This window comes from Dendrobates tinctorius, unplaced genomic scaffold, assembly GCF_039654945.1.
Source record: "Dendrobates tinctorius isolate UK_male_01 unplaced genomic scaffold, ASM3965494v1 ptg000098l, whole genome shotgun sequence".
Classification (NCBI taxonomy): Eukaryota; Metazoa; Chordata; class Amphibia; order Anura; family Dendrobatidae; genus Dendrobates; species Dendrobates tinctorius.
In genome coordinates this window covers 17,098,184-17,242,362 of record NW_027361766.1, presented here as the reverse complement: position 1 = coordinate 17,242,362, position 144,179 = coordinate 17,098,184, and the positions used below count along the sequence as shown (strand labels likewise).

At 44.8% G+C, this 144,179-nt stretch overlaps 2 protein-coding genes across 2 annotated transcripts; both read right to left on the bottom strand.

Moving 5' to 3' along the window:
* Positions 1 to 42,437: 42,437 nt before the first annotated feature.
* Positions 42,438 to 66,368, bottom strand: SNRPE (small nuclear ribonucleoprotein polypeptide E). The gene is made up of 5 exons (XM_073587138.1): positions 66,198 to 66,368; positions 65,967 to 65,993; positions 61,851 to 61,913; positions 47,134 to 47,212; positions 42,438 to 42,745 (listed from the first exon to the last, which is right to left on the bottom strand). The coding sequence occupies exons 1-5, from the start codon at positions 66,249 to 66,251 to the stop codon at positions 42,690 to 42,692; spliced, it is 279 nt and encodes a 92-aa protein (XP_073443239.1). The 5' UTR covers positions 66,252 to 66,368; the 3' UTR covers positions 42,438 to 42,689.
* Positions 66,369 to 82,356: 15,988 nt separating this feature from the next.
* On the bottom strand, positions 82,357 to 133,768 carry HSD11B1 (hydroxysteroid 11-beta dehydrogenase 1). Its single transcript, XM_073587137.1, has 6 exons — positions 133,529 to 133,768; positions 116,702 to 116,832; positions 89,989 to 90,100; positions 88,766 to 88,951; positions 83,864 to 84,007; positions 82,357 to 82,723 (listed from the first exon to the last, which is right to left on the bottom strand). Exons 1-6 carry the CDS (start codon positions 133,611 to 133,613, stop codon positions 82,497 to 82,499), a joined length of 885 nt encoding a protein of 294 aa, XP_073443238.1. The 5' UTR covers positions 133,614 to 133,768; the 3' UTR covers positions 82,357 to 82,496.
* Positions 133,769 to 144,179: the final 10,411 nt, after the last annotated feature.

The window sequence follows — 144,179 nt, the reverse complement described above, 5'->3', positions numbered from 1 at the left end:
CAGCTGTAGCTAGAATAGATATCCTGTAGATAAATAATTTACATATAATAAACTTGCACCATTTAGTGCATTACATGTGGAGCTGATTATACAGCTTTTTAGGCTTGTTTAACCTAATAATTAAAAAAATGGGTTCCCCCTCATTCTTGCTAACCAGCAAAGGTAAAGGAGACAGCATAGTCTCATAGAGGGCAGCGTGACCTTGATGAGCGGTATAGTTACTGACATCATTGATGTTCAGAGCTTCCGGGTCTCGAGGAGCACAGCTGGACCCGGAGTAGCTGCTGCTACAGCCTATGGTGCTTGGCTCTCTGAGCGAGGCTCCATAGTTTTTGGACGTGGGACTCAGGGATTGTGGTGGGAATGCCAAGGACTATGTTGGCTCTGCGTGGGAACTTTATATTTTTTAATAAAATGGTGAACAAGGCACAATATGTTTTCTTTATTTCTGGTCTTTTTATACAGTATCTTTCAGGTTTCCATTTATGGACTATGTTGGATTTGGTGGTCTACAACAGACCTGCATGGCTTCTTTTAATTTTTATTCGTGATAAATTGGTGAACCAGGGAAAGTGTGGGGGAGTGTTTCTTCAAATAAACTTTTTTTAGTGTTTTTTTTATCTTTGATCTTCCCAGCCTGATGATATCAGCTCACAGCTGTCTGCTTTACCTTTGCTGGTATGAAAAATAAGGGGGACCACACGTCATTTTTAGTTTAAAAAAATATTAGGTTAAACAAAGCTAAACACCCTTAAGTGCCACAATAAAAGCACTAAGGGGTGCAAGTTTGTTATATGTAGGGGGACTTGTGAAATTATATATCTACAGGATAAATGTCATCTTTCTATCTATAACTGTGTATAAGGTTGCTATTAGTTTTGTGAACTAGCTTTAATTTACATAGAGTATTTACAGTATGTAAAAGATGTTAAAAATTAATTGCACATGCCATGCATATGAGGGGAAATAAATGCATACTCTGATTGCACTCACATTATACTGTCATGATCCCAGTGCAGATTTTGACCTGCACGCCAGGGGTTAATGTCTTGATCCCAGTGCAGGCTCTAACCTGCACACCTGGGGTTAATTATTGTGGCCTCTTTTTGTGTCAGGGAGAGCTTCTTATAGCCCTGGGAAGCTCCAATCCCTGTCAGTTATACTTTTGCCCTTGGCTGAGTGTGTCGACCCCTGTGTGCCTGTGTTCTAGCTTGCTTGTATAGTTCTGACCCGGTTCTGTCCCCCTTTGCTAGGTTGCCTTTTGATTCTGTACTGTGTATCTGCTTCCCTGGTTTTCTGACTCCTGCTACGTCCCTGATTATTCCTGATTAGCCTGCTCCTTGTGTACCACATTGCCTCTCTCGTTTACTGACCTTGTCTTGGACTTTATCTCCCTCTGGTGCCCCGTCCTTTCCCTGGTGTCCGGTGGCCCCCTTTCCCCTCTCCTCTGCTCCAGGGTCCCTGTAGAATCCTGCACTCATCTCCAGTAGCAGGACGCTAAGCCCTGCCCAGGGCTGGCCCGAGAGATTACGGCACCCTAGGCGAAACTATTTTGTTGCGCCCCTACTATTCTTGGCAGTAGATGAAAACTTGGGATATAAATTTAAGAGCAAAATAAACCACAGCAACAATGATTAATTAACTCTCTCCTAACTCTTTAATCTTCTGAGAAGTTGTATAGGACAAATATATACAAAGTAATCAATAACACAAAACAAAAACGACCATAGGTAATTAAAATTTTTGTTTCCTTGCCTTTTTTTTTTGAAAAGGATGACACTAAGTCACCGAGATTAATTTGTTTAGCAACTTCAGATTCTATCGAAATTGTTGCCAACCCAAGCAACCTCTCTTGCGTCATATTTGCCCTTAAATATGTACACTTTTCTTTCCATCCCTAAAACTTTTTGCCTTTTGAAAAGATTTTTAAAAATTTTTTCTATTTTTTCTCTGGCGCCCCCTTTGGGTCGGCGCCCTAGGCGGCCGCCTAGTTCGCCTATATGTTCGGGCCGGCCCTGGCCCTGCCCCCTGTGGTCACATGCTGCAGGTCCTGTCAGTACACTCACCACCCAGCGTTCTGCTCACTCCAGCCCTGCTGTATTGTTGTCATCTTGCCCAGCTCCTGGCCACTGTAAGTACAGCTGTCACAGGCCGTCAGAGGCTCCGGGCTCTCACTGTCAGGGCTGCTGAAACCGCTGGTAAGTGCCCACCTGGTGGTTTCTCCTGACATATACAAGCAATAGCATACAGATTTCACTTGGACACCTTGGCAGGCTGAGAATAGGAGCGTTTTTTATACGATCGTGTGACTACAGCCTAACCCAGACATATAGATAATTGTTACAACCATTTCATTAACGAGAAGCTAAATGAGTATATTGTGTCCAGTGTAGCTAGTTCTGTCTACACTACAGGAGCAGTGATGAATTGGAATCTAAAATTATATAAATTACAAAAGGTAGCTCCAGCATTATAAATCAACTAAGCTAAGTGGGTCACATCTAAATGTCCTCAGGGATTGATGTATTAGCTAGCAGTAGTACAGTAGTGTGATTTATTTTTTATTTTTTTGGTCTTTACAGCAGAAATTGAAAAAGAAATCCTAAATGCTAAGTGCTGGGAAAATGTACTTGGCAGAAACAAGCAGTCACCTGCACTTTATTCACAAGACATCTGAGATATCTTTAAGATGCAGTACTGCCACCTAGTGAAATAAATAAGTATAGCCGTTCAGTTACAATACGTATGAATCAAAAATACAAAATTGATGGTAACTAGTGATAAGCGAGTATACTCGTTGCTCAGGTTTTTCCGAGCATGCTCAGGTGTCCTCCGAGTATTTTGGTGTGCTCAGAGATTTAGTTTGTGTCGACGCAGCTGCATGATTTGCAGCTACTTGACAAGCTGAATACATGTGGGGGAGGTTGCCTGTTTGTTAGGGAATCCCCACATGTATTCAGCCTGTCTAGCAGCCGCAAATCAAGCAGCTTCTTCGACACAAACAATCTCTGAGCAGGCCAAAATACTCGGAGGACACCCGAGCATGCTCGGGAAAACCTGAGCAACGAGTATACTCGCTCGTCACTAATGGTAACATGTAAAGCATAGAGCAAACTGCAGAATTTATTCTGAGAGAAAATATCTTAAAGGGATTTTCCAGGCAACAGCAAAAAAAAAACATTACAAACTATTTGGCTATCCCTGTGATGAGTCCCCAAACCTCTTTGTTTTTATTAGCTCAACTTAAAGGGGTTGTCCTACAAACAAAAGATTATTTTAAATCAATAGACTTTGGAATAAGTTCCATAATTGGATGAGTTTAAATAAAAACTTCCTGTGCTGAGATAATCTTAGAAAGGTGTCCCTGCTGTGTACTGTGTAATGGCCGTGTCTGACCGTACAGGAACATGGTCTGATCATACCACAGCTCCAGGGCAGGGGGGGAGCAAAAGAAAGGATACAGATAGAACAAGCATGGGATTACAGCTAATTCTTTTTGTGAGATAAAGCATTTCCCTGCCTGTTTTTAAACAATGTTTTACTTCAAAGAAAGAATAATTTGTTCCTGTGCTATTATGCCTGTATACTTTTTTTCTCCCCCCTTGGCACAGTAGCTGTGGTATGATCAGACCATACAGTGGGGGAAATAAGTATTTGATCCCTTTCTGATTTTGTAAATTTGCCCACTGACAAAGACATGAACAGTCTATAATTTTAAGGGTAGGTTAATTTTAACATAGAGAGATAGAATATCAAAAATAAAATCATTGTATAAATTATATAAATTTATTTGCATTTTGCAATGAGAAATAAGTATTTTATCCCCTACCAACCATTAACCCCTTCACGACCTTTGACGCCACGTAGGCGTCATGAAAAGTCGTGCCAGAACGACCCATGACGCCTATGTGGCGTCATGACTTTAAAGTCCCCCTGCAGGTCGGGTGACCTAGGTCACTGAAAGGTCACCCGACCCGCAGATACAGGGGGCTTTGTTCTTCGCCACAGGGGGCGTGGCTTCGCCCCCACGTGGCTACGATCGCTCTGATTGGCTGTTAAAAGTGAAACAGCCAATCAGAGCGATAGTAATATTTCATCAATGAAAATTGATGAAATATTACAATCCAGCCATGGCCGATGCTGCTGTAGCATCGTACATGGCTGGAGACACCGATTCCCCCCCCCACCGGCGATCGCCCCCCCCCGCAACTGAATGACAGCGGCGATCTGCCGCCGCTGTCATCATCTGCCCCCCTCCCATTCCCTCTGCTCCCCGCCAGCTTCCGATAACCCCCTCACCCCCTCTCACCTCCCCCGGCACCTTCTAAGCCCCCCTGTCGCTCCCGGTGTCCAGCGGGTCCGGTTCATGGGCGCCGCCATCTTAGAAAATGGCGGGCGCATGCGCAATGCGCCCACCCGAATCTGCCGGCTACAGATTCCATTCTTTCATTTTGATCACTCTCACAGTGATCAAAATGAAAGAAAAAGTAAATAACCCCCCCGATTATCACCCCCATAGGTAGGCACAACTAATAAAGTAAAGAAAATATTTTTATTTTTCCATTAGGGTTAGGGTTAGGGTTGAAAAGAGGGTTAGGGTTAGGGTTGAAAAGAGGGTTAGGGTTGGAAAGAGGGTTAGGGTTAGGGTTGGAAAGAGGGTTAGGGTTAGAAAGAGGGTTAGGGTTGGAAAGAGGGTTAGGGTTGGAAAGAGGGTTAGGGTTGGAAAGAGGGTTAGGGTTGGAAAGAGGGTTAGGGTTGGAAAGAGGGTTAGGGTTGGAAAGAGGGTTAGAGTTGGAAAGAGGGTTAGGGTTGGAAAGAGGGTTAGGGTTGGAAAGAGGGTTAGGGTTGGAATTAGGGTTAGGGTTGGAATTAGGGTTAGAATTAGGGTTAGGGTTGGAATTAGGGTTAGGCTTGTGGTTAGGGATGTGTTAGGGTTAGGGGTGTGTTGGGGTTAGGGGTGTGTTGGGGTTAGGGTTGGAGTTAGAAAAGAGGGGTTTCCACTGTTTAGGCACATCAGGGGGTCTCCAAACGCGACATGGTGCAACCATTGATTCCAGCCAATTTTGCGTTCAAAAAGTAACGCAAAAGATAACCCCCTCACCCCCTCTCACCTCCCCCGGCACCTTCTAAGCCCCCCTGTCGCTCCCGGTGTCCAGCGGGTCCGGTTCATGGGCGCCGCCATCTTAGAAAATGGCGGGCGCATGCGCAATGCGCCCACCCGAATCTGCCGGCTACAGATTCCATTCTTTCATTTTGATCACTCTCACAGTGATCAAAATGAAAGAAAAAGTAAATAACCCCCCGATTATCACCCCCATAGGTAGGCACAACTAATAAAGTAAAGAAAATATTTTTATTTTTCCATTAGGGTTAGGGTTAGGGTTGAAAAGAGGGTTAGGGTTAGGGTTGAAAAGAGGGTTAGGGTTGGAAAGAGGGTTAGGGTTAGGGTTGGAAAGAGGGTTAGGGTTAGGGTTGGAAAGAGGGTTAGGGTTAGGGTTAGAAAGAGGGTTAGGGTTGGAAAGAGGGTTAGGGTTGGAAAGAGGGTTAGGGTTGGAAAGAGGGTTAGGGTTGGAAAGAGGGTTAGGGTTGGAAAGAGGGTTAGGGTTGGAAAGAGGGTTAGGGTTGAATTAGGGTTAGGGTTGAATTAGGGTTAGGGTTGGAATTAGGGTTAGGGTTGGAATTAGGGTTAGGGTTGGAATTAGGGTTAGGGTTGGAATTAGGGTTAGGGTTGGAATTAGGGTTAGAATTAGGGTTAGGGTTGGAATTAGGGTTAGCGTTGGAATTAGGGTTAGGCTTGTGGTTAGGGATGTGTTAGGGTTAGGGTTGTGGTTAGGGGTGTGTTGGGGTTAGGGTTGGAGTTAGAAAAGAGGGGTTTCCACTGTTTAGGCACATCAGGGGGTCTCCAAACGCGACATGGTGCAACCATTGATTCCAGCCAATTTTGCGTTCAAAAAGTCAAACAGTGCACCCTCCCTTCCAAGCCCTGACATGTGCCCAAACAGTGGTTTACCCCAACATATGGGGTATCAGCGCACTCAGGAAAAATTGCACAACAACTTTTGGGGACTAATTTCTCGTGTTACCCTTGAGAAAATAAAAAATTGGGGGCTAAAAAATTATTTTTGTGGAAAAAAATGATTTTTTCATTTTCACGTCTCTGCATTATAAACTTCTGTGAAGCACTTGGGGGTTCAAAGTGCTCACAACACATCTTACATACGTTCCTTGGAAGGTCTAGTTTCCAAAATGGGGTCACTTGTGGGGGGTTTCCACAGTTTAGGCACATCAGGGGCTCTGCAAACGTAATGACGACCGCAGACTATTCCATCAAAGTCTGCATTTCAAAACATCACTACTTCCATTCCGAGCCCTGACGTGTGCCCAAACAATGGTTCCCCCCCACATATGGGGTACCAGCGTACTCAGGACAAACTGGACAACAACTTTTTGGGTCCAATTTCTCCTGTTACCCTTGTGAAAATAAAAAATTGCGAGCTAAAAAATCATTTTTTGAGGAAAAAAAAATTATTTTTTATTTTCATGGCTCTGCGTTATAATCTTCTGTGAAGCACTTGGGGGTTCAGTGTGCTCACTACACATCTAGGCAACTTCCTTATGGGGTCTAGTTTCCAAAATGGGGTCACTTGTGGGGGGTTTCCACAGTTTAGGTACATCAAGGGCTCTGCAAATGTAACATGATGCCCGCAGACCATGCCATCAAAGTCAGCATTTCAAAATGTCACTACTTCCCTTCCGAGCCCTGACGTGTGCCCAAACAGTGGTTCCCCCCACATATGGGGTACCAGCGTACTCAGGACAAACTGTACAACAACTTTTGGGGTCCAATTCATCCTGTTACTTTTGTGAAAAAAAATTGCGGGCTAAAAATCTTTTTTTTTTTTTTGAGGAAAAAAAATGATTTTTTATTTTCACGGCTCTGCGTTATAAACTTCTGTGAAGCACTTGGGGGTTCAAGGTGCTCACCACACATCTAGATAAGTTCCTTGGGGGGGTCTAGTTTCCAAAATGAGGTCACATGCGGGGGGTTTCTACTGTTTAGGCACACAGGGGCTCTGCAAATGTAACATGACACCCTCAGACCATGCTATCAAAGTCAGCATTTCAAAATGTCACTACCTTCCTGCTGAGCCCCGATGTGTGCCCAAACAGTAGTCCCCCCACATATGGGGTACCAGTGTACTCAGGACTAAATGTACAACAACTTTTGGGGTCCAATTTATCCTGGTACCCCTGTGAAAATAAAAAATTGCGGACTAAAAATATTTTTTTTAAGAAAAAAAAATATTTTTTATTTTCACGGCTCTACGTTATAAACTTCTGTGAAGCACCTGGTGGTTCAAAGTGCTCAATATGCATCTAGATAAGTTCCTTAGGGGGGTCTAGTTTCCATAATTTCCATAATGGGGTCATTTGTGGGGGAGCTCCAAAGTTTAGGCACACAGGGGCTCTCCAAACACGACATGGTGTCCGCTAACGATTGGAGCTAATTTTCATTTCAAAAAGTCAAATGGCACTCCTTCCCTTCTGAGCCCTGCCGTGCGCCCAAACAGTGGTTCCCCCCCACATATGGGGTACCAGCGTACTCAGGACAAACTGAACAACAACTTTTGTGGTCCAATTTCTCCTGTTACCCTTGTGAAAATAAAAAATAGCGTGCTAAAAAATCATTTTTGAGGAAAAAAAAATGATTTTTTATTTTCACTGCTCTACGTTATAAACTTTTGTTAAGCACTTGGGGGTTCAAAGTGCTCCCTACACATCTAGATAAATTCCTTAAGGGGTCTAGTTTCCAAAATGGTGTCACTTGTGGGGGAGCTCCAATGTTTAGGTACACAGGGGCTCTCCAAACGCGACATGGTGTCCTATAACGATTGGAGCAAATTTTCCATTCAAAAAGTCAAATGGTGCTCCTTCCCTTCCGGGCCCTGCCGTGCGCCCAAACAGAGGTTTATGACCACATATGAGGTATTGGAGTACTCAGGAGAAATTGTCCAACAAATTTTAGGATCCATTTTATCCTGTTGCCCACGTGAAAATGAAAAAACTGAGGCTAAAAGATAATTTGAGTGAAAAAAAAGTACTTTTTTTTTTTTTTACACGGATCAATTTGTGAAGCACCTGGGGGTTCAAAGTGATCACTATGCATCTAGATAAGTTTCTTGGGGGGGTCTAGTTTCCAAAATGGGGTCACTTGTGGGGAAGCTCCAGTGATTAGGCGCACAGCGACTCTCCAAACGCGACATGGCAAGCGCTAAATATTCCAGCATATTTTCCATTCAAAAAGTCAACTGTGCTCCTTCCCTTCCGAGCCCTGCCGTGCGCCCAAACAGTGGTTTATGACCACATATGAGGTATCGGTGAACTCAGGAGAAATTGCCCAACAAATTTTACGATCCATTTTATCCTGTAGCCCATGTGAAAATGAAAAAATTAATGATAGAAGAAAATTTGTGGTGCAAAAAATAAAATGTCCATTTTTTCCTTCCACGTTGCTTTAGTTCCTGTGAAGCACCTGAAGGGTTAATAATCTCCTAGAATGTAGTTTTGAGTAGCTTGAGGGGTGCAGTTTTTAGAATGGTGTCACTTTTGGGTATTTTCTGCCATACAGACCCCTCAAAGTGACTTCAAATGTGAGGTGGTCCCTAAAAAAAATGGTTTTGTAAATATTGTTGTAAAAATGAGAAATCGCTGGTCAACTTTTAACCCTTATAACTTCCTAACAAAAAAAAAAATTGTTTCCAAAATTGTGCTGATGTAAAGTAGACATGTGGGAAATGTTATTTAGTAACTATTTTGTGTCACATCACTCTCTGTTTTAACTGAATAAAAATTAAAAATTTGAAATTTTCAAAATTTTCGCCAAATTTCTGTTTTTTTCACAAATAAACGCAAAAATTATCGACCTAAGTTTACCACTAACATGAAGCCCTATATGTCACGAAAAAACAATCAGAATCGCTAATTTGCGTTGAAGCGTTCCAGAGTTATTACCTCATAAAGGGACACTGGTCAGAATTGCAAAAAATGGCCAGGTCATTAAGGTCAAAATAGGCTGGGTCATGAAGGGGTTAAGAGTTCTGGCTCCTTCAGACCAGTTAGACGCTCCTAAGCAACTTGTTACCTGCATTAAAGACAGCTGTCTTACATACTCACCTTTATAAAAGACTCCTGTAAAAGGACAATTAATCAGTCAGACTCTAACCTCTACAACATGGGCAAGACCAAAGAGCTTTATAAGGATGTCAGGGACAAGATCCTAGACCTGCATAAAGCTGAAATGGGCTACAAAACCATAAGTAAGACGCTGGGTGAGAGGGAGACAACTGTTGGTGCTATAGTAAGAAAATGGAAGAAATACAAAATGACTCAATCAACATCGATCTGGGGCACCATGCAAAATCTCACCTCGTGGTGTATCCTTGATCATGAGGAAGGTGAGAGATCAGCCTAAAACTACACGGGGGAACTTGTTAATTACCTCAAGACAGCTGGGCCACAGTCACCAAAAAAACATTGGTAACACATTATGCCTTAAAGGTTTACAATCCTGCAGTGCCCGCAAGGTCCCCCTGCTCAAGAAGGCACATGTGCAGGCACGTCTATACTTTGACAATGAACATTTGGATGATCCTGTGAGTGATTGGGAGAAGGTGCTGTGGCCAGATGAGACAAAAATTGAGGTCTTTGGCGTTAACTCAACTCATCGTGTTTGGAAGAAGAGAAATGATGCCTATGACCCGAAAAAACACCATCCCCACTGTCAAGCATGGATGTGAAAACATTATGTTCTGGGGGTGTTTCTCTGCTAAGGGCACAGGACTACTTCACTGCATCAATGGGAGAATGGATGGAGCCATGTACCGTAAAATCCTGAGTGACAACCTCCTTCCCTCCACCAGGACATTAAAAATGAGTCGTGGCTGGGTCTTCCAGCAAGACAATGACCCAAAACATACAGCCAAGGCAACAAAGGAGTGCTTTCTGTGTACACTGTGCATATGCATAAATCTGCTAGAGTTGGGGACAGGGTTATACACAGCTCATTAATCTGGATGGCTACCAGGGCCGTAATTAGAGTTTATGCTGCCCTAGGCACTTTTAGTGCTGCCTGCCCCTTTGGTGAGTATGACTAATGCAGACACTCAGCAGTGACTTAGGCTACTTTCACATTAGCGATTTTTGCCATTTACAGCAGATCCAGCAGTTTTTCCACATCTGCCGCATAACGGATCACTTATAGCAACACTGCGTTCGGCCTCATTCATTCCCTATGAGGGAATGAATGAATTTTTGGGCCCCTTGAGACTCCACCCAAGCTCCACCCCAGCTCCGCCTCCACCGCCAACTCTTGGAAAAACTCAACTTTTCCACCATGTCCTCACCTATCAGATATTAATAGTTCCCATCAAACACCAGATCACACATATAGCCAGCAGCTTTTGTTCTGGCCAAAATAATTTTTAAGCTGCCACCATGACATGGTAGACTCTTTTGGCCAGGCCCTACTCTACTCTGAACTATTAAAAATATATGTTTATGTATTTTTCTTCAAGGGAATAAGTCACATACATTTTTTTTTTTTAAATGACCATTAATACCACATACAAGGGACAAATATTGTCATACCATGACCAGATCACATATTACCACCACATAGTGACCAAATAATACCACAAGCAAGGAGCAAAAAATGCCACACCATGACCAGACCACATATTGCCACCATATAGTGACTGAATACTGCAATACTAATCATTAATAAAAAAACACAATACTAAGTGCCATTGTACACAGGAACTCTGTATTTACTGTCAGTGTACAGATAATACAGAGATCACTGGTGACATTATCCACATTAGCTCTGTATATAGTGTCCATGTACAGGTAATACAGCAATAATAATGTATTCCTGGCGCACTGCTAATGACTGGATGGAATAAATCTGGGGGGGTGCAAATCAGTGGTCACATGATATAGCTACCAAAAAAGGGAGAGACCACTACATAGAATGCACACCACCAGGTAATACAGTGCTCACCAGTGACATTATATACAGTACCTCTGCTTACAGTGTAGTGTACAGATAATACAGTGATCACTGGTGACATTATACACAGGAGATCTGTATATAGTATACAGTGTATAGTGTCAGTGCACAGATATTACGATGATCGCTAGTGACATTATACACAGGAGCTCTGTATATAATATACAGTGTATAGTGTCAGTGTACAGGTAATACAGTGATCACCGTTGACATTATACACAGGAGCTCTGTATAAAGTGACAGTGTACAAGTAATACAGTGATTACCGGTGATAATGTACATAGGAGCTCTGTATATATATATATATATATATATATATATATATATATATATATATACACACACATACATACAGTATAAATATATATATATACACACACACACACACACACAGTGTATAGTGTCAGTGTACAGGTAACACACTGACTCACCAGTGACGTCTCTAGCTGAAGTCCTTCAACTTTGCTCTTCTTTTTCATCCAGTACAGACTGCGGTCACGTCTTCCAGCCAGGACTCGTCTCTGCATAAAATAAGTTACGTTGAGCACCGCTTCCAGAGCACAGTCCCCACTTTTTTCCCTTTCTTCTACACTACATATCTGAATACAGATATGCACCATTAATATATACAGTGCCTTGCAAAAGTATTCGGCCCCCTGGAACTTTTCAACCTTTTCCCACATATCATGCTTCAAACATAAAGATACCAAATGTAAATTTTTGGTGAAGAATCAACAGCAAGTGGGACACAGTTGTGAAGTTGAACGAAATTTATTGGTTATTTTAAATTTTTGTGGAAATTCAAAAACTGAAAAGTGGGGCGTGCAATATTATACGGCCCCTTTCACATATTACTTTGTTGCGCCACCTTTTGCTGAGATTACAGCTGCAAGTCGCTTTGGGTATGTCTTTATCAGTTTTGTACATCGAGAGACTGAAATTCTTGCCCATTCTTCCTTGGCAAACATCTCGAGCTCAGTGAGGTTTGATGGAGATTGTTTGTGAACAGCAGTTTTCAGCTCTTTCCACAAATTCTCGATTGGATTCAGGTCTGGACTTTAACTTGGCCATTCTAACACCTGGATACGTTTATTTGTGAACCATTTCATTGTAGATTTTGCTTTATGTTTGGGATCATTGTCTTGTTGGAAGACAAATCTCCATCCCAGTCTCAGGTCTTTTGCAGACTCCAACAGGTTTTCTTCAAGAATGGTCCTGTATTTGGCTCCATCCATCTTCCCATCAATTTTAACCATCTTCCCTGTCCCTGCTGAAAAAAAGCAGGCCCAAACCATGAATGCTGCCACCACCATGTTTGACAGTGGGGATGGTGTGTTCAGGGTGATGAGCTGTGTTGCCTTTATGCCAAACATATCGTTTGGCATTGTTGCCAAAAAGTTTGATTTTGGTTTCATCTGACCAGAGCACCTTCTTCCACATGTTTGGTGTGTCTCCCAGGTGGCTTGTTGCAAACTTTAAACAACACTTTTTATGGATATTTATGGATATCTTTGAGAAATGGCTTTCTTCTTGCCACTCTTCCATAAAGGCCAGATTTGTGCAGTGTATGACTGATTGTTGTCCTATGGACAGACTGTCCCACCTCAGCTGTAGATCTCTGCAGTTCATCCAGAGTGTTCATGGGCCTCTTGGCTGCATCTCTGATCAGTCTTCTCCTTGAGATGAAAGTTTAGAGGGACGGCCGGGTCTTGGTAGATTTGCAGTCGTATGATACTCCTTCCATTTCAATATGATCACTTGCACAGTGCTCCTTCAGATGTTTAAAGTTTTGGAAATCATTTTGTATCCAAATCCGGCTTTAAACTTCTCCACAATAGTATCACGGACCTGCCTGTTGTGTTACTTCATCTTCATGATGCTCTCTGTGCTTCAAACAGAACCCTGAGGCTATCACAGAGCAGGTGCATTTATACGGAGACTTGATTACACACAGGTGAATTATATTTATCATCATTAGTCATTTAGGACAACATTGGATCATTCAGAGATCCACAATGAACTTCTGGAGTGAGTTTGCTGCACTGAAAGTAAAGGGGCCAAATAATATTGCATGCCCCAATTTTCATTTTTTTCATTTCCACAAAAATTTAAAATAACCAATAAATTTCATTAAACTTCACAATTGTGTTCCACTTGTTGTTGATTCTTCACCAAAAATTTACATTTGGTATCTTTATGTTTGAAGCATGATATATGGGAAAAAGTTGAAAAGGTCCAGGGGGCTGAATACTTTTGCAAGGCACTGTAATTGCTTATTATGCAACCCACCATACCAATTATAATCTGCCACTGTTCCAACACTAACTATAAATAGCCACTTTCCCCATTTAATATATAACTTAATTAGCACCAGTACTCTTTCCCCCCAATTCATTGCCAGTCACTTCATCCTCAACACCCCCAACTATGTACCTCCTTCTCTAACCCTAACCCCGATTCATTATATTTAAATGCCCCTCCCATCCCAATTCATTGTCATGTCTTCTCTCTCCCACCCTCTATTCATTATCAACTGCTCTTCCCCACATTCAATACATCATTTACTCCCCCATCCTCAAAATTCATTATTTGTTCTCCCCGCCCCCACCTTCAATTCATCATTTTTCCTACCTACCCCCCACCTTCAATTAAATTGCTGTCCCCCGTCCCTCACACTGAATTCATAATTTGCGGTCCCCGTTCTCTCCCCCAATTCATCATTTGCAGTCCCCCCCACTTTAGTTTGAAGTCACCTTACTTCAATCCATTGTAGTCCCCCATCACCCCCTCACTTCATCTGCAGTGCCCCGTCATCATTTGCAGCCCCCTATCACCCTTTCATTTCATCATGTGCAGTCCCCTTTCCCCACTTCATTATGTGCAGTCCCATACAATGCTGCATGTCCAAAACACTGAGGAGTTGCAGTCACATGGAGCCACAGGAACGGCTCTGATCTCACCTCACACTCTCCACGAGGCCGAAGTTGGTTTTTTATTCTTCCAGTTTCTTATTCGGTGCTGAAATTGGTTTCTTATTCGGTAATTTTTTTCTTTTCTGTTTTTTATAGGTTTAACAACAAAGAATAAGCATCACAATAATAACATACAATGCAGCAAGGTGCCCTGATGTGAATACATTTAAAAACAGCTACAACAACTATAAATCTGGTACAAAAATGGGCACCAAAGGGCGTTAATGAAAGGGTTATATGACTTTGGGCCACTGATCTCACTCTTAAAATACACAGATATTGATCCCCTGCATCAAACCCAGCTCCCCTCCAGCCTGGCCCAAATAAGTTCTGGGCATCAGAATTGGTATCAAAGTGGGCAAACAGCCAATTTTTACAGATTTGAATAAGTAACTGATGTTTTTAAGAGGTTAAATGTCTTTGGGCCACTGATCTCACACTAAGGCCGGCGTCACACACAACATATAAAAATACGGTCCGTATTTTACGGCCGCAATACGGAGAAATGGTCCCTAAATAGTGCTCCGTATGTCATCCGTAAGCAAGGTGTGGCCGCATTTTTTACGCATGTAAGCATCTGTATGTAATCCGTATGGCATCCTTATGCCGAGAATTTCTCGCCGGCTTGCAAAATGGACATATAATGGAGCCCAATGACAGGTTTTCAAGCACAAACGAAAGAATAGCTATAGACACATAGAATGCATACATAGAATACATATATACATATATATATACTGTATGTGTATATATCTATTCTTTAGTTTCTTTATTAAACCTGTCAGTGTGATTTTACTGTATCGCGCACGGAATTGCCGGCTTTTCGAAAGGACACCGGTGCACATTTCTCGCAAGTCACACATCTGGTCCGTGTGTAATCCGTATTTTTCTCGCCCCCATAGATTTGCATTGGCGTACTACGGGGCGTAGTATGCTGACAATCGCAGCATGCTGCGATTGGCGTGGACTTTAACCCCTTCCTGACATGAGACGTACTATCCCGTCCACGGTACCCGGGCCCGTATGACCGGGGACGGGATAGTACGTCTACCGCGATCAGCGGCGCCCACGTGGTGAGCGCCGCTGATCGCGGCCGGGTGTCAGCTGATTATCACAGCTGACACCCGGCACTATGTGTCAGGGGCGGTCACGGACCGCCCCCGACACATTAACCCCTTGCACACCGCGATCAAACGCGATCGCGGTGTACCGGGAGTTAAAGGGAAGCATCGGCAGGGAGGGGGCTCCCTCCGTGCTTCCCTGAGCCCCCCACGGCAGCGCAATGTGCAGCGCTGCTGCGGGGGACTCCTATCCTCCAGGCCCCCGAATCCAAGATGGCGACGGGGGCCTTCGGGGGCCTGGGGAAGCTGGCTTCCTCAGTGCCTGCAAAGCGCAGGCATGAGGAAGCCTTGTGCACTGCCTGTGACAGATTGCTGATCTGTCACAGTGATCTGTGATGTGACAGATCAGCGATCTGTCACAGGACAGTGATGTCCCACCTGGGACTATGTAATAAAGTAAAAAAAAATTTAAAAAAAAGTGTAAAAATAAATTAAAAAAAATCGCCAAATAAATTAGTAAAAAAAAAAAAAAATATTCCCCAATAAATTCATTTTTTTAAAATAATAAAAAAAAAAAACAATAAATGTACACATATTAGGTATCGCCGCGTCCGTAACGACCTGCCCTATAAAACTGTCCCATTAGTTAACCCCTTTAGCGAACCCCTTAAAAAATAAAAATAAAAAACGAAGCAAAAAATAATGATTTATTATCATACCGCCAAACAAAAAGTGCAATAACGCGAGATCAAAAAGACGCATATAAATATCCATGGTACCGCTGAAAACGTCATCTTGTCCCGCAAAAAACAAGCCGCCACACAGCATCATCAGCAAAAAAATAAAAAAGTTATAACTCGCAGAATAAAGCGATGCAAAAATAATTATTTTTTATATAAAATAGTTTTCATTGCATAAAACCGACAAAAACATAAAAAAATGACCTAAATGAGGTATCGCTGTAACCGTACTGACCCGAAGAATAAAAGCGCTTTATCAATTTTACCGCACGCGGAACGGTGTAAACGCACCCCCCCCAAAAGAAATTCATGAAACGCTGGTTTTTGTTCATTCTGCGTCCCAAAAATCGGAATAAAAAGCGATCAAAAAATTTCACGTGCCCGAAAATGGTACCAATAAAAACGTCAACTCGTCCCGCAAAAAATAAGACCTCACATGACTCGGTGGGTCAAAATACGGAAAAATTATAGCTCTCAATATGTGGTGATGCAAAAACTATTTTTACAATAAAAAGCGTCTTTTAGCGTGCGACAGCCGCCAAACATAAAAACCGCCATAAATAGTAAATCAAACCCCCCGTTATCACCCCTTTAGTTAGGGAAAAATAATAAAATAAAAAAAATGTATTTATTTCCATTTTTCCATTAGGGTTAGGGCTAGGGTTAGGGCTAGGGGTGTGTTGGGGTAGGGTTAGGGCTAGGGTTAGGGTTAGGGCTAGGGTTAGGGCTAGGGCTAGGGCTAGGGTTAGGGCTAGGGCTAGGGCTAGGGCTAGGGTTAGGGCTAGGGCTAGGGTTAGGGCTAGGGTTAGGGCTAGGGTTAGGGGCGTGTTGGGGTTCGGGTTGGAGTTAGAATTGGGGGTTTCCACTGTTTGGGCACATCAGGGGCTCTCCAAATGCAACATGGCGTCTGATCTCAATTCCAGCCAATTCTGAGTTGAAAAAGTCAAATGGTGCTCCTTCCCTTCCAAGCTCTGCTATGCGCCCAAACAGTGTTTTACCCCCTCATGTAGGGTATCAGCCTACTCAGGACAAATTGCAAAACAATTTTTGGGGTCCAATTTCTCCTGTTACCCTTAGGAAAATAAAAAATTGGGGGCAAAAATATCATTTTTGTGGAAAAAAAATGATTTTTTTATTTTCACGTCCGAGTGTTATAAACTTCTGTGAAGCACTTGGGGGTTCAAAGTGCTCACCACACATCTAGATAAGTTCCGTGGGGGGTCTAGTGTCCAAAATGGGGTCACTTGTGGGGAGTTTCAATAGTTTAGGTACATCAGGGGCTCTCCAAACGCACATGACAACCGCAGACCATTCCATCAAAGTCTGCGTTCCAAAACGTCACTGCTTCCCTTCCGAGCCCCGACGTGTGTCCATACAGTAGTTTTCTCCCACATATGGGGTGTCAGCGTACTCAGGACAAATTGGACAACAACTTTTGGGGTCCAATTTCTCCTGGTACCCTTGGGAAAATAAAAAAAATGGTGACTAAAAGATCATGTTTGTGGAAAAAATACAAATTTTTTATTTTCACGCCCGGGCGTTGTAAACTTCTGTGAAGCACTGGGGGGGTCAAAGTGCTCACCACACATCTAGATAAGTTCCTTGGGGGGTCTAGTTTACAAAATGGTGTCATTTGTGGGGGGTTTCCACTGTTTAGGTACATTAGGGGCTCTCCAAAGGCAACATGACACCCGCAGACCATTCCATCAAAGTCTGCATTCCAAAACGTCACTACTTCCCTTCCGAGCCCTGACGTGTGCCCATACAGTAGTTTTCTCCCACATATGGGGTAGCAGCGTACTCAGGACAAATTGGAAAACAACTTTTGGGGTCCAATTTCTCCTGGTACCCTTGGGAAAATAAAAAAAATGGTGACTAAAAGATCATGTTTGTGGAAAAAATACGAATTTTTTATTTTCACGCCCGGGCGTTGTAAACTTCTGTGAAGCACTGGGGGGGTCAAAGTGCTCACCACACATCTAGATAAGTTCCTTGGGGGGTCTAGTTTACAAAATGGTGTCATTTGTGGGGGGTTTCCACTGTTTAGGTACATTAGGGGCTCTCCAAAGGCAACATGACACCCGCAGACCTTTCCATCAAAGTCTGCATTCCAAAACGTCACTACTTCCCTTCCGAGCCCTGACGTGTGCCCATACAGTAGTTTTCTCCCACATATGGGGTAGCAGCGTACTCAGGACAAATTGGAAAACAACTTTTGGGGTCCAATTTCTCCTGGTACCCTTGGGAAAATAAAAAAATGGTGACTAAAAGATCATGTTTGTGGAAAAAATACGAATTTTTTATTTTCACGCCCGGGCGTTGTAAACTTCTGTGAAGCACTGGGGGGGTCAAAGTGCTCACCACACATCTAGATAAGTTCCTTGGGGGGTCTAGTTTACAAAATGGTGTCATTTGTGGGGGGTTTCCACTGTTTAGGTACATTAGGGGCTCTCCAAAGGCAATATCACACCCGCAGACCATTCCATCAAAGTCTGCATTCCAAAACGTCACTACTTCCCTTCCGAGCCCCGACGTGTGCCCATACAGTAGTTTTCTCCCACATATGGGGTATCAGCATACTCAGGACAAATTGGACAACAACTTTTGGGGTCCAATTTCTCCTGGTACCCTTGGGAAAATAAAAAAATGGTGACTAAAAGATCATGTTTGTGGAAAAAATACGAATTTTTTATTTTCACGCCCGGGCGTTGTAAACTTCTGTGAAGCACTGGGGGGGTCAAAGTGCTCACCACACATCTAGATAAGTTCCATGGGGGGTCTAGTTTCCAAAATGGTGTCATTTGTGGGGGGTTCCACTGTTTTGGTACATCAGGAGTTTTCCAAACGCGACATGGTGTCCGATCTCAATTCCAGCCAAAAACGTCAAATGGCGCTGCTTCCCTTCCGAGCTCTGCCATGCCCCCAAATAGTGGTTTACCCCCACATGTGGGGTATCAGCGTACTCAGGACAAATTGCACAATAACTTTTAGGGTCCTGTTACCCTTGGAAAAATAAGAATTGAGGGTGAAAAGATCATTTTTGTGGAAAAAATATGATTTTTTAATTGTATGGCTTTATGTTATAAACTTCTGTGAAGCCCATGGGGGTTCAAAGTTCTCACCACACATCTAGATAAGTTCCTTAGGGTGTCTAGTTTCCAAAATGGTGTCATTTGTGGGGGTTTCCACTGTTTTGGTACATCAGGGGTTTTCCAAACGCGACATGGTGTCCGATCTCAATTCCAGCCAAAAACGTCAAATGGCGCTGCTTCCCTTCCGAGCTCTGCCATGCGCCCAAATAGTGGTTTACCCCCACATGTGGGGTATCAGCGTACTCAGGACAAATTGCACAATAACTTTTAGGGTCCTGTTACCCTTGGAAAAATAAGAATTGAGGGTGAAAAGATCATTTTTGTTTAAAAAATATGATTTTTTAATTGTATGGCTTTATGTTATAAACTTCTGTGAAGCCCATGGGGGTTCAAAGTTCTCACCACACATCTAGATAAGTTCCTTAGGGGGTCTAGTTTCCAAAATGGTGTCATTTGTGGGGGGTTTCCACTGTTTTGGTACATCAGGGGTTTTCCAAACGCGACATGGTGTCCGATCTCAATTCCAGCCAAAAACGTCAAATGGCGCTGCTTCCCTTCCGAGCTCTGCCATGCGCCCAAATAGTGGTTTACCCCCACATGTGGGGTATCAGCGTACTCAGGACAAATTGCACAATAACTTTTAGGGTCCTGTTACCCTTGGGAAAATAAAAATTGGGGTGAAAAGATCATTTTTGTGGAAAAAATATGATTTTTTAATTGTACCGCTGTACGTTATAAACTTCTGTAAAGCCCTTGTGGGTTCAAAGTTCTCACCACATATCTAGATAAGTTCCTTGGGGGGTCTAGTTTCCAAAATGGGGTCACTTGTAGGGGGTTTCCACTGTTTAGGTACATCAGGGACTCTCCAAACGTGACATGGCGTCCAATCTGAATTCCAGCCAATTTTGCATTGAAAAAGTCAAACGGCGCTCCTTCCATTCTGAGCTCTGCCATGCGCCGAAACAGTCGTTCCCCCCCACATATCAGGTATCTGCGTACTCAGGACAAATTGCACAATAACTTTTGCAGTTCAATTTCTCCTGTTACCCTTGGTAAAATAAAAAAAATTGAACCTGAAGTATTTTTTTTATGAAAAAAAGTTAGATGTTCATTTTTTTTTAAATATTCAAAAAAATTCCTGTGACGCACCTAAAGGGTTAATAAACTTCTTGAATGTGGTTTTGAGCACCTTAAGGGGTGCAGTTTTTAGAATGGTGTCACTTTTGTGTATTTTCTATCATATAGACCCCTCAAAGTGGCTTCAAATGTGATGTGGTCCTAAAAATAAAATGGTGTTGTAAAAATGAGAAATCGCTGGTCAACTTTTAACCCTTATAACTTCCTAACAAAAAAAAATTTTGGTTCCAAAATTGTGCTGATGTAAAGTAAACATGTGGGAAATGTTAGTTATCAAGTTTTTTGTGTGCCTTATCTCTGTGATTTAAGGGCATAAAAATTCAAAGTTGGAAAATTGCGAAATTTTCAAAATTTTCGCCAAATTTCCGTTTTTCTCACAAATAAACGCAAGTTATTTGAATGAAATTTTACCACTAACATGAAGTACAATATGTCACGAGAAAACAATGTCAGAATCACCGGGATCCATGGAAGCGTTCGAGAGTTATGACCTCATAAAGGTACAGTGGTCAGAATTGTAAAAATTGGCCCGGTCATGAACGTGCAAACCACCCTTGGGGGTGAAGGGGTTAAAATATACGCAAGAAAAATACGGCTGATGGGAGCTACCCCATAGAGAATCATTGGTCCGTGTGCAATTCGTGTTTTTAACGCCTCTCACTCATCCGTATTTCTCTCTAGTGTGACGCCGGCCTAAGAATACATATCTGTGAAAATCAGCTGTTTTCCCACTTTGATGCCAGTTCTGTTGCCCAGGACTCATTTAGGCCAGGCTAGCGGGTGTGATGTGAAGCATCAATATGCATTAATAGATGTTTGAGATCAGTGGCCCAAAGTCATGTAACCCCTTACAAACATCTGTTACTTTATTCAAATATGTGAAAATCGACTGTGTGCCCACTTTGATGCCAGTTCTGATGCCCAGAACCCATTTGTGCCAGGCTGGAGAGACCTGCTTTTGATGTGGGGCTCCCTGTTCTATATATCTTCAGTGTGATATCAGTGGCCCAAAGTCAATTAACCCTTTCATTAAGGCCCTTGGGTGCCCACTTTGTTGCCCATTTTTGTGCCAGTTTTATAATATTTGTAGCTGTTTAAAAGTGTATTCACATCAGGGCTCCTCGCTGCATTGTATGTTATTATTATGATGATTATTTTTTGTTGTTAAACCTATAAAGAACAGAAAAGAAAAAATTGCCGAATAAGAAACTGAGGAATAAGAAACCAACTTTAACCTCGTACACTCTCCTCTCACAGATTTACCACAAGCACTAAAACTCCACCAAACCCTCCTGCAATCTCACCGGAATGGCGGGAACCGGAAATCTGCTGCTGGCTGATACCAGAGAACACAACCAGGAAGGAGAAGTTGCAGGGAGAGCTGAAGGACCTGTGGTGACGTCATCACCATGTGATCAGGGGTGGAGTTGATTCATGATGAAGATGCCCAGAGCAAGAGCTGAAAGACCTGTGGTGACATCATGTGATCAGAGGGTGGAGCGAAGGTGCCCGCAGCAGTAGGAAGACTGAGGTGAGTGGGCGGGCCGACCCCTCGGGCTAAAAAAAAAAGAAAAGAAAAAAAAACCTTGCTCAGGTGCCGCCCCCCCGCCCTAGGCACATGCCCTCAAGTGCCTAGTGGCAAATACGGCCCTGACGGCTACTTTGCAGCAGATTTAATAGTTCTCTGATAATCTTCTGCTGATGAAAGTGATCATAGCAAAACTGTAACAAGCAGATTGGACTCGCATGACATTAACATTACATTCGTGCAACTCTTGGCAGGGAGACTTGGACCGATTTTTCATAAGTTTAGTGTGACTCCTGCCTTACTGACACAATCAAACCTTATGTGAAGGAAAGACCGGTTCCTCCCACGTCACCAATGTGACGTAACTACACAGGCACAGCTCTCCGGCGCCCCTTTGTCTCTCAGGTCAGTAAGGGAACTGCACCTAGAGCAAATGGCCGCCGGAGAGGATGTCCTGTTACCCGCTGGGTATTCTAAGATCCGTAATCAGAGTAAAAGCATCAGCCCAAGATTAATTTTATGGTTTAATTGCCTTAAGGGCGCACTAGATAATTACAAAAATATACAGTAAGCTATACAACGGAATTACAGTGGATTTGCAGTCAGAGTAAAGTATAACAATAATGGTACAAGACTTAGAGATATTAAGCTGGAGGTCAATTTACCAGTTTGTAGGTTGCATGTGGATGCCGGGAGCTCTGCAGTCAACAGGTGCAAGAATCTTAGTTGCCGGACAGACACCAAAGTGCATGCCACTGCTCCCTTGGCAGATGTCCCCAGTTCCTTTTTAGATCATCATCTGGTTCTTCTGTGAGAGAGAGGCTCTCTGCCATGTGCTCCCAGTTCTTAAGCATGCTGGGTTCCTCCCCCCTGTGTCAGAGGGTGGGCTAATAATCTCCACCCTTTAGCTCCCTACAGAATTTATTCCCAATATCTAAGAAAGGGGGTAACTTCCTCCAGGATGATCGGATCAGGACACAAGAGGTACCAGTGAATGCGGTTTGTTTTGCCTGTCATGTGGAGAGCAAACATGGCCCCATTGGGTCGCTGTGGAGGGGCATTCCCTATATCTCAGGTCCCAGATCCCTCAACGACTCAGGAGTCGCACTGCCAGATGCGTGATTTCCTGTAACTCGAAAGGTGTGCTCATAATCCATGATCCTAGGATGGAGTTGGAGTGGCTAGGAGAGACAATGGATGTGTATTTCTGTGTCCAGCTGACAGGTATATTCTAATTGCAGCCCTCAGGCACCTTCATGCCCTATGCTGGCGTGGCTCCTACTCAAGCTTTGAAGTTCTGTTTTGGCCTTATCTCATTTGCATACTAAAAGACCTTGCTATTCAACATTGGAGCACTAAATCCTGCTTTCTTCAATATGCTTACAAGACATGGGGGGGTAGGAGCAGTTAGCTGCCTGTAATTCTTGTGAACTCAGACCAAAATGGCATCACTGGGACAGGCCAAGCTCAGACATGAGGAGAGCATTATGCCCCATATCTAAGATGGCAGCTGCTCCTTCATCACACCTCCCTGCTTTAGAGGGCACTAGGGGGTATCACATTCCTGTGTTCCCCCATGCGCCCTTCTGCACCCTCTCCTTGCCGGGACAACCCATCAGCGTTACCATGGTCCCTGCCTCTTTTGTGGCAAATGGTGAAGTGATACTGATGGAGAGCGAGGCTCTAGCGTAGCAACCTCCCATTCGTCCCAGAGACCGTGTAACCAGCTGAGAGGGTTGTGGTCTGTTTCCACGGTGAATTGGCGCCCGTACAAGTATGGCTGCAGACGCTGCAGGGCCCACACAATTGCCAGACATTCCTTCTCCATCGTGGAATAGGCCACTTCCCTCGGCAGGAGCTTCCGGCTCAGGTACAGAACGGGGTGTTCATGGCCCGTAGTGTCGACCTGGCTGAGCACAGCACTGAGGCCGAAGTCGCTGGCGTCGGTCTGCACTACGAACAGCCACGTGAAGTCGGCTGCCTGTAGTACAGGAGAGCTAGAAAGGGCGGCCTTGAGCACCTGGAAAGCTGTCTCACAGGCGACTGTCCAGTCGACTGCGACGGGCAGCTTCTTCTTGGTGAGGTCCATCAGGGGCTTGGCCAGAGCACTATAGTGTGGAACAAACCTCCTATAGTACCCGGCAATCCCCAAGAAGGACATCACCTGCTTCTTGGTCCTGGGGGTGGGCCAGGATGCGATGGCATCCACCTTCCCGGGCTCTGGCTTCAGAGCTCCCCCACCTACCCGGTGTCCCAGGTAGTGGACCTCACTCATACCCAGCTGGCATTTTTACGGCTTAATGGTCAAGCCTGCTCGCTGGATCCGCCCAAGAACCAGCGCCAGGTGCTCTAGATGATCCTCCCAGGTGGGACTGAAGATAGCAATGTCATCCAGGTACGCGGTCGCATACCCTTCCAGTCCCTCGAGCAGCGTGTTGACTATCCTCTGAAAAGTGGCAGGGTCATTCTTCATGCCGAATGGCATCACCGTGGACTCATACAGTCCGAATGGGGTGATAAAGGCAGAGTATACCCGTGCACCAGGGGTCAGGGGAATCTGACAATACCCCCTGCTCAGATCCATGATGGTCAGGTACTTGGCCCCGGCCAGCTGATCAAGCAGGTCATCGATGCACGGCATTGGGTACACATCGGTGACCGTCACAGCGTTGAGCCCCCGGTAGTCCACGCAGAACCGCGTAGTTCGGTCCTTTTTAGTGACGAGGACTACAGGCGAAGCCCACGTGCTGTTGGACACTTGGATCACCCCCAGCTTCAGCATCTCATCTATCTCTTGGCGCATGTGCTGCTGCACCTCAAGAGAGACCCGATATGCTGAACGCCGGGTCAGGCAAGATTGCTGGTGTCCACGTCATGGACGGCTGTCTCAGTCCTTCCGGGCAGGCTGCTGAACAGCTCCCGAAAGGGGTGTAGGGTGACCCCCAGCTGGGAACGTTGGTCCTCTGAGAGCTGGTGGCCAACCCCCACATCCTCGATGGATCCACCCGCCTTGGCTTGGGTGAGCAGATCCAGGAGGGTTTCTACCTCTCCTTCCTCGGGAAGGTTGCACACTGGGTGGGCACAAGCCTCCCGCTCATGATGGGCCTTTATCATGTTCACGTGGAAGGCCTTCCTCCTTCCATTGACGTGGTCCATGGTGACCAGATAGGTGACAGCGTTGAGCCGCTGGTGCACGAGGTATGGACCCTCCCAGGCCGCCTGAAGCTTGTTTTGAGGTATGGGGACCAGTAGCCACACCTTTTGACCCACCTGGTAGGTCCATTCACAAGCATTCTGGTCATACCACCACTTCTGGGTCAGCCTGGGCTTGGGCCATATTGTCATGCACAAGCCGTGTCAAGGCCATCATTCTGTCCCGGAAGCGCACGACATACTCAATGACCGACACTCCAGGGGTGGCCAAATCCCCTTCCCATGCTTCCTTCACCAGAGCAAGGGGCCCCCGTACATGAGCTCAAAGGGGGAGAACCCCGTTGAGGCCTGTGGGACCTCCCGGTAGGCAAACAGCAGGTGTGGTAGATACCGCTCCCAGTCTCTCCCGTGGGAGTCGACCAACATCTTCAGCATCTGCTTTAAGGTGCCATTGAACCGCTCACACAGGCCATTGGTCTGTGGGTGGTACGGGCTGGCTACCAGATGTTGCACCTGTATCTGCTTACAGAGAGACTCCATCAGCTGCGACATGAACTGGGTCCCTCAGTCGGTGAGCATTTCCTGGGGGAACCCCACTCTGGAGAAAATCTCCAGTAAGGCAGTGGCCACGTTGTCAGCCCGAATGGACGACAAAGCTACCACCTCCGGGTACCGAGTGGCATAGTCCACTACCGTTAGTATGAAGCATTTCCTGGAGCAGCTGGGAGTGGACAGAGGTCCAATGAGATCCACAGCCACCCTCGAGAAAGGCTCTTCGATGATGGGCAGAGTTACCAGTGGGGCTTTGGGGCGCCGCCCCGCCTTCCCCACCCTCTGAGAGGTGTCACATGAATGGCAGTAGGCAATCACCTCGGTCCTCATTCCCGGCCAGTAGAAATGCTGAGCTAGCCTGGCCCTGGTTTTGGTGATCCCTAGGTGTCCGGCCATGGGAATCTCGTGTGCGATCTGCAACAATTCTGCCATGAACGGATAGGGTACCACTGTCGGTCCTTGGGCCACCCCTCCAGTGAACCTGGCTGGACTGTTACCCGGTACAGCCGTCCCTGGTCCCAGACCACTCGCTCGCGGTCGGACTCCAGGGGAGGCTGTGCCACTTGCTCCTTGAGAGCTTTCAGGCTAGCGTCAGCTTCCAATGCTGCCTGAAATCCCTGACTTGATGTGGCAAGAATTGACGAAACGGGCACATCCTCTGTCAGCTCCCCGGGATCTGTCTCCTGGCCGCTGTCTGACTCGGCAGCCACTTGGTCGAAGAGGGGGAAACTGTCAGACCTCCGCGAGGCTCCTGGGGCTCCAGCACTCCTACTCCTGGTAACAGCAGCCACGCCCGCTGAGACCACAGGTAGCGCCTGCTTCACCTCGGCCCCCGACCAAGTCGCCGTGTCAGGCAGACTTCCCTGGCCTCCTGACATCCCGGATGCGGGGAACTCCTGCCCTGGGGTCTTACCTGGTGGCTCCTCTCCCGGGACTCCCCCTCCCCCCATGGCCTGTTCCTCTTTCTGCAGAGGCCCTAGACTCAGCAGGCTGGATTCACTTAGGGGCCCTACACTGCCCTTAGCAGCCTCTCCCTCCACGTCTGAGCTCTCCCCTGCAGTCTTCTCACCTGTCCTCACTGTGAGCCCTGTGTGTGTAGTGTCAGTGCATGGCTTACCATCAGGTTTCACTCCCTCCTCCACTGTTGGAGGCACATTCAACACATTATCATTAGCATTCACAGTAGAGTCATGACATTCTTGGGGAGCCGGACTTGGGGGTTCAGTGGCCACATACTGAGACACTAGCTGCCCCAAATTGGTCCCAAGCAACACATTGGCAGGAATATTTGGCGTTACTCCCACCTCCCGCATTCTCCTCCCGGCGCCCCAGTCCAAAAACACCTTGGCGACGGGCAGCGCCGGTTCAAAACCTCCAATTCCGGAGACGGAAAGGATTTTCCCAGGCACAAAGTCTTGAGGGGACACCACCTCAGGACGTATCAGGGTTCGTTCAGCGCCTGTGTCCCGCAGTCCCATGACCGCTGAGCGGCCGATGGTGACAGGTTGGTAATTGTCCAGGGACCTCCCACCACCCCTCCCACACACAAAACAGTGGACGGTTTCTGGGACAGGGATGGGGCCTTATGGTGCTGGGGACATGCAGCCTTAAAGTTTCCTGGCTCGTTGCAATGATGACTATGCCTGGGTTCTGCTCCTGGCCTGGAGAGGGCAGCAGGGGGGTACACCCCTTGCACTCTGGGGGCTGAGGGGACAGGGGCAGGACTGGGTTTACCCCCTCTCCAGGTGCTGCTGGCAGGCTTCTTTCGTTCAGACGCCGGTTGTTGGCATACTCGTCTGCCAGGGCGGCTGTAGTAGAAGCCCCCTTTGGTTTCCGGTCACGGAGGAACTGCTGGAGGTCCTCTGGGCAGTTCCACAAGAACTGCTCCGTGATGAACAGTTCCTGGACCTCCTGGCAGGTGGTGAGCTCTAGACCCAAGGTCCAGTGCTCCACAGCTCTCAGCAGTGCCCGCATGTGGTCGGTCCAGGTGTCCTTTGAGACCTGCTGCAGGCTCTGGAACTTCCTGCGGTACAACTCCGGGGTAAGGTTGTAGTGCTGGATCAGGTCCCGCTTGATGCTGTTGTAGTCCTGCTCCTCCCTGGCAGGTAAGTCCCCCAAAACTTCCAGGGACTTACCCCTCAAACGGGGGGGTCAGGTACCTTGCCCACTGATCCAGGGTCAGATGGTGTTGGAGGCAGGTTCTCAAAGGCCAGCAGAAAGGAATCCAGGTCTCCATCCTTTTCAAGCAGGGGGAAGTCCTCCGCCCGGACCTTGGAAGCCTTGGTCCCCGGTGGGGCGGGAGCCCGTGCTGAGCCATCTCCAGTCGGTACCGGCGCTCCGCAGCTTCACGGCGTTCTGCAGCCCACGTTCTGCATGCTCACGCTCCGCTGCTTTCTCTGCCGCCACCAGGAGTCTGTCATGGGCAGCGTCGTTACCAGCCTCGAGCGGTGCCATAGCCGCTTGGAATAGGGCCTCCGATCTGGACAGGCTGGGGTGGGCAGGTGGTGGACAGTCCACTGCGGGATTGAGCACAGGGGTCTGGCTCCTTGGGGATCCCTGGCTGAGCTCCCCCTCGCCTTCATTGGTATTGTCCTCCACCACCTCGTCACAGACCATAGCATTGGCCTCCCCCTTTGTCTTACTCCTGGTGCCATCCGCCATCTTGGGAACCTCTGGTTACTGACACAGCTGCAACCCTGACCTCACACACAACTTATTATATTTACACTCTGACCGTCTAGTGCTGGGCTGACCTTAAGACCCCAGCAGTGAAAGTTACCGCTGGTAGTCTTTAGTGTCTGGGAGTAGGGGTCCCCTGCACACTATTACTCTGATCCTACCACTGCCACCAATGTGAAGGAAAGACCGGTTCCTCCCACGTCACCAATGTGACATAACTACACAGGCACAGCTCTCCGGCGCCCCCTTTGTCTCTCAGGTCAGTAAGGGAACTGCACCTAGGGAAAATGGCCGCCGGGGAGGATGTCCTGTTACCCGCTGGGTATTCTAAGATCCATAATCAGAGTAAAAGTATCAGCCCAAGATTAATTTTATGGTTTAAATGCTTTAAGGGTGCACTAGATAATTACAGAAATATACAGTAAGCTATACAACGGAATTACAGTGGATTTGCAGTCAGAGTAAAATATTATAATAATGGTACAAGACTTAGAGATATTAAGCTGGAGGTCAATTTACCAGGTTGTAGGTTGCATGTGGATGCCGGGAGCTCTGCAGTCCACAGGTACAAGAATCTTCGTTGCCGGACAGACCCCAAAGCGCATGCCGCTGCTCCCTTGGTAGATCTGTCCCCAGTTCCTTCTTAGATCATCTGGTTCTGTGAGAGAGGCTCTCTGCCATGTGCTCCCAGTTCTTAAGCATGCTGGGTTCCTCCCCCCTGTGTCAGAGGGTGGGCTAATAATCTCCACCCTTTAGCTCCCGGCAGAACTTATTCCCAATATCTAAGAAAGGGGGTAACTTCCTCCAGGATGATCGGATCAGGACACGAGAGGTACCAGGGAATGCGGTTTGTTTTGCATGTTGTGTGGAGAGCAAACATGGCCCCATTGGGTCGCTGTGGAGGGACAATCTCTATATCTCAGGTCCCAGAGCCCTCACCGACTCAGGAGTTGCACTGCCAGATGCACGATTTCCTCAGGGTCACGCTATTTTTTATGAGTCTGTAACTCGAAAGGTGTACTCATAATCCATGATCCTAGGATGGAGTCGGAGTGGCTAGGAGAGACAATGGATGTGTATTTCTGTGTCCAGCTGACAGGTATATAACATTGGAGCACTAAATCCTGCTTTCTTCAATATGCTTACAGCCCATGGGGGGGTAGGAGCAGTTAGTTGCCTGTAATTCTTGTGAACTCAGACCAAAATGGCATCAATGGGACAGGCCAAACTCAGTAATGAGGCGAGCGTTATGCCCCATTTCCAAGATGGCGGCTGCTCCTTCATCACACCTTACTAGAGCTCATTCATTTTATATCTGCAATGCAACGGCACAGAGCAGTCTTGTACAACATGTGGCCCACCAAAATGCTTGTTGCGGCCCGCAAAGCTGTTCGGGAGACACCAGCTCCCTTCTTCTGATGGTCAAGTGTATTTACATCATTTATGTGAACAATTGATTGCAGGGACTGGGGCAAAGGAGTGCTCATCAGCCACTGCCCCGTCATGCCACGGAATGATTAGGTCAGCATAGTACTGCTGGTGTCGCAGGCAGCCACAGCGTCAGCACTGTTAAGAGCTCTATGGAGGAGCTGAAGATGAAATGTCCTATTTTAGATGAGGGGTCCAGGGTGGGTGGTGTTACTTCTGTGGCACAATGTGGCAATGGGGGGACACTGTAGGGCAAATGGGTGGGGGGTCGTGATTGTAAATGGGGGCATAGTATAACGAGGAGCAGTGGGACTCTATGGAGATAAGCAGTGGGGGGATATTTTTAAGGGGCGGTATGGGTGATACTCTAGAGAGGATATTTTTATTCATGGGGCATTGTAATGATACTTTTATTTTAAGGGCATAGTGTCAGGCAGTGCTGCTGAAGATGGAGAAAAGGGAAGTCTGGAGAGAGAGAAGCTCTGGGCTTGAAATCTCATCATGGGGTCTCTTCCACATGGAGACAAAAGGGATGGGGAAAACTCCACTCAGATGTCATCTATAAAAAGGTACGCAATGTTAATGTTTATTGCTGATACTGACAGTCTCATCAATGCTGTGGTTCCTGCATGGTCTGCAGTCTGATGGTGTCTGGTAACAACTCCTCCCAGTATCTTCTTATCATTGTTATGGACTTACCAGGAATTGTTGGTTCATGCAATACAATTATATATGAGGCTGACCTGATATAACAATTGAATGCTGTACTAAGTTTGGCATTATATAGTCATGGCCGAAAGTGTTTGCAATAATTGTCAATAAACGTGTTTCATTTCCTTTGAGTGTATTGGAACGCTACAAGGGGGGGGGGGAAAAAAAAAAAAAAAAAAAAAAGGAAAAGGCAAATTGGACAATTTCACACAAAACCCCAAAAATGGACCACACAACCTCACCTGTGGGAAGTAACAGGTGTAGGCATTATGAAAATCACACTTGAAACCAGATAAAAAGGGGAAGTTGAATAATCTTTGCATAGTGTCTGTGTGTACCACATTAAGCAATGAGAAGAGGACTGTTAGAAGAATTGAGAAAAATTGTTTAAAAATATAAAAAATCTCAATATTACAAGTCCATCTCTAGAGATCTTGCCATTTCATTGTCCACAGCATGCAACATAATTAAGAGGTTTACAACCCATGGAACTGTAGCTAATCTCCCTGGATGTGGACGGCAGAGAAAAATTCAGGGCTGTGGAGTCAGATTTGTGAAGTCTGTGTCTATTTTGGTGGAGTCAGTATAAAATAGACTGACTCAGAAAATATATAACAAATTGGGTACAGTAGTACAGTGCAATATGTGGTGTATATGTTTTCTTAAGAATTTGGGAAAGTTATGAAATATCCTAGTAATGTCTGTTTGCCTCCTGATCTAAGAACCTAAGCTTTTAGCCAAGATGAATCTGTGCTGCACTTTAATTTCATGCTCAGTAGTGAGGCAGTGCTGCAGAGTCATTGAGTCAGGAGTTGGGAAAATTGAGTAGTTGGAGGTTTGGCTTATCGACACCACAGCTCTGGAAAAATTGATAAAAGGTTGCAATGCAGGATAGTCCAGATGGTGGATAAGCAGCCTCAATCATGTTTCAAAGAAATTAAAGCTGTCCTACAAGCTCATGGTGCATCAGTGTCAACGTGAACTATCTGGCGACATTTGAATGAAACAAAACGCTTTGGCAGAAGACCCAAAAAGACCCCACTGCAAACAGACATAAAAAAGCTAGGCTGCAGTTTACCAAAATGTACGCGAGTAAGGAAAAGTCCTTCTGGGAAAGCATTTTGTGGACAGATGAGACAATGATAGAGCTTTCTGGTAAAGTACCGTATTTTTCGGACTATAAGACGCACCGGACCATAAGACGCACCCCAATTTTCAGAAGGAAAATAGGGAAAAAAATAATAATGTGTCAAATGGGGGTCCGTCTTACAGTCCGAATTCAGCTTACCTGGGAAGGGATCCGGCACAGGTGGAGAAGTAGTCACAGGGGTCATTCAGTGGTCCAGGCTCGTGCGGTGGTGGCGGCTCTGTGCTGGGGCAGCTGCGCTGGGGCGGGTGGGCTGTGCAGGGGCAGGGGCAGCTGTGCTGGGGCAGATGTGGCAGGAACAGGTGGGCTCTGAGGTGCGGTGGTGGCAGCGGGCTGTGCTCCGGTGCAGGGGCGGCGGCTCCGCCGGCGTTTCTTCGCAGCCCGGAGGCCCCCGCACACCCCTTGCTGGGCGCCGCCATGTTGCGGTGGCCTCCGGGAGCATGGACCCCGGCAAGATGGCCGCCGGTTCGGGGACGGCGCATGCGCAGCTTCAGATCTCGTGCCGAGATCTTGGGGGACGAGATTCAAATCTCAGCAACGAGATCTCGGGACGAGATCTGAAGCTGCGCATGCGCCGTCCCCGGACCGGCGGCCATCTTGCCGGCGTCCATGCTCCCGGAAGCCACCGCAACATGGCGGCGCCCAGCAAGGAGTGTGCGGGGGCCTCCGGGCTGCGAAGAAACGCCGGCGGAGCCGCCGCCCCTGCACCGGAGCACAGCCCGCTGCCACCACCGCACCGCAGAGCCTCGCCCGCTGCCACCAGCGCACCAGGTACCGTGCATTGCGACCATAAGACGCACCCCCCTTTCCCCAAAAATTTTTGGGGAAAAAAAGTGCGTCTTATGGTCCGAAAAAGATGGATTTTTGGTTCTTACCGTAAAATCTCTTTCTTGGAGCCTTCATTGGGGGACACAGAATACCATGGGTGTATGCTGCTGCTAGGAGGCTGACACTATGCAAAAACAAGAAAATTAGCTCCTCCCCGGCAGTATACACCCACCGACAGGCACCAAGCACCTCAGTTGGTAAAAAAGCAGTAGGAGAAGCAACGAGAAAAACTCGAACCATATGTACCAACCCAACAAGGGACTCTAAGACCCAACACGGTACAACTTAAACAGGGAGGGTGCTGTGTCCCCCAATGAAGGCTCCAAGAAAGAGATTTTACGGTAAGAACCAAAAATCCATCTTTCTTTATCGCCTTATTGGGGGACACAGAATACCATGGGACGTCCCAAAGCAGTCCCAAGGGTGGGAACAGCAATAAGGAACGAAGGTAACCGAAAGGCTTAGGCCGGCCGGTGAGCCACCGCCGCCTGCAGAACCTTCCTACCAACCACAGCATCAGACGAGGCCTGGGTATGAACCCTGTAGAACCTCGTGAAGGTGTGCAAAGATGACCAGGTTGCGGCCTTGCAAATTTGCATGGCCGAGGCCTGGTGACGAGCAGCCCACGAAGCCGCCACAGCCCAGGTAGAATGAGCTCTTACTCCCGGAGGGGGCCGCTTTTCCTGAAGACGATACGCTTCCAGAATGGTAGAACGAATCCAGCGAGCGATCGTGGATTTGGAAGCCGGAAGGCCCTTCTGGCGACCTTCAGAGATGATCAGCAAAGAATCGGACAGACGAAAGGAAGTCCTGGCGAGATAGACACGCAGGGCTCTAACTACGTCCAGTTTGTGGAGAGACTTCTCAAGAGGATGAGATGGAGCCGGACAAAAAGAAGGAAGGAAGATATCCTCATTGATATGGAAAGCGGAAACCACCTTTGGAGGAAAAGAAGGAACAGGCCTGAGGACGGCTTTGTCCTGACGGAGAATGAGGTAAGGGGAACGACATGACAAGGCCGCCAATTCAGAAACTCTTCTGATGGATGAAATGGCAATCAAAAAGGTGACCTTCCAAGAGAGAAGGGACAAAGGAATGTCCTGGAGAGGCTCGAACGGCGCCTTCTGGAGAGCGCTAAGGACGAGGTTGAGATCCCACGGGTCTATTGGCGAATGATGAGGAGGAGCCACGTGGGAAACCCCTTGTAGAAAGGTCTTGACCTGTGGTAGAGAAGCTAGCTCTCTTTGGAAGAGGATAGAGAGAGCGGAAACCTGGCCCTTGAGCGTACTGAGGGACAGACCCGCGTCTAGCCCAGCCTGAAGAAACCCCAGGATAGACGGGATAGAAAAAGACATTGGGAAGACTCTGTTATCATCGCACCAACGGAAAAAAGCTTTCCAGTACCTATAGTAAATGCGGGAAGAGGCTGGTTTCCTGGCTCTGATCATAGTTTGAATAACCTGACTGGACAGACCTGATTCCTTCAGAATTGCGGTCTCAACGGCCATGCCGTCAAACTCAGAGACTGAGAATTCTCGTGGTAAAGGGGGCCTTGCGAGAGAAGATCTGGACGGTCCGGAAGCCTCCAGGGAACGTCCGCGAGCATGTTGACCAGTTCTGCGTACCAAGGCCGTCTCGGCCAATCTGGAGCGACTAGAATCACTGGTACGCCTTCCGATTTTATCTTTTTGACCACCCGAGGGATCAATGCCAGAGGCGGGAACAGATACGGAAGTTGAAACTGGGACCACGGAGTCACCAGTGCGTCGCATGCGACGGCTAGAGGGTCCCTGGACCTGGCTACGAACTGCGGCACCTTGTGGTTCATCCGAGGTGCCATGAGATCGACATCCGGGGTGCCCCAACGGTCGCATATCTGAGAGAAAACCGCGGGGTACAGGGACCATTCGCCGGACGCTAGGCCCTGGCGACTTAGAAAGTCGGCTGCCCAATTTTCCACCCCTGGAATATGGACGGCGGAGATTGACGGAACGTAACGTTCTGCCCAGCGTAATATCTTGGCCACTTCTGACATTACTTGTTTGCTGCGCGTGCCCCCCTGATGGTTGATGTACGCCACGGCCGTGGCGTTGTCCGACTGAATACGGACCGGCTTGCCGGAGAGGAGGGGCTGCCAATGAAGAAGGGCCAGGAAAATAGCCCTGATCTCCAAAAGATTGATTGGGAGGAGAGACTCCTGTGGCTTCCAGTGGCCTTGGGCCGCTTTCTGATGGAACACAGCTCCCCATCCTAGAAGGCTCGCATCTGTGGTGATGATTTGCCACTGAGGTGGAAGGAAGGACCTCCCTTGGAGAACTGACGCTGGCCGTAGCCACCAAGTGAGAGACTGCCTCACTCTGAGAGGAAGCCGAAAAGGACGGTCCAAGGACATCGTGGTCTTGTCCCAGGCTGAAAGCAGAGACAGCTGGAGGGGGCGAAGATGAAACTGCGCAAAGGGCACCGCTTCCATGGCGGCCACCATCTTCCCCAGGACCTTCATGCAGAACCGAATGGGAATGGGAGCAGGCCTCTTGAGCGTTCTGATGCCTTTGGACAGAGTTGTAAATTTCTCCTTTGGAAGACAAACACGGGCTAGCTCCGTGTCGAATTCCATACCCAGAAAGGTCAGACGCTGGGTGGGGATCAGAATGGACTTCTCCTTGTTGACCAGCCAACCTAGGCGGCTGAGTGTCCAGGGTTATCTGAAGGCTCCGGAGACAGTCCTGGCGAGACGAACCCTTGATCAAAAGATCTTCCAGATAAGGGATGATGAGGATCCCTCTGGAGCGAAGGATGGCCATGACGGTCGCCATCACCTTCGTGAAAACCCGGGGCGCTGAAGCCAGGCCGAAAGGAAGAGCTGTGAACTGAAAGTGGTCTCCCTGAAACGCAAATCGAAGATACTTCTGATGTTGCACACAGATTGGAATGTGCAGATAGGCATCCCGAATGTCCACCGAGCAGAGGAATTCCCCGGGCTCCATGGAAGCAATCACCGACCGAAGAGACTCCATCCTGAAATGAAGAATCTTCAAGTGGCGATTGAGCAATTTGAGGTCCAGAATAGGACGAAGAGAGCCGTCTTTCTTCGGGACCACAAAGAGATTGGAGTAGAACCCGGAAAACCATTCGTCTGAGGGAACGGGAACAATGACTCCGGCGGAAAGAAGGGAGGAAATGGCCTGCAGAAAACCCGGAATCTGGGCCCGCTGTTGCGGAGGACGAGACCGGAAAAACCGTCTGTTCGGGAGTGAAGCAAATTCGATTTTGTAACCGGATGCGACGAGTTCTCTGACCCAACCGTCGTCGACAACGGACAGCCAAGCATCCGCGAAAAAGGAAAGTCTGCCTCCCACCCTGGAAGAAATTCCAGGTGGGGGTGACCCGTCACTTAGACGAAAATCTGCCGGAACTGGCTCCTGCAGATCTGGAATATTGACCTCTAGATCTCCAGCGAGGAGCGGGTTTGTAGGAAGGTTTCCTCTGATCCCGCTCCCTGGAGGCAGGCGGCCGATCCTGTTGAGTGGCTCTCTCCGTGGCAGAGAAGGGACGAAAGGGCCTGAACGGTCGAAACCCCCTTTTGTTGAAAGGACGTTTTGGTCGAGACTGGGGAAGCGAAGTACTTTTACCTCCAGTGGCATCGGAAATTATCTGATCCAGCTTTGCTCCAAAGAGCCTAGAGCCATGGAATGGCAGATTGGTAAGCGACTTTTTTGAAGTAGTGTCCGCATTCCATGACTTTAGCCAAAGGACTCAGCGTACAGCTACTATGTTGCTGTTAGCCCTTGCTACGCAGCCGGCCGCTTCAAAGGAGGCGGCCAAAAGGTATTTTCCCGCCTGGTTAATCTGATCTGCAAGATCTGCCAACTCGTCTTGAGGAGCTGACGCTAAGATGCCTCTGCGAAGAATTTTTGCCCAAGCGGAAATGACCTTCGCCACCCAGGCGGATGCGAAAATAGGGCAGAGAGAGGCGCCAGATGCCTCAAAGATAGACTTAGCCAGAGATTCAATCTGCCTGTCAGTAGGATCTTTGAGCGATGCCCCGTCTGGCAGAGAGAGCACCGTTTTTGAGGCTATCCGGGAAACTGGAGGATCTACCTCGGGAGCCTTGGACCACTTTGAGAGCAGTTCTGCGTCAAAGGGGTACAGAACGTCCAAGTACTTGCGGCCTGAGAAACGTTGCTCAGGGCGCTCCCAGTGTTTGGATAAGGTAGTGTCGAAATCGTTGTGATTTGGAAAGGTTCGAGACAGAGGTCTGGCTCGTCTAAGGAGAACAGAGTTTTCCTGAGTTGGAGACTCATTTTGTTTAAGTTTTAGTGTTTGGAAGATAGCTGCAATAAGACTATCGACCATGTCCCGCGTCTTAGAAACGCTGTTCCCCTCTGAGCTAGCTTCCGAATGAGAATCCTCGCCTGACTGAAGGTCGTCATCCGAGGAAGGAGAAGGAGGCCTGGGAGCGGAAGGGCCCTGCGAGCTCGAAGACGAAGTGGACAGAGCCCGCTTCCTAGAAGTCCTTCCCTGTCTGTCTCTCTGAAGGTCGCGGTCAGGTGCGGACGACTCACCCCGAGAGGTGGTCGGGGCAGAGGTGGCTGAGGATAGCTGAGGTAAACGTTCTAAGACCTGGACCAGCGACTGTGATACTTTTGTCAAGTCAGAAACGGACTGTGACATTGTAACGGCCCACTCCGGGGGGAGAGAGGAGGGAAGAGCGCCCTCCGCCCGGGACTCTGTGCGTTCCTGAGATGCTGACATATTTGAAGGACTGCAGGGGGCAGAATGGGGACGACTGACCCGATGCCCACTTCTTTTTACAGCGCGCACAGGCGTAATAGGTAGCTGTGGGCCTAAAGCAGAGATCACCTGAAGGGTTGGGCATAAGTAAACTGCACTGATTGGCTGCAGATATTAGGGAATAACTGCCGAGGAGAGCTAATCCTTGCCTCAGAGCCGAGCCTACCGAGATTCTGTGCGAGCAGTAGAAGAAACGCCGAAGTGTCCCCCAAACCGCGCAGGAAGGAGTGATTCAGGCATCAGGAAACGCTGTGCTGGGAGATGGGCGGAGCTTAGCGGCCGCGCCGTGATTGGTTAATAGCGACTGGGGAGGGCATGGCAGAAGAGGGGGCTGGCATCCAAAAGAGAAAGAAGCCCTGTGATGGGCTAGAAAAGGCGTGCTGAAAAGAGCGCGCTCAGGAAGGGAGGAGGGAGAGCAGAGGAATTCCCCGCGCTGAGGGGAAAGTGAAAGTGAAAGTGCCACCCACCCTGACGGCGCCGCAGCCCCATGCCCGACATACCACGCTAAGGATGAGCTGACCAGGTCCTGACGCTGCGGTGAGTGAGGGGATCCCCGTAGACTCCCTGGCTAGAGCAGGGAAAGTGAAGGAAGGCAAGCGGCTGAGCGCGCGACAGGCAGAAAAAGGGCGGGAGATTCAAACTTGTGGAACTGCAAAACCAGGTCCCTTCTTCTCCCATGTCACTGGAGCTTATGCGGGGCCGGAGGGAACGTACAGGCACTTACCTGACGTCCCAGAAGAGGATGACCACAGGGGCCCACGGGGAAACGGCAGGCCGCTGGGAGGGGAAGGAGTCCTCTGTACCCGCATCCTGCAGAAGACGGCTTGAAACACCTGCGATCGCCGTCTTCCTCTCAGCCCTGTCCCGAGAAAGGGGTGAGGAGGGGGATTCGGCAAGGACCAGCCACCTGTCCGTAACCCTTGTCACCAGAAGGAGATAGGGAAAAGTCCTGCCTGCGGTACTGAGAGTTGCGATGTGGGTGACACTACACTGCTCGCTCAGCCGCATGATATGGGAAATCAGAGTAACAACTATACCCTGTTTCCCGATGGAAAAGAACCTAAAAGAGAAAAGAGGGAAAAATTAAAAAGTTCAAACTAAACCTGAAAGGAAAATTGGATTAAAACTGCGGATCTGGGGAGATCCCGGTCCGCCTCCTACAGACACTAAGCACAAACTGAGGTGCTTGGTGCCTGTCGGTGGGTGTATACTGCCGGGGAGGAGCTAATTTTCTTGTTTTTGCATAGTGTCAGCCTCCTAGCAGCAGCAGCATACACCCATGGTATTCTGTGTCCCCCAATAAGGCGATAAAGAAATACGGTACATCATTTTTTTTTTACAGAAAACAGAATGAAGCCTACAAGGAAAAGAATACATTACCTACAGTCAAATATGGTGGAGGCTTAAAGATGTTTTGATGCCTATGGCACTGGGTGCCTTGTCTGTGTGCAAGGCATCATGAAATCTGAAGAACACCAAAGGATTTTGGGTCACAATGTAGTGCCCGGTGTCAGAAAGCTGGGTTTGCGTCCTAGGTTTTCCAGCAGGACAATGACCACAAACATACTTCGTGAAGCGCCCATAAATGGATGGGAACAGAGCACTGGAGAGTTGTGAAGTGGCCAGCAATGAGTCCAGATCTAAATCGCATTGAACTCCTACGGAGAGATTTTAAAATTTCTGTTGGGAGAAGGCATCCTTCAAAGCATGAGACCTGGAGCAGTTTGCAAAAGAGTGATCAAAAATTCCAGTTGAGAGGCGTAAGAAGCTTGTTGGTGGTTATGGGAAGCAATTAATTGCAGTTATTTATTCCAAAATGGTGTGTAACCAAATATTGTGTTGAAGGTGCTAACAATTTTATCCAGCCCATTTTGGGGGTTTTGTATGAAATTACGTGTAATTTGCCATATTTTGGTATTTTTTTTTGTGTTGTTCCAATACACACAAAAGGAAATCAACATGTGTTTAACAAAACATGTGTAATTGCAATAATTTTCTGGAATTTCAAGGGTCCCAACACTTTTGGCCATGGCGTAACATGTGCAGACAGTGGTCCTTGTGATGTATTAATGTACTGATGTTGGTTCTGTGGACATTCATGTATCTACCCCTTTAAAAAGAAAAATGTGAGGCCCTTGGGATTGGTTCAGTATTGCCATGTGGCAGTAGGAGCAAAAAAAAACAAAAAACAAAACACATTGTAGAACCTTGGAGTCGAGGCTCCCCTAAAAAATTTTTAAAAAAATTATACCATGTTGCCAATTCCTGCCCACATAGTAACATAGTTTTAAAGGCTGAAGACCTTATGTCCATCTAGTTCAGCCTATTTTTAGTGCAGCTGTTCTGCATTGTTGATCCTGGGGAAGGCAAAAACCCCACAGAGTAGAAGCCAATTTTCTCCATACAGAAAAAAATTCCTCCCCCTAAGCTGGGTCAACCATCTACCTATAATATTCTGTTATTCGTAACCTTCTATACTGTTACTCACAAGAAAAGCATCCATTCCTTTCTTAAATTCATTCAGTGAGTTGGCCATCACCACTTCCTCAGGAAGAGAATTCCAGAGCCTCACTGCTCTTACCGTGAAGAACCCTCTTCTATGCTGGTGCAGAAATTGTCTTTTCTCCAAACGAAGAGGTTCTTGTTCTTGTCACAGTCCTTGGTACAAACAGTTCATTGGAGAGATCTCTTTTTTGCCCTCTGATATACTTATACATATATATTAGGTCTCCCCTAAGTCTTCTCTTTTCTAGAGTTAATAGACCTAATTTTGATAACCTTACTGGGTATTGTATCATTTTAGTAGCCCGCCTTTGAACCCTTTCAAGTTCAGTAATGTCTTTCTTGAGCACCGGCGTCCAAAATTGCACACAATACTCCAAGCGTGGTCTGACGAGTGATTTGGACAGAGGGAGAATTACGTTTTCATCTCGTGTCCCCAGACCTCTTCTAATGCATCCCATGACCCTATTTGCTTTGGTGGCAGCTGCCTGACACTGGACACTCCAATTTAGCTTCTTATTGACTAAGATGCCCAAGTCTTTTTCCATGTCTGATTTCCCCAGCAGTTTCCCATTTAGTAAGTAATTGTAGCATCTGTTTCTCCTTCCCATGTGCATAACCTTACACTTATCTGTGTTAAACCTCATTTGCCATTTTTCAGCCCAATTCTCCAATTTCCTCAAATCTGTCTGTAGTTGCAAACTGTCCTCCTTTGTGTTAACTACCTTACATAGTTTTGTATCATCTGCAAATACTGATATTTTACTGTGTAAGCCATCCACTAGATTAATAAATATATTAAATAGTAAGTAGGGGGCCCAATACAGAACCCTGTGGTACCCCACTAGTAACCCAGGCCCAATCTGAGTATGCGCCATTAATAACCACTCTATGTTTTCTATCACTAAGCCAGCTACCTACCCATCTACACACATTTTCCCCTAGCCCAAGTGTCAAATGCTTTAGAGAAGTCGAGATAAATGACATCCAATGATTCTCCTTGGTCCATTTGAGAGCTTACATCCTCATAGAAGCTGATCAGGCTAGTTTGACAGGAGCGATCCTTCATAAATCCATGTTGATATGGAGTTAAACATTTATTAACATTGAGATATTCCATAATGGTATCCCTTAGAAACCCTTCAAAAATTTTACCCACAACAGATGTTAAGCTTACCGGCCTATAGTTTCCAGGTTCCCTTTTACACCCCTTTTTGAATATTGGTACCACATTTGCTTGCCGCCACTCAAAAGGAACAGAACCTGCTTCTATAGAGACTTTAAATATAAGGAATAGAGGCCTGTCTATCACATTACTTAACTCCCTTAATACCCGAGGGTGAATGGCATCAGGGCCTGGTGATTTGTCAATTTAATCTTACTAAGGCGGTTCTGTACTTCTTCCTGGGTTAGGCAGATAATACTTAATGTACTCCCCATTATCACTCTGCATTTCCCCTGGCAAATCCTTTTCCTGTGTGAACACTGTTGAGAAAAAAAAGTATTTAAAACATTTGCTTTTCGCTCTCTATGATTTCACCCTCATTGTGCTTTAAAGGGCCAACACCATCAATTTTAATCATTTTACTGTTTATATAATTAAAGAATAGTTTGGGGTTTGTTTTACTTTCCTTAGCAATGAGTCTCAGTTTCCACTTTTGCTAAGTGTTTTTTTTTTTTTTTTATACACATTTTATTTTTTTCTTTACAACTTAATGCTTCTTCATTGCCGTCTTGTTTCAGCTACTTAAATGCCTTGTTCTTGTTATTTATTGCCCTTTTTACATCCTTATTTAGCCACATTGGTGTTCTCCTGTTCCTAGCCCTTTTGTTTCTGTACAGTATGGCTAGCTCGCAGTGGGTGTGTAAAACTGATTTTAATGTTTCCCATTTATTTTCTGTGCTCCTATTTTTGAGGACATTGTCCCAATCAATTCGGCGAAGGTCCTCTCTAAGCTGATCAAACTTTGCTTTCCTGAAATTCAGCGTTTTTGTAACCCCCTTCCAGGGCACCTTACTGAAGGACAAGTGGAATTGTATTATATTGTGGTCACTGTTCCCTAGGTGCCCATCGACTCGTACTTCTGTTATTCTATCTGGCATGTTGCTTAAAATTAAGTCCAGAAGGGCTGTCCCTCTAGTTGGGCCTTGCACAAGTTGTGACAGATAATTATCCTTGGTCACTGACATAAATTGGTTTCCTTTCTGAGATACGCAGGTTTCAGTTTCCCAGTTTATGTCGGGGTAGTTGAAGTCCCCCATAATAATCACCTCATTGTGATTTGCTGCTTTGTCTGTTTCAATAATACATTTTCAGTGGTTTCTGTTATATTTGGTGGCTTATAACAAACCCCTATGAGGATTATTACTTTTCCCTCCTTGTATCTTCACCCACAGAGACTCCACCTCTTTCCCTCTTGTATATCTTCTCTTAGTATGGGCTTTAAATTGGACTTTATATATAGACAGACTCCACCCCCTTTCCTTTATTTACGATCCCTCATAAACAATTCATATCCTTGCAAGTTAGGCGCCCAGTCATAGCTGTCGTCTAACCATGTCTCAGTTATTCCTACTAGGTCGTATTTTTCCTTTTACATTACCAACTCCAGATCTTCAATCTTATTGGTCAGGCTTCTTGCGTTGGTCAGCATGCAGGAAAGAAGTTTTGCTTCCTTCCTTTTTCTTAGCTTCCTTCTGAGTACCCTGTCTTGGGTCCTCTTTACCACATCTGGTATCCTTGATTAGTTTGTCCTTCTGCTGCATGTTCTTGTCTGCTGTCTTTCCTCCCATCCGCTCTTCTTCTAGTTTAAAGCCCTCCTGATGAGTGTGACAAGTCTTCTGGCGAATGTTTCTCCCAGGTTTTGTGAGGTGTATCCCTTCTCTTGCGAGAAGTCGTCCATCGTAGAGGTAATTCACGTCATGGTCCAAGAATCCAAATCCTTGCTGCCTGCACCACCGTCGTAGCCAGTTGTTCACCTCTAGTATCCTATTCCATCTTCTGATGCCATGACCATCGTCTGGGAGGATTGATCAGAAAACAACCTGTACGTTCCGTTCCTTTATTTTCTTCCCCAGAATTTCAAGCTCATTACACATATAAAGAACCCGATTATAATTAGAAATTATTTATCAAAATGACAAAACTACGTTTACACGAACATTATTAGTTTCAATGGAAAAAACAAAGTAGAACGGTTTACAGGAAAAATTTGCATCTGGCTCATTGGGAACTTTAAACTTGACAAAGTAACAAAAAAATATCTATGTAAAAAAAAAAAATCTTGAAACTTGATGTGGTTAGTTTACGACACTTTGTAGCAAAGTAATGTTGTCTCCTTTAAGCATTATACGACCTAGGAGGTAAAGAAATAAAGAATTAACAACATAGCCACATGGATAGAGAAATAAATACGTTAGCACAATTACAAACTGATTAAATCATCATCTTTGTAATCACACAATTTTATTTTATTTACACTGCTTCATCAGGAATTACGGCAACCCGAGAGAGCCAGCCGTCGTTACTGCATAATCCACACTAATTACTGGACATCTTGAATATAGAATACGCCGCTACCAGATCGAGTTTAATTGCTGTTAAGTGGATATCTAAGTAAAAAAGGAAATAGCTGAAGGAAAGATTTTAACCCCTTAGTGACAGAGCCAATTCTGTACTTAAAGTGACAGTGGTCAGAATTGTTAAATTTGGCCTGGTCATTATGTGGTTATAGCTCTGGAAAGCTTCAACAGATCCTATCGATTCAGAGAATGTTTTTTCGTAACATTGTACTTCATGTTAGTGGTAAAAATTTTGTGATATGACGTGCATTTATGAAAAAAGCAAACTTGACAAATTTTGAAAATGTTGCAATTTTCAAACTTAATTTTTGTACCCTTAAGTCAGAGTGGTGTCACACAAAATAGTTAAGTAACATTTACCACATGTTTACTTTACATCAGCACAATTTGGGAAAACAATTTTTTTGTTAGGACGTTATAAGGCTTAAAAGTTGAACAGCGATATCTCATTTTTCCAACAAAATCTACAAAACCATTGTTTTTAGGGACCACCTCACATTTGAAGTGAGTTTGGGGGGGGTCAATATAACAGGAAATACCCAAAAGTGGCACCATTCTAAAAACTGCACCCCTCAAGGTACTCAAAACCACATTCAAGAAGTATGTTAAACCTTCAGGTACTTCACAAGAACTAAAGAAATGTGGAAGGAAAGAATGAACATTTTACTTTTTTCACAAAAAATTTACTTTGAAATCAAACTTTTTTATTTTCACAAGGGTATCAGGAGAAAACGGACCACAAAATTTGTTGTGCAATTTTTTCCCCCGAGTACGCCGATACCCCGCATGTGAGAGAAAGCCACTGTTTGGGCACATGGCAGGGCTCAGAAAGAAAGGAGCACCGTTTGACTTTATGAACCCAAAATTGGCTGGAATTGATGGAGGGCGCCATGTCACGATTAGAGACCCCCTGATGTACCGAAACAGTGGAAACCCCCCCAAATTCTAACTCCAACTCTAACAGCCCTAACCCAAACACCATAACCCTAACGGTTAAAATGGAAATACATTTTTTTATTTTAACTTAACTAAGGGGGGTGATAAAGGGGGGTTTGATCTACTATTTTTTTATTTTTTTATTTTGATCACTGACAATTTTTTTCCCAAAAGACTCCGAGGGCTGGGGGACACAACCAGAGGGACATCGCAGCTCTTGGGCTGCATGTATGACAAAACTGCTGAAACCAGTGATTGGCTGGATTGATGAACCAACTGTATCACATTATTCCAGGAATAACTCATGAGCCACCAGAGCACTGAAGGCTGGGGGATAAAAAAAAACAACACAGGAATTTGTTTTAGTATTACTTTCTGCAGCTAGCTTAACCCTTTCCCAACATGTGGCAAACAGTACATCACAAGTTGCATGCAGTTGTATGGAGCAGGTTCAGGAGTGGAGACCGCACCATATCCAGGATATTCTGTCTGTGTTGCACAGGCTGCATCTTCCCATTAATAGCAGCGACCAAAGGTTGCACTGACCGCTGCAGTTTGATCATTTACAATGCTGCTGTCAATCACTGACAGTGGCACTGAAATAGCACCATCAACTATGCATGCAAACACTGGACCTTGTCAGGCTTCCATGAAGTGATCGAAGAGGGGCTGATGGGGTCTCATGGCAAATCACTGAATGGACCATTCATAAGCAAGACATCTGTATCATCCCCTACTTAGACGATTTCTTAATAATGGCTCCCTCTGTTTCACAGCTCAAGGAACATCTGCAGTCGACCCTGCAAATTTTGGAATCTCTAAGACGGCTAGTGAATCTGGAAAAATTAGATCTAAATCCTTCCACGCAGAAAACTTTCCCGGGGATTCTTCTAGACGCCCAAAAGCAGAACTCGTTTCTACCAAATGGAAAGAAACAAAGCCAGCAAGGGACAAGAGTATAAGCTTTCTGTGGTCTATGACGTCAATTACAGGCCTCTCATCTTTTTAAGAGAGAACTTGCACAATTGGTGGCTGACTAAATACTCCCCCCCCCCCCCCCCACTGTACATCCCAGAGAATGAAAACTGAATACAGATATCTTCCACATGATAACAAGATGGGGTCATCCAGATGTAGATCTGCTTGCAAATCATCAAAAATGCAAAATTAAATAATTCTTTTCTTAGATCCCAAGGTCACTTCCGTGGGGATAAATGCATTTGCCCACCCTTGGAAAGTCAGGCTTGCTTATGCGTTCCCTTTATTTCCATTGCTGCCAAGAACATTGCAGAAAATCTGAGACTGTGTCAAGACGTTCCTCATACCACCCATATGGCCAAAAAGATGATCGTTTGAAATGCTAATAAGCCTGAAGATAGAGGGTCTGCTGTTTCTTCTTCTGATCCACAACTTGCTGCATCAGGGTATGATCTATCCTCCGAACCCCAGAACCTATGAATATCTGCCTGGCTTCTGAAGCCTCAATCCTAAGAGCTAGAGGTCCATCAGAGGGGGTGATCCATAGCCTCCAGAAGAACAGGGAGCAGGTTACAAATTCCATCTATGCTAAGATTTGGAAGACCTTCAGGTTATGGTATGGGCCGGTTCTTCTGGACCTTTTCCATCCATTGCCAAAATATTGGATTTCTTGCAGGAGCACTTGTCAAAAGGGTTAAAATAGGGTATCCTCAAGGTCCAGGTATCGGTCTTAAGCTCCTATTTCGATAGAAATCTGTCAGAACACCAATGGATAAAGATATTTAAGGCTAGGTTCACATTAGCGTTTGAGTCCGCAGCGTATCATCCGCAGCATATCATCCGCAAACGAATGCAAAACGCATGTTTACGCAGCGTTTTTTATGTGCATCATCTTACGCATTAAGGATAAAAAACGCTGCGTATGCATGCGTTTGTATGCATTTTTGCATGTGTTTGCGTTGTTTATGCGCATGCGTTCGATAAGACACCTGACAAAAATGGGCGTCTAATGGGATTTCTATTTACATTTTGAAGAACGCATGCGTATCGAACACATGCCCTAGCGTACCAATATAGACAGTAATGCGTTTTTTTGACGCACTCATCCGCATGCCTGCACATAATTGACGGATTTTTGAGGCCTCAAAAAAATGCAATATGTTGCGTTTGGCGGACGTCGCACACCGCAAAACTACGCATGTGTACACAAAAGCATGCGAACGCATGTCCCTGCGTACACCATGTTAACTATATGTACGCATGACGCATGCAGATCTATGCGGATCAAACGCTGCACACAAACGATAATGTGAAACCAGCCCAAAACAGTCGCCTCTTGAATCATCCAAGAAAATCATATGGAATCCCATTGTGGGATTTGAACATTGTACTCAAGGGTCTCACTATGCTTCCCTTAGAACCAAAGTCCGTTATACAAAGATAATGCTGTCATGGAAAGCGGCATTTTGCCATAACAGCTAAAAGGGCGAGTGAAATACAAGCCCTCTCTATCAGGGTACCCTATCTAAAAGATCCTTGAAGATAGGATAGTTCTCCAGCTAGGCCTATCATTCTTACTTAAAAAGTCACAACAGATTTCATATGGCTCAGAAGATAGTCCTCACTTTGTCAGAATCCAACAAATAGCACAGAAGAATTCCATGTTTTGGATGTCAGGAGTACTTTTCTCTACTACTTACAACAGACTGAGGCAGGGAGGAAAGATCAGAGTCTCTTTGTACAATACTGTGGCCCCAACAAAGGGAAGATCTAAATAAAAATACGTAAGCAAACTGAATTAAGGCTGCGATCTGGAAATCATATAAGAGACAGAAACTATCTTCTCCAGAGTTGCTAAAAGCTCATTCCACCAGAGCATTGTCTGTCTCCTGGTGGTTAAGAATGCAGACAACAGACCATTACTCAGACTCCTAGAGGTAAGTGGACTCCTAGATCTCTAATTACTAGTTAGAACACAAAACATTGTCCCTTTGAAAGGGATTGAAACTTTTCTGACCCTGTATCACACATGCATCACCCCACAGGGTGAAGGTTCCAACTCTGAAGATAGCATTTCTCTGCCCACCCCCCACAGGTCACTTTTGAAATTAAGAGTTAATAGCAGTTGCAAACATATACTGCCAAAGGAACAGGAGCCCAATTTCAAATGAAGCCATTACATTCTTTTTAATGATTTACAGAAGAAATCTTTCATACCATCTTAGGCATATTAGTCAAATCCACTCACCTAGCTGTTTCCTTGACTTTGTTTTCAGGTGGATTTCTTCAGCGTCATCCAAAACTAGATTCATATACTCATCAAAACCCTGCAAATTACACAAGAAATATAATGAAATCAACTACCCCAACACCTTATAGAGAAATTGCAAGACTTAACCCCTTAGTGACAGAGCCAATTTGCAGCTTAATGACCAGGCCAATTTTTACAATTCTGACCACTGTCACTTTATGAGGTAATAACTCTGGAACGCTTTAACGGATCCCGCTGATTCTGAGAATGTTTTTTCGTGACATATTGTACTTCATGTTAGTGATAAAATTTATTTGATATGACTTGAGTTTTTTTATGAAAAAATGGAAATATGGTGAAAATTTTTAAAATTTCACAATTTCCAAACTTAAATTTTTATGCCCTTAAATCAGAGATATGTCACACAAAATAGTTAATAAATAACATTTCCCACATATCCACTTTACATCAGCAGAGTTTTGGAAACAATGTTTTTTTGTTAGGAAGTTAAGGGTTAGGCCTGTTTCACACTTCCGTTTTTTCAAATCCGTCAAAATCCGTTGGTTTCCGTAAAAAAACGGATCCGCCATTTTTTTGCAGGATCCTTTTTTTGTCCCATAGACTTCCATTAGTGGTTACCGCGGGACCGTCAAAAAAACGGATCCGTTTTTTTAAAAACGGATACGTTTGCATCAGTTTCCGTCAAAAAAACGGAAACGGATCCGTTTGGCGGACACAAAAACGGAAGTGTGAAACAGGCCTTAAAGGTTGACCAGCGATTCCTCATTTTTACAATAAAATTTCCCAAACCACTTTTTTTTTTTTTTTTTTTTTAGGGACTACATCACATTTGAAGTTACCGTATTTTGCGCTTTGTAAGAAGCACTTTCCCCCCCCCTAAATTTTGGGGGGGAAAATGGGAGTGCGTCTTAGGCTAGTTTCACACTAGCGTTTATAAGCGCAGCGACGGCCTGCGCACGGCCGCCGCTAAGCCCCGCCCCCTGCTGCGCCTCCGCCGGTAGCTTCGCCCACCGGCGCATGACGCTGCATGCGCCCTGCGTCCCCTATCTTTATCACTGGGGGCGCAGGCCGTGCGCAGTATGCGTTTGGCGGCGCATGCGTCCTTTTGACGGTGCGCCGACCTGCGCCAAACGCAACCTGCTGCAGTTTGGTTGCGTCGGCGCACCGTTAAAAAGGCGCATGCGCCGCCAAACGCATACTGCGCACGGCCTGCGCCCCCTGTGATAAAGATAGGGGACGCAGGGCGCATGCAGCGTCATGTGCCGGTGAGCGGAGCTACCGGCGGGGGCGCGGCAGGGCTTAGCGGCGGCCGTGCGCAGGCCGTCGCTGCGCTCATAAATGCTAGTGTGAAACTAGCCTTACAAAGAGGACATGCCTTACTATAGGCCGTGATCAGGGGGCGTCCGGCAGTTGCTGACCGATGCGGTGTGTGTGCCCGGCGCTCTGCCGACATTGTGCGACAGGCCAGAGCCCCGGCATTTCCACGGTTCCGTGTGTGCGGTGGTGCCGGTAGAAAATGGCCGCCGGCGCTTGCGCAGATGGGATCTCGGGGAACTGTAGAAATGCCGGGGCTCTGGCCTGTCGCACAATGTCGGCAGAGCCCCCAGGCAGCACCGCTGGGCACCGGAGACACCCACAGCACCGACCAGCAACCGACGGACATCTGGAGAAACCCAGCAGCAGCACAAGACCCTGCAGCAGCGGCACACATCGGAGCCCCCCCTTCATCCCTGAATGCGGCCTGCAGCATCACTCCACCCCTGCCTCCTCCAGCAGCGAGCCTGGGACCCCGCTACCCCGCAGCCACCAACCCTGGTAAGCAATAAGATGCAAGGATTATAAGAGACATCACAATTTTATTAAAAAATATTTTTTTCTTATTTTTTGCCTCAAAATTTGTGGTGCGTCTTATAATCCGGAGCGTCATATAAAGCGAAAAATACGTTACTTTGAGGGGTGTACATCACAGAAAATACCCAAAAGTGACACCATTCTAAAAACTGGACCCCTCAAGGTGCTCAAAACCACATTCAAGAAGTTAATTATCCCTTTACGTGCTTTACAGGAACTGAAGCATTGTGGAAGGAAAAAATGAACATTTAACTTGTTTTCACAAACATTTTACTTCAGAACCAGTTTTTTTATTTTCACAAATGTAAAAAGAGAAAATGAACCACAAAATTTGCTGTGCAATTTCTCCTGAATACGCTGATACCCCATATGTGGGGGTAAACCACAGTTTGGGCACGCCGCAGAACTTGGAAGGGAAGCAGCATCGTTTGACTTTTTCAATGCAGAATTGGCTGGAATTGAGATCGGATGCCATGTCGCGTTTGGAGAGCCCCTGATGTGCCTAAACAGTGGAAACCCCCCAAGTGACGCCATTTTCTAAACTAGACCACCCAAGGAACTCATCTAAATGTGTGGTGCGCACTTTGAACCCAAGTGCTTCACAGAAGTTTATAATGTAGAGCCGTGAAAATAAAAATCATTTTTTCCACAAAAATGATCTTTTCGCCCCCAAATTTTTATTTTCCCAAGGGTAACAGGAGAAATTTGACCCCCAAAGTTGTTGTGCAATTTGTCCTGAATACACCGATACCCCATATGTGGGAGTAAACCACTGTTTGGGTGCACGGCAGAGCTCGGGAGGGAAGGAGCATTGTTCGACTTTTTCAACACCGAATTATTTGCAATTGAGATCGGACGCCATGTCGCGTTTGGAGAGCCCCTGATGTGCCTAAACAGTGGAAATCCCCCAATTTTAACTCCATCCCTAACCCCAACACACCCCTAACCCCAATCCCAACCGTAATCCAAACCCTAACCCTAATGGGAAAATGGAAATACATTTTTTTTTATTATTTTTCCCTAAGTGGGTGATAAAGGGGGGGTTCGATTTACTTTTTTTTTTTTTTTTTTTTTTTTTTTTTTTAACTTTGATCACAGAGATAGGGTCTATCACAGTTGTCAAAATGAACCAATAGGAAAAATCTATTGTTGCTGGGTGCGCCCGCCATTTTCTTACCGGAAGATGACGCTGGCGGGTGTGTGTGTGTGTGTGTGTGGGGGCTTGGGGACCCTATTTCTCTCTCCTCTGATGTGCAATCTCCTCTGCCACTCTTCTTTGCAAATACTCTCCAGTTCCTTCAGGTTGGATGGTGAAGATTGGTGGACAGCCATTTTCAGGTCTCTCCAGAGATGCTCAATTGGGTTTAGGTCAGGGCTCTGGCTGGGCCAGTCAAGAATGGTCACAGAGTTGTTCTGAAGCCACTCCTTTGTTATTTTAGCTGTGTGCTTAGGGTCATTGTCTTGTTGGAATGAGAACCTTCGGCCAAATCGGAGGTCCAGAGCACTCTGGAAGTGGTTTTCATCCAGGATCTCTCTGTACTTAGCCACATTCATGTTTCATTCAATTGCAGCCAGGCGTCCTGTCCCTGCAGCTGAAAAACACCCCCATAGCATGATGCTGCCACCACGTTTCATTGTTGGGATTGTATTGGGCAGGTGATGAGCAGTGCCTGGTTTTCTCCACAAATACCGCTTAGAATTATGACCAAAAAGTGCCATCTTCGTCTCATCAGACCAGAAAATCTTATTTCTCATAATCTCAGAGTCCTTCATGTGTTTTTATTTTTAGCAAACTATGCAGGCTTTCATATGTCTTGCACTGAGGAGAGGCTTCCGTCAGGCCACTCTGCCATAAATGCCCGACTGGTGGAGGGCTGCACTGACAGTTGACTTTGTGGAACTTTCTCCCATCTCCCTACTGCATCTCTGGAGCTCAGCCACAGTGATCTTGGGGTTCTTCTTTACCTCTCTCACCAAGGCTCTTCTCACACGATTGTGCAGTTTGACTGGACGGACAGGTCTAGGAAGATTTCTGGTGGTCCCAAACTTCTTCCATTTAAGGATTATGGAGGCCACTGTGCTCTTAGGAACCTTGCATACTGCAGAAATTCTTTTGTAACCTTGGACAGATCTGTGCCTTGCCACAATTCTGTCTCTGAGCTCCTTGGCCAGTTCCTTTGACCTCATTGGCCAGTTCCTTTGACCTCATGATTCTCATTTGGTCTGACATTCACTGTGAGGTCTTATATAGACAGTGATGAGCGAGTATACTCGTTGCTCGGGTTTTCCCGAGCATGCTCGAGTGTCCTCCGAGTATTTTGGCGTGCTCTGAGATTTAGTTTTCGTCTCGCCTGCATGATTTGCGACTTGTAGACAGGCTGAATACATGTGGGAATTCCCTAACAGGCATTCCACACATGTATTCAAGCTGTCTAGCAGTCGCATATCATTCAGCTGAGACGAAAACAATCTCCAAGCAAGCCAAAATACTCGGAGAACACCTGAGCAACGAGTATACTCGCTCATCACTAATAGACAGGTGTGTGCCAAATCAAGTCCTATCAGTTTACTTAAACACAGCTGGACTCCACTGAAGGAGTAGAACCATCTCAAGGAGGATCACAATGAAATAGAAAGCATGTGACTTAAATATGAGTGTCTGAGCAAAGGGTCTGAATACTTATGAACATGTGATATTTCAGTTTTTCTTTTTTAATAAATTGGCAAAAATTTCTACATTTCAGATTTTTTTCAGTCAAGATGGGGTGCAGAGTGTACATTAATGAGAAAAAAAAAATGGAGATTAGACCTACCGGTAATGGTATTTTCAGGAGTCCATCCTGACAGCACGATGGCTGGTTGCCCTTTTATCCTTACAAGGATAGGAAATGCACGAGAGGTTAAAGGTCCCCTACAGGGATAGGAAATGCACGAGAGGTTAAAGGTCCCCTCCCACACTCCAGTGATTTTTCCAAGTACCACACCAGTTATGGATGCAATTATTTATTGAGATTTATTACAAGCATATTACCACATATACAAATCATTGGGAGTGAACTACCAGTGCTGTCAGGATGGACTCCTGGAAATACCATTACCGGTAGGTCTAATCTCAGTTTTCCAGGACGTCCTATCCTGACAGCACGATGGGGGAATACCAAAGTAGGAATTTGCTAGGGTGGGACCAGTGCTTGTAGCACTTTACGACCGAAGGTCGTCTGGCTAGCTGTTAGCGTGTCCAGTTTGTAGTGTCTACAGAAAGTGTTTGGTGTAGACCAGGCAGCAGCCCTGCATATTTGCTTTACTGACTCTCCCACCCTCTCTGCCCATGATGTCACTATTGCCCTGGTGGAGTTGGCTCTAAGACCCTCTGGTATAGGTAATCCGTCGGCCTCGTATGCTGAGGCGATAGTTGATGTTATCCATCTTGCTAGGGTGTGTGTAGATGCGCCTCTATCCCTATTCTTCCCGCTGTACTGGATAAACAATTTTGTGTCCTGTCGCCACTCCCTCGTGACCTCTAAGTAGTGTGGGACCGCTCGTCTGACGTCCAGCGAGTTAAAGTTTTTCTTTATCGCTTTTCGGGAATGGGCAGAATGAGGGTAGGATTGTCTCCTGGTTTAAATTCTGGGGAGATACTACCTTAGGGAGGAAGCCTAGGTTTAGCTTAAGTACTATGTGGTCCTCTGGATGTAGGGGTTCTGGACTGACAGGGCCCGGATCTCGCCCAGCCGCTTGGCTGAGGTGATGGCTACCAAAAAGATGGTCTTTTGTGTGAGCTCTGTGACGTCTATTTCAGATATTGGCTCATAAGGGGGCCTGCATAGAGCGTTAAGCACCAGATTTAGGTTCCTCGGGGGGACTGTTTTCTTTAACATGGGTCTCAACCTCTGGATAGCCTTTGTAAAGCGCGTTATCCATGGATGAGAAGCCAAGGAGAAATCAAAGAAAGTACTTAAAGCTGCTATCTGGACTTTCAGTGTGCTCAGAGTTAGGGCCTTAATAAATCCTGCCTGCAGGAAGTCCAGAATTTGAGGGATATTTGGGCGAGACAGGTCTATGGGGGTACTACCACCTTCCGAGCAGAACTTCTTCCAAATTTTCCGATATATAGCCCTCGTAACGGGCTTACGGCTAGCCTGTAATGTGGAGATCACCTGGTCGGAGAGGCCTCTGGATTTTAGGATGTCCCTCTCAGGATCCATGCTGCCAGCTGAAGGTTCTCCGGATCTGGGTGCTGAACTGGGCCCTGGGAAAGCAGATCCTCTGCCGATGGTAGGTAGAATGGCCCCTTCTGAGCCATCTTCTTCAGGAGGGGGAACCAACTTCTCCTGGGCCAAAAAGGGTATGATTAGCATCACCCATGCTCCTTCTTCCTGGATTTTTCTGAGGACTCTCGGTATTATGGCGATAGGGGGAAACACGTATATCAGTCCCCCCTCCCCAACTCTGGTTCAGGGCATCGACCCCTTCTGGATAGTCCACTGGGCTGAGGGAGTAGAATCTCTTTAGCTTAGTGTTCTTTCTTGTCCCGAAGAGGTCCAGCTGGGGGGCTCCCCACCGATGGCACAGGTCTCTGAAGAGCTCTTCTTTCAGTTCCCACTCGGTGGCTCGGACTTCCTGTCTGCTCAGATATCGGCTATGTTGTTCCTGGAGCCTTCTAGGTGTACCGCTGACAAGGAGCGAACGTTGTTCTCTGCCCAGGTGAGGATGCGGGCTGCTAGGTCCTGAAGCTTTCTGTGCCTTGGGCCCCCTGATGACGTAGGAAGGCTACTGTAGTCATGTTGTCTGACATGACCTTTATGTGCTGGTCCCGTAGTCTCGACCTGCTTTGTTTTAACGTTTCCCACACTGCTTGTAGCTCTCTGTAATTTGAGGACTGTGCGCTGATGTTTCCTGGCCGTGTTCCCTGAAGGTACCTTCCTTCCAGATGGGCACCCCATCCTTCCCTGCTGGCATGACGATAGTCACGCATGGTGATACGGTCCAAGTCACCCCCTGGCTGATGTTCTTGTGACTGATCCACCACTTCAGAGACGATTTTAAGGCTGGGGACGGACGAATCTTTTTGTCCAGAGAGGATTGCAGTCTGTCCCATTTTGTCAGGATCTCCCTTTGTAGGGCTCTTGTGTGAGCCTGGCTCCACATTACACAGGGTATGCATGCAGTCAAGGTGCCCAGGATCTTCATTGCAGTCCTTATAGATATTTGATCTCACCATAGTTGACGAACCTTGTCCCTGATGGGTTCCTTTTTCGCCTCTGGTAAAAATGAGATTCTTCTCTAGGAATCTAACATAACTTCTTCTGGGTACTGGGCTGCAGGCCTGACTTCTCTTTGTTCAAGATCCAACCGAGGCTTTCGAATGTGGCCATTACAGAGACTGTTTCTTTAACTCTACTGTTGAATGAGATATCACAAGGAAGTCGTCCAAGTATGGCACGATGATTATGTCGTCCTGTCTCGAGTGTGCCACCATCTCGGGGACCAGCTTCGTAAATACTCGCAGTGCTGAAGCCAAGCCGAAGGAAAGAGCCTGAAACTGAAAGTGGTAGTACCTGCTTCCTTTTTTTAGTGCAAAGTGCAGGAACTTCTGAGAGTGAGGGTGGATGTGAACGTGGTAAGGCCGGTTTCACATTAGCGCTTTTTCAGCGCGCGCACGGCCGGGGGTAGCTCCGCCCCCGAGCCGGCTCTCTGCCCGGCGTGCCCGCCCCTTCCTTGTAGCGCCGCCTCCTAGCGGACAGCGGCGCCTGCGATCGGCGCACCCTATCTTTAGCATAGGGTGCGCAGATCGTGCGCAGGCCGTGCGCTAGTTGCGCTTTGACCTGCGCTGCGCACTTTTGACGGTGCGCCGTGCGCGCCAAAATCCGAAAAGTTTGATTTTGGCGCGCACGGCGCACCGTCAAAAGTGCGCAGCGCAGGTCAAAGCGCAACTAGCGCACGGCCTGCGCACGATCGGCGCACCCTATGCTAAAGATAGGGTGCGCCGATCGCAGGCGCCGCTGTCCGCTAGGAGGCGGCGCTACAAGGAAGGGGCGGGCACGCCGGGCTGAGAGCCGGATCGGGGGCGGAGCTACCCCCGGCCGTGCGCGCGCTGAAAATGCGCTAATGTGAAACCAGCCTAATACGCGCTTTTTAGATCTATTGTGCACACAGTGGCTTTCCGGTCTATCAGCGGGGTGGTGGTCTTTAGAGACTCCATTCGGAATCTCTTGTATCGGATCCACTGATTTAGTGGCTTTAGGTTTATGATGGTGCGGCTTTCCCCCGATGGTTTTTTTTATGGTGAAGAGGGTTGAATAGTGGCCCTGACCTCTCTCTATTTCTGGGACCGGAACCACTACTCCTGATTTTAGCAGGTCTTTTATGTCTGCCCAAAATGGGATCTATCAGGGTCTTGGACCGAGGATTTGTTACGACAAACTGAGCTGGGGGGGGTTGTGAATTCGAGGGTATAGCCCTGGGAGACCATATTGAGAATCCAACGGTTTTGGGAGATGAGTTCCCATGCCCCCGTGAAATGTCTGAGGCGACCCCCTACAGGTATGGCGTTATTGGTCTAGAGCAGGGGTGGGGAACCTTTTTTACATCCGGGGGCCATTTGGAAATTTCTATCATCATTCGAGGGCCACACAAAAATGATCACCTTGAGGCTGTGTACCCACGTAAGCGTTTTTTTTTTTTTACCAGCAAAAATGCTTAAAGGAAGCATCCCATTCATTTTAATGAATTCCGTACTTTGTGCATATTGATGCGTTTTTTCCGCGAAAAAAAGAAACGCATCGCGGTAAAAAACGCAGCATGCTCATTAATTTTGCGGAAAAATCCGCATTTCTAGCTATTTTCTATGAGACTGGGGACTCGCGGAAAACACGCAAAAAAAACGAGCGTTTTCTGTGAAGGAGTCCGGTTTTCATGCAGAAATTTTCTGCATACGTGGGTACATTGACTAAATATACCGGGGTAATTTTTAGGCTAACAATTACGGTAACTCACCCTTAATGTGACGGCTGGAGCTGCTTCACCACCACTGGGGGCTATATATATCACAGGTGGTAGGATATACGGTACTCGGGGGGGGGGGGGGGGATATACAGCACTTTCGGGGTAAATGCAGCAGCTGTGGTGGGACTGGGATCATCAGGGAGGCTCATAGATCACTGGGGGGGGGATAGATCACAGGGGTGCACATAGCTTTGGGTGACAGATCACAGGGTGCACAAACATCACAGGGGGTACATAGCAGGTGGGCACAGATAACATGGGGCACAAAGATCACAGGGGGCATATAGCTGGAGGGCACAGATCACAGGGGGCATAGATATCACATGAGGAAACAGCTGGGGGGCATATATAGGTGGAGGGCACAGATCACATGTGGAAACATAACTGGGGGCACAGATCAAGGGGGGCACAGATAGCCAGGGAGGCACAGAGCTGTGGGCACGCACTCTCAGAGATCACTGACTCTCTGGCAGCATCTCCTCTTCCGGGACATGTGGACGGGAGAGCATTGGGCGCTAATCCCGCCCACCCAGACGACGTCATCATCATGTGCAGGGCAGGCAGCGTTTTGTAATGAACGCTGCATGCCCGTGCACTTGGGGGTTAAAGCATTGGGGACTCCAGGGACCTACCCGCGGGCCGCATGAAAAGCCACTGCGGGCCACATGCGGCCCGCAGGGCCGGAGGTTCCCCACTCCTGGTCTTTCCCCCTTTCGTGTACTCTCAGCAAGATGATTTCCCCTTCCCTCTATATTCCTGCCTTTGGTATGGTCGGGGCCTTTGAAAGGGAAAAGGCCTTTTTGGTTTTTCCTCAGGAAGACCTTTGTCGTCCGAGGCATTCTCCAGAATCTTATCTAAGGCCGGCCCAAAACCCTTCCCAGCTGAGAAGGGTATGGCACAATTTGTTTTTTGACCGGTAATCTCCTGATCAGGTATTCATCCATATGGCTCGACGAGCCGCATTGGATAAAGAATTATTGCTGGCCGCAAATCGCACAGATTCAGCTGAAGAGTCCGCCAGGAATCCGGTCGCGATTTTTAACAGGGGAAGGCCTTCTAAGATATCCCCTCTAGGGGTTTCCTCCTTTAATTGTTGCTCTAATTGGTCGATCCATAGATGCATGGATCTGGCGACCGATGTGGCGGCTATGTTTGTTTTCATAACCACCGCAGAGGCCTCCAAAGCCCTTTTTAGGAGCACGTCGGCCTTTTTGTCCATGGGTTCCTTGAGACTAGAGGAATCTTCAAAGGGAATTGAAGTCTTCCTTGACACCCTGGCCACCGGGGTGTCGATCTTAGTAACTTCGTCCCAAGTGTTAATGTCCTCCTGGTTGAATGGTAGTCTAAGCTTAAAGTCTCGCGGTTTCTCGACGTCCTCCCATTCCTCTAGAATCATTGACCGGATATGGTCGTTAACTGGGAAGACCTGCCGGACCCTTGCTCTTAGGCCTCCGAACATTTCATCCTGGATGGATTTAGTCTTTGGGACCTCCTCCATCTGCATGGTGCTTCTCACGGCGCCGAGAAGCTCGTCCGTGTTTTCTGAGGAGAAGAGGTATCTTTTCCCTGTCTCCGGTGATTCGGAGGTGATCTCGCCCTCCTCTTCTGAGTCCGTATCCGGGATTTCCTCGTCAGATGACCGATCGGACTCCTCTCTTGGTCTCTTAGCCTGGGGCTGGCTGGAAGACTGAGCGGGTAGCAGCCCGGAGACAGAGGCCTAGACCTCCTCTCTGATCATTGTGCGCATTTCTGCCAGGAAAGAGGCCTGTTCACCTCTGATTATCCTAAGGGTGCAATCTTCACATAGGGGTTTCTTCCATGACCCCGGTAATTTGTTGGCACAGATGGGGCATTTTGGTTTGCCCGATGTCCTGGAAGTCGATGCTGTAGGAGTCGGTGCCGCCTTTTCCTAATACAAAGCACAGGAGTTTCCCATTAGGCTCCTGTCTTTGCCCTGGAATACACAGCCCCCTGCTCTGTACTTACAGAAGCTGGCTGCTCGGTGTGATCATCTGTCTTTGCGGCATCCATGGTGGAGTCTGCACTTGCTCACTCCAGATGAAATCGCACGGGTCCGGCCTGCCTGGGTGACCCCCCTTCCCCTTTTATCCTACCTGTAGTAGTCGGTGCTTCTCGTCCATGGGGGAGTCCGAGCCGCCTAGCCGCCTGTTCCTTGTGCGCCCGCCCTTCCTCCTGGAGTCACGGCGCCGCTGGAAGACATCATCGGGCGCCCGGAAGTGACGCGGCTCTGACGCTCAGGGGTCTCTGAATACTGCGGCGGGAGCCGAGAGCCCCGATGAGGGGAAGCGGCTCCGAGTCCCGGAGCAGCGCTCCACGGGACATCTGGCGGAGAACCCCCCCTTATGGGGGTGCCGCCCTGGACCATATGACGTGAGGAGTTAGAGTTTGGGACCCCCAATACTCCTGGCCCTCGGTAAGCCGACTCTGCTTTTCTCCCTGGATACCGCGGCTATCTTCCACCGCGGCACTCTCGTGCCTGTCCTTACAGGGACAGGAAAAAAACACTGAAGTGTGAGTGTGGGAGGGGACCTTTAACCTCTCGTGCATTTCCTGTCACTGTAAGGATAAAAGGACAACCCCATCGTGCTGTCAGAATAGGACGTCCTGGAAAAATGAACTTTTTTGAATTTATCAAATGGCTGCAATGAAACAAAGTGAAAAATTTAAAGGGGTCTGAATACTTTCCGTACCCACTGTACTTCACACTAGACCTTGGAAATCAAGGTTCCAGAGTTTGGAGGAAGAGTGGAGAGACAGACAATCCAAGCTGCTTGAGGTCTAGTGTGAAGTTTCCACAATCAGTGATGGTTTGGGCAGCTATGTCATCTGCTGGTATAGGTCCACTCTGTTTTATCAAGACCAAAGTCAGCGCAACCGTCTACCAGGAAATTTTAGAGCACTTCATGCTTCCCTCTACAGGCAAGCTTTTTTGAGTCGGAAATGTCATTTTCCAGCAGGACTTGGCACCTGTCCCCAGTGACAAAACACCAATACCAGGTTTAAAAACAACAATAGCACTGTGCTTAATTGGCCAGCAATCTCGCCTGACCTTAACCCCTTTACCCCCAAGGGTGGTTTGCATGTTAATGACCGGGCCAATTTTTACAATTCTGACCACTGTCCCTTTATGAGGTAATAACTCTGGAACGCTTCCATGGATCCCGATGATTCTGACATTGTTTTCTCCTGACGTTGTCACGAATTTTCACCTACAATTTTTATTTTCCCAAGGGAAACAGGACCCCAAAAGTTATTGTGCAATTTGTCCTGAGTACGCTGATACCCCATATGTAGGGGTAAACCACTGTTTGGGCGCATGGCAGAGCTTGGAAGGGAAGGAGCGCCGTTTGACGCAAAATTGGCTGGAATTGAGATTGGACGCCATGTCACGTTTGGAGAGCCCCTGATGTGCCTGAACAGTGGAAACCCCCCACAAGTGACCCCATTTTGGAAACTAGACCCCCCAAGGAACTTATCTAGATGTGTGGTGAGAACTTTGAACCCCCAAGTGCTTCACAGAAGTTTATAACGCCCAGGAATGAAAATAAAAAAAAATCATTTTTTCCACAAACATGATCTTTAGTCCCCAATTTTTTTTTTATTTTCCCAAGAGTAACATGAGAAATTGGACCCCAAATGTTGTCCAATTTGCCCTGAGTACGCTGATACCCCATATGTGGGAGAAAACTACTGTATAGCGCATGGCAGAGCTTGGAAGGGAAAGATCACAGTTTGACTTTTTCAACGCATTGGCTGGAATTGAGATCAGACGTCATGTTGCGTTTGGAGAGCCCCTGATGTGCCTAAACAGTGGAAACCCCCCAATTCTAACTCCAACACACCCCTAACCCTAGCGGGAAAATGGAAATAAATACATTTTTATTTTTTATTTTTCCCTAACTAAGGGGGTGATAAAGGGGGGTTTGATTTACTATTTATGGCGGGTTTTTATGTTTGGCAGCTGTCACACGCTAAAAGACGCTTTTTATTGTAAAAATAGTTTTTGCATCACCACATTGAGAGCTATAATTTTTCCATATTTGGATCCACAGTGTCATGTGAGGTCTTATTTTTTGCAGGATGAGTTGACGTTTTTATTGGTATCATTTTTGGGCACGTGACATTTTTTGATCGCTTTCTATTGGGACGCAGAATGAACAAAAACCAGCATTTTATGGATTTCTTTTTTTTTTTGGGGGGGGGGGCCTTTACATCGTTCCGCGTGTGGTAAAATTGATAAAGCAGTTTTATGCTTCGGGTTAGTACGATTACAGCGATACCTCATTTATATAATTTTTTTGTGTTTTGGTACTTTTATACAACAAAAAGAATTTTATATAAAAAATAATTTTTGCATCGCTTTATTCTGCGAGCTATAATTTTTTATTTTTTTGTTGACGCTGTGTGGCGGCTCATTTTTGGCGGAAAAAGATGACGTTTTCAGTGGTACCATGATTTATATACGTCTTTTTGATCGCATTAGTGCACTTTTTGTTTGGCGGAATGATAAAGCATTTGTTTTTTGCCTTGTTTTTTTTTTTTAAGGGGTTCACTAAAGGGGTTAACCAGTGGGACAGTTTTATAGGTCGGGTCGTAATGTTACGCTGTTTGTTTTCTTTTTATTTACAAAAAAAAAATTCGGGAAGTTTCTTTATTATTTATTTAGGATTTTTAAAAAAAATATTTTTACACAAATTTTTTTTAACTTTATTATATTGTCCTGGGGGGGGGGGGGGACGACACACATTGCTACATAGTATCAGATCACTGATCTGACACTTTGCAGTGCACTGTGTCAGATCAGTGATCTGACAGGCACTGCAGGAGGCTTTCTCAGCGCCTGCTCTCAGAGAAAGCTGCATCCCTGCAGGACCCCGAAGGCACCCGCGGCCATATTGGATCCGGGGGCCTGCAGGGAGGAGGCCCTCGGAACAGCGAGATCACATCACGCTGTTCTGAGGGTCTCAGGGAAGCATGCAGGGAGCCCCCTCTCAGCGCGATGCTTCCCTATGCCCTGGTACACTGCGATCATGCCGGGTGTCAATTGTGATAATCAACTGACACGTGGCCACGTTTAGCGGCGCTCCCGCCGTGAGCGCCGCTGATCGCATATGACGACTATCCCGTCCATGGGAATTAAGTCCCAGGGCACATGGACGGGATAGTACGTCATATGGCAGAAAGGGGTTAAAATCTATGGGGTATTGCAAAGAGGAAGATGAGATACACCAGTCCCCACAATGCAGACGAGCTGAAAGCTGCTATCAAAGCAACCTGGGCTTCCATAACACCTCTGCAATGACAGGCTGATCGCCTCCATGCCACGCCGCATTGATGCAGTAATCGATGCATTTACTGTACATACATTTCAGTAGGCCAGCATTTCAGATATTAAAATCATTTTTCAAGCTGGTGTTATAAAGTATTCTAATTTACAGATATCGTCTTTTGGGTTTTCATTGGCTGTAAGCCATAATCATCAACAGTAACAGAAATAAACACTAGGAAATAGATCACTTTGTTTGTAATGACTCTTTATAATATACAAGGTTCACTTTTTGTATTGAAGAATTGAAATAAAATAACTTTTTGATAATATTCTAATTTTGTGACTTGCAACTGTAACAATAGAAACTAATGCATAACCAGCAACGTGACAGCAATACATTCAGCACTAATATAAATAGAAATAAAGCTATTACTAAATAAAAAAAAAAAAATCTGAAACATACATTAACCTACTGCAATAACTCTGCCCTACATATGGCCACCAAAAAGTGTTATAGAATAAGAGGAAGATCTCAGCCATCACTTACAATAATGCAGCCTTCAATTCGCATGTTCACCTGTTCATACAGCCACACCTGGATCCGGGACCTCTGGAATAGTAACAGAAGATAAGTCATTGCATATCCTGAGCCCATGTACTGTATATCATGCTATGCCTACTCCGTTATCCTACATATACTGTGGTAATCTGCAAGTGTAATGCTCCATAGAGAAAGTTTTTGTACTCTTCCTGCCCTTTGAGATTGTCAACACACTTTATCTTTATAAACCTTTTAATTCTGTGTGACAGGAGCTGCTCATCAATTCTCTCCTCTCCTGTCTGGGACATTACATCTCAGAGTAGTGCGCAACTCCCCCTTGTAACAGCCAGTTTCCTAATAATAGGAGCAGGCCAGGTCCCCTGCTAACTGCCTGTCCCGATATCTGTCTCTATCAAGTGCGATATTAGGGGGAGAGGCCTGCACCAGGCTGTTCCTAGCTGCCCTCCCCAGGATACACGTCTGTTATGAATGAGTCACCGAAGGAAGAAAAAACAAAAATACAAGCTAAGTCCAGAAAACCGGAGAGGTTGGTAGCTATCGGATTGCAGACCCCTGATCCTATCCACAACAACTAACAGTAGCCGTGGGGGGTTCCTACGATGCCCTAGACCCCTCGATCACAGCCGGAGAACTAAATAGGCCTAAAGAAAGAAAGGGGAAATCTAAACTGCCCCAGAGCAGACCCCAAAGCAATAGGCAGCCCCCAACATATAATGACGGTGAAGCAAGATGAAAACACTAACACAGATAGAAAGATAGGTTGAGCAAACGATGGGGCCCAAGCTAACTAAAAAGGACAGGATAGAAAAGCTGCTGTCTGCAATCCGTAAAAAACCCTACCAAAAAATGCCCCAACCGTCTGATAGGAAAAACAGGCCCTGAAGTCGCTAGGACTTCAAAAAGACTATATCAGCACTCAGGTATATTCTGAAGACAGAGCAAGGAGACAAACTGATCAGAGACAAAAATGGAACTCAGCACACCCCCGACCGGGGATGGCTGAACTCCAAAAAACAAGGTAAACAAAACTAATAAGTTCAATAGCAGAGCAAAAACTTATCTTTGGGAAGCAGGAATCAGACTGGTCTCCAAGAATCCAGCAGAGAAATTCACCAGCGACTCAGAAGGGCGTCGGCTGCCTTATATCCAGTCAGAATTTCCTGTTACCCGGTCATCATCTACCAGATCAGGTGTTTGGTAATCAGCCTCACTACCTTCCTTCACCAGAAGAGGGAGTTCATCAGACATCGACGGTGAAGGGGAAAATGAACTCACAACACACGTCTCCATTTAGTCCAAGAACTGTGTGTTTACGGCATTGGTTTATTCAAATACTGCTATGGTTAATTCCCCCTCCCCCTTGTCAACTTGGTAGTGTCCAGATCCCAGCAACTTTGTGTGACATATGGTCCCAGACGGGAGGTGTGAGAAGTGAGGAGCAGCTCCTGGCACATGGACTTATCAGGTTTATTAAAATAATTAGGCTAAGTTCACACTGAGATTTTTATGCTAATTTTCAGCTGTGTTTTACAGTACCAGCTATGTCTATGAGATTTCAGAAATCTCATGCACCTACATTGTTTTTTTTTTTTACACTAGCCACTTAGTGTTTTTTACCCACTGAATTGAAAAACGCACCAAAACCTGAGTTTTTGCCGCAGCTTCTTTCCTGCCGAGCACTCAGGTTTTGCTGCAAATAAAAAAAAAACAGCAAAAACACCCAGTGTGAACTTAGCCTTAAATTGCACCGGGTATCTTTATAGTGTAGTGCAGGAACAGTACAAAAATGTTTTATTTTACGGAGTTAAGGCCCTTTTACATTTAGCGATGCACCAGCGATCCGACCAGCGATCCCACCCGGTCAGGATCGCTGGTGCATCGCTAAATGATTGCTAGTGAGCTTTCATACAGAAAGACCTCACAGCGATGCAGCAGCGACGCAGCGCACGATACTTACCATTCACACACAGCGATCCAGACGTCCTCCCGCCCGCCTCCACGCGTCGCTGGACGTCACAGCAGGAAGTCTCAGCAGGAAGCGCCCGACGAGAAATGGAGCCGGACATTCTCGCGCGATCAGCGATGGACAGCGGGGGAGCGGTCGTTGGTAAGTATCACACATAGCGATATCGCTAGCAATATCGCTATAACGTCACAAAACCAGTGACGTTTTAGCGATATTGCTAGCGATATCGCTTAGTGTAAAACCCCCTTTACTCCCGTGGGATAGGTGATTATCTGCTGATCAATGGGAGTCAAATCCAAGAGATCCTCACCAATCCAGAGAACAGGGCTCTGTAGAAAAAGTTGAATGCTGTACTTGACCCCCTTCTCGGAATTGGCGTGTGTTCCACCTATTCTATGAGTAGAGGATAATTTCTTAAAGGGGTTGTCAGAGCTGGAGACTAAAATCTGCAGTCACTTGATGTGACACAATGTGTATACTCATTATTACTCTGTATTCACAGTGTGAGAAGATATATGCAATTTTCAAATTAGCTGTCACAAGCCGACTAGACTTATCTAGCTTCTATCAATTCACTCGTATTGAAAGAAGCCAAAAGCATATAGTTGGCACATGACGAACAGTAAGAAAATCCCATACATGCAGTCACACGACTGCCCCCACTCACATCAGAAATGCCTAGAGTGACTGCAGGAAAGATGTATATCTTCGTACCGTGTTAGCCAGTAGATAGAAAAATATTCAGGATTGAGAGTCCTCAGTAGTTGATACCTTTTAATGGCTAACTGAAAAGATGGTAACACATTGCAAGCTTTCGAGACTACTCAGGTCTCTTCATCAGGCTAGACTAATTTAATTAATTTTGTATTAGTCTAGCCTGATGAAGAGACCCGAGTAGTCTCGAAAGCTTGCAATGTGTTACCATCTTTTCAGTTAGCCATTAAAAGGTATCAACCACTGAGGGCTCTCAATCCTGAATATTTTTCTAGAGTGACTGCAGATTTTTGCTCCAAGCCTGCATAACCCCTTTAAGATGGCAATAACCCTCCAATGTAAGGAATCAGAATACACCACTGTATGGCAAAGCAGTTTGTAAAAGAGAAGTGTAGACTGTGCCACATTTAAAAAATAGACACATACATTAGAAATAAACAATAAGTGATGTATCCAACCATATGCTTATACAGTGATAGATGCTGCAGCAGACTCTAAAAAGAAAGTCACATCTGCTATTACACCACATCCAGGAAATCTGTTCTCCAACTTTACACATTAAAGGGGTTATCTATAAAAAAACAAGTTATCATCTATCCGTAGGATTGTTGATGATCCCTTATAGAATGAGCTGCAGTTCGCATGCTCCATTTGCGCTCTGTTCATCCCTATGAGGCTGCTGAGCTCTACGCTTGGTTTTTCCTCAGCCTCAAAATAAACAGAGCAGCGGAGTTTAAGTGGACAACCTGCTGCACCCTTTTATATTAGGAATAAGATAAAGAAAGACCTGATGTAAAGATCTGTGTGGACCCCCACAGATCAGCAAGTTAGTAACTCTCTCAAGGATAGATAAAAGAAAATGAATACCACAAAAGGTAAAAAAAGGAATTTTGGAGGCTTTTGATGTACCAAACAAAACAACCAGCGAGGAGTTATATGTAGTAAAGATATATAATCTAACTTTTATTATGCACCTATCAGGAATTAGTGGATCACAGCTGTGTTATAATCTTTACAGCCGTGATCTTTTATATATGTCATTTATATATTAATGATGTAATAGAAGTTAACTTTCATTCACATCCTTTTCCCTACACACGCAGGAAGAGGAGAAAAAAAAAAAAAAAGATGAAGCCACACGCCAACTGATGTTTTTCCCGGATGCAGCATTCCGCTCACATTTAGTGCGGCCTTCCTCACGTATCTGTACAGCCACTATACCACCAGAAGACAGTTTGGCTACATCAGGTGCAGGGCTGCCTCAGCCTTTTCCTAGCACTATGACAGCTGATCACTTATTTTCTTCTGGACAACCCCTATGAAAGTGGAAACAGACGCTGGTAACACACATGGTAGAGCATGGCCCAGGAGCAGGGTTTTCTCCAGACCTGCGCCCACACGTATAGAAGGACAATACTTACATTCTGTAGATACCTGAAGATCAGATTCTGCACGCAATGGGTTAAGGCAGATAAGAACCACAGAGCACAGACCCCGCAGGCAGTGACAGCGCCGCCCCCTGGCCTCAGCATGGCGAACACAGACGTGAGAGCCGTGCCGGGTCCTGACACCACAGCACAAGGCGCGGCCACCACGTGTGCTCGCTCACCCTCCAGCCCCCCCCGAGCCCCCAGCACAACAGAAAAGGATACGATGGGCTGCACCATCACTTTCTGCACCTTCGGCCCCTGTCCTCGGTACGCCATCTTCACCAGATATCAGCCGCCTGCAAAGAACCAGAAGCGGAAAAGGAATTGAACAAGGCGCGGTGACGCAAGAAAATGGACGGAAGTGGTGGGCTCGAGACTCGGGACACGTGACGTACGCCCCGGAAGTGGATTTTCCCGCCCTTTTTCGGCCAGTTCCTCATCACGATGAGAGGTCTGTGGATGACGTCATCAGCATGTGACAGGTTCGTGTGTCATGTGACGTGCCAGCTGCGTCTCTCATGGCTCCCTGCAGACACATGAATGGGCGCAGGTGTCAGGGGTGATGTTGGGGATGTGGCTGCTCCTGCAGGACTCTGTGCAGACTGCTACCTTCGGAGGACGCAGCTGCTGCACGTCATGTGCACTTTATTCAAGTCACTTCTTTTTGCCTCATGGTTTTCTTTGCCACAAATTCTCCCATGTGGCTCCCGTGCTGCATGAGTTTTCCAGAAAATCAGAACTACTCTTTTCTAGTTTTGTAACTTTTTAGTGCAACAAGTCACGTGTTTTGCAAAATTTGCCTGAAAAGCGCCTGCGTCCATATAGTCGCTCGTGGGGTGGGGACCAGAGCCCATTTGGGCCAATTCTTGCAATCTTTTTCTTTTTTTTGAAGTTGCAGTGATTGAATGTCGACAATTTCTGGATAAGCATCAGTGATGTAAAAAAAAAGAGTGACAAAAGAGAACAAAAAGGCGCAAAACGTGCAGACTTCTGTGTGATCTTACAGGTCTCCCATCCTGGCCACAGACCTTCTTCCAGCTGTGTCCCAAACTAATTTATATGTCCGAAAATAACTACTCCGTGTAGGTAAATTATCTTGGATTAACCCGACAGACACCGACTCCACACAACAGTCTGAGGCATGATTGACATTCACTGTGCCCATGCAGCCATAGGGGTGGCACCACCACAGTGTCAATCACCACTGTTTGTACAGTGAGCAATGGCTGTAACAGTGTCCCTGGCATTGATTGACAGCAGCTCATCATTGGGGCCGGCTGCCAGTCAGTGTCAGGGGGCAGTTACATCCACAGCTCTCTATACACTGAGTGGTGATTTAACCCATGCTAGCAACAGTGCCTGCAGGCCTTGCACTGATGTGTATAGAGCAACGTACAACACCCTGCCTACCTAACACTGGAACCTATTGTTAGGCGTCAGGTTCCTGTCGCTGCACAGCAGGAATCCCGAGCCATACATTCGGCAGTCTCCCATTCCTCTGCGGTCGCAGAGGAGGCTGCTCAGCAGACTCCTCGATCCCAGCACTCTGCTCAGACCAGCTCTGTGGGTTTGGTTGCTGTTGCCACCTCTGGTCCAACTATAATGCATGCTGGTCAGCAGCAAGCTACTCCTCTCTCCAGGGACTAAGTCCTCCTTTCGGTCCACAGAGCATGCCCGTGGGACGATCTCTCATTGGAGATCAGAGGTCACATGCTCGGGTCCTTCTCCAGCTCGGATTGGACCATCAGGAAGGTCCTGGAAGGACGCTGCTATAAAAGGTTCGCATGGCCTCTAGGCCATGCGCTAATATGGAGAGAAATTTAGACCATGTGGAGTGAGTGTTGTATGCATGTATGAATGTCTCTGGTGAATGACTCATTGGAAACCCCTACACTTGGTACACATGTGTTGTGTAACCTAGCCTGCTAGCGCCCAGGTTGAGGTCCAGGTAGAGGTAAAGTCAGAGACTGGCATCGACATCCACTGGTGGCTTTGTCTGTACGCCACGCTGCACATAGTCTGCACTCCTCTGTGGTCAGCGTTCATTAGAGGCGTCCGCAGGTGCGACGCTACACGCTCAGTAGGTCTAGAGGGACTAAGACCTCGTGTCTTTGGGGCTGAGTTCTGTGACCACATACTGAGTGCTCTCTTGCTGAGTGCTGTGAGTTTAACAGGCTCCGGCTTTATGTTCAGCGGTAGTGCGGCTCTGTGTCGTAACAGAATTCGCTTTTGTTCACACTGGGTGATGATAACCCACGTGTGACCCTTTGTATACCGCTTTATACTTCCGCCATTACTAAGCAGCAGTTTACCACCCCTGCACGGTGGACCCTGGGCTGCGAATGCACCTTACTATTATTTTATTATTTGGTGCGTTCCGCCAGTCCTATCATTATATTAGCGCCAGAGTCTGGCTAGTAATGGCAGACGAACAGCAACTGCTGCAGCATATCCGGCAGCTGGGGGGCAGGTTGGCAGCTCTCAAGCGTTCAGCCTCAGCTGCGGATGTTACTGCGGCCGCTGTTCAGGCAGCCACGGAGGCTGTCTCCCGTGTGACCACTGCCATCCCTGCTCCGACTTTGTCCCGCCTCCCTCTGCCCGAGAAGTTCTCGGGTGATAGTGCTTCATGTAGGGGTTTCGTCAGCCAGTGCGCTTTACAGCTAGAGCGGCTGGATGCACGATTCCCCTCAGAGCGGGCTAAGGTGGGATTTATCATCTCCCTCCTGTCGAGCAGGGCTCTGGAGTGGGCCACTCCGCTGTGGGAGCACGGTGACCCCGTGCTACAGAGTGCCTCTCAGTTCCTGGTCACTCTGAAGCAAGTCTTTTTGGGGCCTCGGGTCACACATGACACTGCGCTCCAGCTCCTGGCTTTAACACAGGGTTTGTCCTTGTTCAGCCAATATGCCATCCACTTCTGGACTCTGGTCTCAGAGCTGGAGTGGCCTGATAAGGTCCTCATTCCCATCTTCTGGAGAGGCCTGGCTGATCATGTCAAGGATGCCCTGGCCACTAGGGAGGTTCCCGCAACGCTGGAGGAGCTCATTACCGTCTCCACCCGCATTAATCTTGTAAGGTATGGCAGAACGCACTAAATAATAAATAACAAAGTGCGTTCGCCGCCCAGGGTCCACCGTGCAGAGGTGTTAAACTGCTGCTATATAATGGCAGACGCACAATATGGCAGTATGGCACACGCGGGTTGAACGTCACCCGCGAGTGCTGGTGAGCTCTGTTATAATCACAGAGGCGCCTAAGGCATAAACATAAATGCCGAGCCTGTTGACCTCACAGGTCTCAGCGGTGTGCACGCACGGTATACGGTCACAGGACTAGGTCCCGACTCAGGGTCAGCGTCCGTCTAGACCTACCATGCGTGCGGCGTCGCAACCACGGACGTCAAGAGATGCTGCTGACTGCAGCGCGGCAACAGACACTGCCGCTATACGACAATGCCCGGAAGCAGGTGCACTGTCGGACGCAAGCACTGTGGTGGATGAGTACTGTGGCCTATAGCTTGCCTCTGACTGGCGCTGACTCTATTACTAGATCCGTATACACACTCGTAATATCAGAGGGAGGGGAATCTTAATGAGTCATTTGCAGTCCATACATCATCAACATTCACACAGTAGCAATTAGAGTCTATACTAGCGCATGGCTGAGTGGCCATGCGACCCTTTTATAGCCGGGACCTTCCGGAAGCTTCCAGATCTCTGATATGGACCAATAAGATCTGGAGAAGGACCTGAGCACGTGACTCCCGATCTCCAATGGGAGATCGTCTCGTGAGCATGCCTAGTAGCGTGACGGGAGGACTTAGCCTCTGGAGTGGCTTGCTGCAGAGCAGACTGCGCTACTATTGCTGGCCCAGAGGTGGCAGCAACAACCAGACCCACAGAGCTGGTCTGAGCAGAGCGTCTGGAACGCTGGGATTGCTGTGCAGACTCCTGAGCGGTCGGAGGAGAATGGGAGACCGCTGGATGCAAGGCTCTGGATTCCTGCTGTGCAGTTGCAGGAACCTGACGCCTAACAAATCTTCCTTTTACCGAGCGAGGGTTGGAGTGGGCCCAGTCCAGCCAGAGGTTTAGATTGGCACCAACCTTTACTAAACCTCCAGAACCGATCCGGTGTCTGAGCTCCCAGAACCCATGGAGGTGTCTCGCACGGGTTCCAAGCCCCGGTCCGCGCGAGCATCCCTAGTCTGTTCCCTCTGTCGGCAGCCCGGTCACCATGCCAACAAGTGCCCACAGCAGTCGAGACGCTTGCGTCTAGTGGCTGTCAGAGGGAGTCTATTAGACACAGCGACATTTTCATCCAAGTTGTCCTTTAAGGGGACACTTGAGTTCGACTCTTCCACTCTGGAGGTGCAGGTTTGTGTGGATTCCGGAGCAGAGGGCAATTTTATGTCCTCCACCTTTGCCCAACAGCACACAATTCCCTTGGTCTTGCTACCTCAGCCTGTCACTATCAGAGTGGTGAATGGAACGACACTACTCTCCCAGATTATCCACCAGACTGCTCCACTGAGTCTCTCCCTGTCTCCATCTCATCAGGAGACGTTATCCCTCCTTGTTATGCCCGAGGGAATCGATCAGGTCCTCCTAGGGGTTCCCTGATTGCGTTTCCACTCTCCTCATATAGAGTGGTCCTCGGGAAAAATTCTCAGTTGGAGTAAGTCCTGTCAGGGTAGATGCCAGAGGGACTGCGTACAGGTCACTACCACAGAGGTTCCCGCAGATCTTTCATCGCTCCCCAAGCACTATCAACAGTATGCGGACATTTAACTTTTCTCCAAGAAAGCAGCGAAGAGTCTTCCACTGCACCGTCCCTATGACTGTCCTATTGACCTCTTGCCCAGTGCTGAGCCTCCTCGGGGTCGTGTCTATCCCCTATCTCTCCTGGAGACCGAGGCCATGTCTCAGTACATCAGGGAGAATCTGGCAAGGGGATTCATTAGGAAGTCAGTGTCACCAGCGGGGGGGGGGGGATTCTTCTTTGTCCAAAAGAAGAATGGAGAATGACGTCCCTGCATTGATTACAGGGGTCTTAACGCTATCACCGTTAAGAATAAGTATCCTCTACCCCTGATATCAGAACTGTTTGTTAGATTTCGAGGAGCGAGGGTTTTTTCCAAGTTGGATCTGCGGGGGGGGGGGCCTATAACCTGATACGCATCCGTGAGGGGGACGAGTGGAAGACAGCCTTTAACACCAGGGATGGCCATTACGAGTATCTAGTCATGCCCTTTGGGTTATTTAATGCTCCTGCCATCTTCCAGGACTTTGTGAATGATATCTTTCGAGATATGCTCTCTACCTTGGTGGTTGTCTATCTGGATGATATTCTCATCTTCTCTCCAGATATGGACTCCCACCGGAGAGAGGTTTGCAAGGTCTTCGACCGTTTACGGGCAAATTCCCTCTACGCCAAGTTGGAGAAGTGCCTGTTTGAGCAGGAGTCCTTGTCTTTCCTTGGCTATATCATCTCTGCCCAGGGTTTGGCTATGGATCCTGCCAAGCTGCAGGCGGTAATGGACTGGCAGGAACCCCACTCTCTCAAAGCGATGCAGCGCTTTTTGGGGTTCATAAACTATTATCGCCAGTTCATTCCCCACTTCTCCACCTTGGTAGCTCCCTTGGTTGCCCTCACCAAAAAGGGAGCTAACCCCAAGTTATGGTCGGAACAGGTCTCCAAGGCCTTTTCCTCTATCAAGTCCCACTTTGCTAGCACTCCCATTCTACATCGTCCCGATGTAGATAAACCTTTCATCTTGTAGGTAGATGCCTCTTCCGTCAGTGCCGGAGCGGTCCTCTTCCAGAAGGACGCTCAGGGTCGCAAGCACCCCAGCTTCTTCTCTAAAACTTTTTACCGGCGGAGAGGAACTGTTCCATCGGGGACAGGGAGTTGCTAGCGATGAAATTGGCCTTCTCGGAGTGGAGACATCTCCTGGAGAGTGTTCGGTACCCTTTCTGGTTGTTCACCGACCATAAAAACTTGGTCTGTCTCCAAACCGCCCAGCGGTTAACTTCTTGCCAATCCCGATGGTCTCTCTTCTTCTCCCGGTTCCACTTCACCCTACATTTACTTTCCGGTAAGAAGAATGTCCGGGCCGATGCGCTCTCTCGCTCCGTGGTGTCAGCGGAGGAGGATGAGCCTCGGTTAATTGTACCGTCTGAGAGCCTGAAGACAGTGGCTCCGGTCGCCCTTGAGTCTGTACCCCCGGGCAAGACTTTTGTCCCTGCCCATTTGCGTCCGGAGGTCCTCCCTTGGGCTCACGCGTCCAGGGTGGTGGACACTTTGGTACTAAGCGAACAGTTGAACTTTTGGCGAGGACGTACTGGTGGCCGCATATGGCCCGTGACGTCAGAGACTATATTCAGGCATGCGTCTCCTGTGCCAAGAATAAGTCTTCCCGGCAACGATCCGCTGGGTTACTTTACCACTTACTGGTGGCGGACAGGCCCTGGGAGATGGTTGGCATGGATTTTGTGGTGGGTCTACCCAAGTCCAGTGGCAGCACAGTTATTTGGGTCGTCACCGACCATTTTTCTAAAATGGTGCACTTGGTGCCTCTCTCGACTACCTTCTGCACGGGGCCTAGAAGTGTTGTTCATTAAACACGTTTTCCGGTTACACAGCATGCCAGACGAGATTGTCAGTGACCGGGGTCCCCAGTTTGCTTCTCAGTTCTGGAGAGAGCTCTGTTGCTTGCTCAGTATTGAGCTGAATCTCTCCTCGGCCTATCATCCCGAGACGAACGGGTTGGTAGAGAGGGCCAACCAGACCCTGGTCACATATCTCCGACATTTTGTCTCGGCCAGGCATAATGACTGGGCATCCTTGTTGCCGTGGGCATAGTTCGCCTTGAACAACACTGTGGCCAATTCCACTGGCCAGACCCCATTCCTCCTTAACTACGGCCAACATCCTCGTGTCCCTGTGCCCATGCCCGTATCATCCACCGACTCTAGGGTGGCAGACTGGGCGGTGGAGGCACGTGATATTTGGGACCGCACCCAGGTTGCTATTCGGGCCTCTAAGGAGAGAATGAGGGTCTCCGCGGACGCACACCGGCGTCCTGCTCCAACCTTCTCCCCTGGCGACTTAGTGTGGCTCTCCGCCCGTAACATCAGGCTGCGAGTTGAGTCCACTAAGTTCGCTCCTCACTACATGGGTCCCTTTAAGGTCCTCGAGCAGATCAGCTCTGTGGTCTATCGGCTGGCCCTTCCACCACACTTGGCTATCTCTGACACCTTCCACGTTTCCCTCCTTAAGCCGGTCCACATGTCGCGGTTCTCCGAGTCATCTGCCGGAACATCAGACCTGTCCTCAGACGAGTTTGAGGTTAATGCCATCGTGGGGTGCAGGGTGGTATGCAGAAAAAAGTTTTATTTGGTGGACTGGAAGGGGCATGGTCCAGAAGCTCGGACCTAGAAGCCAGTGGAGAACATCCATGCTCCGCTTCTCATTGCGGCATTTGGGCGTAGCGAGGCTCAGAGGGGAGGGGGTTCTAGGAGGGGGGGTAATATTAGGCGTCGGGTTCCTGTCGCTGCACAGCATGAATCCCGAGTCTTGCATTCGTCAGTCACCCATTCCTCTCTGGCCGCAGAGGAGGCTATTCAGCAGACTCGTCAATCCCGGCGCTCTGCTCAGTGCAGCTCTGTGGGTTTGGTTGCTGCTGCCACCTCTGGTCCAGCTATAGCAACGTATGCTGGTCAGCAGCGAGCTACTCCAGGGACTAAGTCCTCCTTTCGGTCCACTGAGCATGCCCGTGGGACGATCTTTCATTGGAGATCGGAGGTCACATGCTCAGGTCCTTCTCCTGCTCGGATTTGACCATCAGGATGGTCCCAGAAGGACACTGCTGTAAAAGGTTTGCATGGCCGTTCGGCCATGCGCTAATATAGAGAGAAATTTAGGCCATGTGGAGTGAGTGTTGTATGCATGTATGAATGTCTCTGGGGAATGACTCATTAGAAACCCCTACCCTTGGTATGCATGTGTTGTGTAACCTAGCCTGCTAGCGCCCAGGCTGAGGTCCAGGTAGAGGTAGAGTCAGAGACTGGCATCAACATCCACTGGTGGCTTTGTACGCCACAGTGCACATAGTCTGTACTCCTCTGTGGTCAGCGTTCATTAGAGGCGTCCGCAGGTGCGACGCCGCACGCTTAGTAGGTCTAGAGGGACTCAGACCTCATGTCCTTGGGGCTGAGTTCTGTGACCACATACTGAGCGCTTTCTTGCCGAGTGCTGTGAGCTTAACAGGCTCTGGCATTTATGTTCAGCAGTAGTACGGCTCTGTTTCGTAACAGAAGTTGCTTCTGTTCACACTGGGTGACGTTTACCCACGTGTGACCCTTTGTATACCGCTTTATACTTGCGCCATTACTAAACAGCAGTTTACCACCCCTGCACGGTGGACCCCAGGCTGCGAACGCACCTTACTGTTATTTTATTATTTGGTGCGTTCCGCCAACCCTAACACCTATATACTCTGGAATTAGTCCTTAGAAGGAATGTTGGTTTATCTGGATTTGATTAGTTTACGATGGTAGACCCCACACTGACTAATAAATCCCCAATTCTGACCCTATCTCGGCAGCCGCTCTCCCTACACTATCTAAATCCGGAGCTGAGTGTGCCGAGCAGGGCGGTGTCCGGTCTCTTATACCCCTGATGATGCTGTGCAGCCAGCCAATTACTGCACAACCACAGCAAAGATGGCTGCAGCATTTCATTGCCTGGCAGACAATCCCTGCATCGTGATTGGGTGTGTAAAGTCTGCCAAAAAAGCTGGGTGGAGACCCGAGTTCCCGCAAAGTAATCCCGGAAATGCCCGGTGCTCGCCGAGTATCATGATACTCGGGCGAGTAAGGAGTAGTGGCGAGCACGTTCGCTCATCACTACAAATAATTATGACATCATCAGTTGATTATGACATCATCCAATGATTATGACATCATCGTCGATACACACACACTCATACAGCTCTGGCAAAAATTAAGAGACCACTGCAAATTTTTCATTTTGTCTGATTTTTCTCTTTATAGGTATATTTTTGAGTAAAATGTAAATTGCTCTTTTATTCTATGAACTACTGACAACATGTCTTCGAATTTCCAAGCACTAAATTTTGTATTTATTTACAGAAAATGAGAAATCGTCAAAATAACAAAAAAAATGCAGTTCTTGCAGACCTCAAATAATGCTAAGAAAACAAGTTCATTATCATTTAGAAACAACAATACTAATGTTTTAACCCAGGAAGAGTTCAGAAATCAATATTTTGTGGAATAACCATGATTTTTATTCACGGCTTTCATGCGTCTTGGCATGCTTTCCACCAGTCTTTCACACTGCTTTTGGGTGACCTTATGCCACTCCTGGTACAAAAATGTATGCAGTTCTTCTTTGTTTGATGGCTTGTGACTATCCATCTTCCTCTTGATTACAGTCCAGAGGTTTTCAGTGGGGTTCAGGTCTTGAAATTGGTCTGAACATGACAGGGATTTGATGTGGTGGTCCTTCATCCACACATTGATTGACCTTGTTGTGTGGCATGGCGCATTGTCCTGCTGTAAAAAAAAAGTCCTCAGAGTTGGTGAACACTGCCTGAGCAGAAGGAATCAACTGTTTTTCCAGGATAACCTTGTATGCGGCTTGATTCATATGTCCTTCGCAAAGCTTAACCTGCCTAATTCCAGGCTTGCTGAACCATCCCCAGATCATCAGCGATCCTCCACCAAATTTCACAGTGGGTGCAAGACACTGTGGCTTGTACACCTCTCGAGGTCTCTGTCTAACCATTAGATGACCAGGTGTTGGGCAAAGCTGAAAATTAGACTAATCAGAGACGATTACCTTACTCCAGTCCTCTATAGTCCAATCCTTATGGTCTTTGGCAAACTTCATCCTGACACTCCTTTGCTTCTCATTGATGAAAGGCTTTTTTGTAGCTTTACATGACTTGAGCCCTGCCTCTAGGAGCCTGTTACGAACTGTTCTTGCCGTGCACTTCACCCCAGCTGCCATTTGCCGTTCCTTTTGTAGGTCACTTGATGTCATCCTGCAATTGGTGAGTGACATTCAAATAAGATGACGGTCATCCCGGTCAGTGGAGAGTCATTTTCGCCCTCTGCCGTTCTGTAGCTTCGTTGTCCTCAATGTCTGCTACTTGACCTTGTTGTAATGGGCTGCCAACTTAGAAATTTTAAGGATGGAGGCAACATGACGCTCACTGTACCCCTCTTCTAGTAAAGCCAGAATTGAGCCCTTCTTTTCCTCAATCAATTTTTTTTTTCAACTCCTTTGGCATGGTTAAAAGTTATTTTTTCATTCCTATTACTTTTGGGATATTACTAGCACTTGTTTTGCCATTCAGTTTGTCCTATTGCAAGAGGATTGTGAACAACACAGCAATTTTGTTAAATTTTGTTATATAAGATTTGGCTCTGGTGATCACCTAATCAGAAGCACATTAAGTAGAATGAGGTGTACTCTGGTTGGATTTCAACTGACACTAGAATGGAATGGCTGTCAGACATGTAGAGAAGCTGATTTTTATAAAACTGTGCAGTGGTCTCTTAATTTTTGCCCGAAATCTACAAACACACACACACTCATTTATATATATTTATATATAGAGAGAGAGAGATTTTCTTTGTTAATGTGACAGAGAAGAATGAAAATGTTATTTTTCTTGTATGGTATTTCTAACCTGTTTTCTTTACCTAACAAGTAATTCTAGTTTGCAATGTAATCAGGACATGAGAACCCCAGTGGCCTGAATACTATTTGCTTGTGAGATGGGACTTAACACTGAATGAAGTAACAAGCTCATCCCTAGCTTGTTGCACTATATCACTGACACTGTTTGGCACCTTTTTGGATTCAGATATCTGCACAATCTTCTTTCTAAATTGTGTGATATTATTATTATTATGCATTTATATAGCGCCATTTATTCCATGGCGGTTTACATGTCAAAAGGGGAATTATAGACAAGTGTAATATATACAAGAATAATAAACAAGTGTAAGACAAGGGACGCACAAGTACATAAGGAGAGGGGACCCTGCCCAGGAGGGCTCACAGTCTACAGGGATGGGTGAGGATACAGTAGGAGGGGGTAGAGCAGGTCGTGCGGTGGTTCAGTAGACCGAGGATCCTGCCAAAAGAGTCTGTGCAACCATGAAATGAGTATATGTGCCTTTAATACAGATTTCAATGTCCGAACAACTATCCCCTGCATCATCTTCAATCAGTACAGCACAACCCAAACCTTTACAGCCATCACCAAGCTGCTTAGGCCTCATGCAGACCACTTTTCCTTAGCGTTGTAGATCAGATTTTCATCTTTGGTCAGTGTGTCACATTTTACCATCAGAGTTTCATCAGGTTATTTTTGTGTATTAGAAGTGTTTCCAAGCTTCTCCTGTCAATTAAACATGAAAAACAGACAGCACACGGGTGACTCGATTTACAAAAAAAACCGTGGATGTGTGAACAGCCCCATAGATGATAAGGACGAGTTCTGTCTGTGAAAAAACTGACATCTGAATGAGCCCTTACAAGCAGAAGGTTGTTTTTTTTGTTTAAAAAAAAGTACATTTTTCAAAATGCATTTTGATATTTTTCACAATTTATTGACCCTAGTTTACCACTACCGTAATTTCAGAATGAGAATGAGCATTAGCTTGTCAGATAATGAAAATCGGGTTGTCATTTGTGCCAGAACGATCTGTGGCAGCAAGGGGTAAAAAATTATGCTTGAAAAAATGCATTAAAAAAATGGATTTTTGTTTCCAGTACAAGGGTTTTTGTTCTGCCATAAAATGGTATAGCCAGATGTTATCTGTAAGGTAATAGCAAATTATTGAAGGGAACCTGACAGCGGTAAATGCTGCCTAGTTCACAGGCAGCATGCATCAGTCACTGTCGAACAGCAGTGAGATATGCAGCCGCAGAGACTCGAACATATTACTCGAGCACGCCGAAGACACTCGGTTAGCACCTGAGCATGCTCGCATAACACCCCGTCCAAGCACGTTCACTCATTACTTATAAGAATCTCAAACAAGTTGAGGAGCAGTAGTTGTGATCCGTGCGTAAAGTGAATCTGTCATGTCCCCAATTGCTATTTACCTGCACATATAGGGTTAATCTGCAGGTTAATATGAAAGGGCAGCTACCAGGAGAAAATGACCTTTTTTCTTCCTGTGAGCTGTCAGCTTTCAGTCATAGAGATGTGCACAGAGCGGCTATAGTCACCGCTCGGTACAGCGAGCGGCTGCTGTAAGCACATTCCCAGCACTTTGACAACTTGCTCTTACACTATTTACCATTAGATTAATCCTATGCCTGCAGGTTAGTAATATTTGGGGACATGACAGGCTCCCGTTAAAAGGGTTATCTTGCCTTTTAAAACTGATGTCCTTATCCCTAGAATATGCATGCCATCAGTAATTGATCCGTTGGGTTTGCCTATCGGCATCTCCTCTGATCATCAGTCTCTTCAATCTGTACAGCGGCGGCAGGCTGCTTTGGTTCTTGACTTTCCTCCGCTGTACTTTTCATCGTAGAAATGCAAGGTATTGTAGCATTGCACATTTTAATTACGGTAAATAAAAGAAAGCTGCAAAGTGTTGCATATATGGCAGAGGCAAGTACAAACCAGCCTGTAAGCCACTGTTATTATTAAAGAGCCTACGATGTCCACATGAGCACCTTAAACTCTTCAGCTGTTCGGAGGGATGCTGATAGCAGGAACCCATGAAATCTAATATTGAAGACTTATCCCATGGATCAACCATCAATTTAAAAGCCTGGAAAACCAGTTTAATGTAAAATAAATTAATAATGCACACATTTTGCCTTTCTACTTTTTATTGTTGACATGAACATCTTTATAATACAAAAATAATTGTACTCTACAGAGGGAGTGAATCACAGGATAATCCTTCCTTCCTGACAAAATAATTGCACACTTATGACTCGTCCATTAGAGGAAATTCTCACAATTTAAAGCACCTTCATAATTAAAGGAAGTCAGCGGCTTTGACCCTGCAGAACTGCTGGCATGCTAGATAAAAAAAAGTATTGGTAGTGTGTACAGTTTCATCGGCAACAGGTGCATGAATGACAGTCCCTAATGTACACCTGTTTTCAGTAAAGATTGCCTTTTTTTAAACAACCTAGTGTAGTAAATAAAAAATAGACTCTTCTACTGATGCCCTATTGCTTCTCTGTACTGTTTACACTGTTCCCTGCTGATCTCATTCCTCTTCCTGCAGTTGGGAGTCTGCTTAAAGGAACCTGTCACCATGAAAATGCAGTCCAATCTGCAGGCAGCATGTTATAGAGCAGGGGGAACTGAGTAGACTGATAATATAGTTTTGTGAGAAAAGATTCAGTACAAGGCTGTGTTCACACGTTCAGTATTTGGTCAGTCTTTTACATGAGTATTTATAAGCCAAAACCAGGAGTGGAGCAATCAAAGGAAAAGTATGATAGAAACTCGTCACCACTTCTGTATTTATCACCCACTCCTCGTCTGAGCGTACAAATATTGATGTGTGAACGTGGCCTTACTTGTGTTTTCATCAATTAATCCCTTTATCTTTCTGGGATTTTTTGTCCAGTGGGTGGTCCTATCCGTGACAGATACGTCTATTATGCTCACTTATACACAGAAAGCTGTCAGTCACTCATAGCCACCGCTCACTGGACAGAAGATCCTGAAAGAGCAAAGGATTAAATGATGAAAACACAGTCGTTCAAGACTTTATATCAAGCTACTCACCTCTCTCTTCTCTAGAACATGATGACTGCAGATTAGACTGCATTTTCATGGTGACAGGTCCCTTTAACGCCCCCCGAGATTTTTAATTTATTTTGCTATAAAATGATATTGCTATATATAGTATAAACGATTGGGCAATCAGAGGTTCAAGTCCCCAGAGGGGACTTAAAAAAAAAATCTAAAAAGTTGTAAAAATATATATATTTGGTACAGTCGCATAAGTAAAAGTCCAGTCTAGCCAAATATAAAATTATTAACCTGTACATTAAATGCAGTAAAGAAAAATATAATTGAATTTTTTTTCGGCCATCACACTTCAGTCATTTAAAAAAAAAATACAATAAGAGATCAAAATATTGTATGTACTCCAAAATGGTATCAATGAAACCATCAGCTCGCCATGCAAAAAAAATAACCCTTACACAACTCCATCAGCAAAAAAATAAAAATATTATGGTTCTACATTACAAAACCATTTTTTTTTAATTCAGAATTTTTTTCGCCACAACTAAGAAAAAAAATTGATATCTCCATAATCAAACTGACTTGCTCAAAGAGGAAACTATTGCAGAACTGCATTTTTCTTCACTATTTAATCCCAATTGGATTTTTTCCACTGTTTCAGTACATTATATGGTAAAATGAATCGTGTCATTAAAAACTAAAATGCACTGAAGTCCAGAGCACTTGAGCCTTAGGAACTGCATTCAGAGCAATTGTGGGACCAGTGGACGCCAAAGTCAAACTGCCTTATCAGGACACTTCTACACCACCACTTTCTAGAACTGTCAGCAGTTTTACAGGGTGAAAACTGGTGACATACTTAGGAGCTCGGCTATAGACAGTACCAGAACTATCAAAACTGGTGTTACTTAAAACACCCCTGCACATGCCAGTGTGGGTGCTTATACCCTCAGTAATACTGATATGTTTTTGGTTTAGTGATGTCATCCATATGCTGAAAATGATTTAATCTATTGCGAAGGATCGTATTTTTTTATTTTCTTGCCTTGGTTTACATAAGTGAAGTGTAGAGATTTCTGCTTCTAAATCATTATCAATGAGGTTGTCCGGGACTTTTATATTGATGATCTATCCTTAGGATAGATCATCAATACCTTCTCTGTGGGGGTGCGACACCCGCCACCACCATCTATTAGCTGTTCCCAGTGCCAGCTCAATGTGCTGAGTTACTGACCCGCTCAGCACAGCTGTCAACTACACAGTAGCCATGGCCAGGTACTGTACATCCACCGCCTATTACCGTATATCCTCGAGTATAAGCCGACCCGAGTATAAGCAGAGACCCCTAATTTTGCCACAAAAATCTGGGAAAACTTATTGACTCGAGTATAAGCCGAGGGTGGTGCTGCACAAGGGTTAATGGTGGTCCAAAAAGATGCTCCATAGATAAATAACCCCCACAAAATGCTGCACAAGGGTTAATGGTGGCCCAAGAAGATGCTCCATAGATAAAATACCCCCATAAAATGCTGCACAAGGGTTAATGGTGGCCCAAGAAGATGCTCCATAGTTAAATACCCCCATAAAATGCTGCACAAGGGTTAATGGTGGCCCAAGAAGATGCTCCATAGATAAATACGGCCCATATATTGCTGCTGCCGCTGCAGTTACGAAAACAAAAAAGACATACTCACCTCTCGTTGCTGGGGGCCAGGTGCCGGTGTCCTGAGTAGGTGGGGACACCAGCTCGCTATGGGAGCCAGTCAGGTGCCGGTGTCGCCGCTGGCTCAGTCCCCCGACACTGGCGATATTCACTTGTCCCCGTTCCATCGCCGCTCTGTCTTCCGGGTCTCTGCAGTGACGTTCAGCAGAGAGCACGCACTGACTATGTCATTGCGCCCTCTGACCTGAATGTCACAGTCAGAGGATGCGGAGGACAGCGGCGCGCAGTGGTGGAACGGGGACAGGTGAATATTGCACTTCTCTCCGTCCTCCCCCCATCATACTCACCCCGTCCTGGCACACGGTCTCTGCAGCCCCCCTGTTTCTTCCATGGTCTCGGTGGCAGCTCTTCCAGGTGTCAGCGGTCACGTGGTACCGCTCATTAAAGTCATGAATATGCGCCATATTCATGACTTTAATGAGCGTTACCACATGAACGCTGGAAGAGATGGGGCGCCAAGACCATAGAAGAAGCAGGGGGCTGCAGAGACCACGCCAGGAGGGGGTGAGTATGATCTCTGACACCCGCTCTCCCCCTGCCCCGCCGACCCCCAAATATTACTGGAGTATAAACCGAGAGGGGGATTTTCAGCCTTAAAAAATGGGCTGAAAATCTCGGCTTATACTCGAGTATATACGGTAATTCAAATAGGGGGGCAGTGTGCACTGCCCGGGCACGGCCACCATTCGGTTGATGGAGCTGTATTCTGCATCTTTGCAACTCAGCACATCCAGACGACACCAGGAGCAGCTTATTGATGGGGGTGTCGGGTATCGCACCCAAGCAGATCTCATATTGATGAAAAGCTCCGGACAACCCCTTTATTTAATCACACTGCATTTTCACCCATATGGCCATATTATAAATCATTGATCACACTGCATTTTCATATATATTTTTCTTTACTTATTTTATTCTGGTTTGTTTGGTTAATTGGGATACATTCTGTGTTTATGATAATCTTGATTACAGCTCATGTTTATTACATTTTCCTTGATTTATCTTGACATTGTCTTTTGTATAATTTGTAATATCATTCCTGCTTACTATTCAGTGCACTGACATCATAATTCTTAAGAACCAGGTATTCTAAAAATTCTGGTGCCCAGTCTCTAAGCAGCAATGGAATCTTGGTGGCTTGATACTGATAATAGACTTCTCTTTGTCTTAGGGCTCCACCTTTAATGATCTCTAGCGCACATTCTTCTTTTGGAGCTGCTGGTTGCTGGATCACTTTTGATACTATATTAACAGCGGAGTCTGTAACATAAATAAGCAATGGTTAGGAGCTATATACCCAAAGAGGCACAATGTAAATTCTCCCTATTAGGGCTCATGCAAAAGACCATATTATCAGTCCGAGTGCAATCTGACAAAACATCGGATCACACTCGGACCAATGTTATTCTGTCGGGCGGTGCACTTGTCCGAGGAAAAATAGTTGCAGTATGCAGTATACACTCGGATGACATCAAAGTGCAGTCCAATTTTCATGGACAGACAGTAGGTAGACGATTAAGGGTATGTGCACACGCTGCGGATTCTGCTGCGGATACGCAGCGGATTTGGCCTCTGCGGATCCGCAGCAGTTCCGCAGACAGTGTACAGTACAATGTAAGTCTATGGGATTTACAATCTGCTGTGCACATGCTGCGTTATTTTCACTGCGGAAAAGCTGTGGTTTTAAATCCGCAGAAAGAATTGACATGTCAATTCTTTCTGTGGATTCCGCTGCGGTTTGCCACCTATTCCATTGTCCAGGTGTCAAACCGCAGGGGAAGACCGCTGGCCAATCCACAGGTAAAACCGCAGGTCAATTTACCTGCAGTTTTACCTGCGGATCCGCACGGAAAAATCCGCTGGTGAATCCGCAGTGTGTGCACGTAGCCTGAGACATTTTTTTCCATCTTCTCACTCAAGAAAATTGTATCAAACTTTGATTAGAGTGTGATTGGCTTAATCGGCCTGATTCTCACGAATGAGTGAAAATACTGTCATGTGACCCCTAGCCTTACTCAAATTCACACAGATAGCATTGAGGTATATCAATTGTATACTGCAATAAGGGTTTCCAGCATTTAAAAAAAAAAAAATCACAGTCATGTGTTTTGTCAAAATCTGAGCAGTTATAGGCATAGTTATTAGACCTTAAAAAGGGTATATATCATTTAACCGAGTTTATCTGACCTGCCTAGCTTAGTCTGTTTATGAGTGGGTTCATTTGGGTATTGAAAAATATTTGATGTAGTTGAATACTGAGCAAATCATGAAAAACTGTATATGCCCAAGCTCAGCATCTGCTCCCAGGAGACTGGATAGTCTTTAGGATTAGCATTAATATCTCGGGGTTGCTCTTTTATTAAGTTATATTTCGCATTATGTAGCATGTCATTTTCTTACCTGTGTCAATATAGCTGATAACACACAGTGTAATAGAAACATTGACTTTTTGGTGGTAGAACTCCATTCGAAGAGAACTGAAGAAGCCATCAAGAGCAAATTTCGAGGTCGAATATGGCACAGTCAAAGGTACGCCAACCTTTCCTGAAATGTAAGAGTGAAATATAAATAAAGTGTATGCTTCATTCAAGTACCTGTCTGCACCAAATTTAAGAAAAATCCTGTCCAAAAAGATGAATCTGATGTCCACGTCTGAATACGATTTGTTTGTTTTTAATCTAAAAAGGTTCCAAGTGTTTCTAAGGCTGGGTTCACATTGCGTTCAGGCAAGTCCGTTTAACGGATTGCACTACACCGCGGCATAACGCGGTGTAACGCAATCCGTTAATGCTGACATTCACTTCTATTAGGAGCGCATCGCTAGTGCATGCCATAAATTGGCATGCGTTAGCGATGTCCTGTCATTCTGTGATAGACCCTCGGACGCGGGCTGCAGCGTTCGGGGGTCCGTCAGCATAACGTGATGGCGTTATGCTAATAGTGTTAACGCAGTCCGTCAACGCTATGTATTGATCGGACTGCTTTAACGCAATGTGAACCTAGCCTAAGGGTCTCTGCTTTTTCTTTCTAATTGAAGGTAGCTTGACTGTAAACCTAAAATATGATGTTAACCATTTTGGGCAACATTCATAAAATGCAAAAAGAAGCTTTGCAATTCACTTAACATTCATTTTGCTAATTTTCCGCTTCATTTCACAAGATGACCAAGATGAGAGGATAGCCATACAACAGTGGTGACAAGGATTGGCCTTACCTATCATCACATCTCTTTATAAACAGAGGAGAACAAGGTCTTGTGGCACAGAACATAGCAAATATAATAAGTTTATTACATTTTAGAAACATTAGCTCCTATTGTTAAAGAGAACCTCTCATTTCCCCAAAACGTTATTAACTTGCAGATATGGGGTTAAGCTGATGGTTAATAGCATTTCAAAGCTGTCCGGTTGCTGCACTGAAAGCCCGGTTGCTGGTAAAAATGAACTTTATTCCTCTCCACAGATTCTGGCTTTCAGTCATAAACGTGTGGCCAGCGAGGTTCAGTCACTGCTCAGTACATAGTAAGTGGCGGCTGTAATCACACCCCAGTACTGACTGACAGACCGCAGATACAACTGCCAATGTGCCAGGGTGTACTTGCAGCCGCTGCTCACTGTATACTGATTGGTGACTGAAGCCTCTCCAGCTGCGTCTCTATGACTGAAAGCTGGAGTACGCCAATAAGAATAAAGTTCATTTTCTTCCAGTAGCCATGCTTGTGTTGTGGTGGCCACACGGCTTTAGAACACTATTAATCTGTAGATATTCTCCTTACCTGCAAGTTGATAGCGTTTGGGGACTGACGGGTTTCCTTTAAACCAACTATTTCACTCCACAACTGTTTGAAAGAGCGTAGGGGTTTTAGCGTTTCATCTGAAAAATGGATTTCCCACTACTATACTATAAACACATTTTATTATCAATCAGAGCAAAATCTTGGACTTACAACAAAATTATTTTCAAAGATAGAGACTGATTTAGGAATCTGCAAGCAAACTTGATATAACCAAATACAATCATAAGTATGTAAATTTACGATTAGTACCACTTTTTCTCATATAAAAGAAGCATTAATGGGCCTGTTTGGTTGATTTTTTTTTAACTCTGCATATTCCTCACCTTATCAGCATGTTTAATTAATTTGCACTATGACTCCCATAAGTTTTCTGTGGTGCAAACACTTTAAACTTAAAGGGGTTGTCCGGGCTTTTCACATAATCTCAGTACATATCTGGGCTGCAGAATTATGACAATAAGTAATTTACTTTCTGTCACTAGTTTGCACGGTTTTCTAGATATTCTGAACAGAACGTCCAAGGAGGGGGGTGTTATGGCATTGAAATGAGAACTAGTCGTAACCTCCTACTCTACTCCAAACATGCCCTCCATAGCAACAACCCCACCCTCCATAGCTACAGGCCCTCCCCGTCCACATGAAGAAGCCCTCATCACACAGTAACAAATCCTCCCCCTCTAGCAGCCTCACTGCAGAGAGCAGACCACCCAGCTGCTCCTCCCCCAGACACACGCTGAACAGGGAAAATCGTCCTGTATTCTGGGACAGGCTGCTCCCATCAGTATTTGTGTCATTAGAGACACAGTGCTCACACATACACTGCACCAAATCTGCTGCTGTGTTAAGACATCAGTGACACAGAGCTGTCTCACTCACACAGCAGAGGCTTTGTCACACAACAGATTACATCAGTGACTGCCATCCCCTGTGCAGATTAGAAGCTGCAGACCCCATCACTGGCTATCACACAGTCTGTTCTCACTGCTGCCAGCAGCCTGGGACAGTGAGGGAATGAATTAGTGATGAGTTATGTATTGTAATCATGGCGTGGCCCAGAATACAGGACGATTTTCCCTCCTCACTAGTTTCACTTTCCATAGCACACTGTTCAGCGTGTGTCTGGGGGAGGAGCAGCTGGGTGGTCTGCTCTCTGCAGTGAGGCTGCTAGAGGGGGAGGATTTGTTACTGTGTGATGAGGGCTTCTTCATGTGGACGGGGAGGGCCTGTAGCTATGGAGGGTGGGGTTGTTGCTATAGAGGACATGTTTGGAATAGAGTAGGAGGTTACGACCAGTTCTCATTTCAATGCCATAACACACCCCCCTTGGACGTTCTGTTCAGAATATCTAGAAAACCGTGCAAACTGGTGACAGAAAGTAAATTACTTATTGTCATAATTCTGCAGCCCAGATATGTACTGAGATTATGTGAAAAGCCCAGACAACCCCTTTAAGACTCCAATATACATTAGACTGTAGGCTGAATCTGCCAATACAATGGCATGCGAAAGTATTTCACTCCCCCTTTGCATTTTTCATGTTTTGCTATCTCACAACCTGGAATGTCACTGTTTTTTTTTTTGGAGGATTTGCATCAGTTCATGTAAATAACATGCCTACAACTGTGAAAATTTGTTTGTTTTTTGTGAAGCAAACAACAAATAGCACAAAATAAATGAATACCTCAGTGTGCATAACTATTCACTCCCCTAAAGCTCAGTACCTTGTAGAGTCTCCTTTTGTGGCAATTACAGCTGAAAGTTGCCTTGGATTAGTCTCTATGAGCTTTCCACATCTGGCCACTGAAATTTTTGTCCAATTCTCAAGCCAAAACTGCTCCAGCTCCTTCAAATTACTGTAACTGGTTTCCTCTGGTGAACAGCAATGTTCAAGTCTGACCTCAGATTCTCAATTGGATTAACCCCCTAAGGACCAAGCTATTTTATAGGTTGACCGAGCCTCATTTTTTAAATCTGACCAGTGTAATTTTATATGGTAATAACTCTGGAGCGCTTCCACGGATCCCACTGATTCTGAGACTTTTTTTTGTGAAATATTGTACTTCATGATAGTGGTAAAATTTGTTTGATATGGCTTGCGTTTGTTTGCACATACCCTTAGAGAAAAAAAGCTTTTTTTCTGAGAGCTGTAACTTTTTAATTTTTCCACTGATGGAGCTGTATGTCAGCTTGTTTTTTGTGGGACAAGGTGTCGTCAGTGACACCATTTTTATTTACATTCATCTCTTTTATCTCATGTTATTCTACTATTTTTTCCCAACGGTATGATGACAAGCCATAGTTTGCTTCTTTTTTTTTTACGGCGTTCACAGAAGTAGTTAACTAGTGTGACAGTTTTATAGATCGGATTGTTCTGGATGCGGCAATACCAAATATGTGTACCTTTTTGTTTATTTTTTTATGTTAATATATGTAATTTTATTTTTTTATTATTTAGAAAAAATATTTGTACATTTTTTTTTACTTTGCTTTACTTAAGATGTTTGCATACCATGTTCTTTCCATTTGATGATAATAGATTTGATGGTGCTCTGGGAGATCATCAGAGATTGGGATTTTTTTTTACAACTCGACAACTTTGCCCCTGACTTGTTTGAAGATCTCCTTGGTCTTTGTGGTGTTGTTTGTTTAGTGGTGCCCAGGGAACTTGTTACCAGTTTTGTCAAATAGCATCTTCATACGATGCTGTCCTCTTCTTCCCTTCCTGTAGTAGCTCCGGCGCCTGCTCTGCCCTGTTGAGGGCAGAGCAGAGTCCCGCAGTGCGCAGGCGTCGGGAGAGGTCTGGAGCCTGCGAACTGCAGTATTCTGTTCTGCCCTCAACAGGGCAGAGCAGTGCGCCTGCGCCGGATCTTCTACAGGAAGGGAAGAAGAGAACGGCATCGTATGAAGATGGGAGGCGTTGGACCGGACCGCGACACCCATCGGACCGGACCGCCCCCTCCGGTGAGTATAATCTAACTTGTTTTTCTTATCTTTCAGGTTATATCGGGGGCTTATCTACAGCATTACAGAATGCTGTAGATAAGCCCCTGATGTCAATGCCGGCAGCTGATTGTCCAAAAAAAAGGGTGATAGATTCCCTTTAATGTTATTGCAGCCTCTGTGGCCTTTCAGAAAAGGTGTGCATATACTGACAGACCAGGTGACACTTACATAGATTGCACATAGGTGGACTTCCTGTCACTAAGCATGTGACTTATGAAGGGAATTGCTTTCACTAGAAATTATTAGGGGCTTCAACATAAAAAGGGTGAATACATATGCTCAGGCCAATTTTTAGTCATTTTATCCCATATATTTAAATTTTTCCTATAGTTTTCTCACTTCACCAACTTAGGCTATCTAGTGCTGATAGATCACACACAAAACGGATTGCAAAAATATTTAAACACAGCTTGTAATGTAAAAAGATAGGTAAAAAGCCAAGTGGGTGAATACTTTCACAAGCCACTGTATCTCTATTTAAAGCATTGTGAAAGCTTAATTACCTGCAAATGAAGAGACTACTACAACGTTGCCACCACTTGCTTTTAACATTGGCAGAGCTTCGACTGTCATTGTTGCATAGCTCAGAAAATTAATTTCCAGAAGTTCCCGTATATGATCCACATTGCCATCAAAGAAATTAAAGTAGGTGTAACCAATATGGTTCAGGATTAGCATGTCCAGTCCTCCTGTTTACAAGAAAAGAGCAGCATAATTTTGAGAAATTGGTTAATAAGTGATCCCTGGATATATTCATTTCTGATATTGGCGATTATGGGTATCATTTATGCATTATGATGAGCATTTATAACAGTTACTGGCTTATTATCCAAACATGTAATAATTATTAAGTACGGCGAAACCCCTCTGACGTCTTAGTTTCAGGTCTGCCTTGAACATTACTCAGATTTGAAACACAAAAGTAATTTGTGTGTCAGATAAAGTTCTTCTGTTCACACCAAATATTTTGTACTTCACTGAATCATGCCTGAGCAAGAAACATAGCATGAACAAAACCTTAAACACACAATTTAAATGAATATTCTCATCTTATTACCGCCAGATTATGCAATGAATATACAGTATATCAGATAAGGTCCCAATAATGAAATCTGCATTTATCTTGAGAATGAGGCCACATAGTCAGCTGCTGTCAGCAGAGGGGTAGTCAGAATTCTTATATAAATGAATGGCAGTTCTGACAACCTGTCCACTGACTGTGGCATGCATCAGGACCTCATTTTCGATACACATGAAGGTCCCATGGGCCAGGGTCACACGAGCGTATAAATCAAACCAATGTTATTCAATGGGGCAGTTCTGATAACTGATTTTTTCCACTGCCAGAATCTGTCAGTGAAAAAAACCAAAAAAACGCTGAATGCTGTGATTTCACTTTGAAATCAGAAGACACCTATCCATTCAGTTCTAGGGGTGGGTGGAAAACATCGAACTGCACTCAGATGTCTGCTGATTCATACAATGGAGAAGATGGAGAAATTTTGTTCTCCATCTGTTCCTCACTGTGTGCTACTGTGCTTTCATCCAAGTGAGTCGGATCATACTTTGCTGACACCCTAATCAAACTCAGATTAGAATCTGTTATAAGTGTCGTTGGCATAATCACCCGATTAATAAAAGATCTGGACAACTTCAGCAGAATGAGCAACTCTAGAGGAGCTGAATACAGACATATCACTTATTATCTAGATTTATTGGCTCTTACCAAATAATCGTTCTGCTTCATGTACCACACTCTTAGCAAAAGTCATACTGTCCATACTTCCAGGGATGTAATAGGCCGAAGCTGCACCAAGATTTGTACACTTTTCAACCACCTAAGAAAAAGAATGAAAATGTATTGTCCAATACTTGCTGAGTTTCATGAATGGATAAGTAATGCTCATTTTATTAAAGTGAATCTGTCAGGTTTTTGCTACTATACCTTATCTGAGAGCAGTATGATGTAGGGAAAGAGACCCTGAATCCAACGATGTACCACTTAATTTAGTGGATGCAGCAGTTGTGACCCAATCAGAGTTCGTAGATGCAGCATGAAGCAGAGCTGAGAAAGCTAACCCCGCCCACACCCATTTCTGTATGTACACATTCTATTGACACTAAGCTGCTTATCACCGGAGGCGGCGTGGTCGAGCGACTTAGCATTTGCCGGCTACTTACAGCACTGATAACATCCTAGTAATATACATAAATAACTGCATGCAGCCTGATAAGTGACGCATCATATCAGTGTTTTAACCCCTACCTCATGCTGTCCTCAGATTATTTAGAAAAACCTGCTGACAGATTCACATTAACTATTTATCTCCTTTGTGTCATATTTTAGCTTGCAATAGATTTACAAATTGTAATGTCTTGAAGACTCATTTCCAAACTAAAGAAAGTTGGTAAATCTTCCACGGAAGAAGCAATTTGCAGCGGTTCAGCTGGAAAAGAGAGTCATGCACCGCAGTCTTTATGCCTATTGTAACTAACACATTTTCATGTGTGCATTATTTCACACATTCAGTGAAAAATAGAAACAACTGATTGCATTTTAATTGATCTTTTCATCATTTATAAATTTGAAAAAGCGCAAGTTGTTCCCTGTAATGGGATATCATTCATGCAATTGGAAAATGCTTTTCACCTTACAGTCTTGCTTAGTATATTATTAGCTTACACAGAAGTAGTTGAAGAAATTAAAAAAGTTGGTGCTAGATATTCTCAAAACATGTACATGTGGAAGGTTCCTGTCTTGTAACATAGAAGGTATGGTAAGCACTTTAATTTCTGCATTGTGCAGACGTGATCTCTCACTGTAGTTATGGTGCCACTGAAAACGGGCTGGCACTAGGGATTGAGTGAACCTGACCGGTAAAGTTTGGGGTCCGTGCCAAACACCTAGTGTCCTGCACGTACCCCGAACACAGACCTCTCCGTGAAGTCCATGTTATTGTTCTGGTTTGGCAGCCCGAACATCTGGTGTTTCCCACGCTGTCATCTCTGTGACAGTGTGAGAAACACCAGCTCTAATCAGCGGTAAAATCATACAGCCACAGGAGGTATAAAATTTACCTCCAGCCACTGGTGTCAGCTGATGGGACTACTGCTCTCATCAGCCTACGCCTGCTGCCACTAATAACAGCAAGAGCAGGAGCGGCTGATGGGAGTATTCATCAGCTGGCGCCTGCGTTCTAAATATTCCCCTATATTTTTGATAACCAGCCAGACTTACTGAAAAAAAAACCCTATTAAAATGTAACTTTTATTAAGTACCTTATAAAAAAACCTTAATCCTGATTTTTGATACAAATATCCCCAACTCCATGGGCTAACTGGGCTTCCAGCATTACTAGAGAATGAATGATAACTTGCAGACGAAACTGATCTACCCAGTCAAAAAGCCAGTTAAATGTATCTGGCCAGATGTAACAAACTGCAACAGGAAAAAATTCCTGCAAGAACAGCCCATAAGAGCCTCAAAAAAAGAAAAATGAAAAGGGGAGGGACAAAAACAAAATGTACAAGATTGATATGTAGTGCTGCACACTAATTACAATTACACTCAGCCAGTGTGTGGAAAAGAGTGATCTGGCCCTATAGATAGCTTGACCTAACTGAACACCCGCCTAGGTGCGGAGGTTGGCACCCTAAGAAATACGAGAATGGCGCCCCCGCTCGTGCATCGGCTGTCCCTACTTTCCTATATCTCCCTATAAGACATAAGATCGGAAAAAATAGAGCCACGTGGCCTGTATCCATTTGTTTATGAGATCTTCATGGATGCAATAGAGTATTTTATACAATCAGATATAGGTGTTCAGAAAGAGTAAAGGGTCCATGCAGCCTAAGTTGCTTCACACCACTCACATTAGATAAGTGTTGTGAGTTCATTTTCCCCTTCAATACTGAGGCCCGAGGAACTCCCTCTTCTGGTGAAGAAAGGTAGTGAGCCTGATTGTCAAACACCTGGGGCTGATGATGATGACTGGCTGAGTGGAGTTAATGACTGGATATAAGGCTGCCGACGCCCTTCTGGCCTGCGGGTGATTTCTCTGTGGACTTCTAGGAAACCAGTCTGATTCCTGCTCATCTAAAGCTAAGATTTCTGCTTTGCCTTTTTGCATTAGTGTTTTGTTTTCCTTGCTTTTCTGGATTCTGCCATTCCCTGCTGGGGAGAGCTGAATCTCCTTTTGCCTGTTGCTCTGTCTTCAGAATATTCCTGAGTACTGACATAGCTTTTTTGAAGCCTAGCGTCTTCAGGGCCTTTTTTACTGTCAGTTGGTTGGCTCTTATTTTCATAGGGTTTTTCACGGATTGCAGACAGCAGCCTTCCTGTCCTTTCCTATCTAAGCTAGCGTGGGCCCCATCTTTGCTCAGTCTATCTTTCTGTCTGTGTTTTGTTCTTTCTTCTTGCTTCACCGTCATTATATGTGGGGGGCTGCCTTTTGCTTTGGGGTCTGCTCTGGGGCAGTTTAGATTTCCCTTTCTGTCTTTAGGCTATGTAGTCCTCCGGCTGTGATCGAGGGGCCTAGGGCATCGTAGGAGCCCCCCACGGCTACTGCTAGTTGTGTTGATAGGTTCAGGGGTCTGCAATCCGATAGCTGCCAACTTCTCTGGTTTTCTGGACTTAGCTAGCATTTCTATTTTTGCCTCCTACGGTGACTCAATCATAACAGAATCACCCGCCATACCGCAGATTCTAGGGTACTCAATAGCAGGAAAGAATTGTAAAAAAAAAAAAAAAAAATGTGTATATTTTTTCCTCTATATCTCTGAGGCCGTAGGGGGAATTTTTTTTTCTCTCAATGGAGATAAAGCAATTGTCTGATCGTGTGGAGCAGCTCGCTGCGGAAGTGCGGGGAATTTCCGCCTACCTTGCTCATTCACATGCTGCTGAACCAAAGATTCCTACACCTGATGTATTTTTTGGGGATCGGTCTAAATTTTTGAATTTCAAAAATAATTGTAAATTATTTTTTGCCTTGAAGCCTAACTCGTCAGGGAGCTCCGCGCAGCAGGTTAAAATTGTCATCTCTTTGCTGCGTGGCGATCCCCAGGATTGGGCGATTTCTTTGAAACCAGATGATCCTACTCTGACTAATGTGAACGCATTTTTTCAGGCCTTGGGGTTGTTGTATGACGAACCTAATGCCATTGATCAGGCTGAAAAGACCCTGCTGGCATTGAACCAGGGTCGTGATTCTGCAGAATTGTGCTGTCAAAAATTCCGAAAGTGGGCAGTACTTACTACCTAGAATGATAATGCCTTGGCTGCTCTCTTTCGGAAGGGGTTGTCAGAAGCTGTAAAAGATACTATGGTGGGATTTCCTGTTCCCTCTGGTCTTGACGATTCTATGTCATTAGCCATTCAGGTTGATCGGCGTTTGCGCGAACGCAAAGCTGCATGAGAGGTGTTGCCACCTGTTGAACAAATGTCTGAACCTATGCAATGTGATAGAGTTTTTTCCAGAGAGCAGCGTCAGGAGTTCAGAAGGCGTAATAAGTTGTGTTTTTTCTGTGGAGATGCCTCTCATATTATTTCTGTCTGTCCTAAATGAGAGAAACGCTTTGCATACACGTTTTCTGTTGGTGGTGTTCATCCTAAGTTTCTTCTGGCTATTACTCTGATCTGCTCCCTGTCCACATTTTCCGCCAAGGCTTTTGTAGATTCGGGAGCAGCCCTAAACCTAATGGACTTGGATTTTGCTAAACGTTGTGGATTTCCGATGACACCTCTGCAGACGCCTATCCCTTTGAGGGGGATTGATGCTACTCCTTTGGCTAAAAATAAACCTCAGTTTTGGACCCAGGTGGTAATGCGGGTCGCCCCAGACCATCAAGAAAATTGCAGATTTTTGGTGTTGCATAATCTGCATGATACTATTGTTCTGGGGTTTCCCTGGTTACAAATTCATAATCCAGTTTTGGATTGGAAATCTGTGTCTGTGGTGAGTTGGGGCTGTCGGTGTGCCTTTAGTGAGGCTCCGGTGTTTTCCACCTCTCCTCAGTCGCATGATGTTCCTGATTATTTGGCGGACTTTTATGATGTATTTAGTGAGAATGAGTCTGCGTCTCTGCCTCCTCATAGGAGTTATGACTGTGCAATTGAACTGAGCCCGGGGTGTAAATTTCCCAAGGGTCGGCTCTTCAATTTATCTGTACCCGAGCACGAGGCTATGCGATCCTACAGTATATTAAGGAGGCATTGGAGAAGGGTCATATTAGACCATCCTCGTCACCCTTAGGTGCCGGTTTTTTTTTTGTAGCCAAAAAGGATGGATCATTAAGACCTTGTATTGATTATCGTGCCCTCAACAAAATTACTGTTAAATATCAGTATCCGTTACCCCTGATTTCTGATCTATTCTCCAGAGTTAAAGGTGCTTGCTGGTTTACCAAGCTTGACCTCAGGGGGGCGTATAATCTTATTCGCATTAAGCATGGGGATGAATGGAAGACGGCGTTTAATACTCCGGAGGGACATTTTGAGTACCTGGTGATGCCTTTTGGGCTCACTAATGCCCCTTCTGTCTTCCAGTGCTTCATGAACGATATTTTCCGAGATTTTGTCGATAAATTTTTGATTATCTATCTGGATGATATTTTGATCTTCTCCAAGGATTGGGATTCTCATGTGGAACATATTCGGACTGTGTTCCGGATCTTGAGGGAGAATTCCCTGTATGTCAAAGGATCTAAATGCCTTTTTGGAGTACAGAGGATTTCTTTTTTGGGATTTATTTTGTCCCCGTCAACTACTGAAATGGACCCGGCCAAGGTACAGGCCATTTACGATTGGGTTCAGCCCACTTCTTTGAAGGCCCTCCAGAAGTTTTTGGGTTTTGCTAATTTTTATCGGAAATTTATAGCAAAATTTTCTAGTATTGCCAAGCCATTGACTGATTTGACTAAAAAGGGTGCTGATGTGTTAAATTGGTCTCCGGAGGCTGTTTCTTCCTTTCAGGAGCTGAAGCGAAGATTCACCTCCGCCCCGGTTTTGCGGCAACCTGATGTCTCACTTCCGTTCCAGGTAGAGGTGGATGCTTCTGAGATTGGTGCAGGAGCTGTTTTGTCCTAAAAGGATCCTGTAACATCTAAAATGAATCCCTGTGCCTTCTTTTCCAGAAAGTTCTCTCCATCTGAACGTAACTATGACGTGGGGAATCGGGAACTGTTAGCCATGAAATGGGCATTTGAGGAGTGGAGACATTGGTTGGAGGGAGCTAAGCATCAAGTTGTGGTCCTCACTGACCACAAGAATTTGATTTACCTAGAGTCGGCTAAGCGCTTGAACCCTAGACAGGCTAGGTGTGCCTTGTTTTTTACACGTTTTGATTTTGTGGTTTCTTTTCTTCCTGGAACTAAGAATGTCAAGGCTGACGCCCTCTCTAGGAGCTTCTTTGCTGATTCTCCTGTGGTGACCAAGCCTGCTACCATCTTAGGCGAAGGGGTAGTTCTTTCTGCCATCTCGCCCGATTTGAGACGTGCTCTGGAAGAGTTTCAGGAGGACAAACCTGAGCGTTGTCCCAGTGGAAAGTTGTATGTTCCTGACCAGTGGAAGAAGAGAGTGATGTCTGAAGTTCATTGCTCTGCTTTGGCTGGTCATCCAGGTATTTTTGGTACTAGAGATCTGGTGAATCGGTCTTTTTGGTGGCCCTCCTTGTCTCGTGATGTCAGGAATTTTGTGCAGTCCTGTGGGACGTGCTCCCGGTCTAAATCGTGTTCTCTCTCTAGTGGGTTGTTGATGCCTTTGCCTGTCCCCAAGAGGCCATGGACCCATATTTCAATGGATTTCATCTCTGATATGCCTGTCTCTCAAAGGATGACTGTTATTTGGGTGATTTGTGATAGGTTCTCTAAGATGGTTCATCTTGTACCACTCCCTAAGTTGCCGTCTTCCTCTGAATTGGTGCCCCTGTTTTTACAACAGGTGGTTCGCTTGCACAGGATTCCTGAGAACATTGTATCTGACAGAGGAGTCCAGTTTGTGTCTAGATTTTGGAGAACTTTCTGTTCCAAGCTGGGAATTCAGTTGTCCTTCTCCTCTGCTTTTCACCCTCAGACCAATGGGCAGACAGAGAGAACAAACCAGACCTTGGAGTCATATTTGAGATGTTTTATTTCTGCTGATCAGGATGATTGGGTTTCATTTTTGCCCTTGGCCGAATTTGCTTTAAATAATAGAGCTAGTTCTGCCACTTTGATGTCTCCTTTTTTTTGTAACTTTGGGTTTCATCCTCGATTTTCTTCAGGGCAGGTGGAGCCCTCTGCCTGCCCAGGGGTTGACACTGTGGTGGAGAGAATGCACCAGATCTGGGACCAAGTGGTGGATAAGTTCTCTCTCTCCCAGGAAAAGGCCCAGCGGTTTTCCAACCGACATAGGACCATTGGTCCCCAATTTAAGGTTGGTGATATGGTGTGGTTATCATCAAAAAATATTGCTATGAAGGTGGCTTCTCCTAAGTTTAAGCCTAGATTTATTGGACCTTACAAGATTTTGGAGATTATTAATCCGGTCTCTTTTCGTTTGGCTCTTCCTGTCACATTTAAAATCCATAATGTGTTCCATAAATCTTTGTTGAAGAGGTTTGTTGAACCTGTTGTTCCGGGGGTTGCACCTCCAGACCCTGTATTGGTTGAAGGTAACATGGAATATGAGGTAGAGAAAGTACAGGATTCCCGTCTGGCTAGACGGAGACTCCAGTATTTGGTTAAGTGGAAGGGTTATGGTCAGGAGGATAATTCCTGGGTCTCTGCCTCTGATATTCATGCCAAAAGATTGGTGCGTGCCTTTCATCGGGCTCACCCTGATCGCCCTGGTGGCGTGGTTGAGGGTTCGGTGACCCCTCCTCAAGGGGGAGGTACTGTTGTGAGTTCATTTTCCCCTTCACTACTGAGGCCCGAGGAACTCCCTCTTCTGGTGAAGAAAGGTAGTGAGCCTGATTGTCAAACGCCTGGGGCTGATGATGATGACTGGCTGAGTGGAGTTAATAACTGGATATAAGGCTGCCGACGCCCTTCTGGCCTGCGGGTGATTTCTCTGTGGACTTCTAGGAAACCAGTCTGATTCCTGCTCATCTAAAGCTAAGATTTCTGCTTTGCCTTTTTGCATTAGTGTTTTGTTTTCCTTGCTTTTCTGGATTCTGCCATTCCCTGCTGGGGAGAGCTGAATCTCCTTTTGCCTGTTGCTCTGTCTTCAGAATATTCCTGAGTACTGACATAGCTTTTTTGAAGCCTAGCGTCTTCAGGGCCTTTTTTACTGTCAGTTGGTTAGCTCTTATTTTCATAGGGTTTTTCACGGATTGCAGACAGCAGCCTTCCTGTCCTTTCCTATCTAAGCTAGCGTGGGCCCCATCTTTGCTCAGTCTATCTTTCTGTCTGTGTTTTGTTCTTTCTTCTTGCTTCACCGTCATTATATGTGGGGGGCTGCCTTTTGCTTTGGGGTCTGCTCTGGGGCAGTTTAGATTTCCCTTTCTGTCTTTAGACTATGTAGTCCTCCGGCTGTGATCGAGGGGCCTAGGGCATCGTAGGAGCCCCCCACGGCTACTGCTAGTTGTGTTGATAGGTTCAGGGGTCTGCAATCCGATAGCTGCCAACTTCTCTGGTTTTCTGGACTTAGCTAGCATTTCTATTTTTGCCTCCTACGGTGACTCAATCATAACAGATAAGTATTAGATAAATTGTATGATACAACCTAAAAGTCCCTACCCAAAAAGAAAAATCCACTAAAATAGATATGCAATATATGATTAGTCACAGCAAATACAGTGGGGCAAAAGAGTATTTAGTCAGTCAGCAATAGTGCAAGTTCCACCACTTAAAAAGATGAGAGGCGTCTGTAATTTACATCATAGGTAGACCTCAACTATGGGAGACAAACTGAGAAAAAAAAATCCAGAAAATCACATTGTCTGTTTTTTTTTCATTTTATTTGCATATTATGGTGGAAAATAAGTATTTGGTCAGAAACAAGCAATCAAGATTTCTGGCTCTCACAGACCTGTAACTTCTTCTTTAAGAGTCTCCTCTTTCCTCCACTCATTACCTGTAGTAATGGCACCTGTTTAAACTTGTTATCAGTATAAAAAGACACCTGTGCACACCCTCAAACAGTCTGACTCCAAACTCCACTATGGTGAAGACCAAAGAGCTGTCAAAGGACACCAGAAACAAAATTGTAGCCCTGCACCAGGCTGGGAAGACTGAATCTGCAATAGCCAACCAGCTTGGAGTGAAGAAATCAACTGTGGGAGCAATAATTAGAAAATGGAAGACATACAAGACCACTGATAATCTCCCTCGATCTGGTGCTCCACGCAAAATCCCACCCCGTGGGGTCAGAATGATCACAAGAACGGTGAGCAAAAATCCCAGAACCACGCGGGGGGACCTAGTGAATGAACTGCAGAGAGCTGGGACCAATGTAACAAGGCCTACCATAAGTAACACACTACGCCACCATGGACTCAGATCCTGCAGTGCCAGACGTGTCCCACTGCTTAAGCCTGTACATGTCCGGGCCCGTCTGAAGTTTGCTAGAGAGCATTTGGATGATCCAGAGGAGTTTTGGGAGAATGTCCTATGGTCTGATGAAACCAAACTGGAACTGTTTGGTAGAAACACAACTTGTCGTGTTTGGAGGAAAATGAATACTGAGTTGCATCCATCAAACACCATACCTACTGTAAAGCATGGTGGTGGAAACATCATGCTTTGGGGCTGTTTCTCTGCAAAGGGGCCAGGACGACTGATCCGGGTACATGAAAGAATGAATGGGGCCATGTATCGTGAGATTTTGAGTGCAAACCTCCTTCCATCAGCAAGGGCATTGATGATGAAACGTGGCTGGGTCTTTCAACATGACAATGATCCAAAGCACACCGCCAGGGCAACGAAGGAGTGGCTTCGTAAGAAGCATTTCAAGGTCCTGGAGTGGCCTAGCCAGTCTCCAGATCTCAACCCTATAGAAAACCTTTGGAGGGAGTTGAAAGTCCGTGTTGCCAAGCGAAAAGCCAAAAACATCACTGCTCTAGAGGAGATCTGCATGGAGGAATGGGCCAACATACCAACAACAGTGTGTGGCAACCTTGTGAAGACTTACAGAAAACGTTTGACCTCTGTCATTGCCAACAAAGGATATATCACAAAGTATTGAGATGAAATTTTGTTTCTGACCAAATACTTATTTTCCACCATAATATGCAAATAAAATGAAAAAAAAACAGACAATGTGATTTTCTGGATTTTTTTTTCTCAGTTTGTCTCCCATAGTTGAGGTCTACCTATGATGTAAATTACAGACGCCTCTCATCTTTTTAAGTGGTGGAACTTGCACTATTGCTGACTGACTAAATACTTTTTTGCCCCACTGTATGTCTATTGATCCATTATGTTGCTACAGTGATGCCATTTTTGCGTGCAAGGGTAATGATACCAACATATCTGCTGACATACACGCATAAAGATGAACTAAAGCCTTGATCCTGAACTCCAGACTACAGCAGTATACCCTCAAAAAAATCCGCAGACACCAAAGATGGATCGCATAGGATAGCAGGTTCACATACTGTTGAATATATATACAGACAGTCAGTGGCTAAACACCACTATCGATACCTTAGGCAGATATACAGAAGCCCATCTATGCATAAATGTGAACCCACACATCAAAAGCCAAATTTTATACTTATCTGTGACCATCAGTTGCTACATAGTATAAGCCCATAAGTACACGATAGTATGATCACTCAGATGGAGTCTGCCCACTCTCAACGCGTTTCCCCCTCTGTGGGTTCATCAGGAGAGACTCATTGCGGTCATAGCGGTCTGGCAGTGGAACGTTGTCCAATTCATGAGGCTGCACGGTGCAGGTACTTAGTAAAAGTTACATTTTAATAGGGTTTTTTTTCAGTAAGTCGGTTTATGCTCAACCCTTTTTGTATATATTTTTTGTAAGCTTTTGATAACCAACCAGGCAAAACTGAGAGCTGGGGGCTGCAACCTTCAGCTTTCAACGTTAGTTATCAAGAATAGAGTTTTTTAGTTATTTAAATAAATAATTTAAAAAAATGAGGTGGGCTCCTTCCCAGTTTTGACAACCAGCCTTAAGCAGACAGCTGGGGGGCTGGTTGTCACCATCCATTTTTGGATCTGTGTCAGATCTGCATTCTCATATTAAACCTTTTTTCATTTCAGGCCATCAGGGGTTAATATCAGTCCCCCCCCCCCGGTGGCCGCTGGTGTAATTACATGGCTGGTCAATTTGCTGATGCAGCTGGTGACCACTCCCACCTTCCTTTAAAAGGTCGCCTTATGCTTCAGCTAACTGTTGGTGATACACTTCCTTTTGGATACCAACCGTGGTGAAGACAGGAGCTGGATGAGTGCAGTGGTGCTTCAGCTGAATGCTGATCTGGTGCCTTACTCTGCTGTTCGGTGCATTGCAGCAGAGAAAGCTAAGTGTTGTTTGTCTTGTCTGTTATCTTTCCTTGGTGTTATATTAGTGCAGCGATGGGACCAGTGTCTGCACTTACCAATTCCCAAATGAGGGATAGGTGCAGTGCAAGTGAGGGCTAAGGTATCCTGTTCTTTATTACAGGAGACCATGAATACTCCCATCAGCTGCTCCTGCTTTCTCTGTTAATAGCGGCAGCTGATGGGAGAAAAAAATAAAAGTTTAGCTTGGTTTAAATTGGTGTTTATGCAGCACATAAACGCATGTTCACTTTGGCCATAAAGCTTACAAAACCTACAAGAAGCAAAATAAACATAAACTCTGCTGTAACTAAATAAGTAAAAAGTAAAAGTGCATGTACAGTAAATAACACAGGGTTCTTAGTAATACTGTTTTTGATCAAAAATAGCATAAAAGCCATCCCACCGTCGACAAGGTGACCCTGATCGGGAGCGTCCTATGCTGTCTAATATTGAAAACCTTACCATGTGTCAGAGTTGACCTCAATGTGTGAATAAGGGCAGATGTTATGATTGGGTCACCGAGGAGGAAAGCAAGACCAAGCTAAGCCACAGAAAACCAGAGAGGTTGTGTCATGGTTTGCTCAGCTTGTGGGTGTCATGATACCAGTGCTGGGTGACCGGCACTGCTGGGGTTAATGTTCTGATCTCAGTGCAGACTCTCACCTACACACCTGGGACCTATTATGGTGGCCTCTCATTGGTTCTGGGGAGGCTTCTTATAGCCTCAGGAAGCTCCCATCCCCCGTCTGTTATACTTTCGCCCTTGGCATTGTGTGGTGACCCCTGAGTGTGTTAGTGCAGTGTTCTGGTTGCATGATTCTCTGTGTATGACTCGGTCTGTTCTCTGGATATTGCTTTGTATTCTGCCTTGTACCTTCTGCGTCTGTTTGGTTTTGATCTCTGCTTGGCCCTGACTATCCGTTCTGTCTCATCCCTGGTACTTTACTGATATCTTGTGTATGACCTTTGGCTTTGTCTTACCTCCCGTCTGTTTATCCCTCCTGTACCTTGCTTGCCTGTACTGTGCATGACCCCCGCTTTGCCCAACTCTGAGTTTTCTACCTTCTTTGAAAGCAGGACACTAAGCCCCGCCCCCTTGCAGTCACATGACCGTAGGTCCTGTGCCGGCTTGCTAAACTTCTACATTCAGGTCCTGTGCATCTTTATTTTCCGGCTGTTCTTGTCCCCAGGGGTCCCTACGGTGCGGGTGAGTCCCTGCTTAGCGGAGGCTGTACGCCGGCGCTGTCAGGACCCTGATATTATAACTGACCGTTAAGTTTTTTGGGGGTTTGTTATGCAGAGAGTTATGGATCCCATACAGTCTCTGGCTGACCAGATGAAAAGTCTGAGTCGGATGTTTCAGGGTTTATCTCTGGAGCAGCAAGCTCTGGCTCGTTCTCAGCAGCAGGTTTCTGAGACAGTGCGGGGAGCTCTAGCTACTGGGTCTCTGGGGGCTGGGGCGAGTGATGTTGTTTTGGTGTCCCCAGAACCACCTGTTAAACTGCCTGATTTTTTTTTCTGGAAACAAAAAGGAGTTCAGGGTCTTCATGGAGGGGTGCAAACTTTTTTTTAATTTCAGACCACGTTCCTCTGGGGACGAAAGTCAGAAGTTTGGGGTCATTATGTCTCTGTTAAGAGGGTCCCCACATGCTTGGGCTTTCTCCCTTCCTCCCACTGCCTCTGAGAGACTGTCTGTGAATGCATTCTTTGAGGCCCTCGGGCACATTTATGATGAGCCTGACCGAGTGCGATTGGCAGAGGACATGGTGATGAGCGTCTGTCGGGAAACACTCAGCTGAGTGGTTTTGTACTGAATTCCGCCGCTGGGCCGCAGAGGTCTCTTGGAACGACGCCGCACTCCGAGGACTCTTTCGCAGAGGCTTGTCCGAGCAGCTGCAGGATGCCTTGGCGTTACATCCCCCACCTAACTCTCTCGAGGACGCCATGACCCAGGCCGTCCAGATGGACCGCAGGCTGCGGGCCAGAGGGGTGTTGCAGGTGGAAACTCCATTGTTCCCCAGTGGAAAAGAGACTGCCCCTGAGCTCATGGATGTAGGCGCCCTCTCCCTGAAGGATACGGAGAGGAAACGCCGGAAGGACAAGCAGTTATGCTTTTACTGCGGTAAAAGGGGACATTGGAAAAGGGAGTGTCCTGATTGCCCGTCTTCAACCCGGTCGGCGGGAAATGACTAGGTCTGGGTAGTCAACGGGCAGACTACTCAGACCCTCAGGTACCCTTTTCCTCGTTTTCTAAAGTGTTACTGCATGTGGAACTGTTTGTGGGCTGTAGTTCTTTTTCCTTTACAGCCTTCGTGGACTGCGGATCATCGATTAACCTCATTGACTCCCAATTGGTCACACACTGCAAGATAGGGACAGTTAGGCTCAAGGTTCCGATCAAGGTGATGGCCATTGACTCCTCTCCCCTCACTAAGGAGGGAATTCTCTTTATGTCTGACTTGTTTTCGCTCAGAGTGGGCGCTACTCATGTGGAAAACCTAAGTTGTTTTGTTCTGGACAATCTACCTGCAGGGTTGGTGTTGGGCATGCACTGGTTACAACGCCATAACCCAGTTATTAACTGGAAAACGGGGGAGATTGTTCAATGGGGGTTTAATGATTTTAAGTTATGTGATAAATCCGCACTGCTGGTTGAACCTGTTAAATCTGTGTCTGTATCAGCTGTCGAGCTGGAAGGTATTCCGGAATGCCTGAAGGACTTCGAAGATCTATTCTCCGAAAGCGAGGCCACATAGACCCTTTGACTGCGCTATTGAGCTGGTCCCGGGGGCTAAATTACCTAAAGCCCGTCTGTTTAATTTGTCCGGTCCTGAGCGCTTGGCTATGAAGGAGTACATTGCTGAAAGTCTGCGCAAAGGACACATACGTCCTTCAGTCTCACCTGTGGCGGCAGGTTTCTTTTTTGTAAAGAAAAAAGATGGCGGGTTACGTCCCTGTCTCGATTTTCGGGAGCTTAATCAGATTACGGTACGGAATACGTACCCCCTTCCGTTGATTCCCGATTTGTGTAATCAACTATCAGGGGCAAAGTGATTTTCTAAACTGGATCTTCGGGGGACATATCATTTGATAAGGGTCCGAGAGGGGGATGAATGGAAAACCGCATTCCTCACAACCGAGGGACTGTTTGAAAATTTAGTCATGCCGTTTGGTCTTACCAATGCCCCCGCCATATTTCAGAATTTCATCCACGTGGTATTCTCGGATGTCATTGGTCGTTTTGTCGTTATCTACCTAGATGATATTTTGATATACTCCTCCGACAAGCATTCTCATTTGGAACATGTACGAACTGTTCTCCAAAGACTGAGAGAAAATCATCTGTATGCCAAATTGGAGAAATGTGTATTCTGTGTGCAAGAATTGTCTTTTTTGGGATTAATTGTATCTGGTGAGGGTTTTCGCACGGACCCCAAGAAGGTGCAGGCCATTGCGGATTGGGTGCAACCCCGATATCTTAAGGGTCTTCAGCGCTTCTTGGGGTTCGCCAATTATTACCGCAAATTTATCCAGGGGTTTTCACAAGTGGTCAAACCTCTCACGGATCTAACATGCAAAGGTGCGGATGTGAGAAATTGGTCCTCACTTGCAAAAGAGGCCTTTGCGACGCTGAAAAAATGTTTTATGTCTGCTCCTGTCTTGGTACAGCCAGATCCTTCCAAACCATTTGTGGTGGAGGTGGATGCCTCCGAGGTGGGGGCAGTATTATGCCATTCTAACCAACCTCAGGCCATGTGCTTTCTTTTCCAGGAAGTTCTCTGCTGCTGAAAGAAATTATCATGTAGGCAGTAGAGAGCTTCTTGCGGTCAAGTTGGCGTTTGAGGAATGGAGGCACTTTTTGGAGGGGGCCAGTCACCCGGTTACTATGATCACTGATCACAAAAATTTGTCATACATTGAGACTGCTAAAAGATTAATGCCCAGACAAGCCCGTTGGTCACTTTTTTTTTCTCGTTTCCAGTTTACTATTACATTCCGTCCAGGGTCAAAGAATGTCAAGGCTGACGCCTTATCTCGTAGTTTTCACCCTGTGTCTGCCCCTGAGCCACCTTTCTCCATCCTGCACCCTGGGGTGGTGTTAGCAGGGATCTCGTCTGAATTGGAAAGGGAAATTGAGGGGGCCCAGTCGCTGGCTCCTGCGGCCAAGCCAGGGGGCAAGTTGTTTGTCCCAGAGCAACTTCACCTTAAACTCTTGCAAGAGTTCCACGAATCCAAGTTGTGTGCTCACCCTGGTATATCAGCCACGCGACTGGCTGTGGCTAGGATCTTCTGGTGGCCTACTCTTGGTTCTGATATAAAGAAATTCATTTCTGGTGGTGGGGTCTGCGCTCGTTCTAGAAGCTCCCATAGCCGGCTGGCGGGGGAGCTGATGCCCTTGGAAGTTGCCAAAAGACCGTGGACCCATCTGTCCATGGATTTTATTACCAATCTTCCCTCTTCCAGGGGTAATATGGTGGTATGGGTAGTGGTGGACAGATTTTCAAAGCAGGCTCATTTTGTACCCCTGTCCGCATTACCTTCTGTGGAGACCTTATCCAGATTGTTAGTGCAGCATGTGGTCCACTTGCATGGGGTACCCCTGAATGTGGAGTCTGATCGTGGTGTGCAGTTGGTGGCTAAGTTTTGGCGTGCTTTCTGCAAAAAATTAGGGATATCTCTGTCCTTTTCGTCTGCATACCACCCTGAGAGTTATGGTCAGACGGAACGCACTAATCAGTCTCTGGAACAGATCCTCAGATGTCTGACTTCTGCTAGACAGAATGACTGGTGTGATATACTGCCGTTGGCTGAATTTGCCTTCAATAGTCATAGAATAGAATTGTAGAGTTGGAAGGGACCTCTGGTCCAACCCCCTGCTCAAAGCAGGATTCCCTAAATCATCCCAGTCAGATGTCTGTCCAGCCTCTGTTTGAAGACTTCCATTGAAGGAGAACTCACCACTTCTCGTGGCAGCCTGTTCCACTCATTGATCACTCTAACTGTCAAAAAGTTTTTTCTAATATCTAATCTGTGTCTCCTCCCATTCAGTTTCATCCCATTGCTTCTAGTCTTTCCTTGTGCAAATGAGAATAAAGTTGATCCTTCTACAATGTGACAGCCCTTTAGATATTTGTAGACAGCTATTAAGTCTCCTCTCAGTCTTCTCTTTTGCAAACTAAACATTCCCAAATCCTGCAACCTTTCCTCATAAGACAGGGTTTGCAGACCGGTCACCATTCTGGTCGCTCTTTTCTGAACTTGCTCCAGTTTGTTGATGTCTTTTTTAAAATGTGGTGCCCAAAACTGGACACAATATTCCAGATGAGGTCTGACCAAAGAGGAGTAGAGGGAAATAATGACTTCACGTGATCTAGACTGTATGCTTCTGTTAATACATCTTAGAATTGCATTTGCCTTTTTTGCTGCTGCATCACACTGTTGACTCATATTCAGTCTGTGATCTATTAGTATACCCAAGTCTTTTTCATATGTGCTGTCACTTAGCCCTATTCCTCCCATTCTGTATATGCTTTTTTCATTTTTATTGCCCAGATGTAGTACTTTGCATTTCTCCCTGTTAAAAACCATTCTGTTAGTTGCTGCCCACTTCTCCAGTTTATTTAAATCTTTTTGAATCCTCTCTCTCTCTTCTCTAGTATTAGCTATCCCTCCTAGCTTTGTGTCATCAGCAAATTTAATTAGTTTACCCTCAATTCCTTCATCTAAATCGTTGATAAAGATGTTGAACAATACAGGGCCCAGGACAGAGCCCTGTGGTACCCCACTTGAAACATTCTTCCAACTGGATGTGCAGCCATTTACGACCACTCTTTGGGTCCGATCACTAAGCCAGTTATGAATCCACCTAACAGTTGCCTTGTCCATTCCATACTTAGTCATTTTTTCAATAAGGATTGTATGAGATACTTTGTCAAATGCTTTGCTGAAGTCAAGATATACTATATCTACAGCATTTCCTTGATCCACCTAATCAGTGATACCGTCATAGAAGGAAATTAAGTTAGTCTGACATGACTTATTAGTTACAAACCCATGCTGACTCTGTTTAATCACTTCATTCTTATCCAGGTATTGACATACATGTTGTTTAATAATTTGTTCAAAGATCTTTCCTGGTATAGAAGTCAGACTCACCGGCCTATAGTTGCCTGGGTCCACCTTCTTCCCCTTTTTGAAGATAGGAACAACATTTGCTCTTCTCCAGTCTTCTGGCACTTCTCCTGTTCTCCAAGAATTTTCAAAGATTATGGAGAGGGGTTCAAAAATTTCTTCTGCTATCTCCTTCAGTACTCTGGGGTGTAATTCATCTGGACCTGGAGACTTGAATTCATTTAGGTTAGCTAAGTGTTTCCTCACTATCTTTCTGTTTATAGATATCCTGGATTCTTCTATTCCCTTAATAGGACAGTGAAGAACAGTTGATGTTACATTTCCTTTCTGAGAGAAAACAGATGCAAAATAGGAATTTAAAAGTTCAGCCTTCTCAACATCCTGTCTTACCATTTCATCATTTTCATCCTGTAAAAATCCTATAGCATCTTTGACTTTTCTTTTACTTTTGACATATCCCCAAAATCCTTTATTATTGCTTTTGACATCTCTTGCAAGCCTCAATTCATTTTCAGCTTTAGATAATCTGATTTGTGCCCTCTAGGTTCTGCAGACAGCATTATATTCTTCTTTAGATATGCCTCCCTCTTTCCATTTTGTAAACATTTTTTTCTTCCTTTTTAGCATGTGCTTAAGTTCTGTGTTCATCCATCCTGGTTTCCTTAAATGCTTCCTATTCTTCCCTCTTTTCGGAATTGTTAACAACTGTGCTTTGAGAATTTCATTTTTCAAGATTTCCCATCCTTCCTGGACATTTTTGTCTTTAAGGATATCCAGCCATTGGATCCCTCCAATTCTCTTTCTGAATCCCTGAAAATCTGCCTTTCTGAAATCTAACCTTGACGTCTGAGTCTTCACAGGTCTTCCGCCTCTAGTTATCCAAAATTCTAATATAGCATGGTCGCTACCTCCTAGGGTCCCAGCCACTTTTACCTCCTCAACCATTTCCTCCCTGTTTATAAGGATTAGATCCAAGGTAGCAGTTCCCCTTGTTTTCTCCCCTACCTTTTGGAAGATAAAGTTGTCAGCAAGAGAGGATAAGAATTTCCTTGACCTGTTAGTTTTGCCTGAGAGAGATTCCCAACAAATGTCTGGATAGTTGAAATCTCCCATGACAACTATGTCATATTTTTTTGGAGAACTTGGCCATTTGATGCATAAAGAGTTCATCCATATCTTCAGCTTGCACAGGCGGCCTGTAGTAAATGCCTACAATGGTGTCCTTTCCATTGTTCTGTCCTTGTATTCTTACCCAAACAGTTTCCACAGAACTCCCAGTCTCTGAAGCTTCAATCTCTGTGCAGATATACGCGTTTTTAACATACAATGCGACACCCCCTCCTCGTTTATCAAGTCTGTTTCTTGCAAATAAGTTGTATCCTTCTAGTCTTGTATTCCAATCATGTGTATTGTCCCACCAAGTTTCAGTGATTCCAATGACATCATATTTCTTTTCCTGTGTTAGTAGTTCCAATTCTCCTTGTTTGTTGCCCATGCTTTGTGCATTAGTATAGAAACATTTTAGTTTGTGATTTGTTTCTCTTTCTCCAATATTTTTATTAATTAGATTCTTTTGTCTTTGTTCTTCCTTTCCACTTCTAATAGCAGAGTTCTCAATAGCATTTGTCAGGTGTATGGCTTTTTCTGGTCTTTTGCTTCCCTTCCCATGTTGTTTTAGTTTAAAGCTCTCCTTACAAGTGTAGCGAGGCGACTTCCAAATACATGCTTTCCAGTCTTCGTAAGGTGCACCCCATCTCTAGCAAGTAGTCCATCATATAAGTAATTCACTCCGTGATCCAGAAATCCAAATCGTTGCTGACGGCACCATCGACGTAGCCAGTTGTTCACCTGCAGAATCTTATTCCACCTCCTTGTTCCATGGCCATCCACTGGGAGGATGGAAGAGAAGACCACCTGCGCTCCCAGTTCTTTCACTTTCTTGCCTAAGTCTTCAAAGTCTCTGCAGATGGTTTCCAGGTCATTTCTTGCGGTGTCATTTGTCCCCACATGTAGTAGCAGGAATGGGTAGTCATCTGTAGGTCTGAAGAGTCCTGATATCCTGTCAGACACATCTTTAATTTTTGCACCTGGAAGACAGCACATTTCTCTTGAAGTTATATCCGGTCTGCAGACAGCGGCCTCTGTTCCTCTCAACAGGGAATCCCCCATGACCACCACTCTCCGTTTCTTCTTCACAACATTTTTCTTTCTCCATCCAGGAGGACTCTGAAGGCGTACAAGGTTGCTGTTTGTTGGCAAAGTCTTATCCTGATGTATTTCTTCATCGTTTTCCTGCGTGAGAGCCTGGTACTGGTTTCTGAGCATTATGGGTGCTGACTGCCTCCTGATCCTCCTGATCCTGCTTCTCTGGGTCACATGTCTCCATTCCTCTGTTTCTTCAGGTGCACTTGGAATTTCTTCTCTTTCTGTAACATGAAGAGATAATTCTGCTCTGTCCAAGAACTCTTCACCTTCCTTAATGATCTTCAACGTAGCTAACCTCTCTTCGGATCTTGCAACTTTTCCTCCAACAGGGACACAAGCTTGCATTTGTGGCATGTAAAGTTTGGCTTTTCCACTGGTATGTCCCCTTTCTTGATCAACTATGGGTTCAGTCCTCATTTTGGTGAGTTTTCTAGTCTGGATTCAGGGTGCCCCGGGGCTGAGGACTCTGTTCAGCGGTTAAAAGATACATGGGTAGAAGTCCAGCGGCATATATCTAGGTCTCAAGGCAGGTATAAGTTTTTCGTGGATAGGAAACGAACACCTGGTCCCATGTTTCAGGTTGGAGAGAAAGTTTGGCTCTCCACGCGAAACATTAAGTTAAAGATTCCGTCAGCCAAGTTGGCCCCCAAATTCATTGGCCCATGCAAGATTGTGGAAAAAATCAACCCAGTAGCGTACAGGCTGTGCCTTCCACCCTCTTTCAAGATCCCTAACGTCTTCCATAGATCTCTACTGAAACCGTTTGAAGCAGTTCGGGGAGAATCCGAGTACGCTGCTCCTCCGGTTTCGGTTGAGGGACATGTGGAATACGAGATTGGTCACATCGTAGATTCTAGCTTGGTACGGTGGTCAGTACAGTACCTAGTTCATTGGAAGGGGTATGGGCCAGAGGACAGGTCCTGGGTGCCAGCCCGGTTGATGCATGCGGAACGTCTGGTTCAGGCTTTCCATGCTAGATACCCGGGCAAGCCTGGGGGTCCAGAGGCCCCCCGTTGAGGGGGGTACTGTCATGATACCAGTGCTGGGTGACCGGCACTGCTGGGGTTAATGTTCTGATCTCAGTGCAGACTCTCACCTACACACCTGGGACCTATTATGGTGGCCTCTCATTGGTTCTGGGGAGGCTTCTTATAGCCTCAGGAAGCTGCCATCCCCCTTCAGTTATACTTTCGCCCTTGGCATTGTGTGGTGACCCCTGAGTGTGTTAGTGCTGTGTTCTGGTTGCATGATTCTCTGTGTATGACTCTGTCTGTTCTCTGGATATTGCTTTGGATTCTGCCTGGTACCTTCTGCGTCTGTTTAGTTTTGATCTCTGCTTGGCCCTGACTATCCGTTCTGTCTCATCCCTGGTACTTTACTGATATCTTGTGTATGACCTTTGGCTTTGTCTGACCTCCCATCTGTTTATCCCTCCTGTACCTTGCTTGCCTGTACTGTGCATGACCCCCGCTTTGCCCGACTCTGAGTTTTCTACCTCCTTTGAAAGCAGGACACTAAGCCCCGCCCCCTTGCAGTCATGACCGTAGGTCCTGTGCCGGCTTGCTAAACTTCTACATTCAGATCCTGTGCATCTTTATTTTCCGGCTGTTCTTGTCCCCAGGGGTCCCTACGGTGCGGGTGAGTCCCTGCTTAGCGGAGGCTGTACGCCGGCGCTGTCAGGACCCTGACAGTGGGATTAGGTAGTGCAGAGGTTAATGTGGACAGCCTCACTCTGAGATTCTGGGAGGCTTTTTATAGCCTCATTGTGGGCTCATCCCTCGTCGCTTATACTCAGACCCTTGGCCAAGTGTGTGACCCAGGTGTGCTTTGTGACTTTGATACTTTGTGCTTGCTTGATTTTGATCCGGTTCTGTCCCTGTTCCGTTTGTACTGCTCTGCTATTCCCTTGTATGACTCTTTTGCCTTGGTCCTGACTACTTTCTTGACTGCCTCCCTTGTACTGCGTTGCTATCTCTGTGTATGATTCATTGCTTACGTTTTGACTATTCTCTGCTTGTCCCTCTGGTACCGCGCTGTCCTCCCCGTGTATGACCCCCGTTTGTCTGACCTGAGTTTTCCTAGCCTTTGTTCCAGGATTCCTGTAATAGAACCCTATCCTGCAGCAGGACGCTAAGCCACGCCCCTGTGGTCACATGATCGTAGGTCCTTGTACTGCTAAACTACTTTCAGTGTCGCAGGTCCTGTTATCTGAACTTTCCCTGCAGCATCGGACCCCGGGCCCTCCCGTAGTCTGCGTGAGTTACTCTGTTCAGCCGCGGCAGTCCGCCGGCGCTGACAGGATCCTGATATTATAAGCGACCGCACATTTTTTGAGTTGGGGAAGTTGTGTATATTTTCTGAGCAAATTAGCACTATGGATCCCCTGCAGGCTTTGGCCGATCAGGTTAAACATCTAATCCAAATGTTCCAAAATCTCAATGTAGGACAGCGCACGATGGCCCATACACAACAGCAGTTGGTAGACACCGTACAGGGGGCCATGACGGCAGGGTCTCCTGGTCCCGGCAATAGGGACGTATGTGTGGGATCCCCGAAGTCTCCGGTCAAACTGCCCGACCACTTTTCAGGGGATAAGGAGTTTAGGTTTTTTTTCTTTGAGGCCCCGTTCCTCTGGGGACGAGTTCCAGAGGGTGGGGGTTATTATTTCTCTGCTGGGGGGGCCCCCCAAGCTTGGGCTTTCTCTCTGTCTCTCGTCGCCCCCGAGAGAATGACAGTGGATGCCTTCTTTGATGCCATGGGCCGCATATATGATGAGCCTGACAGAGCACGTGTGGCTGAAGATATGGTCATGAGTGTACGTTAGGGTAAGCGCTCGGCTGAGTGGTTTTATGCGGAGTTCCAACGCTGGGCTGCGGAGGTCTCATGGAATGATGCCGCCCTTCGGGTCTTATTCCACAGAGGCCTGTCCGAACACCTCCAAGATGCTCTGGCCCTCCATTCTCCACCTGACACCTTGGAGGATGCCATTACTCAGGCCGTGCGTATGGACCGCAGACTGCGGGCTAGGGGTGTCATGCATTCCGAGACATCCCTATTCTCTGGCAGCAAGGAGACCGGTGCTGCTCATGAACCCATGGAGATCGGCTCCACTTCGGTCAAAGAGAAGGAGAGGAAATGCCATCGTGAGGAGCAGCTCTGTTTTTATTGCGGGGAGTCTGGTCATTGGAAAAAGGATTGTCCCTCATGCCCATCGTCCTCCAAGGCAACGGGAAACAACTAGGTCTGGATAGTGATCGAGGAGGCCGCCCAGACCTTCAGGTACTTTCTTCCTCATGTTCTAAAGTTTTGCTAAGGGTTGAACTGTTGATAGACAATGTCCGTTTTTGTTCTACAGCACTGCTGGACAGTGATTCATCACTCAACCTGGTCAACTCTGAGGTTGTTTCCCAATATCAGATAGGGACAGTCAGGCTTTCCACACCACTTAAAGTCGTGGCTATCGACTCATCTCCTCTTACCCGGACTGCGATAATTTCGGTCTCTGAAAAATTTATGTTGAAAATCGGTTCTTCCCATGTGGAAGAAATTGAATGTTTTGTCATGGACAAATTACCAGCAGGACTGGTGCTGGGCATGCCGTGGCTTCGGTGCCATAACCCAGTGATTGGGAATCTGGGGAGATTGTTAAGTGGGGGTCCAAGTGTGCTGATTGTTACCATAAATCAATTTGTTGTATGAAAATAGCAAAACCTGTCTCTGTGTCCTCTAATAGTCTGAAAGGTATTCCGGAGTGCCTGAAAGACTTTGAGGACATGTTTTCTGAGAGCGAGGCCGAGGCGTTACCCCCTCATAGGCCATTTGATTGTGCCATCGATCTGATTCCTGGAGCCAAATTGCCCAAAGCTCGCCTGTTCAATCTGTCAGGCCCCGAGCGCCTAGCTATGAAACAGTACATTTCTGAAAGTCGCCGTAAGGGGCACATAAGACCCTCGGTTTCCCCGGTTGCAGCGGGATTTTTCTTTGTTAAGAAAAAAGATGGCGGCCTACGTCCCTGCCTCGACTTTTGTGAACTAAATAAAATTACTGTCAGGAACACATGTCCCCTACCGTTGATTCCTGATCTCTGTAACCAGCTCTCCGATTCCAAATGGTTTTCTAAACTGGATCTGAGAGGGGCTTACAACTTAATAAGAATGCGAGAAGGGGACGAATGGAAAACTGCTTTCCTTACATCTGAGGGGTTGTTTGAAAATAATCTAGTAATGCCTTTTGGTCTCACCAATGCACCCGCAGTGTTTCAGAATTTTATCAATGTGGTATTTTCAAATCTTATCGGCCGTTTTGTAGTGGTATACCTAGATGATATCCTGATATATTCTGTTGACAAAGTTTCCCATTTGATGCATGTTAAAACAGTGCTTCAGAGGCTCAGAGAAAACCAATTGTTCGTCAAACTTGAGAAATGTTCATTTTTTGTTCAGGAATTGTCATTTCTAGGTCTGATAATTTCACCTCAGGGATTTCACATGGATCCCAAGAAGGTGCAAGCTATTGTGGAGTGGGTCCAGCCCCGGGACCTTAGGGGACTCCAGCGCTTCTTGGGATTTGCGAATTATTATCGCAAGTTTATTAAAGGGTTCTCTCGGGTAACTAAGCCTCTCACGGACCTCACTTGTAAGGGGGCTGATGTCAGAAACTGGTCCTCATCAGCTAAACAGTCCTTTCTGACGCTAAAAACTGTTTCTCATCTTCTCCTATCCTGGTCCAACCGGATCCTTCCAAACCATTCATGGTCGAGGTGGATGCTTCCGACATGGGGGTGGGGGCAGTTTTGTCACAAGGACCAGCTTCTCTGACGAATCTCAGGCCCTGTGCCTATTTTTCTAAGAAATTTTCTCCAGCGGAGAAAAATTATGACATAGGCAACAGAGAGCTTCTGGCTATTAAGTTGGCGTTCGAGGAATGGAGGCACCTTTTGGAGGGGGCGGCTCACCCTATTACAGTTATCACTGACCATAAAAATTTAGAATACATCAAATCAGCTAAAAGACTGACTCCCAGGCAAGCCCGCTGGTCACTTTTTTTTTCCAGGTTTCAGTTTTCAAATACCTTTCGGCCAGGGTCTAAGAACGTTAACGCTGATGCCTTATCACGTAGTTTTGAGCCGCTATCCGCCCCCGATCCGCCATCCCCCATTCTTCAATCCAGTCTCGTGGTTGCCGAGGTGTCGTCGGAATTGCAGTGAGAGATTGTGGGGGCTCAATCTTTGGCTCCAATCTCCAAACCTGTAGACTAATTGTTTGTCCCACAGCATTTGCGCAACAAACTCCTGTGGGAGTTCCATGATTCAAAGTTGAATGCACACCCTGGTATAGCCGCCACACGGGAAGCAGTGGCAAGGGTCTTTTGGTGGCCTTTAATGGCCTCAGATGTCAAGAAACATGTTGCATCATGTGGGATTTGTGCCCGTTCTAAGAGCTAGAGTTGCTGGCCGGCCGGGGAATTGGTGACTTTGCCAGTCCCAGGAAGGCCATGGACTCACTTGTCCATGGACTTCATCACCTACCTTCCATAATCCCGTGGGTATACTGTTATTTGGGTTGTGGTGGACAGGTTTTCTAAATTGGCACATTTTGTACCCATGACAAGTTTACCGTCAGCAGAAACGCTCTCTAGACATTTCCTGTCCCAGGTGGTACGCTTGCACGGGGTTCCCACTAATATTGTGTCAGACAGGGGGACTCAGTTTGTGTTCAAGTTCTGGCGGGCCTTCTGCAAAAAATTGGGGATATCTCTGTCTTTTTCCTCAGCGTATCACCCAGAAATCAACGGACAAACTGAACGCACCAACCAGTCGCTTGAACAAATTCTTCGGTGCCTGACTTCTACCATGCAGAGCGACTGGTCTGATGCCTTACCATTAGTTGAATTTGCCTTCAACAACCGGGTAAACCAATGTACTGGTAGGTCACCATTAGGATAGAGCATAGTTAGGTGATACGCTAGTCTAAAAAAAAATATGTGATTTTAGAGCATGTTTAAAATTGACGATACTGTAAATTAACTGGAATGTTTGGTGCAGTGCATTCCAGAGAACTGATAATATAGGATGTTAGGGTACCGTTATACCTAGCGATGCACCAGAGATCCCGACCAGCGATATGACGCGGTCAGGATCGCTGGTGCATCGCTAGGTGGTCGCTAGTGAGCTGCCACACAGGGAGATCTCACCAGCGACATCGCAGCGGTCAGGGATCGCCACTTACCTGTCAGACGCGGAGATCCTGCGTCCTCCCGCCTGGCTCCACGCGTCGCTCGTCGGCGCCACAGCAAGCGCCGCAGGAAGTGGCCAACGAGGAATGGTCCAGGAGCTTCTCGCGCGATCAGCGATGGACAGCGGGGGAGCTGGTCGGAGGTAAGTATCACACGTAGCGATATCGCTAGCAATATCGCTGCAACATCACAAAATCGGTGACTTTACAGCGATATTGCTAGCGATATCGCAGTGTGTAACGGGGCTTTAGTCTTCGGTAGACAGAGATAAGATAGAGGTGATGAATGGCGGTACAGAAATGTATCTGGGTCTTTTCCAATTTCCGTTTCAACACCTCTGTTCTTCCATTTTTTCAGGAATATGTACTGGAGTATGCTGTCTCCGTACTTCGAGCTCTGTCTAGATGGGCATGTGATCTTTTCAGTCAATCAGTGACATGTTGGTTCACTTAGACCAGGAAGTCAATCTCAAATACACAGAGAGACAAAATTAAAAACTTTGTCCACGTCTCCGGCCAAACCTTGATATCTATTAAAAAAAATGTCTGCAATTGAGGAAGTGTTTCCTTATCAGATATATTGTGGTAGCAAACTTAAAAAGCTTGTCCCACGAACAAAGTACATTTTAATTAATAGATATTAGAATAAAATAAGCACATAATCACAAATGATGTATACTGGAATAATAATGTTATGTAAGATCAGTAAAAAGCATATGGCCTAATTTAAATATGTAATAACAACGGATACAAAAACAAATTAATAAATAATGCAGATAATAAAGTATGCTGCCAACAAAACTGCCCCCCAAGCACAGTATGATATCCCCATAGTGAATTTCTCGACAGTACCCTACACATGCTCTCAGGAGAAGGGGAATAAAGAATGAAAGCAAAAAACAATTACTCAGGACTTGATTTTTTATGCATGTAAGAAATGACTAAGTAATGTTGATATCTATGTTTGATAACTAAATTGATAGAAATTAGTGTAAAGAGCAAACAACATAAGGTCTTCTTTACATATTTGTGTTTAAACACTTCCGTGAGAAAATGGTATCGGTGTCATCAGTGTTTTGGATCAGTGTGTCCGTTTTTACCATCAGTGTCTCATCTGTTTTTCACGTATAAATAAACTTTAAAGCCTCTTTTATCCTATGCAATGTTAAATACAGACTGAACACTGATGCCATCCATGTGTATAAATAGACTTCTATTGGCCCTTTGAATTCGTTTTATTGGAGAAAAATTTACAAGTCTCCGTGAGTTTTGCACAAGCACACGGTTCGTGGAAACACATGGACATATGAACAACCCCATAGACTATAATGGATGCATACAATGTACGTGGAACACGGACAAGTGAGGGAGGCCTAATAGTGTTACCTTCTTGAGTTTCTCTTCAGTCCGGGCAGTTATTAATATATGTGCTCCCATCTTTGCCAGGTGATATGCCATCTGTTCTCCAATGCCAGAACTTGCACCAGTAACAATCACACGTTTTCCCTTTAGCATTTCTAAAGATACAGAATCAGAGTGACTATTTAGTGCTTACGTATAATTAGTAGTGATGAGCGAATGTACTCGGACAAGGTGTTATCTCAGCATGCTCATGTGTTAACTGGCAATCCCTGCATGTATTGCGTCTGTCGAACAGCTATGAGACATGCAGGCGTGGGGACTCGAACATATTTTTAGAGCACGATGAAGACACTCAGTTAGCACATGAGCATGCTAGCATAACACCTTATCAGAGCACGTTCGCTCATCACTAATATTTACCATATCCTGTAAAAAAGAATCAAGGAAATATTTATTAACATGTCCAATGTTCAAGACTTTTCATAGTATGAGAAACCTCACAGTCCTTTTAGTGACCTGGTTTCATGCCGCTAATCCTCCAAAATATTTACTGATGTCCCTTTTATGGTAGGGTTCTTACCTGTTCTCGCTATTACTGTCCATTGATACCCTGCCACGAGTCCCTCTTTTTACATCTTTCCTAGTTGACTATAGTCAAGCCCTAACACTGTTTTGTGTTGCAAGTAGACTAAACATTTCAAAAGTAGTTCAGGGAGCCAATAAAAATGACTGTAGTGAAAAAAATGATTGCTTTTTTTAGGGTAATCCAAAAAAAAGTCTTTCCTACAAAAAAAAGTTTTTATTCTTACGATTGTGCCTATTAAGTGATATTTGCTAGAACCTTATTAGCAATTGATCTTATGTGTATCCCATATATATCAAGTAACAATTTGAAAGAACCTTTTCCTTCTTATTACAGGTTTATTAATTAGTTTAATAAAATATTGATTTATTTTAAAAAATATTTTATTTTAACGGCTTTGGATTTTACAGATTGGATTATAAACTTAGATCGTGACACGAGATACAAACTGTTGAAAAATACTAGTCACACCTGTCTGTCAATATTGTAACTCATTTACTTCTTGTGGCCTTGCCCTGTGCTTTCTATAAAATGTACAATTTGCACTTTGACTGTTAACACAGTTGAACCTATGTGTATACAAATTCTCTTCCAGCCACCATCAATTTAATCCATGGTTTCTTGGGGAAATATTCATGTGTTCCTGTTTTTTTTTTTTATGAGCCAAATACCAAAAGATTTTAACAATTTAAAAGATAATTTTTTTCAAAGGGAAACTGTTGAGTCCGCTAATCTTCCCTCACTGCCATGCCATTCCAAAATATGATGTACTGGTAAATGCAAGCTCAGAAACGGATCTTGAATTTAAGGGGAATATGTCAGATGATTTTTGTGTAGTATACGTACTAATAGTATCCTGAAATAGGGCTTGGTTAATCCTTTCTTGATATGTAACTTTAATTTCTCTGTGGCAACGTTGTGTTGCTGTAAGCTCTGGACAAATTTATTGTCTTGCTCCAGGCAAGTCAGGCATATGTAAATGAAAAATGAATATTCACCCTTTCCCCCACCCACAATCCCTCCTACCACTCTGCACTGGCGTCACTTATTCTGTCAGATTACTGTATGCCCAAGGATCGCAGCTGCATAAGAATACATGATGTCACGCTTGGGTCATGAGAGCAGATGGTCAGATTGCGATTCGATCCCGGAACGAATAACTCAACTGTCAGGAGTTAGCTCCTATTATATGCAGATGCTGACTTTGCAACACAGCTTTCGTCTGCCTGGTATGGAGCTGGCTCAATTCCTAAGCCCACTCCACACAACTGCAGCAGCCCTGTGGTGTAAAAGCATGTTAAGAATAGGGAAGAGGTGACAATGGGGTATCTAGAGTTCTTTAATGGGTAAAATTGCAAACTGTAAATACAAGCAAGTTTGCAATATTTACCTCCTATTGAAAGAACAGAGGGATTTTTGATAATATAGTGTACGGCAAGTTGCCGACCACCCTGTTAGAGTGGCTGATACCTAAGTAAAGCATGCACGCCAATTTTAGACTTTTTGCTTTAGAGCCTGCTCATGTCTATTTTGAGTTGGCTATATAGCTTGATATAGCTAGCTTCAGTTTCCCTGTGCTTATCCCATGCTGCAGAGGAAAAGCTGACTCTAAAAGTAGCATGGGAGACAGGACAGTTCGGATAGCGGCACAACCATGCCGCTTGCTTGAACTGCTAATGTTCAGGAGTATTACACCTACAGCAAACAGGAAGCCGGAACCAAGAGGAGGAGTGAGTTTCAGAATCGGAGACTTCAGAATAACCCTTTTTGACAGGAGAAATTCCACACCATAGTTTTCATAGTTCTGTCATTTATCGTAGTAGCAGAGCAGACTAAATGCTTTTTTATGGATATGGTATAAAAAAAAATTATGAGCGTTTGTTGTAAAAAACCCTAAGTCCTAAAGACTTCTGACCTGCATGTGTTACCTTGGCAGGATAATCTCCTCTAGTGTCACAGATTCATCTGCTAGTTGATGATTGCCAAGAAGTACTATTTTATAGAAGCCAGAAAATGTAAGATAAGATATTGTGAATATGTATTGCTGATTTGAAAACTAGTAACCCTGAAAGGTGTTTATGGCAATAATACCTTTTAGTAGTGTGAAAAAAGTAATACAAGTATGAAACAATTGTGCAGACACTACTAAAATCTGCTAAAATTCAAAATTAATAAAGATCCAAATTATTAAAATGACAATTGTGCATAAATTCAAATTAGCAGAAAGATGATTTTTACAATTATGTTTTTGGAAATGTAAAGATGGCAGTGCCATGTTTTGCTTAAAATAGATCAGGGCTCCCAATTTTGAATCTGAGAAATTTGCAGCAATTACAGCCTTCTAAAACTGTTGATGCTTTGCAGCTTTTTTCTCTCCTCTCCCTATTTAGAGGGAAGCACTTGAACATTAATAGATGTTGAGTTTTGGACAGTTCTGCCTAGTGACAGATGTCCTCTTTGCTGCTCGTAGAAATAGTTCTTCATTATAAAAGGTTCATAAAATGGTACAAAACTTGTATGTGCTGGGTTTGAAAAATAGTCTACCACCCCCTTAGGCAGAGTTCAGAAACTCATATTTCACAGTCCATTTATATACCACAATGCTCAGATTGGGAAACCTGTGGTCAGTTCAGGTCTGGACCGTGAAATACCCAGTCTAAACCTAGCCATACAAGCAAAGTGGGCTGCCAACATTTTAGACTTCTATGGAATTGTTGGTGGGAACGTTCCCTTTTCAGTTGGTTTTTGTTGTCCACCATGTTGAACAGATCAAAGTGTTTCATGTTCAGTTCTTAATATACTTGTGCTATATGCTTTTTATGATGTGTAAAGAAATGTACGCGGGGATTGTGAATATTTAGAACCCAGTCTGGGTGCTGCCATGCTGTCAGAGCCACGGTCAGTATGCCTACTAGGTAATGTGGTGGCTGCCACGGATGTACCATGGGGTCAATGTTAGAGAAGGTTTAATGGCTCTGTTTTACTGCCAGTTAGTGTCAGACACAGCGGAGCTGTACAGCTAACGTAGTAACCTGAGAAAGCCGTGTGCAAAACGTGGGTCGGGGTGCGGTCATCTTTGGTGTTACTAGCTGTTTATTATATTACTGATCATGTTTCACCCTATTTACAATCATGTTTACATATTTCCTTATGAATATGCACTTTTTTTAACTGTAAATTTTTATTGAGAAAAAAAATTTAATTTAACAATTGGACACAAGTTCGAACAAACAATGAGAAAACAGTACCATCATACAGAGAAAAGAAAAAAAGCAAATTAAGCCCAGGGTGCCTCCAGAGTGAAGGCATGTTATACAAGAATAATACAATACAGTCTCTAGGCCTGAGACACCACATATTCAAATTAGACATTAAGTTCTGAAAGGCTAAGAGTCCTATAAACATAGACTTCCAACAACTGTTAGCTACCGTCAGCATTTGATGTACTGAAAAAACCCGTTAGAGGATTAAATTAAGGTAAAACAGTAATAACAATAATACTAATGAATGAATACCCTATATACACAAGACAAGACATACACACAAGGAATAGGAAAAGGGGAATGGATGCAGACTCCATAGGGTAATAGTGGGATCAGGATAATCCTCGGCCATTTCTCTGAGCCCAGAAATAATCCCAAGGGGCCCAAATAGAATTGAAGCTGTCCACTCTCGCCCCAATCAAAGCCGTCATGTACTCCATTCTGCGAACGTCTGCTATTCTATTCAATAAGTGCTGCTGAGACGGAGAAGAGGGTTGTTTCCAGTAGAGGGCAATCAGACACCTAGCTGCAGTAAGAATATGAAGTAGTAATCTGGCTGTGTTTTTCCCCATCCCTTTAGGAGGAACATTAAGCAAATACAGTAGATAGCCTGATCAAGCCCCACTTCCACATAAGGACCTTATTTATCAGGGTTCTCATCTCATCCCAAAAGTCCACAATCCCGGTACAAGACCAGAAAATGTGGTTTTGGGTGCCCACCTCAGACCCACAATGCCAGCACAAATTTTAAGAGTTGAGGATTCAATCTGTGGGGCAAATTAGGGGTATGATACCAAAAAATTAGTATTTTTTACTGATTTTCCTTGTACATAAAAGGATTTGAACGCCTTTTCCCATATGGTCTGCCAACACTGGGGCGATATACTTCTCCCCAAGATAGATTCCCATCTACACATGTAAGGGTGTTTAAGTTGCTGGCCGTCCTGAGGAGAATTCAGTATTCGATAAATATCCAAAATTAATCCTCTGGTTAACGTGCCCTTTCTGCAGATTCTCTCAATCAGTAGGCATAGACACTCTCAAACAATCAAAAAGCGAGAAGGCAAAATGTCTGATTTGCAGGTACTGAAAGAATTCTTTGTTAGAAATCGCAAATTTAGGACTTGATGATATCAAATGGAAGAAACTCCAATGTGTCCCCGTCAACCAAATCCGCAAACCTGAACAATCCCGCAGAAATCCACGGGTGGACCATTATAGAGTCCAGACAATTTGGCACCAAAGGCTGATATATAAAAGAAATCATACATGAATTAGGGGAAGTCAGAGAAAACTTTTTCATGGAAGCAGTCTACACCACGTGAACTTCATGGGGCACAACAAGGAAAATGTTATTTTAGTGGATGAAGTTGACAACAATAACGAATTCGGGTGGACAAGGGCCATCTATAGTATTTCTATCTCTGTCCACTTGTTGTAAGCCCATAACGAAGTCCAGGAGGGGATCCTACGCAAGTGGGCTGCCCAATAATATTTCACAACATCCGGGACCGAAAGACCCCCTTGTGACTTATGGGAGACAAGGACACGCTTAGATATTCGATCGCGCTTATCATTTCAAATGAACATCATTATGGATGCCTATAGGGCCTTAAGTTCACTCATGGGAACCCCTTAACCAGTAGAGTTTCAAAATAATACAGCAGCTTAGGAAGGAGAGACATTTTGATGGAAGATATACGGCCTATCAATGAGAGCGAGAGTGACATCCACCCAACCATCAGTCTCCTCAGCTCGGCCAGAAGTGATGGAAAATTACATGCATATAAATTGCTATAAGAAGAAGACAGATTAACCACTAAGTACCTAATAGACTCAGACTTCCATCTAAACTTGAAGTTTAATTTCAAATGGTCCAATACATCAGAAGGGATATTCAATGGCAGGGCCTCCGTTTTAGATGTGTTCAATTTATAGCCCAACAGGTCCCTATATTTCTTGAGATCTTTCATGAGATTAGGTAGGGTTAGGTGTAGAGTTAAAGAACATCATCTGCAAATAAAGAAATCTTAAACATTTTGCTCCCAACCTCAATTCCCGATATATTTGGGTTTTGTCGTATCAATTCCGCAAGGGGTTCTATACACAGGACATATAATAGGGGTCATAGAGGGCAGCCCTGCCGGCCGTGTACTATTTGAGATAGTAAACGAGGCGGAAGTGTGAAAAGGCAATTTAATTGAGGCCGAGGGGGAACTATATAATGCACTATTAGCTGTCATGAAGGGACCCGAAATTCCAAAGGTCCTTAAAGTCTCAAACATAAAAGACCAATTTAAGCGGTCAAATGCTTTTTCCGCTTCTAAGCTCAATAGGAGGGACTGTACATTATTCCTGTTAGAAACCTCAATTAAATGAATATGCACTTTAACGAAAGCATCTATACTTATTAGATTATGTTTTAAATGATCTTATCCTTAGGGGAGAGTCATGAATGTATTATTTATTGACCACATGATCTTGTTTTTTATTATACCCCTATATGTCCCCTCATGTGGTTGATATTTCCCTCATTTAAAAACATGTATGTCACAGGTTTACCACGACAGAGAGGAGACAGAAGACTGCAGTGTCTGATTTCTTTTATTCCTGCACTGATTAGAATCATTTCACCTTCATATTAAGCGGTGTAAGTTTCTTTTAGCAGTGTATGGGTTAATCTGCTCAGTTGAAAGCTCCTGGAAGCTTTCCTGCCTTTAGGCTCTCAGCTGTGCACTGGTAGCCACTCCCATCTCCTATATAAACTAGGCCCTGGCTAGCACTCATTGTCAGAGTTAGTGTATGCTGCATGGCTGGACATTGTTGGTGGTTATTAGAAGAGGCGGTTAATGGATTTATCAGTGACTGGTGCTAGATTTTGAGTGTGTGATAATTCCCTTTCTTCTCCTACTTTGGTTTAACCCCATCCTCCACTTCCTGGTGTTCTCTGTTGTTTATGTGTGTATATGTGTATGATTTGTATTTTCTTTTATCCCTGTTCGTTTTACCTTGTTAGTCTGGTTGGTGTATTACGGTACGCTACTACTCCCCTCTTCCCTGGGTGGGGGAAGATTACAGACTGAGGGTGGATTCGGGAGCTAAGGCAAGGTATGTGGCCCCGCCATCTTTATCACCAGAAGTAATTTGTGGAACAAGGTGAGATAGGCCGCCCCTAGCGTTAGGAAACGAGAAGGAACCCCTGGTCCTTAGACACCTGATAACAGAGTTGTGACATGTCCCATGAGTGTTAAGTCTCTGTCCTGCGTGTAACGGGATCAGCCCATTAGTAAGGAAAATGGAGAGTTTGCCACCTGAGAGAGTAAGGGGAGAAGTCACTTCTGAGAGGCACCAAACAGCTTAGGTGTTGGAGAGTTAGCTGCAGAAATGTGCCTGGAAGTGAGGAGAGTGACCACCAGAAGCTTGAGGTATAGAGGCCTGTAGAAGTCGGTGTGGGAGAGGCACACACCCAGTGACATCTAGCCGAGGGATGAGCATAAGGGTGAAGTGATATGCTACAGCTGAGTAGTAAGTAGAAAGTACATGTGTGGCCGAGGATAAGATTCTGGCAGTTGAGTGTTCAGGCCAAATTAGGCAAAAGAGATGTGGCAGCACAAGTAAGATAGTCTTGTTGAAGGAAGTGCATCAGAGAGTGGAATAACTTGAAGTTCATGGGGCCCAATGTAAAAGTTCCAATGGGACCCCCAATTATTGCAAATCTTTAACCTTGAGATTTTCCATTTTTGTTTTTTGCTCCTCTTGTTTCCAGAGTAATAACTTTTATATTTTTCCAGCAATGTAGCTTGTTTTTTGCAGGATTAGTTGCACTTTTGAACGACACCATTGATTTGACTAAATAATGTACTGGAAAACGGGAAAAAAAAATCCAAGTGTTGTGAAATTGCAAAAAAAAGTGCAATTCCACAATTATTTTTTTTTTTTTGTTACAATGTTCACTAAATGCTAAAACTGACCTGCCATTATGATTCTCCAAGAGATTACAAGTTTGCAAATTTTTTTTTTTAATTTAAGCGGTGAAAAAAAATCCAATGTTTGTTGGAAAAAAAAACACCCTTTTCCGAGACACATAGTTTCTCCAATTTTCGGGATCAGGGGCTGTGTGAGGGCTTTTTTTTCCATGCCAAGCTGACTTTTTTATTGATACTATTTTGGAAGTAATTTTGACTTTGATTTTTTTTCTGATTAAGCGATTTACCTATCAAATTAATTTTTTTATATTTTGATAGATCTGGTGTTTCTGAACGCATTGATGCCAAATGTGTATTTTTTTATTATTTTACTTTGGGGCAAAAGTTGAGTGATTTTAACTTTTATATTTAAAAAAACAACAACTTTTTTTCCTCTTTTTAGCATACTTCCATGTTCAAATATTAAGACTAAAATAAAAATACTAAAACTAAATTCCGTAAGTAGCTCCTGGAAATGACATGAATCTCAAACACCTGTGGGGTGTACAGAATAATGTACAACAAAATTGAACTCTTAGCTGCACATACTAAAATACTGTGTATAGGTAATATCCAGTGCATCTACATTAATAGTGCTCCAGTGGCTCATGGGTGTGGGTGTTCAAGTGGCTAATAGGTATAGTAGTAATAGGCAAAACTACCTAGTGTGTTCAGTCAGACAGCAAATAAAGCTGAATAAGTACTTTACAATACTGATAAAATCTATAGATTATAAATAAGAGATAACAGCGCAATGAACATGCACTAACACCTCAGTCAAGATTGGTTTAAGTGAGCAATCAAATAAGTAAAACATTCAGCAAATGGTAGCTGGCGTGCTACTGTCCTTTTTGGAAAAGCCCCTATAGCCAACTTACTTGCCACTCACGATGCTTTTGATATTGTGAAATATCAAAATGGAGTAGTCCATGAATTCCCAGGTGCTGTTCATATACTGGTAGAAGAAATCTTCATATATCTTGTGATATAAAAGCACAAGAAAAGAAGCCGACTAAAGGTGCAAATTTAGAAAGTTGTAAATTTTATTATTAATAATATAAATATATCAAGTTAAAAATAATTGTATATGGTAAAAATTCATAAGTACATAAAGTACTTGTTTCTTTGCACTATTTGCACTTTACTCTTTTTATGCACAAATTTTTATGCATTTTTTTGCCATACGCACTGTACATATAAATATAAATTTTTGTGCACAATATATATTTTATATATCAGTTACATACATTTTTGTCACCTTATGAATTCTGCTTGCAGCGTTATACACTGATATTTCCACATCTATTTTAGATTCCCTGGATAAGTGTGCCCCAGTTCTTTTGTAGCACACAGATAAGCTTTACAATTTTACTGTATGTACTTATGAATAATGTCCTTCTTTCCGCTGTAGTGCCAAATAAGTGTGGTATTTTTCATTTGGATTTTATATTTGGACTTCATGTGTCTTACGGTGGTGGTACGCAGGGCAGTAGCATCCCTGGAAACCATGTATGCTCACAGTGAGGAGGCTTGTGACATCACTGTCTGCCTTTACGGAGTCCTGCTGGAGCCAAAAACCAGCAGAACATAGAAGGACTATGATCCTTTGAAATGTGTCAGTTTGTTTGGCTGCATCAGCACCCCGTAGTCTACTCTGGTGGCGTCACACGCTAGCTTCACATGGATCCAGTATAGCTACCGGCCGGAGTACTCTGCACATTGGAGTAGGAGCGCGAGCGAGAGACAGGAGGACGCTCCCGCAACTCCGCTCAACGAACTCATTTTTAGCCTGACAGTCATCTATGGACTTTTCCTACCTATTACTTCCAAAGTAAGGTAATCCTTTAGAAAGTCAATGAAGGATATGCTAATTTATTTATTTTAATCACTTATATCGCGCCATTAATTCCACAGCGCCTTACAGATGAGCAACGTACCTATTGGGGCTCACAATCTAGATTCTTTATCAGTATGTCTTTGGAGTGTGGGAGGAAACCGGAGTACCTGGAGGAAACCAACGCAAACACGGAGAGAACATACAAACTCCTTTTTGATGTCATTGGTGGGATTTGAACCCAGAATCCCAGCACTGCAAAGCGACAGTGCTAACCACTGAGCCACCCTGCTGTTAATTGCCACATTACATTTACTCATGGCACAACCTTACACCATTGTCTTACAATCTATGCTGGACTACTAATTTGTCACTAATACAGTTAGAGTTGTGTTATTGTGGTACAATTGCTTCATTTTCATTATTGTAAAATATTTATTCAGCTTTATTTGCAGTCTGACTGAACATAATAGGTGGCTTTGCTTATTACTGCTACACCCTTTATCCACTCAAACAGCCACACCCATCAGCCACTTGATCACTATTAATGTAGAAGCACTGGATGTTACCTATACACAGTATTTTGTGAGATTCTTGTAATTTCCAGGAGCTACTTATGGAATGTGCTTTGTTTCATCTATAATAGTATTTGTCATTTCATTTAGGCCAAAGAGATTTTTTGGGTCCCATATTCTCTCATGCGACAGAATTGGGCCAATTATGCTAATGACACTCTAACAGAGTTTGATCACAGTATGAGCCAAGTGTCATGTTACTGTCCTTCGATTCACTCACATGATAGAATCACAGCACAGGTGTGGAGAAGACTGAGAACTTAATTTCTCCTTGTTCTCCATTGTCTCTGTGTCCGCGGATGTCAGACTGCATCACACGCACCTATAGACTTGAATGGATGAGTGCGATTCGATTATCTGATGCCCCTGCAGCATGCTGCAATTATTTTCTCATGTTGAAGCAGAAATTAATGAAAAACGCAGATCTGCATTGCCTCATAGTAGAACGTTAGACCGAGTGGTATCCGATAAAACATCAGATGGCGCTTGGCCGTGTTATACGCTCATTTGAGCGAGCCCTTACATGTAGAGTAGTAGTCAGCATTAACAAAGAACGGTTTAGAATATAGAAGAAGGCATTTGAGTTGCTTCAGCAGCAGTTTCTTTTACATATATGTAACCTTTGCTGATTTTAGACAGCCATATTGTATCATCCATATTATGGACACAGCATCTTAAACTTCCGTAGATATGGTGATCCGAAGTTAAATCGCATTATTTGTGGCAATTTGCAACAGAGACTGAAATAAAGATGAACTGTGGGTGCACAATCTACACGACTCACAAAAAGTTAGGGATATTTGTTTTTTAGGCGAAATGTCAGGATAAACTAAAAAAGGAACTCTAACTTTTTCAGGGGAACTTAATGTGATCTTCTCTAAACTTTTGAATGCATGTGTCCAACTGTTCAATGTTTCAATACTTTTTGCACAACTTGATGTGCACACCAGGTGTTTGTTCCATGAATCAGCCAGTAAATTTTGAGGTTCAATTAGAATTGGTATTAAACAGTCCTCCACATTATGCTGTTCAAATTTTGAGACCAAGACAAAACCTTTCAATTGATCAACAGTGCCTCGCCATTGCGAGGCTTCGAGCAGGATGTTTTTAGATGGAAGTGGCCACTGAGCTTAGAGTGTCACAAAGTTTCATCACCAAGTTGTAACAGAGAGACTTGCAGAGTCACAGAAATCATAGAAGTGGACTTCTATTGGCTACATCCCGCACTGATGATCTCTTCATTGTGAACAATGCCCTTTGAAACCCAATGATGAATGCAACACAACTCCAGGCACATTTAAGGCTAGTGAGAGGCACCCAACTGCCACACCAAACCATTTGAAACCGTTTACATCAACATGCTCTGCGTGCTAGACGACCTGTAAGGGTACCTGGTATCAGTCGCCATGTAGAGTCCCGTAACTCTGTACTCTAGAACCTCATTGACTTGAGGGCCGCCTTTCAAGAAAAGTGAGAAGTCATGCCTCAGCAGTCAATAACTCCACTTGTTTACCAGCATGAGACCTCAGGGTCAAGATGTAATTGATGCTCAAGGCCACATGCCAAGTTATTGAGACTGACATTTTTTGTTGGGGTATACCCTCTGCTGTTCGCTTTTGTTTCAATAAATTGTTTGAGATAAGGAAATCACCATTGCATGCGTCTACTTAAATGCCCAACTTTCATGATAAAATATCACTGTAGCGTGAGCTTTTTTACGTTTTCCATAAATTTTGACCGAAATCCAAATATCCATAGCTTTTTATGAGGTGTGTGTATGTGTGTGTATATATATATATATATTTTTTTTCAGCAAGTGTGAATAACAACAAAACTTTTTCTCCACTCATGGTTAGTGGTTGGGTGAAGCCGTTTATTATTGTCAATCTACTGTGTTTTCTCTTTTTACATAATAATGACAACCCAAAACATCCAAATGACTCTGAACAAAATTTCACATACCCTGGTGATTTTGGCCTGATAACATGCACAGAAGTTGACACAAATGGGTTTGAATGGCGCTACCACCAAAGGTAACATCCTCACCTGTGACCTGTTTGCTTGTAATCAGTGTGTGTGCATAAAAGCTGAGTGAGTTTCTGAGATCCAGACAGACTCTTGCATCTTTCATCAAGCCACTGACGTGCCTGAATTGTGAGTCATGGGAAAAGCAAAAGAATTGTCAACAGATCTATGGGAAAAGGTATTTGAACTGTATAAAACAGGAAAAGGATACAAAAAGATATCCAAGGAACTGATAATGCCAGTCAGCAGCGTTCAAACTGTGATTAACAAATGGAAAATCAGGGACTCTGTAAAAATAAAACCACAGTAAGGTAGACTAACCAAAAGTTTGGCCACAACTGCCAGGAAAATTGTTTGGAATGCAAATAAAAACCCACAAATAACATCAGCTGAAATACTGGACTCTCTGAAAACTAGCTGTGTGGCTGTCTGAAGATGTACAATAAGAAGGCACTTAAAGAAAAAAGAGTTGCATGGTTGATTCGCCACAAGAAATCCATTACTGTGCAAATTCCACATAGTACCTTGCCTACAATATGCAAAATAGCACAGAGACAAGCCTAAAAACTTCTGGAACAAGGTAATTTGAAGTGATGATACCAAAATTGAACTTTTTAGCCACAACCATAAACGCTACATTTGTAGAGAGGTCAACAAAGACTATGATGAAAGGAACACCATTCCTACTGTAAAGCACAGAGGTGAATCACTGATGTTTTGGTGTTATCATTTATGCTCTCTGAAAAAAGGCCAAGAACGCAAAATTCTGCTGGGGCATGTAAACTTTGAACACATGTGTGTGTGTGTGTATATATATATATATATACACTCACTGGCCACTTTATTAGGTACACCTGTCCAACTGTGTGTTAAGACTTAATTTCTAATCAGCCAATCACATGGCGGCAACTCAGTGCATTTAGGCATGTAGACATGGTCAAGACAATCTCCTGCAGTTCAAACCGAGCATCAGTATGGGGAAGAAAGGTGATTTGAGTGCCTTTGAACGTGGCATGATTGTTGGTGCCAGAAGGGCTGGTCTGAGTATTTCAGAAACTGCTGATCTACTGGGATTTTCACGCACAACCATCTCTAGGGTTTACAGAGAATGGTCCGAAAAAGAAAAAAAATCCAGTGAGTGGCAGTTCTGTGGCCGGAAATGCCTTGTTGATGCCAGAGGTCAGAGGAGAATGGGCATACTGGTTCTAGCTGATAGAAAGGCAACAGTGACTCAAATTGCCACCCGTTACAACCAAGGTAGGCAGAAGAGCATCTCTGAACGCACAGTGCGTCGAACTTTGAGGCAGATGGGCTACAGCAGCAGAAGACCACACTGGGTACCACTCCTCTCAGCTAAGAACAGGAAACTGAGGCTACAATTTGCACAAGCTCATCGAAATTGGACAGTAGAAGATTGGAAAAACGTTGCCTGGTCTGATGAGTCTCGATTTCTGCTGCGACATTCGGATGGTAGGGTCAGAATTTGGCGTAAACAACATGAAAGCATGGATCCATCCTGCCTTGTATCAACGGTTCAGGCTGGTGGTGGTGGTGTCATGGTGTGGGGAATTTTTTCTTGGCACTCTTTGGGCCCCTTGGTACCAATTGAGCATCATTGCAACGCCACAGCCTACCTGAGTATTGTTGCTGACCATGTCCATCCCTTTATGACCACAATGTACCCAACATCTGATGGCTACTTTCAGCAGGATAATGCGCCATGTCATAAAGCTCGAATCATCTCAGATTGGTTTCTTGAACATGACAATGAGTTCACTGTACTCAAATGGCCTCCTCAGTCACCAGATCTCAATCCAATAGAGCATCTTTGGGATGTGGTGGAACGGGAGATTCGCATCAGGGATGTGCAGCCGACAAATCTGCGCCAACTGTGTGATGCCATCATGTCAATATGGTCCAAAATCTCTGAGGAATGCTTCCAGCACCTTGTTGAATCTCTGCCACGAAGAATTGAGGCAGTTCTGAAGGCAAAAGGGGGTCCAACCCCTTACTAGCATGGTGTACCTAATAAAGTGGCCAGTGAGTGTATATACACACATGCACATACATACATCTTTACACTATTGTAATATATACAAAATGCAGTATATGATGATTGGTGACTTAAGCGTCAAATTATTTTGTGGCCAAAGGTTGAAAATGATAGAGATCCAGGCTGCACCTAGGTACATGTAGACAGCGCTGTTCCTGAACGTGAATGTTATGCATCACGAGTTCAAACTTTTTGAAGATGATCCCAAACACATCTCTAGTGATGCATCTGTTTTTGTAAATACTTGTGCCTCCATGTTAGTATTGGAACATTGACTTCTAATTCTGTGTTGTGTACTTCCTCTGTTATTCTTCCTAAAATGCATGAATTGACATTCTCAAAATAATCTCCCTGTTAATTTCTATGTAAATATGACTTCCTGTTCGAATATTGAGGCTTTTAACCTTTTCAGGTTTCCAAAAGCCCTAAGCAGTTAAAAGTAGTGATAGGTCTATTCTTCAGGCATTTTCTATTTGGAAGACGCTTTATACTGTATAATACAGTTGTGGCCAAAAGTATTGACACCCCTGCAATTCTGTCAGATAATACTCAGTTTCTTCCTGAAAATGATTGCAAACACAAATTCTTTGGTATTATTATCTTCATTTAATTTGTCTTAAATGAAAAAACACAAAAAGAATTGTCCTAAAGCCAAATTGGATATAATTCCACACCAAACATAAAAAAGATGGTGGACAAAAATATTGGCACTGTTCGAAAAATCATGCGATGCTTCTCTAATTTGTGTAATTAACAGCACCTGTAACTTACCTGTGGCACCTAACAGGTGTTGGCAATAACTAAATCACACTTGCAGCCAGTTGACATGGATTAAAGTTGACTCAACCTCTGTCCTGTGTCCTTGTGTGTACCACATTGAGCATGGAGAAAAGAAAGAAGACCAAAGAACTGTCTGAGGACTTGAGAAACCAAATTGTGAGGAAGCATGAGCAATCTCAACGCTACAAGTCCATCTCCAAAGACCTGAATGTTCCTGTGTCTACCGTGCACAGTGTCTTCAAGAAGTTTAAAGCCCATGGCACTGTGGCTAACCTCCCTAGATGTGGACGGAAAAGAAAAATTGACAAGAGATTTCAACGCAAGATTGTGCGGATGTTGGATAAAGAACCTCGACTAACATCCAAACAAGTTCAAGCTGCCCTCCAGTCCGAGGGTACAACAGTGTCAACCCGTACTATCCATCGGCGTCTGAATGAAAAGGGACTGTATGGTAGGAGACCCAGGAAGACCACACTTCTTACCCCGAGACATAAAAAAGCCAGGCTGGAGTTTGCCAAAACTTACCTGAAAAAGCCTAAAACGTTTTGGAAGAATGTTCTCTGGTCAGATGAGTCAAAAGTAGAGCTTTTTGGGCAAAGGCATCAGCATAGAGTTTACAGGAGAAAAAAAGAGGCATTCAAAGAAAAAAAGACGGTCCCTACAGTCAAACATGGTGGAGGTTCCCTGATGTTTTGGGGTTGCTTTGCTGCCTCTGGCACTGGACTGCTTGACCGTGTGCATGGCATATGAAGTCTGAAGACTACCAACAAATTTTGCAGCATAATGTAGGACCCAGGGTCTCCCTCAGAGGTCATGGGTCTTCCAGCAGGACAATGACCCAAAACACACTTCAAAAAGCACTAGAAAATGGTTTGAGAGAAAGCACTGGAAACCTCTAAGGTGGCCAGCAATGAGTCCAGACCTGAATCCCATAGAACACCTGTGGAGAGATCTAAAAATGGCAGTTTGGAGAAGGCACCCTTCAAATATCAGGGACCTGGAGCAGTTTGCCAAAGAAGAATGGTCTAACATTCCAGCAGAGCATTGTAAGAAAGTCATTGATGGTTACTGGAAGCGGTTGGTTGCAGTTATTTTGGCTAAAGGTTGTGCAACCAAGTATTAGGCTGAGGGAGCCAATACTTTTGTCTGGCCCATTTTTGGAGTTTTGTGTGAAATGATCAATGTTTTGCTTTTTGCTTCATTCTCTTTTGTGTTTTTTCATTTAAGACAAATTAAATGAAGATAATAATACCAAAGAATTTGTGTTTGCAATCATTTTCAGGAAGAAACTGAGTATTATCTGACAGAATTGTAGGGGTGTCAATACTTTTGGCCACAACTGTAGAAGTCAATGGGAAGGCAAAAAAGGCTGGAAAATGCATGAGTATTTGTTGATCATTCATTCATTAATGGACTTAAATAAACCTTGTACATTGCCCCCTAAAAAGGAACAAAAGAGCTAAAAAAAAGGCCTAAAATTATGTGCAAAAACATCGGAAAAAAGTTTTCAATCCTCTTAAGTCAACACTCAGCTCCTGAAAAAAAACTTGCAAAAAAATGCCTCATAAGAAAAAATGCCGGCATTTCCAGAAGTGGTTTCCGTTTGATCAACCTTGTCATTTTCGCTTGCCTGGGTAAACATTATGCGTACATACTTTAAGATGTTTCAGTAAATAATCAGAGCCCAACATAATTTAATAAGCCATAGAGACAATTCCCTATATAAGCCTCTATAGGCTTGTTGTGAGCTGTACGGAAGCACAACATACGTACCAGGTTTAAATTCTTTCCCAGAATAAAAGTAAACAGCCAAAAGGATCCCGATCAGGAAAACCAGTGCCTTGCTCAAGAATGCCATGATATTATGTCCAGAAACTTAATGTGGATAAGCTTGTATTCACGGAGTGCTGCAGCTTTGAGTCTAATCTGTTGGCAGGGTGGGGTGTGGATGGGGCTAACTTCAATGCATATGAGGAAAGGCAGGTCCAAAGGCTGTGATTCTGTCCCCTTTAGCACAGTGCTTTCCTTGATTTCTTAAGCATGTTGATCACGTGTGTTTTTTTTCTGTTGTAAAGCTTTGCCTTTTTTATTTCTGACATTGTTATATTGGATAACAGACAAACCTTTTGTATGCCCCTTTTATGACTACAATTTATTTTATGCAGACCCTTAGAGTATAATCACAATGAACAGATAATGAAAATTTGTCAGGATACATCTCCCTTTCAGTAAAGTGTCTTTTATTGTATTATTTTAATGGCAAAGAGTATGAGATTTTAGCCATATGCTGCATAAAAAATCTGCGAAGAAATTGACCTGTAGCAAATTAATTTATTTAGCTGATTTTCACTGCAAATTTCACACTTTACATTCCATGGCATGAATCCTCAGCAGATCTACAGGAAAATCTACTGGCAGCTTGTGGAGTTTACTACATATTTGTCATGCATTTGTGGCAACCCATGTGGATATACATTTAAAGTTAAAGGGCCTCTGTTAGCACAGAATGACTGTTCAAAACAAGTACAGGTGCTCGGTGCATCACCTCAGCTTGGCAGAGCTTCCTCACAGTCCCCTATTCCCCTGATGTGCTCCCAGCTGGTTTTTACAAGTGGTCTGGCATACTTCCATGTGATTATAAACCTCAAAAAGAATAATCTCGGGTTCAAAAATTCAAATAGTGTACCAGAAAGCACCAAGGGAAGAACCCCTAAAATATAACTTTTAAGTCAAAGATTAAAAAGACACATATATGTGAAATCACTAAGTACCAGGGGGTCCAACATCAATCAAATATCGAACATAATCCTTTTTCAGAATCTGTATATATCAGAGGGGCAATAGGCTATAATGCCCTAATACACCTTAACCCCTTCACTACCAAGGGTGGTTTGCACTTTAACTACCGGGCCAATTTTTACAATTCTGACCACTGTACCTTTATGAGGTCATAACTCTGGAACGCTTCCATGGATCCCGGTGATTCTGACATTGTTTTCTCGTGACATATTGTACTTCATGTTAGTGGTAAAATTGCATTCAAATAACTTGCATTTATTTGTGAAAAAAACGGAAATTTGGCGAAAATTTTGAAAATTTCGCAATTTTCCAACTTTGAATTTTTATGCCCTTAAATCACAGCAATACGGCACAAAAAAACTTAATACATAACATTTCCCACATGCTTACTTTACATCAGCACAATTTTGGAACCAAAATTTTTTTTTGTTAGGAAGTTATAAGGGTTAAAAATTGACCAGCGATTTCTCATTTTTGCAACACCATTTTATTTTTAGGGACCACTTCACATTTGAAGCCACTTTGAGGGGTCTATATGATAGAAAATACCCAAAAGTGACACCATTCTAAAAACTGCACCCCTTAAGATGCTTAAAACCACATTCAAGAAGTTTATTAACCCTTTAGGTGCGTCACAGGAATTTTTTGAATATTAAAAAAAATGAACATTTAACTTTTTTTCACAAAAAAAATACTTCAGGTTCAATTTTCTTTATTTTACCAAGGGTAACAGGAGAAATTGGACTGCAAAAGTTATTGTGCAATTTGTCCTGAGTACGCTGATACCTGATATGTGGGGGGGAACCACTGTTTCGGCGCATGGCAGACCTCAGTAGGGAAGGAGCGCCGTTTGACTTTTTCAATGCAAAATTGGCTGGAAATCAGATCGGACGCCATGTCGCGTTTGGAGAGCCCCTGATGTACCTAAACAGTGGAAACCCCCCAAGTGACCCCATTTTGGAAACTAGACCCCCCAAGGAACTTATCTAGATATGTGGTGAGAACTTTGAACCCACAAGGGCTTCACAGAAGTTTATAACGTACAGCGGTACAATTAAAAAATCATATTTTTTCCACAAAAATGATCTTTTCACCCCCAATTTTTATTTTTCCAAGGGTAACAGGACCCTAAAAGTTATTGTGCAATTTGTCCTGAGTACGCTGATACCCCATATGTGGGTGTAAATGACTATTTGGGCACATAGCAGAGCTCGGAAGGGAAGCAGCGCCATTTGACGTTTTTGGGTAGATTTGAGATCGGACACCATGTCGCGATTGGAAAACCCCTGATGTACCAAAACAGTGGAAACCCCCCACAAATGACACCATTTTGGAATCTAGACCCCCCAAGGAACTTATCTAGATGTGTGGTGAGAACTTTGAACCCCCAAGGGCTTCACAGAAGTTTATAACGTACAGCAGTACAATTAAAAAATCATATTTTTTCCACAAAAATGATCTTTTCACCCTCAATTCTTATTTTTCCAAAAGTAACAGGACCCCAAAAGATATTGTGCAATTTATCCTGAGTACGCTGATACCCCACATGTGGGGGTAAACCACTATTTGGGCGCATGGCAGAGCTCGGAAGGGAAGCAGCGCCATTTGACGTTTTTGGCTAGATTTGAGGTCGGACACCATGTCGCGATTGGAAAGCCCCTGATGTACCAAAACAGTAGAAACCCCCCACAAATGACACCATTTTGGAAACTAGACCCCCCAAGGAACTTATCTAGATGTGTGGTGAGCACTTTGAACCCCCCAGTGCTTCACTGAAGTTTATAACGTCCGGGCGTGAAAATAAAAAAATCGTATTTTTTCCACGAACATCTTTTAGTCCCCATTTTTTTATTTTCCCAAGGGTAACGAGAAATTGGACCCCAAAAGTTGTTGTCCAATTTGTCCTGAGTACGCTGACACCCCATATGTGGGAGAAAACTACTGTATGGGGACACGTCGGGGCTCGGAAGGGAAGTAGTGTCGTTTTGGAATGCAGACTTTGATGGAATGGTCTGTGGGTGTCATGTTGCCTTTGGAGAGCCCCTAATGTACCTAAACAGTGGAAACCCCCCACAAATGATCCCATTTTGGAAACTAGACCCCCTGAGGAACTTATCTAGATGTGTGGTGAGCACTTTGAACCCCCAAGGGCTTCACAGAAGTTTATAATGCCCAGGCATGAAAATAAAAAAATCGTATTTTTTCCACAAACATGATCAATTAGTCCCCAATTTTTTTATTTTCCCAAGGGTAACAGGAGAAATTGGACCCCAAAAGTTGTTGTCCAATTTGTCCTGAGTACGCTGATACCTCATATGTGGGAGAAAACTACTGTATGGGCACACGTCGGGGTTCGGAAGGGAAGTAGTGACGTTTTGGAATGCAGACTTTGATGGATTGGTCTGCGGGTGTCATGTGCGTTTGGAGAGCCCCTGATGTACCTAAACTATTGAAACTCCCCACAAGTGACCCCATTTTGGAAACTAGACCCCCCACGGAGCTTATCTAGAAGTGTGGAGAGCACTTTGAACCCCCAAGTGCTTCACAGAAGTTTATAAGGCCTGGGCGTGAAAATTGAAAAAACATTTTTTCCCGCAAAATTATATTTTTGCCCCCAATTTTTTATTTTCCTAAGGGTAACAGGAGAAATTGGACCCCAAAAGTTGTTTTGTAATTTGTCCTGAGTAGGCTGATACCCTACATGTGGGGGTAAAACACTGTTTGGGCGCATGGCAGAGCTTGGAAGGGAAGGAGCACCATTTGACTTTTTCAACGCAGAATTGGCTGGAATTGAGATCAGACGCCATGTTGCCTTTGGAGAGCACCTGATGTGCCCAAACAGTGGAAACCCCCCAATTATAACTCCAACCCTAACCTCAACACACCCCTAACCCTAATCTGAGCCCTAGCCCTAACCCTAGCCCTAACCCTAGCCCTAACCCTAGCGGGAAAATGGAAATAAATACATTTTCTTTTAGTTTTATTATTTTTCCCTAACTAAGGGGGTGATAACGGGGGGTTTGATTTACGATTTATGGCGGTTTTTATGTTTGGTGGCTGTCGCACGCTAAAAGATGCTTTTTATTGTAAAAATAGTTTTTGCATCACCACATATTGAGAGCTATAATTTTTCCATATTTTGACCCACCGAGTCATGTGAGGTCTTATTTTTTGCGGGACGAGTTGACGTTTTTATTGGTACCATTTTCGGGCACGTGACATTTTTTGATCGCTTTTTATTTCGATTTTTGGGACACAGAATGAACAAAAACCAGCGTTTCATGAATTTCTTTTGGGGGGGTGCGTTTACACAGTTCCGCGTGCGGTAAAATTGATAAAGCAGTTTTATTCTTCGGGTCAGTACGGTTACAGCGATACCTCATTTAGGTCGTTTTTTTATGTTTTGTCGTTTTTTTGCAATGAAAACAATTTTATATAAAAAATAATTATTTTTGTTTCGCTTTATTCTGCGAGCTATAAATTTTTTATTTTTTTGCGGATGATGCTGTATGGTGGCTCGTTTTTTGCGGGACAAGATGACGTTTTCAGCGGTACCATGGATATTTATATGCGTCTTTTTGATCGCGCGTTATTGCACTTTTTGTTCGGTGGTATGATAATAAATCATTTTTTGCTTTGTTTTTATTTTTATTTTTTAAGGGGTTCGCTAAAGGGGTTAACTAATGGGACAGTTTTATAGGGCAGGTCATTACGGACGCGGCGATACCAAATATGTGTACTTTTATTGTTTTTGTTTTTTTTTATTTTGAAAAAATGGATTTATTGGGGAATATTTTTTTTTTTTTTTTTACTAATTTATTTAGCGATTTTTTTAAAATTATTTTTAACACTTTTTTTTTTTTACTTTATTACCTTGTCCCAGGTGGGACATCACTGTCCTGTGACAGATCGCTGATCTGTCACATCACAGGAAGCCAGCTTCCTTAGGCCCCTGAAGGTCCCCGTCGCCATCTTTTATTCGGGGGCCTGGAGGAAAGGAGCCCCCCGCAGCAGCGCTGCACATTGCGCTGCCGTGGGGGGCTCAGGGAAGCACGGAGGGAGCCCCCTCCCTGCCGATGCTTCCCTTTAACCCCCGGTACACCGCGATTGCGTTTGATCGCGGTGTGCAAGTGGTTAACGTGTCGGGGGCGGTCCGTGACCGCCCCTGACACATTGTGCCGGGTGTCAGCTATGATAATTAGCTGACACTCGGCCGCGATCAGCGGTGCTCACCACGTAGGCGCCGCTGATCACGATGACGTAATATTCCGTCCATGGTAATTAGGTCCATGGTCACATGGACAGAATATTACGTCAATTGTAGGTAAGGGGTTAATACAGTCCTTCCTGACTGCGGAGGTTGGCACCCTAGTTGTAGACGACATGGCGCCCCCGCTCAACGTCGGCGTCCCTAATAACGCCCTAGACCACCCTGCATATACAAAAAAGGACACAAAAAAGAAACCACACTCACACCTATGATACCAAAAAACAATAAAAAAAAGTGCTATAGTGCTGTAAACTTATCTCGTAGTATGAGTACCCAAGAGGTAGAATCTTATCTCGAAGTCAAAAAATGTGTATAAAATTGCAGCTTAATAAGACTTATCTCGTAGTCAAAAAATACTGTCAGCTGCTAATATGAAGATAAAGGGTAAATACCCCATTCAAAAAAACCGTCTTACAGAGAAATATAGTGAAAGAACAGTAATAATCTCATAATATAAATACCCCCATAATAGAATCTTATCTCGGAGTCACAATAAGGGTATATAAAAAAATGCAGCTTAATGACACCTATCTCGTAGTCAAAGCAAATACTGAAAGCTGCTACTCGGTAAGTCAATAGGTATATACCCCAAGAAAAATTGAATATAATAAACAGCACCTATAGACAGTGTCCAAAAATTCGGGACACCCTGCAGAAGCACAATGCACATAGATTGACGGACATAAAAAATTCCACGTGGTATACAGTATATGACATAGATTGAAGATCAAGGAGCGATACTCATGTAGCAAGAGGTTGTATCCACCTCGCCAGATGATGACTGGCACAAAAATTGCTCACAGAGATTACATAAGATATACACTCCCCCATGTACGACCGTCATCAATGGCTGATAAGTATTTTTCTTTTACACACTGCACGTGACAGACCATATGATTGAGCCTGACTTGAGAAAATTGGGCAGCCTTATGAGATGGCATTCTATTGAGAATTAAATGTGGTACATGGGGGAGTGTATATTTTATGTAATCTCTGTGATCAATTTTTGTGCCAGTCATCATCTGGCGAGGTGGATATAACCTCTTGCTACATGAGTATCGCTCCTTGATCTTCATTCTATGTCATATACTGTATACCACATATGGAATTTTTTCTGTCCGTCAATCTATGTGCATTGTGTTTCTGCAGGGTGTCCTGAATTTTTGGACACTGTCTATAGGTGCTGTTTATTCAATTTTTCTTGGGGTGTATACCTATTGACTTACCGAGTAGCAGCTTTCTATATTTGTTTTGACTACGAGATAGGTGTCATTAAGCTGCATTTTGTTATATACCCTTATTGTGACTTTGAGATAAGATTCTATTATGGGTGTATTTATATTATGAGATTATTATTGTTCTTTCCCTATATTTCTCTGTAAGACGTTTTTTTTGAATGGGGTATTTTTACCCTTTATCTTCATATTAGCAGCTGTCAGTATTTTTTGACTACGAGATAAGTCTTATTAAGCTGCAATTTTATACACCTTTTTTGACTTCGAGATAAGATTCTACCTCTTGGGTACTCATACTACGAGATAAGTTTACAGCACTATAGCACTTTTTTATTGTTTTTTTTCGGTATCATAGGTGTGAGTGTGGTTTCTTTTTTGTGTCCTTTTTTGTATATGCAGGGTGGTCTAGGGCGTTATTAGGGACGCCGACGTTGAGCGGTGGCGCCATGTCGTCTACAACTAGGGTGCCAACCTCCGCAGTCAGGAAGGGCTGTATTAGGGTGTATTAGGTCATTATAGCCTATTGCCCCTCTGACATATACAGAATCTGAAAAAGGATTATGTTCGATATTTGATTGATGTTGGACCCCCTGGTACTTAGTGATTTCACATATATGTGTCTTTTTAATCATTGAATTAAAAGTTATATTTGAGGGGTTCTTTCCTTGGTGCTTTCTGACATACTTCCATGTGATTATCTTCCTAGGCCTATATTAAGGCCCACCAAGAAACACATTTGTGTCTTGTTATTAAGACTCTTAGTTTTACTGCACCACTACCTGCTCCATAACTGCTTTTCCGTGTCCTGTCTGGCTTTGTCCCCCAGTGCTTATAATCCTTGCTCCATATGTGCCTTTTTGCTACTGCATCATCAACCAGGATGCATGCATGCCCACACAAACCTGAGCTTAGATGATCCACCTCACTAACCCCATTGCATATATAAATACACCTTCCCACCTGATTATTTTCCCACAATCTCCACTCCCTCGTTGATTGACAGCTCTGGCTTCATAGAAGCAGAGAAGGGGCGGAGATAGAGGGGAAACCAAGCAGGTGGGAATGAGTATTTAACCCCTGCCGCCGCCACCCATCCACAGCCACTGCCAGACTAAGGTAAGGTACATCTGAACTAAAAATGCACCCCCCACTTTCTTCAAACCTCAAAAATTTTGGAGGAAAAAAGTGTCTTTTCCGAAAAATACGGTATAATGGGGTTTCCATATAAATCTGAGTGACGAAATCCACAAGGGAGCCACTGACTTATGAGGTAGCAGAGTTAAGGTACTGTCACACTTAACGATGTACCAGCGATCCCAACCACCGATATGACATGGTCAGGATCGCTGGTACATCGCTAAGTGGTCGCTAGTGAGCTGCCACACAGGCAGATCTCACCAGCGACATAGCTGGGGACGGGGGTTGCTACTTACCTGTCACACTAGGCGATCCTGCGTCCTCCCGCCCGCGTCCACGCTCGTCGCTCGTCTTTCCACAGGAAGCGCCGCAGGAAGCTGACGACGAGAAGCGGTCCTGAACGTTCTCGCGCGATCAGCGATAACGAGCGGGGGAGCGGGTCGTAGGTATCAGACACAGCGATGTCGCTAGCAATATCGCTATAACGTCACAAGTTATAGCGATATTGCTAGCGATATCGCTTAGTGTTACAGTACCTTTACTCTTGACTCCGTCTGGCCTGTGTTCAGTGATCTTCTTTTCAAAAGTGCACAAAACTCTGGCGGACCGCACTTTATGCTCGCCTAAAAAGACAGACGCCACCAGATCATAGGCCAGACAGCATCCAAAGTGCTTCCATCTGCCTCATTATAGTGAAGCTTCTGCCAGGTATTTCGTCTGAATCGTGTATTTCAGAGATTTACACAGAAAGCCTAGTGGGAGTGCTCAGCGTAGGGCACAGGATAAATGTAAACCGAACCTTACTTTGATGTTTGGCAGGCAAAATGAACACATCAACGGCAGGTGAAGACTACCATTTATTTTTTCACGCCATTCTTTGTGCGTTATAAGTGATAAGACGGCTTTATTTCTCGGGTCGGTGTCATTACAGAGATACCAGATTTATATTGGGTTTTTATGTTTGGCCTCTGTCACACACTAAAAGATGCTTTTTATTGCGCATCACCATATTTATATAGCTATAATTTTTCTATATTTCAACTGACAGTCAAGTGACAGCTTATTTTTTTTGGTACAATTTTTGGGCAGATGACATTTTTTGATATCTTACTATTCCGAATTTTGGAAGGCAGAATGAACAAAAACCAACAATTCAGGAAAATAAATTTTTATTTGGCGTGTAGTAAAATTGATAGGGCAGCTTTATTCATTGGGTCAGTATGATTACAGCGATACCACACCTATATAGTTTTCTTTAGGTTTTGATGCTTTTACACAATAAAAACTATTTTATAGAAAAAAAAAATTTGCATCACTTTATTCTGAAAGCTATAACTTTTATTATTCCATTGATTGAGCTGTATGGTGGTTTGTTTTTTTGCAGAACAAGATGGTGTTTTTAGAGATTCAACTTTTTTTATTTACATTCGTCTTTTTAATCGCATTTTATTCCACTTTTTGTTCGGCGGTATGATGATAAAGCAAAGTTTTTGCCATTATTATTATTATTATTATTATTTCTTTTAACAGTGTTCACTGAAGGGCTTAACTAGTGGGACTGTTTTATAGGTTAGGTCGTTCCGGACGCGCCAGTACCAAATATGTGTACTTTTTTTGTATATTTTTGCTTTTACATAAATAAACATTTTTATTAGATTCATATTTTTTCTTATTCTTTATTTTATTTTATTTCATTTATATTTTTACAATTTTTAATAACTTTTTCTTACTTTTTTGCATTGTCCCAGGATGGGAAATCGACTTTTCCCTGCCATGATCGCTGATCTGATATTCTTTAATGCGTTTGCATTGCAGGGCATTAAATCAGCATCTCTCACACAGCAGAAGGTTACCGGCCACTGTCCCTGGGAGACGCAACGGCTATCTTTCGGCCCTAGGTCACCATGGACCGCGTTGTGCCGATTGGAGCAGAGCGGGAGTGCCTTCTGCTAATCCCCTTGATATTGTTGTCACTATTGACAGTGGCATCAGAGGGGTTAAACATCTGTAATTGATGCTAGCACTGTTAATGGGCATTGCTTCAGGGTGTTGGCTCTCATTGAACTAACACTGGCATTTGATTGCGGCAGCGCTCAGAATAAGCCCGCACGATCATCACGCCGCATATACGGCAGTTTGTGGGAACGCAGCTCCTGCAGTGCTGTGTATATACAGTGAATTTTGTGAAAGGATTAAAAACCACTCCCCTCAAATACTTTAAAACTGTTGTTGGGAAATGGTTTAACCCTTCAGTTGTTACACAGGAATTAATGCAAAGTGGAATTACATTTTTTTCTTTCTAATTAATGTTACATCTTTTTTTTTTTTTTAATTTTGGCAATTATATTTTATGCCACGATCTTTTTCTAACCCCTTTACCCCCAAGGGTGGTTTGCATGTTAATGACCAGGCCAATTTTTACAATTCTGACCACTGTATATTTATGAGGTAATAACCCTGGAACACTTCCATGGATCCTGGTGATTCTGACACTGTTTTCTCGTGACATATTGTACTTCATGTTAGTGGTAAAATTTCTTTGATATGACTTGCGTTTATTTGTGAAAAAAACGGAAACTTGGCAAAAATGTTGCCATTTTTCAAATTTGAATTTTCATGCCCTTAAATCACAGAGCTATGGCACACAAAATACTTAATAAGTAGCATTTTCCACATGTCTACTTTACATCAGCTCAATTTTGGTACCATTTTTTTTTTGTTAGAAAGTTATAAGGGTTAAAAGTTAACCAGCGATTTCTCATTTTTACAGAACCATTTTTTTTAGGGACCACATCACATTTGAAGTCACTTTGAGGGGTCTATATAATAGAAAATACCCAATTGATACCATTCTAAAAACTGCACCCCTCAAGGTGCTCAAAACCACATTCAAGAAGTTTATTAACCCTTCAGGTGCTTCACAGGAATTTTTTGAATGTTTAAAAAAATGAACATTTACGGTAACTCTTTTCACAAAAAAAAT

Bases quoted from the DNA above. Each gene is read 5' to 3' on its own strand.
- SNRPE (XM_073587138.1), bottom strand. From the start codon at position 66,251: ATGGCGTACCGAGGACAGGGGCCGAAGGTGCAGAAAGTGATGGTGCAG. The intron at 61,914-65,966 runs GTAAGTATTGTC...TTACTATTCCAG, and splicing joins TCTTCAGGTATCTACAGAAT to AGGTCCCGGATCCAGGTGTG. The intron at 47,213-61,850 runs GTAAGTGATGGC...TGTAATTTGCAG, and splicing joins GAATTGAAGGCTGCATTATT to GGTTTTGATGAGTATATGAA.
- HSD11B1 (XM_073587137.1), bottom strand. From the start codon at position 133,613: ATGGCATTCTTGAGCAAGGCACTGGTTTTCCTGATCGGGATCCTTTTG. The intron at 90,101-116,701 runs GTAACACTATTA...TCTTTTTCTTAG, and splicing joins CTGAAGAGAAACTCAAGAAG to GTGGTTGAAAAGTGTACAAA. The intron at 84,008-88,765 runs GTAATTAAGCTT...CTTACATTTCAG, and splicing joins AGTAGTCTCTTCATTTGCAG to GAAAGGTTGGCGTACCTTTG.